This window comes from Pongo pygmaeus, chromosome 19 (assembly GCF_028885625.2).
Source record: "Pongo pygmaeus isolate AG05252 chromosome 19, NHGRI_mPonPyg2-v2.0_pri, whole genome shotgun sequence".
NCBI lineage: Eukaryota > Metazoa > Chordata > Mammalia > Primates > Hominidae > Pongo > Pongo pygmaeus.
In genome coordinates, this window is record NC_072392.2 from 18,635,183 (window position 1) to 18,775,410 (window position 140,228).

A 140,228-nucleotide genomic window follows, 5' to 3' on the forward strand; every position below is an offset into this window, starting at 1 on the left:
GTCTCCTGGGTGGGGTGTTTGCTTTTCACAGAGGAAGGGGGCCCGGGTTGGGTAGGCTGGAGTAGAGGATCTGATTGCATCAGTTCTGGTGTGACCTCTTACGGCTGCCTTACTTTGTTCTCAGATAAAGCAAACACAAAAATTTGTTTTCTGGGCTTAACAAAACAACAGGAGTGACCAGTTAGGTCAGAAGACTGGAACATCAGTGAAGTGGATGTGTGGTAGGCGGAGGGGAAAGGCTTGCTAGAAGCCCTCCCGCTGCGGGGGGCTCCTTCAGAAATGGCTCTGCCTCTAGCAGCTCTGCCTGGACACTGAGCAGGGAAAGGCTCCCGACACTCATTAGTAACAGTGGTAAGTCAGAGAACCAGCCCTGAGCCTGTGTCCCCAGCCCTGCCGGGGGCCAATGCCTACTAAGCACTTCCCACAGGCCAGTTCCTGGGTGATGAGTTTTACCAACATGTATTTCCCTTTTACTTTTGAGGAAAATGAAGGTGGGCTCAGTCACAGAGCTAGTGCATGCTCCAAAGCCAGTGTCTTTCCTGTCTCCTCGGTTGGCCTGCCCCATCCTAGCGATGTGAAGATTGGGACTACCTCTAAAGCAGCACACAGTGGCTGCTCAGTAAATGCTCAATACTGGTAGGTGCTGTGGGCCAAGGTGGAGAGAAACGGGCTATGTGGAGCAGGAAGCAGCTGACTGCAGAAGTCCTGCCTGGGCCCCCAGCAGTCTGGGTGACTGAGCAAATCTTGGAACCTCTCAGTCTATTTCCCCATATTACATAACACCTGGCTACAAAAGGGTTTTTTTCTTTTTTGAGAGGGAGTCTCACTCTGTTGCCCAGGCTGGCATGCAATGGCACCATCTCCGCTGACTGCAACCTCCGCCTCCTGGGTTCAAGCGATTCTCCTGCCTCAGCCTCCTGAGTAGCTGGGATTACAGGTGCGAGCACCACGCCCGGCTATTTTTTGTATTTTTAATAGAGACGGGGTTTCACCGTGTTGGTCACGCTGGTCTCGAACTCCCGACCTCTGGTGATCCGCCCACCTCGGCCTCCCAATGTGCTGGGATTACAGGAGTGAGCCACCACACCCGGCCTACAAAAGGGGTTCTTTTGGGACCCGATCATCTAAACTATTCTCTTCCATTTGACCCCCTCCATCACTACTCCACAGCTCACCGGTCTTTTCTCTGTTCCTTAGGTGCCCGTCCTGTCTCCAGGCCTTTGTACATACCATTCGTCTTCCCTTGTTTGCCCTGCCCTCACACTTGGCATGTCTGGCACCTCCCCTGCACATTCTAAGACAGCATCCCTCCCTACCATTTGACCCACCCCGTTTTTTCCACCACAGTACTCATCCATATTATAACCCTTTATTCACATTTTGTCTTTCATCTCAGTCAGGAGGCAGCGAGGGCGGGGGACTCTGTGTTGTTCCCTACCGTACCCTCAGCGCACAGACTGGTTCAGAAAATACTCGAGAGTGAATGAGAGAATGAATGAAGGAAAAAATGAGTGGAGGAGGGGTCTTTGGCCGAGCTAAAGAGCATAGGCGCCGCGGGGGCGGGAAGCTCCAGGCAGTGCTCGTCCCGCACAGCCCCCAGAATAAAGCGAATTTCAGAAGAGGGCGGGGGGCCCTGGGCGTGTCTGACCCGGGCCGAGTCCAAGTCCGCAGGAGGCTGCGCGGGAAGGTGCTTATAGCTACGACCCGCGGCCCCCGGCCTCTAGCCCCACCGCCGCCAGGCAAGGGCAGGGACGCCAGGTCAGTTCAAGGCTCGGGTGCGGCAGCCGGCGACCAAAGGCACTGGGCCGGAGGCCGGATCCAAGGGGATACTGCCACGTAGCTGCAGCGGAACCGGCAGGCTCTGCCGCGAAAGACACTGGGACTTGTAGTCTCGGCTCCTCTAGACGCTGTCGCGAGCCCCCAGATAAAGAGGCGCTTCGCGGTGACGGGGAACTACATTTCCCAGAAGGCCGGGATATGTTGGGGGTCACCGGGAAAGCGCCCCGGCTGGCGGCACTTACCCGGTGCTATAGGGCCGGTTCCGGGGGCGCGTGGCTGCAGGGGGGGCCCGCGTGGTCCCTCCTGAGGCGGCCCCCGGATGAAGAGATCTGGGAACCCGGGAGCCGAGGCAACGAGCAGCTCGGTGGCGGGGCCTGACTGCTGCGGAGGCCTCGGCAATATTGATTTTAGACAGGTACTGACCGCACCGGACCGCCGCGGAAACTGGGAGAGGGATCTGCAAGGCCCGAGGGGCGTGAAGGCGTGCGGCGCCTCAAACGCTGCGGGGCGGGGCCGCCAGTTCCCAGGCAATGGAGGCGTGGCGTGGCAGGGGCGGGGCGCCGCTTGCGGGAGCGCCGGCTGGTGTCTGTGCGTGTGCGTGTGCGGGCGCATGTAAACCTCAGATTGCGTGTGTCAGAGACGGGGGCGTTCCTGAACTCGTCTGATTGTGTGCCTGTGTGTGGCCCTGAGATTGTGTGAGTCTCAGAGGTTGTGCGAGTTAGTCTTTGGGATTGTGTGTGTCTCACTGAAATTATGTGATGCTCTGAGAGTGTGCGGGAGAGTGAGTGTGAGTGTGTATGACCGAGGCTGTGTGTGACTGAGCGTGGGCGAGGGTGAAGGAGGCCGATTATATGTTTGGGAGTGTGTTGTGTGGCCCCTGCTCCCGTCCATCCTCCAGGGTCAGGAGGCCAGCTTTTGCCCAGAGGCAGGAGAGTGGTGGGGACCCTGCCTCTCTCCCAGCCGGCCCTGAGCAGGCTGTAGACCACCACCCAACCGTTTCGGGGCCATAATGGGTGCGACCGGCCGCAGAAGCTGGGGGCCTGGCTTGCCTGCTGAGGCTGCCCTCTACAGAGTCCTAGGCCAGGGAGTGCCTGTCCTGGCATCTCCCCAGGCTCCCAATTCCAGTGGATTCCAATTTCCAACCTCTCTTGCATTCTCCCTTCTATCAAAGCTTCCTCTTAGATGCTCCATTTACCTTTTTCATCACCCACTCTTCATGAAGCCTGTAAGGCACATCTCTGCCCCAAACAGCTTCTAATCCAGTTCCTTCGCTCCCTTCATTCCTTACTCACATGTGCATTTATTCACTCACTGATCCAGCCAGTATTGTTTCAGGGCGTACTGAGGGCCTCGTGTCACTCAGAAGGTTAAGGGCATGTCTGTCACTGAGCTTTCATTCTAGAGAGGGAGATTGTAGGCCTGGAAAGCCAGAGAGTTCTCTGAAGGAGCTAACACCAGTTAGTGTTTTGAAGAGTAGCTGATGGGAAGTAGCTGATTGAAATCCCAAGAGAGCCTGTTGCCCTATCTGCGAGGGAGGGACCTGGGATCTGAGAGCCGAAAGGTCAGTCAGTGGGGCAAGATTCCCCAGTGGAGGGAGGCAGGTGCGAAGCCCTCCAGGAGGCACAGGAGGAGATGGGCCACTGGCCCTGAGGGAGCACAGGACCGCTGGCCAGTTGGGTGCTCAGCAGAGGACAGGAAGAAGACTACTACTTTAGTAAACTGTTCATTGAATTACAGCATGCAGTCAGATGAGTGATGGGTCCTACCCCTACAGCTCCTGCATTTTCACCAGGTGAACCTGTATCTGATAATCCTCAGATCAAGATGGGAGGTCATGATCATCCCCAGGGGCGCCCTCAGAAGCCACTGTGCAGAAGGGTGGGTGGGGGAGCCGTGTAGAAGGGGGGCAGAATGCAAGAGGGCAGTGTCCCTTTGCAGACCCAGCTAGGGACCTGCCAGTGGGCAGGGGAGACTAACTGGGTGTGTGAGGAATGGGCTTTTCTGCTCTTTCTCCTTTCTCCCCAGGGCTGTGCAGCTGGAGAGAGCTGGGGCTGGGGTTCGGGTCAGGGTGACCCTCGTTGACTAACAATCTGTTTTTCTTCTGCTGTCCTTGTTGGTGCAGTTAAGCTTCCTGTTGCCAAGGGATTTTTCTTAAAGAAAGAAAGAAAGAAACATACAATATACAACATACAACATTACATATTTGCTTATGTGGTAGCTCTACTCCCTCCTCAATCGAAATCTCCGGTTTTAAAATATGTCAGTCCCTGGCCTGGGAGAGTTGCAAGGTTTTTGTTCACCCTATGGGTGTCTGAGCTGCAGGATCTCAGGTGCTAGCCCTGTGCTGCTGTGCTGTCCAGTAGAAACATCGTGTGCCACATGCATAATTTAAACCTTTCTAGTAGCCATGTTAAATTAGTAAGAAGAAATGGAAAATAGCAAAGAAATAGAAAAAATAATTTTAATAATATATTTTATTGTTATCAAAATATATATCAGACATATTTTGTCCTGTGGCATTCCAAGCTTGTAGCACTGCCTGTGACCAGTGGCTGCCATGTCATACCAAACAGTGTTGCTCTGGGTACCTCGACCTCCACCAGCTCTTTTCTAGGCCTGCTTCAGCAGGTACAGAATCTTGCTTGTTTTTAATTAAAAAAAAAAAAAAAAATCAGCCATTTGGGCTGGGCACGGTGGCTCACGCCTGTAATCCCAGCACTTTGGGAGGCTGAGGCGGGCGGATCACCTGAGGTCTGGAGTTGGAGACCAGCCTGACCAACATGGAGAAATCCCGTCTCTACTAAAAATAGAAAAAATTAGCCAGGCATGGTGGCGCATGCCTGTACTCCCAGCTACTCGGGAGGCTGAGGCAGGAGAATCACTTGAACCTGGTAGGTGGAGGTTGCAGTGAGCCGATATCACGCCATTGCACTCCAGCCCGGGCAACAAGAGTGAAACTCTGTCTCAAAACAAAAACAAACAACCCAAAAAATCAGCTGTTGGGCTGAGGAGTTAGGGTGAGGAGTGTGCCCACTGCAGCCTCATTGACTGAGGCCCTTTTGCTCCTTGTTGCCCTCCCTGTCAGGGGATTCTGGAGCCTTGTTCTTCAGCTGGGTAGCTGCCTGAAGGCAGTGGGGTGGCAGGTGGACGAGAGCAGGGTCTGCATCTTAATGTCCACAGGCAGGGGCACCTCCAGGATTCAGAAGATGGCTCCAGTAGGGCCTAGGGGTGCGGGCACCCAGGCTGGCAGAGCACACTGAGGTCATCAGAGCAAGGGCACATGCCCAGGTCTCAGGTCCCTTTTCCATAGCGAATCACCTGCTCACCAGAGCGGGTGAGTGATGATGTCTCCAGCTTGGTGTTGGTGTCAAGAAGAATGGGGACAGTGAGGGGGTTATTGTGAAGAACAGAATGAGATGAGGGGTGTAGAGAAGCTTTATGAAGTGTCGAGTGCAGCCCACCTGAGGGTGGTCTTTAAGAAGGCAAAGCCCTTGTATTCAGAAGGCTGAGAGATCTGGGGCAGGGGACACAGGTCCCTGTCTGTAATATGGGCACTCAAGTAAGGCCCTGGAGGCAAAACTCCAATGGCCGATGTGGGGTATCTTGACTGCCTTTCAGGGAAAAATGTTTGCCTCTATCCAAAATCGTTTCCAAAAATCTTTTGATTGTATTACTTTAGTTGAAATAAACATTAGGCCATTATATTAGATGAGTTACTCTGTGGTGTTTTCAAGGCCATACATTTTGTCTTCAGTAATTTTGGCAACAGCCAAGACAGAGCAGGGTTGAGGCTTTCCATGGCTGCTCATCAAAACAATGACAGAAACTCTTGGAGCTTGTTTCCGCTGCCTCTGTTGAGATGACACTGTTTTTCCTCATTAAGCTGTAAATATGAATTACATTGATGTTTTGAATGTTGAACCAGCTCTGGATTCCTGGGGTGATCCCTGGCTGGTCCTGACCTATTATCCTTTGTATATATTGCTGGATTTGATTTGCTCTAATTTTTGGGGGGATTTTCTTTCTTTATCTGGTTTTATTTGATTTAATTAATTTATTTATTTTAAGATAGAGTCTCACTCTGTCAGTCAGGCATGTACTCAGGAATGCAGTGGCGTGATACCAGCTCATTGCAACCTCCGCCTCCCGAGTTCAAGCAATTCCCCCACCTCAGCCTCCTGAGTAGCTGGGATTACAGGTGCACCTACCACCACACCCGGTTTTTGTTTTGTTTTGTTTTGTTTTTTGTATTTTTAATAGCGACAGGGTTGTTGGCCAGGCTGGTCTCAAACTCCTGACCTTAAGTGATCAACCCACCTTGGCCTCCTAAAATGCTGGGATTACAGGCGGTGAGCCACCACACCTGGCCTGGTTTTAATGTTAGGGTAGTACAGTGAGTTGGGAAGTGTTGCCTCCCTCTTCCGTATTCTGGAAGAGATTGTGTGGAATTGGAATTATTTTTTCCTTAAATGTTAGGCAGAATTCATCCAGGAAACCATTTGGGCTCAAGGCTTTCTTTTTTTAGGTTTTTAAGCCATAAATTCAAATCCTTTAAAAGATAAAGGATTATTTCTTGAATGAATTTTGGCAGTTGTGTCTTGCAAGGATCGGTTCATTTCATCTAAGTTACTTAATTTGTGTTATTCATAGTATTCCCTTATTATTACTTTAATGTTTGTGAGGTCAGTAGAGAAGTCCCGTCTTTTATTTCTGATATTGATATTTTGTGTCTTTTCTCTTTTTTTCTTGGTCAGGCTGGCTGGAGGTTTCTCAATTTTATTGGGAAAAAAAATTTTCCCCAAAGAACCAGCTTTGGGTGTAATTTTTTTTCTCTATTGTTTTCCTGTTTTCAATTTGATTGATTTTTGCTTATCTTTAATTTTTTTGTCCTGCCTCCTTTGGGTTTAACTTATTCCTCTTTCTCTAATTTCTTTCTTTCTTTTTTTGAGACGGAGTCTCCCTCTGTTGCCCAGGCTGGAATGCAGTGGTGCAATCTCGGCTCACTGCAACCTCCGTCTCCCGGGTTCAAGCAATTCTCCTGCCTCAGCCTCCCAAGTAGCTAGGATTACAGGCGTCCTCCACCATGCCTGGTTAATTTTTGTATATTTAGTAGAGACGGGGTTTCATCATGTTGGCCGGGCTGGTCTTGAACTCCTGACCTCAAGTAATCTGCCTGCTTCAGCCTCCCAAAGTGCTGGGATTACAGGCATGAGCCACTGCGCCCAGCCACTCTTTCTCTAATTTCTTAAGGGCAAAGCTTATATTCCTGACCTGGGACTTTTCTTCCTTACTAATAGAAGCCCTGCCTTAGCCGCATCCCACAGGGTTTCATGTGTTCTATTCTCATTTTCATTCAGTTCAAAATGTTTCTAGATTTCCCAAGACTTCCCATTTGGCCCTCGCGTGCATTCTTTCCACAATCGCTTTCTGTGACTGATTTCGAGTTTAATTCTGTGGTGGTTTGGGAGCATACTGTGTATGCTTTCTATTCGTTTAAATCTAAGGTTTGTTTGATGGCCCCAACTGTGATCTGTTTTGGTGACACCAAAGAGACTCCAGGCTGTTCCCAAGGCTGCCGTGTGCTGTGGTCAGGTCCAGCCACTGGATGGCGCTGCTCAGGTCAGCTGCGTCCTCCCGATTTTCCACCTGCGTTTCTTTCTTTCTCTTCCTTTCTTTCTTTTTTTTTTCTTTCTTTCTTTCTCATTAGATTTTTTTTAATGGGTCTCAAAATTCTGTGACAATTTTTTTTTTTTTTTTGAGACGGAGTCTCGCTCTGTCGCCCAGGCTGAAGTGCAGTGGCGCCATCTCGGGTCACTGCAAGCTCCGCCTCCCGGGTTCACGCCATTCTCGTGCTTCAGCCTCCCGAGTAGCTGGGACTACAGGCGCCTGCCACCACGCCCGGCTAATTTTTTTTATTTTTTAGTAGAGACAGGGTTTCACTGTGTTAGCCAGGATGGTCTCGATCTCCTGACTTCGTGATCCGCCCGCCTTAGCCTCCCAAATTGCTGGGATTACAGGCGTGAGCCACCGCGCCCTGCCCAACAAATTTTTGGTCAAGTTGTTTCCATTCAAAAGTACTGATTTTAAAAACTAATAACTTAAAACTGCTACAGGCAAAAAAGAAAACCAAAGTGATCCACAAAACATTTTCCTTTCCTTCTGAAGGTTTTACGATGCATTGTTATCATTAACCAGTATTTTACTACTAAATTTAAATGGCCAATTGAAACAGTTCTGAGACGTTCTTCCACCACTGATTAAGAGCGGGGTGGCAGGTATTAGGGATAATATTCATTTAGCCTTCTGAGCTTTCTGGGCAAACTTGGTGACCTTGCCAGCTCCAGCAGCCTTCTTGTCCACTGCTTTGATTCTCTCAGTCACTGACAGGACCATGGAGGGCCCTAACAAGAACTGTGGATTTGTCTTTTCCACCCTTTAGTTCTGTCAGCTTTTGCTTCATACCTCACCTCACTTCTTGTTGTTGTTGTTGTTTGTTTTTGAGATGGATTCTTGCTCCGTCGCCCAGGCTGGAGTGCAGTGGCTTGACCTCAGCTCACTGTAACCTCCGCCTCCCGGGTTCATGCGATTCTCCTGCCTCAGCCTCCAGAGTAGCTGGGATTACAGGCGCCCAGCACCATGCCCGGCTAATTTTTGTATGTTTAGTGGAGACGGGGTTTCACCATGTCGGCTAGGCTAGTCTTGAATGCCTGACCTCAGGTGATCCACCTGCCTTGGCCTCCCAAAGTGCTAGGATTACAGGCGTGAGCCACCGCGCCTGGCCGCTCACCTCAGTTCTTAATCTGAAGAGTGGCCGTCCCTCGCAGGGTTGTCACCAGGACTCGATGACACGGTTGTCACAGCCAGCGTCTGTCTAGCCATGCCCCCCGCCAGGCGCTGCGCTGAGTGCCTTCCTTGCACTTTCTCATTTAATCCTCCTGGCGTCCCATGGCACCTCTACCATTCCCACCTCACAGGCTAGGAAGTGGCGCTCAGCGAGGAGAGATGGCTGCCCGCCGTGGCACGGGCGTCCTTGTCTCATGAGCACTCTGTTCTGTCTCCTGCAAGTCCCTTGCCAGAGCTTGGCAGCTAGTTCACTTCCGAGTGAAGGTTGGCTGGCTTATTGTTACTATTGTCTTCAAAATACAATGTGTATTTACACAGAGACACAGTAGCACCTAGCAGGTTCTGTCCTGGGCCCTGGAAGGTAAAGGTAAAGAAAAGGAGGATGGCTGGGCTTGGTGGCTCACACTTGTAGTTTCAGTACTTTGGGAGGAGGCCGAGGTGGGAGAATCACTTGAGCCCAGGAGTTCCAGACCAAACTGGGCAATGTGGTGAGACTCCATATCTACAAAATAAAAAATTAGCCAGGTTTGGGCCGGGTGCGGTGGCTCATGCATGTAATCCCTCGGCACTTCGGGAGGCTGAGGCAGGAGGATCATGAGGTCAGGAGATCAAGACCATCCTGGCTAACACCGTGAAACCCTGTCTCTACTAAAAATACAAAAAAATAGCCGGGCATGGTGGCGGGCGCCTGTAGTCCCAGCTACTTAGGCGGCTGAGGCAGGAGAATGGCGTGAACCCGGGAGGTGGAATTTGCAGTGAGCAGAGATCGCGCCACTGCACTCCAGCCTGGGTGACAGAGTAAGACTCCATCTCAAAAAAAAGAAAATGGGGTGAAGCTCACAACCAGCAGAGGAGTGAGAAGAGGCAGCCCAGCGTGGAGGCGAGCAGGGCCTTAAGAAGCACGGTCCTACCCACGGGCCCCACGCCCACCCCTGCTGGAGCACGTGAGCTGTCAGTGCCTTTTGAGTTTGGCTCAGGTCACACTTGTTAATTGAAGAATGAATGACATTTCACCCTCCTGAAAAGAGTTATGGATCTGGGGAACTGGAGCAGCTGCCGGCTATTTCGTTTTACTGTGGGATCTAGAGACCACAGTCGCATTGTGACATTCTAACTTCCACCCCTCCTGCCATGAGATGGTTTTTGCTGCCCAGGGCTTGCCTGACCTCAGATTCCAGCATCCAGGAGGGTCCCTCCAGAGAGTGAATGGTGAGAGAGGGACCTGTATTAGTTGACATTAAGCAGACAGAGTAGAGGGGCCGCCAGCCTCGGCCCTGAGTGGGCCCTGTACTTTTACATCTGGTCTCGCTTCTGTGCAGAAGGTAACCTCCGGTGGCCTGTCTCATCACCCCCATTCCACTCAAGGGAAACCTGGGCTTGGATTGGTCATGGGAGGCTTGCCATGGTCCCTCACGGTGGGTGGTGAAGCTCCCAGCTCAGACAGTGGCTGCCAAAGGCCAGAGTCCTCTGAGCCAGGTGGCCTCCTATGTGGAAAAACAGGGTTAGGGGGCTGGCTTAATGTGAAATGGCTTCTCCTCTTCTACCAGAGGATAAACTTTTTTAAAAATATATTTATTTTATTTTATTTTTTGAGATGAAGTTTTGCTGTTGTTGCCCAGGCTGGAGTGCAGTGGCGTGATCTCGGCTCACTGCAATCTCTGCTTCCTGGGTTCAAGCGATTCTCCTGCTTCAGCCTCCCCAGTAGCTGGGATTACAGGTGCCTGCCACCATGTCCAGCTATTTTTGTATTTTTAGTAGAGACGGAGTGTCACCATGTTGTCCAGGCTGGTCTCGAACTCCTGACCATCAGGTGATCTGCCCGCTTCGGCCTCCCAAAATGCTGGAATTACAGGCATGAGCCACTGGGCACAGCCAGAGAATAAACTTCTTTTTTTTTTTTTTGAGATGGAGTCTCGCTCTGTCATCCAGGCTGGAGTGCAGTGGCATGATCTTGGCTCACTGCAACCTCTGCCTCCCAGGTTCAAGTGATTCTTCTGCCTCAGCCTCCCCAGTAGCTGGGACTACAGTCGCGCACCACCATGCCCAGCTAATTTTTGTATTTTTAGTAGAAACAGGGTTTCACCATATTGGCCAGGCTGGTCTCAGACTCCTGGCCTTGTGATCCGCCTGCCTAGGCCTCCCAAAGTGCTGGGATTACGGGGGTGAGCCATCGCTCCCGGCCCAGAGAATAAACTTCTTAGAGGAAAAAGACTCTGGCACACTCATCCTTATATCTTTGTGCCAGGCACAGGGCTCTAACCCAAAGTTGCCCCAAATAAACGTTACCCGAGTCAGCTTATGGTGCCAGGGCATGAGGGCAGCTCTGGGGGCAGTGGGGGCTGCAGCACTGCAGGCAGATTCTGCAGGGGTGATGGATCCCAGGAGGACCCTGTCCCCTGTCCAGCAGCCCCCACCCATTCCCCTTCCCTTTGTTGTGTGTGGTGTGTGGCCTGGAATCGATGTGACTTTGCCTGTCCAGGCCTGCTGTTTGTCCATGTGTCACAATGTGACATGTTGACCCGCTGCAGATCATTCCCCGACCACAGAGTGCTGCTCCTGAGAACCCTGCACCCCTCAATGGAGTAAATTACCATAAAGCCTCTTCCTTACCCACGCTTTGGGGTGTTAACAGCTGAGGCTATTCGTCGGTGACCTGTGGGACTCGAACTATTCCTGCAGCTCAGCGGACCTCCTGGCTGTGGTGGGTAGCTCCTTTCCTTTAGTCAGATTCCAAGGCCTCTGCAACCTGGAGCCTTGGAGGGGGGGTTCCATTAGAATTACTGGGTAGCAGAAAGCCAGGACCTCTGCTGTATGAAGGAGGTTGGGGCTGGGAGTGGATGGGAGACCGCCCTTTGGTCACAGGTGTGCAGGGAAGGCCATCAAGGGAGACTCTGACACCCGGAGGCAGAGCCTGGATGTGGGACCCAGGACTCTGCTACTCTGCTCACGTCTGACCTGGATTTTTGGTTCTTTTTTTGCCAATCCAGTTTCAGGAGGGAGGTCCATCCTCCTGAGGGGGGTTTTGGAAATGACAGCTATCAGAAAGGGACTATCATGTCTCTGAGTGGGGATCAGGGAGCTGGGAGGGGCTTCCCTCTGCTGCCTAGAATTCCACTCTGAACCATTAGTCATTCTTTCCAGCGAAGCAGGTGCTTCTCCGGGCAACACAAATCCTCCTCAAGGTGACTGAAGTGACCGGATGGACACCACCACCCTTCTGAGACAGGCTGACCTGAGACCATTGGGACCTGGGCACAGGAGGGAGAGGGGGGAGGGGGTGGATATGTTCCAGCTTTGACCAGTTCAGCCGTAATTGGGAGACTCAGGTGGATGTCAGCTGCTGCTGGGTTCCCCCAGTGTTAGTTGCTTAATCTTTCAGTGCCTCAGTTTCCCTCCTTCATCTTGGCTCCCACAAAAGGTGAAAAAAGCATATTTCTTGCTCACTTTCCCAGTTTCCTTGGGTTTCAAGACCCAGAAGCACTCACTTTTATCCTTATCCCCTTTTTATGGGGCTTTCTGTCTGGTAGGGCTAGACTTGCTCAGGCTGGCTCTGCTCCTCACTGCCTGGGGTCTCTTTTATCTGCAAAGTAGGCTAACAACAGGGCTTTACTTTTAGGGTGGTTGAGAGTATGGCCAGAGATGGGTCTGCGCTCACTGCCAGGTCCTGTGTTTTCTTAGACCCCCTAGAGTGAAGGCCTCCTTAGTGGAGCTCAGCATTTGGTGATAACGCTGAGTTGAATTCCTTATGAGAGGCAGCATTTCCCCCAGAGCCCAGTGGGGAAGTAGTAGAAGATCATTTACACTCAGGAAGATGCACCTCTCTTAGTTGTAGAGTTGAAGAGGCACCAGTGGTATGGGAAGTGTTTTTCCTGGCCCTGGAAAATGCCCTCCGTCCCTTCCTGGCCCCAGGCTCAGTGTCCCTAGGCCTTTCTTGCTTTCCCCTTTCCCTTAGCTGAGCGGGGCTCTGCCCTGTGACTCACTCTGCCCTTTCTCCTCTTTGGCTTGGCTAACAGCATGCTGGTCTGTAGGTAAGGGTCCATGGGGAGGGCTCTGGGGGAAGTCCAAAGGCAGGAGGCCACTGAGGTCCTTTGCTGTGCCCTGGGGAGCAACCGGCAAAGCCAGGGTTGGGGGAGGGAGTGGATGAGGTGGTTGTGTAAGAGGCGGAATGACAGATGGGCCGCGGGAGGATTGGTAGTGGGAATGAGGCAAGGGAGGGGTAGGGTGAGGCCAGGCTTTGGCTGGGGGCTGAATGGGGAATGGGGAGTGGGAGGGATGGGTGAAAACTGGCCGCTGGCCCACTCATGGGGTCTGCTGTGCACATGCAGGGGGATAACTCACCCTTGGTGCACTTCGTAAGTGCCAGACATGACCAAAGCCAGGACTCTTCCCTGAGCCAGCTTTCCACCCTCCCCCCACCAGGCTGTCAAGGGACAGGGCCTTGGAATCGGATGTGGGTTTTCTTTTTTTTGAGACGGAGTCTTGTTCTGTCACCCAGGCTGGAGTGCAGTGGGACAATCTTGGCTCACTGCAATCTCCACCTCCCAGGTTCAAGCCATTCTTCTGCCTCAGCCTCAGCCTCCCACGTAGCTGGGACTACAGGCATGCGCCACCATGCCTGGCTAATTTTTGTGTTTTTAGTAGAGATGGGGTTTCACCACATTGGCCAGGCTGGTCTCAAACTCCTGACCTTGTGATCTGCCTGCCTGGCCTCCCAAAGTGCTGGGATTACAGGCCACCGTGCCTGGACTGGAGGTGCTTAATAGATGTTATCATCAAACTGAAGATAAGGCCAGGCCTCAGGTTAAGCCCCAGGTTCTAGAAGCTTTGGGGCTGCATCACAGGCCTTCCCTCCCCTCCCTTCCCCTCCCTTCAGGGCAGGACAACCTGCTCTGAGCCTGGCCCAGTTGTCCTTCATGAGCGGCCAGTGCCTGCTCTGGGGAGTGTGGGCCTAGGCTCACAGCCCCAGGCGTTGGGAGGCACCTGCTGGAGCGCCAGGCCTTGTTGGCTGCAGGCGCTGGGCAGGCACTGTGCAGTGCCCAGAGGCTGTGGCCGCAGCTAGGCAAGTGGTGCTTCCCTGGGTTCCTTCTTCCCGCCATTTGCGGAGTGGCTTTTCTTAGTCATTTGTTTACTGATGCCCATGCCTGCTGCCGTGGCCACTCTTTCACTCAGCTGTCTACAGATTCCAGTAGCAGTGCACCTTTGGTCCTATGTCAGCTCATTCATCCCTCAGGAGGGGCCTGCATTGGAGCTTTTTGTTTGTTTGTTTTGAGACGAAGTGTTGCTCTGTCACCCAGTGGAGTGCAGTGGCGCATCCACCTCCGGGTTCAAGTGATTCTCCTGCCTCAGCCTCCCGAGTAGCTGGGATTATAGGTATGCACCACCATGCCCGGCTAATTTTTGTGTTTTTAGTAGAGACAGGGTTTCACTATGTTGGCCAGGCTGGTCTCAAACTCCCGACCTCAGGTCATCCGCCCACCTCGGCCTCCCAGAGTGCTGGGATTATAGGCATGAGCCACCACGCCCGGCCTAGAGCATTTAATATCTGCTTAGCTCTGCCCTTGGCCCTGTAGTGAGATGATTGTTTGCACCTCAGGGATGCAGGCTGATCAGGTGGGGAGACCACACTTGGGAAGGATGGCAGGCCATAGCAGAAGATGGCTTTATACTGATAGACGTCTGAGAGACATCCCATGGTCACACCCTGCAAGTGGCCTGGTAGCAGGCAGAGTTATGTCAGGAGACTGTCGTTTGGGGAAGCAAGGATTGGAGTGGAGGCTGCGCTTGCCCCCCGGGGCTGGCTGACCCTGGGCAGAAGCACCGTCTCCTCCCCACCCCTTCCCCAAAATGTGGGAGATCAAAGCGCTCTTTGAAGGAATTTACTGTATTTCCAAATGCAATAGAACAAAACACACCATTATGGGAAAGATCACAGCTCTGATGGACTTTACACTTATTTTTTTTATTTTTTGTTTTTAATTTTTTTTAAAGATTTTTATTATTATACTTTAAGTTCTGGGGTACATGTGCAGAACGTGGAGGTTTGTTACATACGTATACATTTGCCATGGTGGTTTGCTGCACCCATCAACCCATCATCTACCTTAGGTATTTCTCCTAATGCTATCCCTCCCCTAGCCCCCCGCACCCTGACAGGCCCTGGTGTGATGTTCCCCTCCTTGTGTCCAAAAATGTGGAACGCTTCATGAATTTGTGTGTGTCACCCTTGTGCAGGGGCCATGCTAATCTTCTCTGTATTGTTCCAATTTTAGTATATGTGCTGCCAAAGTGAGCACAACTTTACACTTATTGTATAATTTAGTATTTTTAAAAATTTTTGAGTTGCATATGGAGAGACATCATAATATTTTTCAGTGCATTTTAGAAACAGTTTTTTATTTTAATTTATTTTTAAATTAATTAATTGTTTATTTTGTGAGACAGGGTTGCCCAGGCTGGAGTGCAAGTGGCACAATCACAGCTCACGGCAGCCTCGAACACCTGGGCTCAAGCGATCCTCTTGCCTTGGCCTACCAAGTAACTGGAACTACGCCCAGGTAGTTTTTACATTTTTGTAGAGACACGGTCTCACTATGTTGCCTAGACTGGTCTCAAACTCCTGGCCTCAAGTGATTCTCCCACCTTGGCCTCCCAAAGTGAGCCCAGGAGTTCAAGGTTGCAGTGAGCTATGAACGCGCCACTGCACTCCAGCTTGGGCAGCAGAGGGAGACTCTGTCTCAAAAAAAAAAAAAAAATGTAAAATCTGAATATTTGATACTATAGTTTATGTTGTTTTCTAGAAATTTCTGTCTAGGCGCTGAACTCAGCCGTGTGTTTGAGAACGTTTCACAGTGCTGTGTGTAGACCTAGTGCTTTTTTTTTTTTTTTTTGAGGCGGAGTCTCGCTTTGTTGCCCAGGCTGGAGTGCAGTGGCCCGATCTCTGCTCACTGCAAGCTCCGCCTCCCAGCTTCATGCCATTCTCCTGCCTCAGCCTCCTGAGTAGCTGGGACTACAGGCGCCCGCCACCACGCCTGGCTAATTTTTTGTATTTTTAGTAGAGATGGGGTTTCACCGTTTTAGCCAGGATGGTCTTGATCTCCTGACCTCGTGATCCGCCCGCCTTGGCCTCCCAAAGTGCTGGGATTACAGGCGTGAGCCACCGCGCCCGGCCGACCTAGTGCTTTTAACTGCTGTAGTTTAGCTGCTGTAGGAATGGGCCACGGGTTTTTTTTTTTTCTTCATTTCTTTGGTTGCTGGACACCTAAGTTGTTTGTCATTGTTCCTGATGTTTTCATGCAAGCTGATGGCGGGGCGGGGGCACTGTCCACGTATGCGGGTGGTGTGGCCGGGATGTGGGCGCACACTTTTTCAGTTTACTCCGCCCCACTCACACCCTCGTGTGCACTCAAGATTGTCCCCTGTCAAGTGTGGACGAGGAGAGGCACACCACTATTGTTTTAATTTGCTTTTACCTGATTCCGGGTAGGTTGAGCATCTCTTCACATTTATCTCAGCTGCTTGGGTTTCCTCTAGGGCCTCTGAGAACCCTCATCCAGGAGGGTCTCAGTCACACCAGGGTTGGTGTCACCTCCCTTCAGGGTGCCAGGCACCCCTCTTCAGAGGTGCTGATTTCCTCATCTGGCATCCAGGCACATTTCTGCGGCCGCCCTCCCAGGACATGACACAGGTCATTAGGTTTCAGCTTTTTATCTTCCCTTTTATGAGACTACACTGTAGTAACCTTTGCTGGACTTGGATGTTCCCAGGCCTCCCAGCGTGTTCCCAGAGGGTAACTTTGTCTCCAACTCCTGGGGGCTCACAGGCCCTGCTGTGTCTGGGGGATGCTGATGCTGGCTCTGTCCCTGCAGGCAGACTTCTGCGTTATGACCCGGCTGCTGGGCTACGTGGACCCCCTGGATCCCAGCTTCGTGGCTGCCGTCGTCACCATCGCCTTCAATCCGCTCTACTGGAATGTGGTAAGTGATGTGCTTGACACTGTCCAGACGGGAGTATCCCACTGCTGGGTGAGCCCCACATGCAGGGGATCGCGGCGGTTGCTGCTGGCTGGCCAGACAGACAGACAGACAGCTCTACTTTTCCCTCTCGTGTCTGTCGCTGGCTGATGTGGAGTACTAGGCGCTTCCTGCCGTCTCGCCTTCGGGATCCAGCAGCCATTGGGCTGCCCAGGCTGGTATCAGGATGGTCCAGGACTGCAGGGGTGGCCCTCCTACCCTCACAAGAACCTGCAGGAGAACGCTGCCCCATGGTGGGGCTGCCATTGGTCACATGTGCCTGGCAATCTGATGGCCTTCTCATGCATGAAGTGGGTTGCCCAGGAAGTAGGGGCTCTCTTCCCGTCTGCCATGTCACACAGTAAAGCCACTTGCTTGTAAATCTCCCACCCCTCATGTGTTCCAAAAACATGGTTATTTTTCCCACATGAGGCTTCCAGCAAAACGGCCTGCACATTCTGGACCCAGGCGAACTGGGTGGCAGGAGCAAGCTGGCATGAGTTGAAAGCAAGCCGCCAGCGTGGCACCAGCTCATGATGGGTGCCAGGGGATGTTTGGGTGCCTGGGGACCAGCACCAAGGGGTGGGTGGACTGCGTGGGAAGTGGGCTCTGGGCCTTTTGAGGAAAGTGTGGGAGGGGAGGGCCGTCAGTTCCTTCTGCAGCCTTTCTGAGATGCCCCCCACGCCTCCCAGACTGTGGGGTAAAGCTCTTGGGGTTCCTGGCCCGCTCTCCCAAGGCTGTCTCTGGGGGGTGCTTCCAGGCTGCTTCCCAGGGATCCTGCTAGGGGAGTGGGTGGTCCCGGGGCTCAGCGGGGGTTGGGCTTGCTGATGCAGAGCCCTGAGCGTCCTGTGATCACCCCCGAGGCTAATCTGCAGAGTAAGGCCAAGATCAGCGTCAGCAGCACATTGTTCCAGACAGTTTTCATTTAAGGTGAGCCCTTGATCCCAGGGCAGAACAGGACATGTTTTTCATTTAGTTTATGACTTGAGATTTTTCTCCATCTGGTGAGAGAAGTGGGTGGGGGCCAGCCTGCTCATGTCAAAGACAGTGCATTCCAAAGAATGCCCTGTCCCTGCTGTCCTGAACATGCTGGACACACTCCGAGTATGGATGCTCCGGTGGCCCACAGGGGAGGGGCTTCGAGGGGAGGTCCAGAGGTGGGACTGAGACTGGCGAGCTTGGTGTAGCCAAACACTGGCCTCCCAGACACCCCTTTCTCCTGAGAAGCCTTGGCTGGGCTGGGGAGCACCTGTACTCTCAGCCACACCGTCCCCAGCCGGCCCCAACCTCCTGACATGGACCCCTGTAGCCAGGGCTGCAGCTGCAGTGCCTGGCCATCCTGGCATTCCCTCCCACTGCCTGGCCTGCATGCTTCCCCTCTCCTTTCACCTTTGCACACACCCAGCTTGCCAGAGATATGAGGTGGTGAAGGGTGAGGAGGGGGTTTGGAGGCTGAAAAATGGTCCTGCAAAGACGTCCGCATCCTATGAAGGTCTCTTACATGGCACACACACAAGGGTCTTTGCAGACGTGATGAAGTCAAGAAGCTTAAGCTGGGGAGATGGCCTTGAGTTACCCAGGTGGGCCCTAAGTGCCATTGTGTGTGTCCTTTTAACAATGGAGTGGCACAGGGACATTGAAACACAGGAGTGTCTCTTGTCACCATGGAGGCAGAGGCTGGAGTGACCAAGCCACTAGCCAAGGAAGGCCAGGCCCACCAGCAGCTGGAAGAAGCAAAAAACGGAGTCTCCCCCACAGCCTCTGGTGGAAGCACAGCCCAGTCGGCACCTTGATTTTGGCCCAGTGGTAACTGATTGGGGATTGCTGTTGTTTTCAGCCCCTAAGTTGGTGGTCATTTGTTACAGCAGCCACAGGAAGCGAGGCCAGGGTACTCAAAAAGCCAAAGACCCCTGTTGGAAGACGTTGTGGGCCTAACCCTTGGAGTGTTGGGTGTGCCACGCTCTTTGCTGTCCACAGTGCTTCTCTGCGGGAGATGCTGGGCTCTCACAGCCAGAGGAGGTCCCTGCCCTCTGGCTTCCTGCAGGCCTGACGTTGACCAGCAGTCACTGAGGTACATGTGGGTCTCCCAGCACTGGGAGCTTGGCTGGCTGAATGCATGGGGGTCCTGAGGATGCTTTTATTTATGCACAAGCCCCCTCAGGTCACTTCCCACTGGCCTAGCCAACAGTGTGTTTTTGTGCAGTTCATTGTGAAGGTTCTCAGTGGCTCATGAATGGCAGAGTGGTTAAGACGCAGTAAGATTTGGCCGGGCGCGGTGGCTCATGCCTGTAATCCCAGCACTTTGGGAGGCTGAGGTGGGTGGGTCACCTGAGGTCAGGAGTTCGAGACCAGCCTCGCCAACATAGTGAAACCTCGTCTCTACAAAAAATACAAAAATTTAGCCAGATGTGGTGGTGTATGCCTGTAGTCTCAGCTACTCGGGAGGCTGAGGCAGGAGAATCTCTTGAACCCAGGAGGCGTAGGTTGCAGTGAGCCGAGATTGCACCACTGTACTCCAGCCTGGGTAACAGAGTGAGACTGTGTCTCAAAAACAAAAACAAACAAACAAAAAAAAGATGCAGTAAGATTTGGAAGACAGCATGTGTCTGTGTGTTTGGCATACGGTTTTTTTTTTTTTTTGGTCATAAGCTTTTGAGTAGTCTCATTTTGAGAAAGTTTTTCACTGGAACAGTTTGTGGTCATTAGTGGGAGAGGGAGCGAGCTCTTCAAAGTGGTTTCAAAAGGAGAAAAGTTAAGAAACATGTTGCAGTTCTGTGGGCTGCTGCCGGGGAGAGTATCCGGACGGCATCTGGAGTGGGATGTCGAGGCCCAGCTCCGTGATGCCAGAAGCCCAGTGGGCGGATCAGTTGAGCCAAGGAGTTGGAGACCATCCTGGGGAACATGGCAAAACCCTGCCACTACAAAAAATACAAAAATTAGCCGTGTGTGGTGGTGTGCCCCTGTAGTCCCAGCTACTGAGTTGGCTGAGGTAGGAGAATCACTTGAACCCGGGAGGTCGAGTGCAGCTGTGATCACACTACTGCACTCCAGCCTGGGCGACAGAGCAAGACCCTGTCTTAAAAAACAAAAACAAAGACAGGCCAACAGGCCACAACCAGGGAAGCACTTAAATAACTTAATAGTTATCAATGCAGTTGTCCCTGGGTATCCACAGGGGATTGGTTCCAGTTCCCCGTGGATACCAAAATCGGCAGATGCTCAGGTCCCTGATGGGAAACAATGTTGTATTTGAGTATAACGTATGCCCACCCTCCTATATACTTTACATCATCTCTAGTTTACTTATCATACCCAAGACAATGTACATGCTAGGTAGTTACACCGTATTATTTTTTGTGTTATGTTATTACTTTTTGTTTTCATTTTTTTCCTGAATTTTTCTTTCTTCTTTTTTTTTTTTTTTTTTTTTTTGAGACAGCATCTCACTCTGTCGCCCAGGCTGGAGTGCAGTGGCATGATCTTGGCTTACTGCAACCTCTGCCTCTCGGGTTCAAGCGATTCCCCTGCCTCAGCCTCCCAAGTAGCTGAGATTACGGGGGCCTGCCACCAAGCCCAGTTAATTTTTTTGTAGTTTTAGTAGAGATGGGTTTCACCATCTTGGCCAGGCTGGTCTCGATCTCCTGACCTCGTGATCCACCTGCCTCGGCCTCCCAAAGTGCTAGGATTACAGGCGTGAGCCACTGCGCCCGGCCTTTTTTTTTCTTTTTTTTTTTTGAGACAGAGTCTTGCTCTGTTGCCCAGGCTGGAGTGCAGTAGCACGATCCTGGCTCACTGCAACCTCCACCTCCCAGGTTCAAGTGATTCTCCTGCTTCAGCCTCCTGAGTAGCTGGGATTACAGGCACGCACCACTGTGCCTGACTAATTTTTGTATTTTTAGTAGAGACGGGGTTTTACCATGTTGGCAAGGCTGGTCTCGAACTCCTGACCTCAGGTGATCTGCCCACGTTGGCCTCCCAAAGTGTTGGGATTACAGGCGTGAGCCACTGCGCCCGGCACTTGAATATTTTTATCTGCAGTTGCTGCGGAGGGCTGGCTGGTGGTGGTGGGACTCATGCTCAGGTGTTGTGCCCAGTGCATTTCATGCAGTATTTCAATGAATCTTCACAGCAAATGCTGTTAATATCCCCTTTGGAGACTGAAGCTTGAAGAGGTTCATTCATACATTCTTCAAATGTTTATTGAGCATCTGCTGTGTGCTGGGCACCATGCCAGCCCCTGACCCTCACGCAGCAGCTTCAGTGGTGAATGAATGTATAGCACTGCTGGTGACACAGCAGGCAAGGGGAGGGACAGACGGGGGTGGTGGTCAGGGAAGGCCTCTCTGATGGGTGTCCTTTCACCAGAAACCTGATTCTCATGCAGGAGGGCCCTCAGGTATCTGGGGAAGAGCATTCTGTCAGGAAAACACAAGTGCAAAAGTCCTGGGGCACTCTGAGTGTCCTCGGAGGTTTTAAGGGACAGCTGCCGCTGGAGCTAGGCAGAGGGAGAATGGAGGAGCAGGACAGAGAGGTGGCTGGGGACGGTGGTGCAGGCCTTGCGGGCCATGGGGAGACATTCCATGGACTCTGGGCTGGGAGCCATTGCAGAGGTGGCATGATCTGAGTCAGAGTTTCAAGGTCCCTGCACCAAGGACAGAGGAGAAGAGGCAAAGGTGGAGCTGAGAGGCCAGCAGGCCCCAGATGGCAGCTTGACCACAGTGGGACTGGCAGAGGTGGGGGCAGTGGTCAGGGAGAGCCGAGAGAGGCAGCTTGGCCAGCCCATGTTTGGGCCTGAGTGACCCGTGGGAGGCAAGGCCGTTGGCTGCCCTGGGGCAACCGTGGGAGGAGAGGCTTGTGGAGGAAGAGCTCGGTTTTGCCTGTGTCAGACACGGATGTCCTTGGGCTCCAGACAGTGTGAGAAGGCCAGGCATGGTGGCTCACGCCTGTAATCCCAAGCACTTTGGGAGGCCAAGGCAGGTAGATCGCTTGAGCCCAGAAGTTTGAAACCAGCCCCGGCAACATGATGAAATGTCATCTCTGTAAAAATACAAAATTTAGCCAGGTGTGGTGGTGAGCACCGGCTACTGGGAAGGCTGAGGTGGGTGGGTCACTTGAGCTCTGGGGGTCGAGGCTGCCATGAGTTGTGCTCAAGCCACTGAACTCTAGTCTGGGTGGCAGAGTGAGACCCTGTCTCAGGAAAAAAAAAAAAAAACAAAAAACCCAAAACAAAACATACTGTGTGTGAGTCTGGACTCCTGGGGAGCTGGGGGTACTGGAGAGGGGCATTGGCCCCAGGCCCACTGTGTGCCTTTCTGGGCTGTGGCTCTAGGGACTGTTTTCCCAGCATTGGGCTGGGGTGCTGCCCGCGTCTGCTCATCAGCACCCACCCCGTCCCTTCCCTCTTCCCTCCCAGGCTTCCTAGGTGAGCAACCTGCTGCCACCCTTCCCTCCACCTGGCCAGCAGGCATCTCCTCCACTCTGTTGGAACATTTCTTCCCAAGGCCTTCTCCTGCTCCTCCTTGTTCAGACCATGGGAGGCTTTTCCGGCCTTCTCTTTCTGGGTCTTTGGAGGAGTTCACACTGCGGACCCTCACTCTTCCTGGAGACCTGCCTTCCTGTGCGCCACGATGCTTTTCTGGCTCTCTTCCTGCTGTTCTTGTGAATTCTGCTTCCTCCACCTGATGTTCATTTGTTCAGCAAATAGTCACCGAGAACGTGCCATGCACCAGGCACTGTATGCGTCCTCAGAGAGTGAATGACCTCTGTCCTTCCAGAGCACAGATATGTTTGTAATGAACACTGTGATAAGGGCTCAGGAAACAAAGATCGAGGTGTTGCAGAGGGACTGACAGGCTTTTCCCTCTGTCGTCTGAGTCTCAGTCTGTGGCCTGGACTCCTCAGGGCTTCAGGACCTTGGTCCAGGCACTGTGGACCTACCTGGGAGTCTCCAGTCTTCAAAGGGAGCCCCTGCCAAGACCTCCCCAATGTTCTGTTCTTTCTCTATCGCTCCAGATGCCAGGGCAGTGGTCCAAGGACCAGCATGGACTCCCTCTTCTCACCTGCCCCGGATCTGTACCCTCGCAGACTCCACCTGGCTTCATGCCATCACCCGCACCAGATAACCAGCAGCAGCTGCTTGCAGCCAGTCTCCCCACTGCTCCTCTCTAGCTACTCAGAGGTCCCCAGGTCTTCCAGGAAGTGGAACTTTTCCCCTGTCCCGGGAGGCCCTTCTGGCAGGCGTCCTCCCACCTGTATCCTCAGTCATCCCAGGTCTTGGGCCTTCCTGGGTGATCTGGCCTCCTTGTGCAAGGCTGCCCATGGACCTTTGTTACCACAGCTTGGAGTGGTCGTTGTCAGGTGTCCCCTCCCTGGTGCCTCCCCACCCTGCCCTCTCTGACTCAGGGTTGCTGACTTTTGGGACCATCCCTGGCACTACAGGTGTCCAGCAGTGTCCCCGGCCTCTGCCCACTAGGTGTCAGTAGTACCCCAAGCCCAGGCCATCTGAGTGGTTTCCAGACATTGCCTGATGTCCCTTGAGGGGCATGGCTGCCTGGGCGTTCTGAGTACCCACCCCTCAGCACAGCCTGCCATACCTGCTGTCACTGTTTGTCTCTCACTGTCCTCTTAGTCAGAGCATCCCAGGAGCATCCTAAGAGAGTTGAAGTGGAGCCTGCTCTGCTCCTGCGTCCCCAATCCTGGCATGTGCAGTGCTCCGGGTGGCAGCTGCTGCCTGACCTTCTGTGTCAAGGAGGGTAGGGCACCTGTTGTAGCTCAGTGCCTGTGCCCAGCACCGTGTCTGGCAGAAATGGATGTCCAGGCAGTGTTTATTGGCTTCGTGAGCGTGGATTGCCCATTGACTGGTTTTCTGCAGTGGCACTTGGTGGACAAGGTGAGGCTCCATTGTGCCAGGTTCTATGCACACCCCGACTTTGTGAAATAAAGCACTGCACGGAGGTAAAGAGCAGCAGTCATTTGTAGTAGGCTCAGCGATTCCTGGCATCCCAGTGAAGATAAGATAGGTAGCCTGTGCCACTCCAGCTCCCGGAGCCCCCCTGTTTGCCCTGCCCTGCCCTACCCTGCCATGCCCTGTGTCGTCCCGAGGGAGCCAGCACGGGAGGCACAGCAGCTGCCTTGAGCATTGTTATTTACAAGAGCAAAGTGTGCACGTGCTTTGGTATTTTAACTTTATTGAAGACCAGTTGCATGTAACCAACATCAAAGCTGCTGGAGACATAGCAAGTTGGAACCCTACTTCCAACCTAGAAGGATTTCTAGGCATAGTTGCCTGTGTCTGACTTCCCTTCCTCACTGGGACCCCGTAAACCTGAAGGGGAGCTATAAGGAATCCTGCCAGGATGGCAGATGCACACGGGGTCACGCCGTTTTCCTCCAGCCTTGGGAGGGTGCTTCCTGGTGCCTTTGTTTGTCCCCTTCCAAGCCCTGCGTGGCCACCTTGCTTTCTGCTCTCCCTGGGTGCCTGGCTCTCATATGCAGGTCTTTGCTTGGGGACACCCAGGTCCATCCTCAAGGTCAATATGCAGCTCCTCTCCTCCGAGGCCCCTCTCTCCCACAGTGCACCCTGCCCAAGACCTCTCGCTCTATTGGACCGGGGGCAGCTCCTGCATGTGTGCTCCAGGGAGGAAAGGCATTTGACGAGTCAGCTGCAGACAGGCGTTCTGACACTCACTGTCAACCATACCAAAGCCCCAGCCCTCGGCCCTGCAGAGGATACCTATAGAGGGGCAGCAGGCCTTATGTCTGTATCAGGACGCTGACCTGTCCCTCTGGCCAGGGACTTTCCTGCTTTTAGCCTGAGAGTCTCTTTCCTTGGAACCCAAGTCAGTCCTGGGCAGAACAGGACAGTTGGCCACTCTAGTCTGGAGAGTTAGTTTGGGAAGAGGCAGCTTTTCCTTTCTGGGAGGTGAGAGTCCGCTTGCTGCGCTGGGCCGCTGGCTGGGCCTGGGGTTTCCAGGGCCTGGATGTTTGACCTGCTGGCTGGTACTGGCAGCAGCTGCACCCCAGGGTGGCCAGATGGTAGGTGGCGCTGTGGGCAAGGTGAGGTGTACTCCTGGCTCCTGGGAGGAGGAAGAGGAGGAGGAGGAAGAAAAGGTGTGGGTGCTCCTGCCTCACCTCAGTCACCTCCTCACCTGCAGCTCCCTCACCTGCCTACCACCCTTAGTGTGAGTTTGCTGCTGCTGCTGCTGGCTCAGTTTCCATTTTCAGATCCCCAGCCAGCGGTCTATGGCTTGTTTCTGAGTGCCCCAAGGGATCCCTCCAGGTGCCAGGAAAGCCGACCTTGTAGGTGCTGTGGGATCAGCCCAGGCCCTGTGCCCTTGTCATTCACATCCCCTCCCTGGGCATCGGTTTCTCCGTCTGTAAAGTGAGGATGCTCAGCTGAGGCACCATCCAGCTCTGAAATGCTGCCATCCCCTCGCTTTACCAAGTCCTGGCTCTGGGGCAGCTCTGTGCCCGGACGGGACCCTGCCCTCCTGGGCTGGCGCTGGGTTAACAAGGTCAGATTGGACAGTAGATGTGACATAGAAAAATCAGCATTTGGTTAATAAGAAAGCTCACAACTTATTAACCAAGGAGTTACAGGAGAGAGCATAACCAGCTAATGTGTGGGGAGACAGGGTCGTGGGGGCTGGAGGAGGTGACAGTGGGCCATAGGCAGGGCAGCACTTGGCCCACGTGGGCTTTTTGGAGGAGTCGTAGGGGCAGGGTGGGCAGGAGTCGAGGAGGCCAAGGAAAGGGATGTGAGTGTAGACAGAAGGTGGACTACAGGTGGGCCTGGGGCTTGTGAGGGAGGACCCCAAGTGCATACCTGCAATCTGGACTGTCTGCTCAAGGATGGCGGTGTGTGTGTGTATGTGTGTGAGTGTGTGCATGTGTGTGAGTGTGTGTGTATGTCAGAAGTTAGGATGGGGGCATGAGCCAAACTGTCTGAGACTCTTGCTTCCATCTGGCTCAGAAATCTGGCTCCCAGGGCATGGCCGCATATCCAATGGGCTCCAAGCCAGTGTTTCTGGACCAGAAAGCGTCGTCCTCTGCCAGGGCCTCTTGCACTTGCGGGAAGGCTGAGCTGAGCTGGGCTTACTGGCGGAGCCTGTGGCACAAGAAGGGTTTTTCTTTGAGCAGAGCCAGCTGGCTCATCAGGCCTGACTGAGACCTTGGCTGTAGGAGCACAGGGCTCTTGTCTCTTCAGACCAGTGTCACCTAAGATACCGTGGCCCTCCCAGGTCTCCCCCACTCCTGTCTGGGCTGTGCTCACAGCTGGACTCCTGCAGAACGAATGGCAGGTCTAGCTTCAGCTCCATGGCTGGGGACAGTCAGTTCCTTTTCCCCAGTGCCCATGCTCACTCCCCTGGCCCCTTGATGTTGGGTCTCAAGTGCAAGCCGTTCCATGGCACATGAGTGTGGGATCTTTCAGAGCCAGGCAGTGGACGTGGGCTTTTAGCTGGCAACAGCCCTGCTGCCCCTGGGGCACTGCCTGCCTCTGAATGGCAGCTGAGCTGGGCAGCAGCATTGCTCTGTGTGCTGCTGGCACTGGCCTGGTGGGGAGCCTCTGCCATCAGGCTAGGGCTAACTTTAGAATTGTGGTGCCCAAGCAACGTGTTGACAAAGTGTACAACAACGTGTCTCGAACTGGGTCAGTTCACAGTCTGCCAGGATGGCTGGGAGTGACATGGACAGGAACAAAAGGGAGGGGAGAGGGAGTGCACTCCCACCTGGAGCCTGGCAGGCAGGATCCCCACTGAGCCGATCTCTTCCACTGAGCTGGCCCATCCCTGCCTGCAGGTTCCTCATACTCCAGAGATGGCTGGGTGGGACCCAAGTGTGTCTTCCCTGGATGATTTATTTTTGGTTCTGGCATTCACAGCATGATGAAGGCTATTGGACACCGCTAGTGTGAGCAGAATCACCCTAACCGAAAGGCAACGTGCGGCCCTGGGCAGTAGGGTTTGGTGTAGGCATCTCTCGGGATCCCTCCCACACTGAGGAGAGGAGGCAGGGGACCCAGGCGGCCTTAGTTACTTTCCCTTTTCTTAGGCATTCCCAGTAGGTTGGGCCTCCTACTTCCACCTTTCTGTGGACCCGGCCGGTGGCCTTCAGGCTAAGCATGGCTTGTGAGGTTCGTTCGTGACCTGCCCCCTGCGCCCAGTTGGGTGCATCTCCTGAAACTAATCTCCCAGAGCTTGGGCCACCTGAGCCACTACTGTTCTGCAGATGCGTTCTTCTCTGTACTTCAGTGCCTTTGCACTTTCTGCTTCCTCCCCTTCGCCGGCTTTCCCGCCTTCACCTGGCTGCCTTGGCTCCTCCAGCCTGGCTTCCCTGAGCCCTGGCTTCCCTGAGCCCTGGCTCTGTGCAGACATGGCTGGGCCCTCCTCCCTGTGCCTTCCCGAGCCCTGCGGCAGTGCTGAGCCCTGGCCCCGGGAACTGAGGTTGAAACTGTGTGTTTTGCCTCCTACCTAGACTGAGAGCTCTTGGAAACTAGGGGTGGGGTCTGAGGCACCTGTGGATGTCCTGGGCCTGGCCTGGTGCTGTGAGGCATGGATGGTGAAGGGTGCTCTCTTTCCTGGAGGAGGAATCCTGAGGCGGCCCCAGGAAGCCATGCAACCAGGCACACTCACCCCTAACTCTACTGGGATCACGCAGGACCCGCTTGGCCGTTCCCCACTTTCTCGTGCCTTCTTTCTCTCCCTGTAAAACTCCCTGCCAGGCCCCAGGCCTGCACTGTCAGGAACTGAGATGCAGCCCAGCAGGGCTGTGTTATTTGCTTTACCCCATTCCTGGGTCTTCTTTGGAGGCTGAATGAAATTCCATGGACAATTTCCAAAGCATGAGTTTTTGTGTCATTTCACTGCTAACCTACTCGGTGACCCAAAACAAAACCCTTCCCTTGGGTCTGGAGGAGCAGCCTCTGCCCCACTTTGCTCAGAGGTGCAACAAGGCCTTCAGGGAGTGAATGGGTGTAAAAGGGTTTGGGCTCCAAGGAGAAGCAGCTGTGGGAGCTGCCTGGCTGCTCCATCTCCAGAAGAGCTCTTGCATGAGTGGAAACACCCAGGCCTACCTCTTTCAGCCACTGCTCCCAGCTTTAGGCCAAGCACTTTCACTTGGCCCCAGAAACTCTTGCCCAGAAAATTCTCATGGCCTAGGGATACATCTTGGAAAGTATTTCTGTAGCTGGCGGCCCCTTTCTCTCCAGAAGTGCGGAGTCAGCCGGGAGGGACAGCTTGAGACTCAGGAGATGATGGATGTGCTCATTTGTGGCCAATGCCACGGGGCCACAGAGTGGCAGCTGGTGTTGGGCTCGCCAGTGTCACGGATGCTGCTGCCAGGGTTCATCAGTTGCCCTAGAGGCAGCCCTGTTCCTGCCTCCTTGTCCCGACTCCCTGCCCTCCCCATTCCCTGCCAGGTGTGGCACAGTGAGACTCAGGTGGGCTCAGATGGGAGATGGTAAGTGCTAGGCTGCCCACTGGGCCTCCCGGTTCAGAAGATGCTGGGCTGAGGACACTGAGCTTCTGTTCCAGGGGAGTTTCCCTTGTTTGTGTTACTGCTGGACCTTGAGATGATTCCATCATTTTATTCAAAAAAGGGGACACTGGCCTGACGCAGAGGTGTGGTCTCTCTCCTGCAGGTGTTGGTGGCTGGCGAGCCTGGGCTGGCTGTGGGGACCCTTTGCTTACAGGCAAGGTGTGCCCTGGGCAGTGGGCAGAGATCTCAAGAGAAGCTGAAATGGGGGCAGAGCAGCCTGACTCAAAGGTCCTGGGGGAAGGAGGATGGAGAATCTGGTTGACTGATGGGAAGTAGCCAATTAGGAGGGTCCTGAGGATGGATGCAGAGGGTGGGAGGTGGAGCCTGCAAAGATTCCCCAGCCACAGTTTTCAAAACCAGCTGTTGTCTCGCAAGGCACTGGCAGGCAGGTGCAGGGCTCTGCAGGTGTGCAAGAGGTTCCAGGCAGCCGCTGGGCTCACCCTCCTGGGAAGACATTTGTCCCATCATCCCATGCTGAAAATGAACCAAGGCAGGGACCCCACCCGGTGTGTGCAGTGCAGGGGTATGTGTGCCTGGAGGCCTTGCTCCCAAGGCCCTCCCTGGCCAGGGCACTCCTACCAGGCTGAGTCCCACCTGTCCAGCTGACATCACAGCCTCTCATTTGAATTGGCATGGGCAGTGGGTGTGAGCCCCTCTGGTGAGGACAGTGTTGGCAGCTGCTAGGCACTGTCCCCGTTGGGCAGCTGTGGGAGCAGAAGGAAGAGAGATTGGGGGTACCCGCCTTCCCAGGTGGAGCGGGCTGCTCATGGGACTTAGCTGGAGTTTCCAAGGAGACTGAGGTTTGGGGGTTGCTGTGAGCTGGCCAGATGTTGCTGAAGCGCCTCTGCCGTCTCTGGCCTCTGTGCCCTTGTCATGTGTAATTCTGTTCTGCACCGCCCTGCTGTGTAAACTTGGCAAGTTCTGGTCCCCTCTCCTGCTTGTAGTTTCCTGGGCTAAAATCAAAGGCGGTAAATTATCTCCCAAGGTCCTTTCCATTCTGGATCCTCTGTTAATCCAAGGGAGATGGGGAAGAGGGCTTGGAAACAGCTGGATTCAGGGATGAAGATTCCACTGGGGACAGAGGGGAGGCAGCATGAACCCCCTACCTGAGCCCCATACTCCATCTCCATCCCTCAGTCCCTGCCAGGAGTAGAATTGGGCGGGTAAGAGTCCCGGAGGGGTAAGAGCCATTGGTGGGAAGCAACCGTAGGACCAGTGCCGCCACCACTGCCCAAGGACCTGGTGTTCGATGCCGCATCCTCTCGGTGGCGTCCGTGGCTTTTCTCCTTCCCCCTGACCCACCCATGCCTCCGTCCTGGGGCTGGTGGGATTGCTCTCAAAACCACCTTAGCCAAGAGGGCTCCTTCCCGAGACTCAGGAGGAAGAACATAGGGGACAGCCAGGCCTAAAGGGGCTGGGCAGGGGCTCTAGAGAATTAAAGCTGCCGAGGCCACAGCCCCGCCCTGTGAGGGCCTCACAAGCCCTGTGCAGGCCGAGTGCTACAGACTCCCCTCTTCCAGGAGCCAATGCCCTCCTGGGGAGGCGGGCAGACAGTGCCCCGCTCCTGGGTGAGGTGGGTGGGGCTGTGCTGGAGCTGGGTGCCCTAGTGGCCTCAGACCTGGCCATGTGCGTTCTTAGAAAGGTGTTTGGTCTTTCCTCTAAGATGAGCATAGCGTCCCTTCCTCAGGGTTCGCTGAGGAGCTTGGTGTGGGCAGCCTGGCTCCAGGCACACAGCGGCCCCAGCACACCTGTCACTTTGCCTGCCACCCCCCTACGGCAGCAGCATGGTTGTAATAAAGCAATAAAGCCAGCGTGGATGGGCGATGTTGCTATTGCTATTAATGATCTTTGCTCATGAAGTTTTTAGTCGCCTTTCTGGCCTTCCTCCATCTCAGGCCCAAACTGCCCCTTCTTCCTAAGGGGCACCCTGTGCTTCCTGCTGCAGAATCCTGGGGCTTCCCCCTTCGCATTTCCGTGGAACTGAGAGATGGCACCTCCCTGTGAGGTGGGGCTGAGAGGGGGCCCCTGCAGATACGGTTATTGGAAGGGCTGAGGGGTCAGAGGCCAGGTTTGGCCCCACCGACGGCTGGCACCAATAACAACACTCACATAGACCAGGTGTCTGCCCAGAAGCCCCATGTGCCTGAGGTCAGGAAGCCTCCCTGGGAGGTGGAGGTGCTGTTAAGGAGCAGCTGGTGGGAACCCCCAATGTGTTCCTCTCTGAGGGCCTCAGGGGCTCTTAGTCTGCCGGCTCCTCAGGCTGGGGCCTCCTGCACCCCTAGCGCCCACCCTCCAACTCTCCCCTGCTGCTGAGACAGATCTTGGAGCCTCGGCCAGGCTGTCCTAGTCACAAGGTAAGTGTCCAAGGCAGGGGTCAAAGTCACCAGCAGCCACTTGAGGCCTCCTTCCCGTTGAATTGAGAAGCATGGAAAAGGGAGCATCTGCGAGGAAAGGATGGCTGCGTGCAGGTTCCTTGTCAGGTGGATGGGGACGTGGGACACGCCTGACATCAGAGAAGCCACATGGGGCAGGGGGATGGGAAATGGCCTCCTCTGGGCAGGGGTCTGGTGGGACCTGGGGGCATTTCTTTTTTTTTCTTGAGACAGACTCTTGCTCTGTCACCCAGGCTGGAGTGCAGTGGTGCGATCTCCACTCACTGCAAGCTCCGCCTCCCAGGTTCAATAAATTCTCCCACCTCAGCCTCCCAAGTAGCTGGGACTACAGGTGTGGGCCACCATGCCCGGCTAATTTTTGCATTTTTAGTGGAGACAAGGTTTCACCATGTTGGCCAGGCTGGTCTCAAACTCCTGACCTCAAATGATCCACCTGTCTCGGCCTCCCAAAGTGCTGGGATTACAGGTGAGCCACCGTGCTCCGCCAGGGGCATTTGTCTGCTCAAAGGCACATGTTCCCCAACAGCCTTTGAGCGTGAGATCGAGGGATTGCAGCTGTCTTGAGGGGCGGGACAGCCCGTGGCGAGGGACAGTGCCCTCCACAGCAGGAGCTCAGTGCTAACTGTGCCTCCACTGTGACTGTCACGGTGGTCAGCCTCATTGTCATCATCACCGCTCCTGCCACTGTCGTGGCTGCCGCTGCAGTGAGCTCAGTGCCTGAGACACAACACATGGATTGAGCGGATCTGATCTGCCTTAAGGGGCAGCCCTGGTGTTACAGAAGCAGCAGCTGAAGGCCCGAGAAGTCACTTGACTTGTCAGGGCCTCGGCTGTGTGTGCAGAGCTGGTCCTGCCCTGTGCTTCATGCCCCCTATGCCCCTCACTGCCTGGTACATGGATGCATCATGGCAGGAAAGTGGAAAAACAGCCCCGAGCCGCAGCACGGCCGACTCCAATGGGCTGGAACGCCAGCCTCGCTGGCAGGAAGAGGCCCTCTGAGTGCCTCTCGTGGATCTGGCCCAGATCCGGTCCTGAGGCCCCTCCCGCAGGAGCCTGGGGTGCCCTCACATGCCCTGCACCAACTTTGCGACAGCCCAGCTTCCCGGCTGCTGTGTGCCCTGCCTGTGTCAATATTATGACTGGACTTCCTGTGGGTCAGGCTGCACGTGGGGCGTCCGCGTGAGGTAGCCACGTGGAAGTGGTACCCCCACGTCCTTGAGCCCACTGGAGTCTGTCCCCCTTGCCATCCTCGGGAGCCCGGTGCGGTTGTGCCCCCCTCATCTCTCTGGGCCTCTCAGCACACAGGTCTGTCCTGCCTTTGATAGCAAGATGGACCTGGGCAAGGTTCCTGGCTTCTCTGAGCCTTGGTGTTCTCATCTGTGACCCAGGCACAGCTGCCTGGCTGAGCCGGCTCAGCATCAGTGACCCTCGTCTGTTCCCTCTTCTCACTTCCAGCCTTACCATCCACTTCTCCCTCGGGCGGCCATCCCAGGGCATCGGTTGAGGAACTGCTCTGTGGGTTTTGTCCTTGATACCTTTCCAGGCTTCTTCAGGGTGGGCTCAGGCAGGGACTCACGGGGACTTAGCTTCCAGCTTGCAGCCTCACTGCTTGGGTTCCAGTTGTGGCCGGCCATTCACTGTGGCAAGCTTTGTGCCTTGGCGTTCTTAACTGTGAAAGACGGTTACCTGTAGGTTCCACCTCCTGAGTTGTGTGAGGATGTGACACACTCTATGTGCAGCACAGGGAGCCAGGCAGAGTTGAAGCCTGATAAGTGTGAGCTGGGAGTGGCTGTTGTCCTCCCGGCCCTGCCCCACAGTGCCCAGTAAATGTTTGATGACTGTGGTGTGTGTGGGTCCTGCCCATCATGTGAGACTCCATGGAACCTGAGGCAAATAGGATTTGAGTGTGGGGTCTGGAGGAGGGGAGGAGAGAGGGGAGAGGAAGGCGCAGCCGGGGTCCTTGCTATCTTCAGTCACACTGCACACATTGCCGACTCCTAGACGTGTGTCAGGCCAGGCCCAGGGTTCAGGGATCCCAGGGCCCAGGGGATAGTTGGTTAAAGGTAGTCTTGAAGCAGGAAGGACAAGCGGGAGCTCAGGTGGCGTGTAGGTGAGGGTGGGGTGAGGTGGAGGTGGGGAGGAGTGTCGAGGGGAGGCTGGACACCCTGCCCCTGTGGCTAGGGCGGCAGGGAGCCTGTGTAGACATGCAGCTGGTGTGGACAGGAAGGGTGGCTTGTTTGGGACCTGTCACCCGGTCACCATGCTGTTCCTTGGCTAGGCAAGGCTTTTCCTCAAGGGCCAGTTTGGTTAAAAGGTGATGATGTCTGCACAGATGTGGCTCCAAATTCCACCATCCCCAGGGGCCCGTGCCCCCATTCCCAGTTCTCTAACCCCTCCCCGGGGCCGGTGTGGTGAAGAGAGCACAGTTTCTGGGCGCCAGGCAGCCCCTTTTGCTCTTTAGCTATGTGGCTTTGGATAGGTTACCTGCCTAACCTGTACCTCCGTCTCCTTTTCGGATAACCTCTGCCACAGCGTCTGCTGTGGCATTTGGTGATGAAATGAGACCATATGTGCCAAGAGCTGGTCCAGAACCTGGCTCTGGCTGGCGAGTGGCGAGGATGGGGTGGCCCCTTGGTGTCTGCTCCTGCCTCCCAGGCAGGCAGCTCGGCCTGGCCCAGGGCACATTTCTCCTGCACCCAGGCACGTTCTTGCCTCTGGTGTCCCCTAGGGTGGGGCCTAGAGCCTTTCCGTCCCACCTGGCACACTGGAGGCCTCCCTGTCTGCCTTCACCCGACGCCTGCCCTGACCACATGGTGGTCAAGGAGTGCACAGCGTACAGCACATGGGGCGCTGTGCAAAGGACATGCCCCAGCCAGGTCACCGGGGATCTTTCTGGCCAGGTCAGGCTGTGGCTTCGCTGTGACTGTCTTAGAGGCTGGGTCTTGGCGGGCCTGGTGGAGGCCTCAGGTGGGGTAGAGTAGCCAGTGGGCCTTAGAGGCTTTGTCCACCTCTGACTCCCCAGCACTCAGGTGGGGCCCACTCAGGCCAGGAAGAGCACTGGGCCACTCGCAGCCGTGCAGCAGGGCTCCAGCCCCAGTCACACCACTGATTGGCCTGGGGTGGCCGTTTCACTGCTCTGAACCATAGGTTCCCCACTCAGAAACTGGGAGGGGGTGGGGCTGCATGGTGGGTCTTTTCTGCCCCCACACTTCTGTTGCCATCCTGTTCTCGGGCTCCCCTCTGTGCCTAGGGTTTCCTGGGAATCCTGGCCGAGACTCACTGATAACCACAAATGCCCACCCAATCCAGAGGCCACAATTCCTCCACCCCTACTTGGATGTCCCTTACCAGCCAGAACTGGCCTTCATCTGGCTCCACCAGCCTTTGGCACCTCTGAGGACTCACAGGCCCGTTTCAAGAAGCTCAGTGCTGGACTGCCTCTGACCCCTGTCCCTCTCCACAGGTGCCCAGGCTCTGGCTGGCCCCCTTCACAGCAGGCTCCCTTCCCCGACAGGCCTCTGAGGGGCAGGCACCCACTTTAAACAGGCTGCCTGGCTTCCAGTCCTGTTCTGCCTGCCTCGAGCAGTTCAGTTAGCCTCTGTGAGCCTCAGTTTCCTCTTCTGTGAAATGGGTACAGTGGTGTTGATCTCATTGGCAAGGCTTGCATGGGAAGTCCTAACGTAGTGTTCCTTCAGACCCCACTGCCTCCAGCCCTCCCCAGGGTCCCCTTTTCTGAAGTCCTATGTCTTGGAGCCAGGCTTGGAAAAGGGGCTGGGACCAGCCTCGCCGGCACACTTGCTAGCTGTGCAGCCTTGGTGGGTCATACCGGGCCTCTGGGACTCAGTTTCCTTGTCTGTAAAAATGGGGAGAGTAAGAAGCTGCAACGGGGTGAAGTGAGCAGAGACGAGGTCTGATTTGGATTTTATGAAGGTTTCTGCAACCATGGCAGTGATGCAGAGAGAACAGGGTTGGGATGGGATGCATTTTGGAAATGGTGAAGGACTTGCTGATGGAAACCTTTCCAATCAGACTTGCTAAGAATGGTTTCGTGCTTCTCTTAGGACCCTGGTTGGGTGGGCTGACCTTGGAGTGGTGCTTCCTGCTAGGTGGTGGGGGCAGGCTCTTGGAGGGGTGGCAGCTGGAAGGGACCTTGTTATAGTGTACATGGAGCACCTGAGGCCTAGGAGGGCTCAGAAATCACTACAAACCCATTGCCAAGCCAGGCTCTGGTCCACTCTGCTGCCCTTTCTTTCTTTTTTTTTTTTTTTTCCTGAGACTGGTTCTCACTCTGCCCGGGCAGGAGTGCAGTAGTGCCATCTCTGCTCACTGCAACCTCTGCCTCCTGGGCTCAGGAGATCCTCCCATCTCAGCCCGAGTAGCTGAGAATATAGCCACGTGTCACCATGCCTGGATAATTTTTTTTTTTTTCTTTTTTGAGATAGAGTTTCACTCTTGTTGCCCAGATTGGAGTACAATGGTGCGATCTCAGCTCACTGCAACCCCTGCCTCCCAGGTTCAAGCAATTCTCCTGCCTCAGCCTCCCAAGTAGCTGGGATTACAGTCGTGTGCCACCACACCCAGCTAATTTTTTGTATTTTTAGTAGAGACAGGGTTCCACCATGTTGGCCAGGCTGGTTTCGAACTCTTGACCTCACGTGTTCCACCTGCCTCAGCTTCCCAAAGCCCTGGGATTGCAGGCATGAGCCACCATGCCCAGCCCTAATTTTTTAATTTTTTTTTTTTTTTTTTTAATGTGTGTGTGTGTGTGTGTGTGTTTGTGTGTGTGGAGACGGCGGTCTCACCATGTTGCCCAGGCTGGTCTCAAACTCCTGGGCTCCAGCGATTCTGCCGCCTCACCCTCCCAAAGTGCTGGGACTGTAAGCATGCGCTCCCGTGCCCAGCCTCCACTGCCCTTTCTTTGCGTGCCTCCAGCTGGCTCCTCTGAATGTCCTGCAGCAGGAAGCTACTGCAGGTGCCAAGCTCTTGGGGTTCTGGTGTTTAGCCCAGCCAGCCAAGCATGGTTCTGTCCCTAGCCAGTCCCTGGCCCTCCCTGGCCATTCGCTTAGAGATGCCATTTCCTCCTAGGAAACCCTGGGGAGGGCTTGAAGCTCAGCTTGGCAGCCATGGGCTCCAGGAGCCAGTACTTTCCCTCGGGAACACCTGACAGTCCCGGACGCCTGGCTCTACACGGAACTGGGAGAGTGGCCTGTCATTGTCACCAGCCCCTGCAATGTCCCCCTCTACTCCTTGGTGCTGGCTTGGGCCCACCCCATTTCAGTCCTGCTGAGCTTTGCCTCAGTTCTTTATTCATTCAGCAAACATCTCCTGGGCATTTGCCCCATGGAAAGTACTGTTCTGGGAGGTGTGGGCTTTTGGAGATGAGCAGGAAGTTGAGTCCGGAGGCTACAGGGACCTGCTCAGGCATCCTCGTAACCGCCTGGGTCCCAGAGCGAGCCAGGAGCCTCCGAAGCAGCAGGGGCTTCTCAACCACGCACCTGGCTTTCCTCCTCCAAGACTTTCTGTGTGCACCAGCATCTTCCATTTTGCATTTCCCGTCTGTTTACCATGTGTAATTTTGTCAGCACGTCACGTCCCTTTCATAATGAAGCAAGGGACAAAGAAACAAAGGCCAGTGGAGCCCAGTACAGGGTGGCCAGAGGTGTCGGCTCTATGTAGGTCTGCTGCTCTGGTGTGTCCCTGCGTGAGGGTCAGGCTGGGGAGGTGGCGGCAAGAATCAGCCGGGCAGGAAAGACTAACAGGCTGCCCAGAGGCCAGGAGCCGGTGCATGCGTGGTGGTGGTTGGGGGCATTGCTGAGTGCAGAGGCTCTGGGAGAAAAGCCAGGGGTTAAGGGACGCCAGGCAGGCATCTGACCTGGGACTGAATCCTCTGGCGGGAACCTAGAAGCAGCTCAGCAAGGTGAGGGAGACTTGAGGCATCAGAGGCAAATTATGTCCTCTTAGAGCCCCTGCGGATCTGCCAAGACTGAGGGCTTCTCTGTCTCTTTTCGGCATCCTGTGCTTGGCTGAAGATGAGAACCTTGCTTTCCCACTGAGAGGCAGTGGGCCACAGCACTGCGGGAGCCACGGCATCTGCAGACGCATTTGATTCCCCCATTAATAGCAAAGCTCTCACTCCAAGGATCTTCCAGCAGACAAAGGGCGTTTTAACCTTCCTCTCAGTCCCAGTTGCTTGGAGTGGCTCATGTGGCGTCATGCGTGTTCAGAGGCAACAGGAATTTGCAGGAAGGGCCAGGCGCGGTGGCTCACACCTGTAATCCCAGCACTTTGGGAGGCTGAGGCAGGTGGATCATCTGAGGTCAGGAGTTTGAGACCAGCCTGGCCAACATGGTGAAACCCCCTCTCTACTAAAAATACAAAAAACAGCCGGGTGTGGTGGCGCATGCCTGTAATCCCAGCTACTCAGGAGACTGAGGCAGGGGAACCGCTTGAACCCAGGAAGCGGGGGTGGCAGTGAGCCAAGATCATGCCATTGCACTCCAGCTTGGGCGACAGAGCGAGACTCCATCTAAAAAAAAAAAAAGAGAGAGAGAGCAGGAAGGAAGGCTCTCATGCAGAAGGCTCCGGCCTTGGCTGAGCATCCAGTTTGCTGGGCACCTGGGCCAGGCCCTTCTCTCTTGGGCAATGAGACTCCCAATGACAGCTGCCTCATAGGGCTGCTCTGAGAGTCAGAAGACCTGTTCCTGAGTTTTAGGGATGCTCAGCTGAGCAGGACGTGGCCCTGTTCTCTGGAGCTCATGGTCTGGGGGACTCCCCCTCACCTGCCTGTGGACTCTCTGGCGTCCATCCAGCCGCTTCAGTGTGACGTGTGGCTGCTGCATGTGCCCTTCCCCAGGAGTGGCTGTGTTCTACTCATCACGGAGGCCTGGTGCCCGGCACAGTGCGCAGCACTTCAAGGCCTCAGAGCATGTTTCTTTAAAGCCACATCATCTGTGAAAGAAGTGGAGCATTCAAGCCTGCTGGCTCTTCCCAGGCAGAGGGAGACCTGGAGGAGAAGCCCAGGGAACCACACACATCCCCCTCCTTCTATGGAGCCACTCTGCCTGCCCCACCCAGATGCCATATTCATAGGACGGGAGGCAGAAAAACATAGGTGGCTTCCGCCGGAGAGGGCGAGCATTTGCTTCTGTGTGATCAGAGGGCAGCGCAGGGGCTGGCTGGGCCCGGGGATCATTGTGACAGGCTTTAGTGGTCTGGGTGGATGGGCCGTGGTCAGAGCTGATGTGGCCAAATTGGCTTTCAGGGGAGCCCAGACCACCTTCTGAGTGGAACCCAAGCACCAGCATAGGTCCTGAAGGGGGCCAAAGGAACGGGGAGGTTCAGACTCACTCAGGTGTGAACGCTGCCCCTGCCCAGGCAGGGACATGGCACCCCCACCCTCTTCTGTGATGCAGGCCTAGAGGTGGCAGTTCTAGAAAGTTCCTCCTCACCTTGCAGGGGAAACTGTTGAGATGGAGGGCACTTGTCCAGGGCAGCACACTGTGAAAGGTGGGAGCCGAGGCTCGGGAAGTGGGCCAGGCTGAGCTGTGACGTGACAGGTGCTGGTGAGCATCTCCTCCGCTTCCCCGTGCTCTGGCCGTAGCAGAATGTGTCCCACTGCTGTCTCCAGCCAGCTCTGGCTCTTCCCTAATTCGGCCTCATCCCTCCGTGTCGCCCTTCTTCTTGGGGGTGGGTACAGTGCTCTGCAGAGTTCCATGGCTTCCCAGCTGGGTGACATGGACAAGCCACATCCTCACTCTGGGCTCGTTTCCTCCTCTGTTAAATGGGCATAGTGGGAGTACCTGCTTGTAGGGTCATCGTGAGAATCCAGTGAGTTGGTCCCTGTGCAGGGTTTAGAGCTGTGCCCATTAGTGCTCATGCATGTGTGTGTGGTCACTCTGGTGCCCATCCTCATCCCCAGTGGAGGCCGTGCATGGCCTTGAATGAGTAGATATGTGTTCCCTTTCATTTCTGTGCTGTGGGAGCTTTAAAAAAATCTGCTGGCCGGGCGCGATGGTTCGTACCTGTAATCCCAGCACCTTGGGAGGCCAAGGTGGGTGGATCACCTGAAGTCAGGAGTTTGAGATCAGCCTGACCAACATGGTGAAACCCTGTCTCTACTAAAAATACAAAAATTAGCCAGGAGTGGTGGCGGGCACCTGTAATCTCAGCTACTTGGGAGGCTGAGGCAGGAGAACTGCTTGAAGCCGGGAGGCAGAGGTTGTAGTGAGCCGAGATCGTGCCACTACACTCCAGCCTGGGAGACAGAGTGAGACACTCTGTCTCAAAAAATTAAAAATAAAAATAATAAAAATTAAAAAAATCTGCTGAATTCACTCTGGCCGTCACTGATGAAACCTTGCAGGGAAGCGGCTCCATTGGCTCAGCCTGTGCAGCTCGCAGCTCACGTTTGCTGGCTTAAAAGCAGCCAGAGCAGGGAGGCAAGCTGCCCACCCTGTTGGCCGCGCACTCTGCCTTCCAGAACAGGTTCCTGTACTGCTGGCCCTGCACGGAGGGCCATGTTCATGCCTTTGGGGCCACGACAGCTCTCTCTAGAGTAGGACATGGGAGGGGGGCTGTGAACATCTGGGGCAGCATCTTCTCTTCATGGATTGTCAGGAACTGCACCCTTGTTTACCGACGACAGAGGCCAGCCTCCCACTGCCTTGTGGCTGAGGGGAGGGGCCAGGTCTCTAACGCTGTCTTCTTTGTACTGAAAACCAAACACCTTCTCTGCACAAGGTATGTCTGTGAGAGAAACAGACAAGAAGACAGAACGGAGCAGGTGCTGAAAGGGTTGCTGTTGGCTGCAGGATCCTGGCTACCAGGCCCCGAGCCTGGCCTCTGCTGGCCTTCCCAGTCAGCCAGTTCCTGCTCACGGACCAGGTCTCAGGTCCAGTGCCTCCTCCCGGAGAAGCCTCTGGACCCTCCTGCCCAGAGGAGCCCCCACCCCACCCCTGGCTGGGTGTGCTGTGGGTGGGAGGGCTGTGACTGCTGGGCAGCGGGGAGGGAGGGCGAGTGGTTCCCCCAAGTGCGGCTTCTCTCCTGTCATGGCAGGGACACGGCAGCTTTCAGGACAGGCAGAGGACATAGTAGGGAACTGAGGAGAGTTGTCCAGAGAAGTTTCTAGATTTAGCTCAGCTTTCCACGTAGGGTACAGAGCTGGAAGGGACCATCTGGCCACATCTGACTGCCAGGTGCTGCCGGGGAGAACCTGCTGAAGGTGCTGGACGTGGCTCTCCTGCAAGGAGGCCACGCGTGGGAGCTGAACTGAGTAGGGGGTGCTGGGTCAAGTTAGTGCTGGCCATTGGATGGACACGGGCCCATCATGGGCCTGGGAGCCGCTGTGGGCTTAAAAAGTGCAGAGTTGGGGGGATCCAGAGTGAGGGGCTGGAGCACAGTTTCATGTGAGGGGTCATTCTGGGACAGTGGCACCACCAGCAGACCCGGGTGGCCGCTGGTAAGGGCCTGTGTGTGTGGTCGCCTACGCTCTTTCCATCTCTTGTCGGCTTCTCACAGCCTCCGCAGAAGACAGGGATAGTTACAGGGAGGACACGGAAAGTCCGAAGTGTGCAGGCGCCCTGCATCCCTGCAGCCAAGTTCCGGGCGGACACTGCCCTGAGCCAGGACGGCGATGTGGGGCGCCTTTCCCACCCAGCTGCCAGGTCACCCCTTCTGGAGGGTGGGGTGGGGCCCGGACCCCTTGTTCTTTGTCCCTGCCCCAAACTTTGGGTCCTGGATAGAGGGAGGCAGTGACATTAACTTCTTCCTGGCCATGGATACAGGTCCCTGAGGACACCGTGTGTGGGGACAGCAAAGCCTTCCTAATCCTCCAGCCGGCCAGGCACCTTCACACCTAAATGGAAACCTGTGTGCTGGTTTCCATGAAGAAAAGGTTGCGATTGGGGGTTCTGCGAGGCCAGCGAGGGGCTGGGACTCTGCAGAGGAGAGTGGACCCACGGGGGGCCGGGCCGCCCTCCAGCCAAGGCTTCTGGCCTGGGGGAAAGGAGGCAAGGGATGAGGGATGCAGGGAGCAGTGTGTTCAGAAACGGTTGTTCCCTGAGTGCAGATTTGACACCTCTTCACTGTCAGCGCTGAGACATGCCCCTGCCCTGGGGAGCTCAGAAAGTCAGGTGCGGGATCCAGTGGCCTAATTTTAGATCTTGGGTCTCCATGTCAAAACGACAGCGGAGTGATTAAAAAAGAAAACGACAGCATGCCCTTGCCCCCTTATTAATTATGGATCAAGCACATTTCCATGAGAGGGGCATCTCCACGCAGGGCCACCGTGGCCGCATTTCTGCAGCCTGCAGGTCTCCATGGCACCCACACCCCTCAACCGGGAGTGGGGGTGGACTCCCCACTGCCCTGATGGGGCTTGGGTGCGCCGCGGATGAGGAGCAGCGTCTCACCCACAGAGGTGTCTCCTCACAGGGCTCAGCACAGGGTCAGGGAATGGGAGGGACGGTGGTGGCCGTTTCAGGCAAGGCCCTTATTAGACATGAGAATCCCAAATGGCAGATGAAATACCCACTTACCCAGGATCCTCCGGGAGGAACCCATTTTGCATCAGAGAATTCTCCAGTATTCAGTGAAACTTTTTTTTTTTGAGACAGAGTCTCCCTCTGTCGCCCGGCTGGAGTGCAGTGGTGTGATCTCAGCTCACTGACACCTCTGCCTCCTGGGTTCAAGCGATTCTCCTGCCTCAGCCTCCCTAGTAGCTGGGATTACAGGTATGCGCTACCATGCCCGGCTAATTTTTGTATTTTTTGTAGAGACAACCTCCACCTCCCAGGTTCAAATGATTCTCCTGCCTCAGCCTCCCAAGTAGCTGGGATTACAGGCACACACCACCGTGCCTGACTAATTTTTGTATTTTTAGTAGAGACGGGGTTTCACGGTGTTGCCCGGGCTGGTCTCGAACCCCTGACCTAGGTGATCTGCCTGCCTCGGCCTCCCAAAGTGCTAGGATTACAGGTATAAGCCACCACGCCCAGACTTCAGTGGAACTTTAAATGCCTGAAGCTTTTTTGTTTCGTCTTTTTTAAAAATTAACTGTCTCAGTCTCAGGTAGGTTCCCTGCCCTCCTCCATCCAACCGTGTCATGGTGACGAGGGGTCGCCGGCTAGCAGCTCACCAGAGCTGGGACACACGGCCCTCGTGCCCTGCGCTGGTGGCCGAGGGTGCTACACTTTTTCAGGACTCTCCTTGTTCGGTGTTTCTGGCCCCTCTTTCCAGTGTCACATTGCTGCTCATGGTGCCTGGTGCCTGTCCCATGCCCCTCCTGTTTTGCTGCTGCTTATCTGCTGTTTGGGGCGTCCTGTGACAGGCCAGTTGGAATCCTACGTAGAGTGAAAGCATTTCAGCCCCAGACAGGCCCAATCACTCCCACGCCAGCTTGTGTTCTCATTGGGGCCTGGGTTGGGCTGCTGTGGAGGCCTGCAAGCCCGCGCCAGCTTATCCGCCCTGTTGGGCCTCAGAGGCGCCTGTCAGCTCCAGCTCACCACCGTGTGTGGCCCTCTGCCCCTTGCCTCTGGGACAGGCTTAGTCTGCAGTTATTATGTTCAAAATTTTAAAATTTTAAGCAGTTAACACTGATGCGTGATGAAAATTCCAACAGCACAAAAAGGCAGATAGTGACAATGTCCCCCTTGAATCTCTTTCCCCTGAGCCCCTTGCCAGTGTCTTGGGTCCCTTCCTGAGATGTTCTCTGCAGCCTTCTGCATGGCGTTCAACATCATTTCCTTCATCAACAGTCGAGGATTACGGTCCCATAATAACAGTAATTAACGTTTATTAGCATTTCCCAGGTGCTGACCTTTGCACCCGTTCTCCCACCGATGGTCATTTGGTTTATTTCCAACTTTTCCTACTATGCACAGTGCTAAATTAAACCACCTGATACCACCAATCTGCACACGTGGGCAGGTACATGCAAGATCTGCAGCAGGGTCTGGAATAACGTCCTTTAGTTACAAGGTTGATGATAAAAAGTTGATTCCCTGCTGCGGCCACTGTGTGCATGGAGTTTGTGTGCTCTCACGACTCCGTGGGTTTTCTCTGTACTCTGCTTTCTTTCACATCTCCATGATGTGCACATTCAGTGAACTGGCACATCTAAGTGGTCGCAGTCTGAGCAGGTGTGGGTGCCAGTGTGTCCTGTGATGGGACGGCGTCCTGTCCAGGCTTTGTGCCCTGGAAGAGGCTCTAGCCACCTGCGACCTTGAACTAGAATAAGCGGGCTGGAAAATGAATGAATGCAAGTAATTGTCAACTAAAAATTCGTGAAGTCTGCAACAATCACACAAATGCACGGCAATAAATGATGGGATCCCAGTGCACCCTGATCCCGCCACTTCTGTTCTTGTTTGGTTTTGAACTATGTGGTGGTAGGAGGTGCTGTGGCGTACCCTCAATAGCTGTGGGGAGTGGGGGGAAGGGGGGGTTCTGAAGCAGACCATTCAGGTGTGGCTTGTGCACACACCCCTTGACCCCCAAGTGCGACAGGGGACCCCAAATTCCATCCCAGCTGTGCATCTGCAAAGCTCAAATGGACTCTTGTTTGAAATTCGACCTGATCGGTGGCACAGAAAAGCTGCGAAGATCGTCCCCAGAGACACCGAGCGGCAGCAGGCCCTGGAACAGGCAGAGATTGTGCTGTTCTGTTCTGTCCCTCCCTTTGGGTGACAGAGAACCACGAACGTCCGTGTCCTCAGAGGGTCACGGGACACGTTCCAGAGGGGGGTGGTGGGGAGCACAGTGAGCACAGAACGTGGTATTTTCAATCCAGGCTGTACCGGCGAGAAGAGAGAGTCCCTGTGCCCAGCCCTGCTGATCCCCGCCCCCCGCTATCAGGGAGGAACTGTTTTCAGGGACAGTCTCACCACCCTGTGAAGAAGGATCCATTTCCGTCAGCACCCTGCCTTTCATGCTCCTCCCTGCTGTTGAGCAGTGTGTGCTCCCTCCCGGCGCCCACGCTACCCACCCCCTGTTGGCATGGCCTCTGGAAGCTGCGGACTTGCAGGGACTGAGTGTGTGTGCAGGTACAGCGTGGCCCAGATGAGGACGTGCCTCCTGTCTGTTGGGCTGAAAAGCTGCGGAAGCCCCAGACCCGCCTGAAAAGCACTGCTTTTGCCCAAGAGGATGGACAGATTGTCACAGCTATGGTTTTCATAAGTGGCCTGTGGCTTCCTGAGGTATTAGCCTCAGGGAGCTGAGTGGAGACACACAGGCCTGCCCTGTGCTGTCTTTGCAACTTTCCTGAAAATCTAAAAGTGTTCTAAAATAAAAGGTAAAAAATGCCACGGTTGGCTGGGCGCAGTGGCCCATGCCTGTAATCCCAGCATTTTGTGATGCTGAGTGAGGCAGGTGGATTGCTTGAGCCCAGGAGTTTGGGAGCAGCCTGGGCAACATAGCAAGATCCCATCTCTACAAAAAAATATAAAAGTCACACCTGTAATCCCAGCACTTTGGGAGGCTGAGGCGGGTGGATCACGAGGTCAGGAGTTTGAGACCAGTCTGGCCAATATGGTGAAACCCCATCTCTGCTAAAAATACAAAAATTAGCCGGGTGTGGTGGCATGCGCCTGTAGTCCCAGCTACTCAGGAGGCTGAGGCAGAAGAATCACTTGAACCCGGGAGGCGGAGGTTGCAGTGAGCCAAGACTGTGCCACTGCACTCCAGCCTGGGTGACAGAGTAAGACTCCTTCTCAAAAATAAATAAATAAATAAAAATTTTGTTAAAAAGGGCATGGTGGCACATGCGTATAGTCCCAGCTATTCCGGAGTCTGAGGTGGGAGGATCATCTGAGCCCAGGGAGGTCAAGGCTGCAGTGAGCTGTGATTGTGCCACTGTACTCCAATCTGGGTGACCTTATCTCAAAAAAAAAAAAAAAAAAAAAAAAGAAAGAAAGAAAAAAATTCCATGGCTGCTTGTCACTGCAGAGGGTTGGTCTCACAGCCTGGTCAGGGTCCTGCTGAGGAGATGTGGCCTGGTCACTATGCCTTCCAGACACACACCACATAGTGTGGACACTCGCCACCCTCCACACACTGCCCAGACAGGCTCTACCTCCTGTCCTTCAAGACCTGTACTCGGCCGGGCGCGGCGGCTCACGCCTGTAATCCCAGCACTTTGGGAGGCCGAGGCGGGCGGATCACCTGAGGTCAGGAGTTCAAGACCAGCCTCAACATGGAGAAACCCCATCTCTACTAAAATACAAAATTAGCCGGGCGTGGTGGTCCATGCCTGTAATCCCAGCTACTCGGGAGGCTGAGGCAGGAGAATTGCTTGAACCTGGGAGGCAGAGGTTGCGGTGAGCCGAGATCGCACCATTGCACTCCAGCCTGGGCAACAAGAGTGAAACTGCGTCTCAAAAAAAAAAAAAAAAAAAAAAATACCTGTGCTCACCATGAAGCCGTCACAGACTCTGGTATGAATTTAGCCACAGACTTGATGTTCTGACGCCTCGAGGAGTTTCTGGGTCCCTCAAGGGCCCAGGTGACATGATCTCCAGTGCAGCCTAGAGCTTTGGAATCCCTCTCCCTCCCCCAGACCCCTGGTCTCCAGAAGACCCCTAGGAGCCCAGGGACCATTCTAGAATGGCATGTTGTATACACGCTGTCCCTCCCCACTGGATGGTCAGCCCTCAGGGGCAGCACGGCTTGGCCCAGCCTACCCAGCCCAGGGCATTCAAGCTTTGGCCTCACCTAGAGCCAGGCTGGACGCCAGCAGGGCTGTGTGCACCTTGGCCAGCTTTGGAGCTCCCGTCTGTGGACCGCCACTATGACGGTAGCTACCTCAAAGTGTTCTTGAGGACCAAAGGAAGTCATTCCTTCCCCTGGAGGGAGACTGGAACCTAATGGGTATCCCGGGAGGCGGGGGGAGGTTCGGATAGAACATCCCGCTGCTGTGCGTGCAGCAGAGTGGCTGCCGTCAGATTTCTTTGGGGTGGCCTGCGCACTGGCTCTGATTCGATGACGTTCTCTGTGTTTTCCAATTTTCTTCTTGCTCTTTAGCTCCTTCCTTCTGGCTTCTCCATCTTCACATTTCCCACAGAATTCAGTTGTGATTTAGATTTTCCATGCCCCTCACTAGCGTGTTCTGGCTCCTGTCATGCAGACACCTTACCCTTAAATACCAAGTCCGAGATAAACCTGCTTTCAGTTCACGGGCGCTTGGAGGTCCTGGGGGTTCTGTCCTTGAGCATGAAGAAGGAGATGCACAGGGTAGGGCCCTGTGGCTGTGCCCCAGACAGGACGAGGAGGACGAGGAGGAGGAGGAGGAAGAGGAGGGAGGCTTTCCAGACACACAGGCAGGGCTGGGGGAGCCATGCAGCAGACAAGCCAGGCTGAACTTGGGACTTTTGCACACAATGCTTCTCTGCCTGGAAGGCCCTTCTTTCTGTGTTCTATGTGGTGTCTGCTTTTCATCCTGCATGCCACAGTGTGAAGATCACCACCCTGACTGCCCTCTCTCCAGGTTATTCTTTCTCCCAGCACCCTGTTCTTTGGCGAGCGCATCTCTGGCATCATCACACAAAGTCCATGTGGCACAGACAGGAGGCCCCCTTGGGTAGAGTCCCTGAATGCCTGGCCTGCTTGTCCTAGTGCCCCAGGGCCTGGCACTTGGCAGCCCTCCATAGCTACCTGAAGAACAGATCTGTGTGTGGAGAGGGGTCGGGAGCTCTGCACTTTGGGAGGACTGTGGCTGGCATTTGCTTGCAGTTGGGGTTGGGCTGGTTTGCAAATATTTCTCTCTGCCTCAGCAGGTGTGAAATAGCACCTCAGAGCTCCTTGCCTGTTAAATTATTTCCAATTGAATTAATTATCTTGCAGTAACAGCGGAGCTGCTAATAGGGAACATTGGGTGCCCCCCAGGAGGAGCATGTGGCTGGAGAGCACGCTTGGAGCTGGAGACCAGTGGGCAGCCCAGCTCTTCGGGGGCGCAGGCCCCCTGGAGCTCTTCTGCAGATGGGCAGCTTCATCCTGCAGTCACCAGTGCATGCAGAGGTCCAGCCACGGCCACCTCTTTTCTTTTCTGTCCTTTAAATGGAGAGGGTCAGCACGTAGCAAATGAACCAACTTCGCTTTGACTGCAGCTGTGAAGATAATGAGGCAGCCTTGGTTGTCATCTAAACTCAGCAATGGTCGAGAGCTAATTGGGATTTCGTGGCCTGCTTCCAAATTGCAAACCCTGTTGGGCTACTAATGCCCCACCTTGTCCCAGCCTCTCTTTGGCCATAGGCTAGGCCAGCCCCAGGGTGGACAGGGAGGCTCCCCAGGGTTGGACAAAGGCAGGCGCCTGTGAGCAGAGGCCTGGGGGCTGGATGGGTGGCAGGTGGCCAGGCCACTCTTCCTAGCCCAGCTGATGCCATCCCGTTATCTTGTAATTTTCTTCCCGGGGCCTTATCAGACTTATTAGCAAATGTCAGAAACAATGAGAGTCACTTAAACCTGATCATGCCTACTGCACCCCCCACTAGCCTGGCACCAGTTTGAAGCCTGCTTCTGAAAATGTGGTGGAGAAAGCCCTGCTGCTCCTGGGAGGGGCCCAGGCCATTTGACTCTGCCTGGTGGGTTCAGGGCTGCCTGGCTAGCCACCAAGACACGGGAGAGCAAAGCCCGGCCAAACCCAGGGGCAGTGGCGTCCAGCAGGCATCGGGCCACACCGTGGCCCACACATGCCCTTCTCCACAGGTGCCATCATCTCTTTTCTTCTCCCGTTAGTGATGGCTTCATTGGCCTCAGGTGACACCGCCTTCTAGCCCAGGCCACTGGATCCAGCCAGAGCGTCTGTGCATAGCCCCAGGGAGGTGTGGGGAGGCTCAGCCCCACCTGGCAAGTTTATAGGCTCCTTGAGGACATAAGATGGGTACAGAAGAGGCTTCAGGGCTCAGCAGATGCTGTGCTGGGAGTGAGCCCAGGCGAGGTGGCCCAGGGACAGAAGATGGAAGGAGGTCGGTCGTGGCCTCCTTCCAGAAGGAAAGAGATTTTAGGAGGAAGAGACAGGCAAGGAAAGGAATTGGTTTTTCAGGCAGAGGAGTACTTTTTTAAAATTGACAAATTTTAAGCTTACAGAAAAGTAGAGAGGACGAACCTCCAAACATCAGCACTTAGATTCCAGTACATCCTGCCTTGGTAGCTGACGTCACGAACGCCGTGACCTGTCCCTCTGCACTCCATCATAGCATCTCTAAAACGGAGGACATTTCCTACCTCAGCACAACTTCATTATCACAAAAGAGAACATTTTGAGCAAAAGTTTGGAAGCAGGCAAGAGTAGGGTTTGTTCTGGAATGGAATGAATGAATGAGTCATGGGCTGGACCCAGCCCCGCAGAAAGAGCAGAGGAGGCCGTCTCTGGTGTAGGAGTTGAAGCCAAGACTCAGCATGCAGGACAAGGAGCCCAGCCTGGTGGCATGGGCTGTGGCTTCTCCAGTGGGCCCATGGGAATGGCCCTGGGGCTGGGACATGTGGGGACGGTGGCCACAAGAGGAGGATCTTCAGCATGGCCTGACAGCACCTGTAATGTAGGCAGGCAATGGGCTCCTCCAGGTGGCAGGAACAGTGTGAGGAGCATGGAATGTGCTGGAGACCACGGGGCATGTGCCCTCCGGGCGCACCTTGGACAGACCTGGGTGAGAGGTGGGCTGGGACGCCAGGACGGTGAGGGGCTTCAAGGTGTGTTTGTCCTTTGTCCTTACACAGGTGACCTGCATGGGTGGGTGAGGTCCTTCAGAATGCTCTAGAACAGGACAACTGAAGTCCCGGCTGCCCCGCTCAACACGCCATGATTCCTAGACTGCCCTGAGAGGTCAGGTTTTAAATAGGGTGTGGCCCGGCAAGGACCCTGAGGGATGTGAGGCCAGACAGCTCCTTGGTGGCCGCCCGCACGGGACGCTGAGTGGCCCTTTGGAACAGGAAGTGCCTTGTCCAAGTTAACCCGGGCCCGGGCCCACCTTGGACTCCCTCTGGAGAGAACAGCTGGCCTGTTTGCCTCCTTTCTCCTTCCTTCCAAAATAACATGTCCAGGTCCCTTGGTAAGAATGCTGCAGCTGGGGTCAGTCTCCAAACTGGAGTTTGGTGGCTAAAATGCCCGCCTTTCTGCCCCCAATTTCACACGTGGATGATGGTCCTGGTTCAGCAGGGAAGACGCTCTTGGACCCGTGTCTGCTGGTTGGGAAGTGGAGAAAGCCGCCCTGTTCTGCCTCCATTTTGAAATGTCTTTTCTGTTCGGAGGACTAAAGGAAGCCAGAACTGGTTCAGATGTTCATGAGCACCTGTGCCATCCCCTGCCCATCACACTTGAGGACGCCAAGGCTGTGGTCTGTGCAGTGAATCGGGGCAGTGGGGGGACTTCATGGTTAGAAACACAAGCTGGAGGCTGGATGCGGTGGCTCATGCCTGTAATCCCTGCACTTTGGGATGCCTGAGGTCAGGAGTTCAAGACCAGCCTGGCCAACATGGTGAAACCCTGTCTCTACTAAAAATACAAAAATTAGCTGGGCGTGGTGGTGGGCACCTGTAATCCCAGCTACTTGGGAGGCTGAGGCAGGAGAATCGCTTGAACCCGGGAGGTGGAGGTTGCAGTGAGCCGAGATCACACCATTGCACTCCAGCTCCAGCCTGGGCTACAAGAGCAAAACTCCATCTCAAAAAAAAAAAAAAAAAAAGAAAGAAACACAAGCTGGGCTTCCTGCTTCCCAGCTGTGTGGCTTTGGGCCAGTTACTCACTGTCTGGGTGCCTCCATGTTCTTGTTTCCTTATATAAAATAAAGTTCTTTCCTCATGGATTGTCAGGAGGATTCTGTAATAATCCACAGGACGTGTTCTGCATGCACTAGGTGCTCAACTTTCCTGACCCCCATCCAGTGCCCCCCTCACCGACCACGTCTGCCCTCTAAGCTGCCAGTCCTATAGGAGGCATTAAGACGTCTAGCAAGGCTGTGTTCTCAGATGCCTTGAAATGGGACCTCAGCCTTGGAGTTCTCTCCTCCCACATGGAGGCAAGTCACTGACAGTCATCTAGCAAATTGTATGCATGGTCAAGCTCAGAGGTTCTATTTTGGGTCAAAAAAGGCATGAGCTGGCTGGGCGTGGTGGCTCACGCCCGTAATCCCAACACTTTGGGAGGCTGAGGCAAGCAGGTCACCTGAGGTCAGGAGTTTGAGACCAGCCTGGCCAACATGGTGAAACCCTGTCCCTACTGAAAATACAAAAATTAGCTGGATGTGGTGGTGCACGCCTATAATCCCAGCTACTCAGGAGGCTGAGGCAGGAGAATCACTTGAACCTGGGAGGCAAAGTTTGCAGTGAGCCGAGATCGTGCCCCTGCCCTCCACCTGGGGCAACAAGAGCAAAACTCCATCTTAAAAAAAGAAAAAGAAAAAAAGGTACAACTGGATTTTGCCCTTTGTCATGAGAGCATTTCATACCTTCATGAAAGTTACTGCAGCTGTGCTTCAGGCAGAGGATCCGGGATCCAGGTGGTGTGTGCTGCCTTCTGTGGCCCCTTCAAAGGGCAGCCACCTTCCCAGTGCCGCAGGAGCTCCTGGTCTGGGGCCACATGCTTGGAAGGGCCACTGAATGTGGTGAAGGGCTGGGTCCTGGTACTGAGCCTGTTGAGACTTCTGCAGGATTCACTGCCGCGTGCCTGAGGAAGGCGGACGAGGGAAAGGACAGTGTGGAGTGCTCAGCAGAGTCCCCGTGGTCGCACTTGGGAAGAACGCCCTGGCAGTGGACGGTCAGTGGTCACATGCACATGGGAGGCCCTCAGGACTCTGTAGGACAAGACATGGCTTCTCCACAGTCCTGGGGATCGGGAGCAGATGCAGAATGTGGCCGAGTGGCCCGGGCCAGGGCCTGAGAGTCTGCATTCTGACGTGCTTCCCCGGTGGTGCTGCTGGTCTGGGAACCACACTGGGTTTAAGTAACTGATTTAAGTAACTGATGTGAGGAGGCCATGCTCTGGGGGAAGGCAGCTGGAGAGGAGAAGAATGATGTCCCCATGCCCCTTCCAGCCTCAGAGTCTTCCAGACCCGGCAGTGTGCAGGAACGGCAGCTTCACTGCCCATCCCCTGGGGTGGTCCCTGCAGCCTTGGGCCCTGCTCCCCCAACGGTGGCCAAACGGCGTAAAGGAGGGGGTGGCCTGGTCCCTGCAGGCTGCCCTCAGCCTGGGTTTGCTCATCTATGAGATGGGATCACATGTACAATCCCAGCTACTTCACAGAGCCCAGGCAAGGATCTCATGGACTTGTGCATGTGGAAAAGCCCCGAAACTGAGAGATTCTAGAAACACCAGGATTGTGGTCACTGTCATTACTGGAGGGCATAACCCATTCCCCTGTTTTTCCTCCATGAAAGACAATCCCACCAAAACACGAAGGCCCTGCCCTCCATCTGTTTGTGTCCTTGGCATGGTTCAGCCTGCTCTCCCCATGGCCTGAGAGGAAAGCATTAGCCAGGAGGGGAGTTGGAGGTGGCGGGAGGTAATCCTGGGAGTCCGTGGTGAGCTGAGGGCATGGAGAAGGCTCATCTGGGGTGACCTGAGCAAGCACCCTCTATCCCAAGCCAGTCCCCAGAGGCCACCTAGGCCCCTGTTTCTGGATTAACTGAGCAGGAGATCAATCAGGCAAACCAGGTTGCTTGGCACAGTGCTTGCCTTAAAGAACAAGGTGGGCCAGGCGTAGTGGCTCACGCCTGTAATCCCAGCTCTTTGGGAGGCTGAGGCGTGTGGATCACCTGAGGTCAGGAGTTTGAGACCGCCTGGCCAATATGGTGAAACCCCGTCTCTACTAAAAATACAAAAATTAGCTGGGTGTGGTGGCGAGCACTTGTAATCCCAGCTACTTGAGAGGCTGAGGCAGGAGAATTGCTTGAACCCGGTAGGTGGAGGTTGCAGTGAGCAGAGATCATGCCGCTGCACTCCAGCCTGAGCAACAGAGCAAGACTGCATCTCAAAAAGAGAAAAAAGAGGAAGGTGGGCTGTGCCCTTCTGGCTCAGGCACTGATATTCAGAGGCCAGCGCCAGGCAGATGAGCCCTGGGTGTTGGGCTCACGTGTCTGTGGCCTGTCATTTTAGCCTTGGGGCCAGGGGTAGCAGCCCTTTCTGTCTGGGTAAGGGGCTCATGTGGAAACATTTCTGCCTTGGCAGCCCAGGCCACAGCTGTGGCTGGCTGCAGATGCCCTGGGCAGGCCCCGGTCGCTGAGGAGTCTTCTTGGCAGGTTGCTTCATCTCTGAAGCTCAGAATCCTTTCCTGGAGCACAGATATCAAAATATTTATCCCCAGAAGCCTCAACAAACCTGTGCTCACCGCTGCTTTAGGCCCTACAGCAGTCCCAGGTCTGGGCAGATGTTTCAAGCTCAGTGTGTGGGCTCTAGCTCGCTGGAGCTGGGCCCAGGGAACCGGCGCTTTGGGATGAGGCTTGCCATGTCCGAGCCTGCCTACACCCCGCTGCTGCTGCGGCCGGTGGTCTTGGGGCTGCCTGCCAGCCTTTTCTCCTGGGAGCTAAGTGGGGACAGATGCTGCGGGCCATGGTCCACGATACTCCCTGCTTCCTGTTTGGTGGGCAGCCTGGGTTTTAGGAATGTGTGGAGCTGGAGGAGCTGAAAGAGCTGGGGCTCAGGATCAGGTGGTCCGGCTGACTCGGGAAACTTTGAGGCGCCACCGCCCCTGTCCGTGCGTGAGGGAGACATCTTCCTTGCAGGGCTCTGGGAGGATAGGGGTGCTTCTGTAATGCCCAGTCTTGGGCCTGGCGCCTACCTCATACGGGTGCTGTATATAGCAGCGGGCAGAGCACAATTCTGCTAACGTCAGCAACAATCCTGTCGGTTGGAATAAACATGCAGATGCATCTGTGACCCCAGAATGCCAGCGGTGGCTCTGTCCCCATCTCAGCCGAGCACTCAGCGGCCAGGGTGCCTGGACTCAGCACAAGGCTGGCACCGAAACTGGCAGTCACTGCTGTCAGTGCCCACAGAAAGCGAGAAGAGAATAGACAAATATCAGGCAGTGGAGACACTCCCTGCCCACTGCAGATTTATAATCAGCGAACATTTATTAAGTACCTGTTGTATGCCTTGAGGTGCTCACAGGGGAGCACTCGGGAGCCCATTCACTCGCCAGTGATGAGTGGGCAGTGTGCCAGGTGCCATCCAAGGGCGGGGAGCGAGGGGGTCACTGCAGGAGAGGGTGAGAAGGAGGCTGCATGCTGCGCGACCCTCTGAACCCTGAGCCTGCGTGGAGGAGTGGGCTGCGCTGCGGGGACCCTGTTGGAGAGGGGCAGCATGGGGAGGGGCGGAGCCTGCCTAGGGCCTCTCATCCTGCAGCTGCCTGGATGTTGGGCTCCTTCTGACAGTGTCCTCTAGTAGATGCGGGTTCTGGGGGTGTGGCTGGTGGAGGCCAGCTGGTGCTCCTGACTCACTGGCTCCTCTCCTTGCACAGTGGCTGCTGCCACCTGCCTAGGGAGTCTTCCTGGGGCTCAGTTCCCCTGACCCCCTGGGCCATAATGCCAGAACCCATGCTGGCTGGCCACCCTCCCTCACGTGTGCTGTGCTCAGCTCAAAGTTGGTGCTTTCGCCTGTGTGCTCTGGGCAGAGCAGGTGCAGAGGAGGCACTGGGATAAAGTGCAGAGTCCACCTGGGACAGCCCCCTCCTCGTCCCGGCCATTGCCCCATGTTGGGGGTCTTCTGTCAGGGGAGGGAGGGTTGGAGCTGGGATTGGAAGGCCCCTCTGAGGCTCTTCTTCCTTCCTCCATGAGCCTTCCAGGCCCCACCCTCCATCCTGCACCCCTGCCCCATCCCCACCCACGGCCAGGGCTGGCTGCTGCCCATTTGGCCCCTTCCCTTGGGGCGTTGCTTCCAGGCTCAACTCAGATTCTGTCTTTTCCAGAAGGTGTCTCTGTCCTTCCATGCCCCCAGCCTTTGTTCCTTGTCCTCCCCTGTCCCTGCACTCCTGGGGTGGGCCCTCCTGCTCCTGAGCCTCCTGCCTGGAGGCTGTGAGCTCCCTGCCACCTGCCTGGTCAGTCTTTCCTGCACCAGCCTCCCAGGACCCCTCCTGCCCACACTCCTGAGAGACTCAGGTGCCAGTGCATGGGTGGGGCACAGGGGCTTCGGCAGACAGAGGGTGGTGATACAGGGGTGGAGTCCCACAGGCTGGATGCCTTGACACTTCTCAGCTGCGGGGCTGTGCCCGGGGCTCTGTGCCCCTGAATGAGGGCAATGGTTCCCCTGCACAGTGACCTTGTGAGCTGATTCAGGCCCCATGATAGTGATTAGCTGACAGCACATTGGCCCTCAGAGCAATGAAAATACACAGTTACACAGTAGCAAAATCTCACGAGCAGTCCCTCAGCTGGGGCAGGGACACATGGACTGTGGCACATCCACACCAAAGAATCCTGTGCAGCCACAAAAAGGAACAAGCTGGGGATACATGTGACACCCTGGACGCGTCACAGAGGCATCATACCAAGTGCAGGATGCCACAGCCTGCGCGATTCCATTTCTGTGACACTTGAGGAGGGAAACACTTGAGGAGGATGGAACACAGGACAGGAGTGTCTGGGGTGGGACAGGGAAGGGCCTGGCTCTGGGCTGGAGCCTGTAGCCGGCTGGAAGTGCTGTGTCCTGATGTGGTGGTGGTATGCATTTGTCAAGACTCATAGACCTGGTTGGGGCACAGTGGCTTACAGCTGTAACCCCAGCATTTTGGGAGGCCAAGGCGGGAGGATTGCTTAAGGCCAAGAGTTGGAGACCAGACTGGGCAACATAGCGAGACCCCATCTTTACTAATATCAAACAACAACAACAAAACTCATAGACCTGTACATTAAAAAGGGTACATTTTACTCTATGTGTTACCTTCATAAATCTGACCTAAAAATGATTTTTAAAGTCTCCCCTTCTAAAATATATTAATCTTTAAGAAACAAAAACAAAACAAAAAGCTGGCTAACAGTGGGTGCTACTACTAGCACGTGGGCGTTGATGATGGTGATAATGTCTCTCGCCCATAAAAGACCAGCTTGGAAACCTGAGCCCCAGCTGCTTATCAGCCTGTGTAGCCAGACAACCATTCTGCCACTCGCCAAATATTTTCAAATTTCCTTTCCGAGGCAGGCTGAAGTCCAGGTAAATATTGACCCAAGAAGGTGGATCACGCTTTGTGCTATATTTGGTTAAAAGTTGGAGTCACTCCTAAGCTACTTTTTCAGTTGCTTTGTACAGGTGGGTTTGTTTTATGTAAAAAGAAAAGACACTTTAAAAAGCTGCGCATAAATCAGACATCATAAATGCAGTAGAAAGCCTCCCTATTTAAATGACTCAGCGAATCTTCTGATGAAACAACTGCCTCTTCCCCGTTAGTGTATTTATTAATTTTTTTTTTTCTTTTTTTGGAGACAGAGTCTTGTTCTGCCACCCAGGCTGGAATGCAGTGGTGTAATCGAAGCTCACTGCAGCCTCAAATTCCTGGGCTCAAGTGATCCTCCTGCCTCAGCCTCTCAAGTAGCTGGGACTACAGGCATGTGGCACCACGCCCAGAGAATCTTTCAATTCTTTGTAGAGATAGGGTCTCACTTTGTTGCCCAGCCTGAGGTAAATTTTTAAATATATATTTTATTTAAGTAAGAGCCGTGACAGCAATGACACAATACTGCCTCTGTCCTGGCCTGGGGCTCTCTGTGCTGCTGGTGGCCATCGCCTTTGGAGAAGCCACTCAGCGTGTATTGATGGAGTGACCTCCCTGCCTCCCTGTCCAGTTGGGCTCAGGTACCCAGCTCTTTAGCACCCTCCCTCTACCATCATGGGGCCTGCAGGTCACTGAGGGCTGGGAGGGCTGGGACCCAGGCCCCTGACTGGCCCCCTGTTGCAGCGTTGGGGAGACCACCTCAGACAGCAAGGACGGGTGTGCCATGGGTCCCGGCAGCAGCTGTCCCTTCCCGAGGAGGGCGTTTGCCAGCTGACCACTCCCTGGTGCTTTCTGCCCTGATCTTCCCTGGAGGTGGCCGGTTGGACGTGAGGACGAGGTCCCACCCAAGTCACAACTGTGTGACTGTCTTCCAAGTCAACAAACATTCTCCGAGCCTCCTGGAAGGCTGAGTGGCGGGAAGGAAAGACACCTGCCTTCTATGCCATGCTGGGCCCTGCAGCAGGCACTGTCCATGTCTCAAATCTCCTCCCTCCCCGGGAAATCCAGGCACAGGTCATATTGCTGGAAGGCTTGTCTGCCTCTCCCAGTCTCAGAGCCAGAGCTTCCAGGAGCAAAGAGCGGTCCGGGCCTTTTCTTTTCTTTCTCCCACTCTATCTTATCTCTCCTGCTTTCTCCCAGAAGGCAAGTATCAGGGATGGAAGAGGTGGCCACGTGGCAGAGCATGACTAATCGGCAGCTGAGTGGCACACACACAGGGGATCCCGCCTGAGGCCTGGGCCAGCATGGGGAAGGCCCCTGCAGGCTGCTGGGCACGGGGATGGCTCGGGGTCCTGGGCTGGGCTGGGCTGGGCTGGGCTTGGGGGAGCCAGGTGTGTTGGGCTGGAGCTAGCCTCTGCTGTCGCTGGACCACAGTCACCCATGGAGGGCACAGGTTGGGGACCTGCAGGGACAGCATCTGCCTTCTGGCCGGTGGGGGGTTCTTAGTAGCAGGGCAAGGGGAAGGCAAAGGGGGCCAGGCCCAGGAGCAGGTGGGGCCTCCTCACAGGAGCAGGGCAGGATTCGAGGAGCTCTGGGCTCCCACCTTCAAGCTGGACTCTGGGCATGCCGGCTCCCTCCTTCTTTCCAGGGCAGCAGCAGCCCCACATTCGGGACAGAGCCATCTGTGTAAGCAGGGCTCAGAGACCCTCAGACAGACAGGGAAAAGGAGCACAATGTATTGTCATCGTCCAGCCTGAAATCTCCACTGGGACCCATTAGTGGGGCACATGGCAGACACCCTGTCCCTCCGTGCCCCCCGGCCTGTAAGAGCAGCTGAGGCCGTCTTATCTGCTGAGGGAGACCCCGCGCTCCCTGACTTTCCGGGCTGGGTGCTGGCACTGGTGAAGGGTTTCGGGCTGTGGGCCTCTTGCCTTCCACTCAGACTGGGCCAGGCCCGACAGCACCATGAACCAGAGCCGCCCTGAGTAGGGGCTGACACTGCCAGGCCAGCCTCATCCTGCTCTCGGCTATACCAGGTCCCACAGGGCCAATGGACCATTTCAGTGGATGCAGGGAGCACGGAGCATGAGTTGCACCTGGTGGACGGGCAGGTGTAGCAGGCCCTCATGAGAGGAACACCATTGACTTTCCCACTGGGTGAGGAAGGGACAGCTCTGTACCATTTCCCTCTGCTCAAACCCACAGGAGCCAGCCAGGGCGTGGACACTCCCATGAGGTCACCTTTGCTGGTCTGTTCCTTGCAGGGCTGCTGAGTTCTTGACAGAGGTAACAAGCGACCCTGGGGCTTCCTTGTCCAGGAGGAAGGTTGGGGGCTGCCTGGTTGTGCTTCGGACCCGGAGGCAGACAGAGGAGGCCTTTGAACTTGGCCTGAGCTTGTTGGGTGAAGCCAAGGACAGAGGCTGGGGTCTGAGTGAGGGGAGATGGTCCCGTGAAGTCAGATTGGCACAGATCCCCCCATCAGAGTTGGGAGGCCCCAGAATGTTCAGGAACAGCATGTGGCAGGGGTCATAACTGAAGCCAGACCTGAGTTACAATCCATTTACTCACTGTGTGTCCTTGGCAAGTCCTGTAAGGGAGGCACACTATCGGACATCCCCCGTGGAGCTGGCATGCAGATTGAATAGGATACATGGCTGCACTCACCCCAGCGCCTGGTGTGCAGCAAGCCCTGTGCCAGTGTCGGCTGACGTCACTGTGCCGTGGGTGTCATCAGAGCCTGCATGCCACAGTCAGTGCAGTGGCACAGGGCCTGTATGCCACAGTCAGGAGATTGTAGGCCCTTGGGGAGACAGTGGCAGAATAAGGGAGCCATTGCCAGACACTGGACCAAGGCCCTCACAGAACCCAAGGGAGGGCAGGGGCATCCCCTGCTCACCGATGGAGACTCTCACCCTTAGGGAAGTTGGGGACCTGCCTGAGCTCACACAGCTGGGAAACAGTGAAGCCTGGATTTGCCTTCTAACTTTTTATTTTCAAAAATATGCAACATACACTAAACTAGAACCGTTTAATGACCCCTGCACCACCGTACCCAATGCCCAGCTTCAAGAATTCTCTCACAATATGTCATTCTTGTTCCATCTGTCTTCTGCCCCCTCTCCGCCTCTTCCCCTTCACTCCTGTCTGCTTCCTTTCACTAGAGTGTTTTAAAGCAAATCCAGACATCAAATTTCATCAGTAAATATCTCACATACATATGAAATGCAGAATGTATCTCTAACAAGTAAGGACTTTTTTTTTTTTTCTTGAGACAGAGTCTCGGTCTGTCACCCAGGCTGGAGTGCAGTGGCACGATCTCAGCTCACTGCAACCTCGTCTCCTGGGTTCAAGCAATTCTCCTGCCTCAGCCTCCTGAGTAGCTAGGACTACAGGCACATGCCACCATGCTTGGCCAATTTTTGTATTTTTAGTAGAGACGGGGTTTCACCATGTTGGCCAGGATGGTCTTGATCTCCCAATCTCGTGATCCACCCGCCTCGGCCTCCCAAAGTGCCGGAATTACAGATGTGAGCCATTATGCCTGGCCATAAGTAAGGACTTTTAATAATATACTACATTAAACATTCAGCAAAATTAATAATTTCATTTTAAAATAGCCTTACAGGCCAGACGTGGTGGTTCAGCCTGTAATCCCAGCACTTTGAGAAGCCAAGGCTAGTGAATCACCTGAGGTCAAGAGTTTGAGACCAGCCTGGCCAATATGGTGAAACCCCGTCTCTACTAAAAATACAAAAATTAGCTAGACATAGTGGCGCACACCTGTAATTGCAGCTACTCGGGAGGCTGAGGCAGGAGAATCGCTTGAATCCGAGAGGCAGAGGTTGTAGTGGGTTGAGACTGTGCCACACACTCCAGCCTGGGTGACAGAGTGAGACTCCATCTCAAAAAATAAAATAAAATAGCCTTATAGAGGAATAACCAACTTACAACAAAGTGCACCTATATGAAACATACAATTTGAGTTGTCTTTTTTAGAGGTGGGGTCTTGCTCTGTTGCCCAGGCTGGAGTGCATTCGTGCTGCAGCGTCGAACTCCTGGGCTCAAATGATCCTCCCACCTCAGCCTCCAGGGTAGCTGGGACTACAGCCATGTGCCACTGCACTGGCTAATGTTTTTATTTTTGTAGAGATAGGGGTCTCACCATCTGGCCCAGTCTTGTCTCAAACTCCTGGGTTCAAGCAGTCCTCCTGCCTTGGCTCCCAAAGTCCCAGAGTGCTGGGATTACAGGCGAGAGCTGCTGTGCCCCGCCTACAATTTGATTTTTGATGTGTTTCTACAGCCAGGAGGCATGTACTCAGGTAAGACTGTGAACATATCCATTCCCACCTTTGAGATCCCCCCAGCCCCTCTTGCCCTTTCTAACCCGGGCTGCTGCTGATCTGCTTTCTGTCACTGGACATTAGTTTGCATTTTCAGGAATTTTATGAAAACGGAATCATACAGTATACCCTATGTTTGTCTGGCTTCTTTCACTCAGCATAGTTGTTTTGTGGGTGATGGATGCTCTTGCATGGACTGGTAGTTCCTTTTTAGTGCTGAGTAGTATTCCATTGTATCCATTCACCCTAGTTTGTTTACTTATTCACTGGTTGATGGACATTTGGATTGTCTCCAGGTTTTGACTATTACAAGTAAAGCTACTGTAAACATCCATGTTCAAGTCTGCCTGGATAGCTGCTTTCATCTTTCTTAAGTAAATACTAGGAGTGGAATGGCTGGGTCATGTGGTGGTAGATGTGTGCATAACGCTTCAAGAGACTGCCAAACTGGGCCGGATGCAGTGGCTCATGTCTGTAATCCCTTGCGAGGCCAAGATGAGTGGATCACCTGAGGTCAGGAGTTCAAGACCAGCCTAGCCAACATGTTGAAACCCCTATCTCTACTAAAAATACAAAAATTAGCCGGGTGTGGTGACATGCACCTGTAATCCCAGCTACTTGGGAGGCTGAGGCAGGAGAATTGCTAGAACCTGGGAGGCGGAGGTTGCAGTGAGCCGAGATCGCGCCACTGCACTCCAGCCTGGGCAACAGAGCAAGACTGTGTCTCAAAAAAACAAAAGAGAGACACTGCCAAACTGCCTTCAGAAGTGATTGTGCCATTCTGCATTCTGACTAGCAACGAGTGAGCATTCTAATTGCTCTGCTTCTCTCCAACCCTCTTTACTTTTAGCCATTTTGTAAGAATTCTTTATGTATTCTAGATACAATCCTTTATCAGATAAATAATTTACAAATATGTTCACTCATTCTGTGGGTTGTCTTTGTATTTTCAGGATAGAATCCTTTGAAGTATAAAAGTCTAAATATTTGATAAAGCCAGTTTATTTTTCTTTCATTGCTTGTGCTTTTGGTGTCGCATCTGAGAAACCATTGCTAAATCCAGGGTCATGAAGATTTATACCTATGTTTTCTTCTAAGAGTTTTATAGTTTTAGCTCTTACATTTAGGTTTTTGATCCATTTTGAGTTAGTTTTTGTATATGATGTGAGGCTGAGAGTCCACCTTCATTCTTTTGCACGTGAATATCCTGTTGTCCTTGTGCTATTTGTTGAAAAGGCTGTTCTTTCCACACTCATTTGTTTTGGCAGCCTTGCTGGAAATCACTTGCCATGTATGTGGAAGTTTATTTCTGAGCTCTCTATGCTGTTCCACTGGTCTATGTCTATCCCTATGTCCGTGCCACACTGTCTTGATTACTGTTGCATTGTGGTAAGTTTGAAATCAGAAAGTGTGAGTCCTCCAACTTTGGTTTTTTGGTTTTTTGTGTTTTTTTGAGACGGAGCCTCACTCTGTTGCCCAGGCTGGAGTACAATAGCACGATCTCAGCTCACTGCAACCTCTGCCTCCCGAGTTCAAGCGATTCTCCTGCCTCAGCCTTACGAGTAGCTGGGATTACATGTGCCCACCACCACTCCCGGCTAATTTTTGTATTTTCAGTAGAGATGGGTTTTGCCATGTTGGCCAGGCTGGTCTTGAACTCCTGATCTCAGGTGATATGCCCGCCTTGGCCTCCCAAAGTGCTGGGATTATAGGCACAAACCACTGAGCCTGGCCTTTTTTTTTAAAAAAAAAAAAAAAAATTGTTTTGGATATTTTGTGACCCTTCAATATCCATATGGATGTTAGAATCAGCTTGTCAGTTTTACAAAGAAGCCAGCTGAGATTCTGACTGTGATTGCACTGAATCTCTAGATCAGTTTGGAGAGTATTGCCATCTTAACCAGTCTGTAATCCATGAACATGGAATGTCTGTCCATTTATTTAGATCTTTTGTTTCTTTGAACAATGTTTCGTTTTCAGAGAGTAAGTTTTGTACTTTTGTTATATTTATTCTTAAGCATTTTACTCCTTTAAATGCTATAGTAAATGGAATTGTCTTCTTGATTCCTATTTTCAGACTTTTTATTGCAAATGTGTAGAAATACAATCATCTTGTAGCTTTGCTAAACTCATTTATTAGCTTGAATTTTTTTTAGTGGATTCCTTAGGATTTTTAATGTATGAGATTATGTCATCTGTGGATACAGTTAGTTTTACATATTTCTTTTCAATCTGAATGCCTTTATTTCATTTTCTTGCCCAATTGCCCTGGCTAAAACCTCTAGTACAAAGTTGAATTGCAGTGGTAAGAGTGAACGTCCTTTCATTGTCTTGTTGCTGAGTTTAGGAGGAAGGCATCCAGTCTTTCACTATTAAGTATGATGTTAGCTCTGGGTTTTTCTGCCCATTGAAAAAAATTGAGTTTTTTGTTTTCTTATTATCAAGTTCTAAGAGTTCTGTATATATTTTTGATATAAGTCCCTCAAGAAGTACGTGCTTTGCCGATATTTTCTGCCAGTCTGTGGCTGATCCTTTCATTCTATCAACAATGTCTTTTGAAGAGAAGAAGCTTTAAAAGTTTGGTGAATTTCAAGTTATCACGTTTTCTTTTATGAATCATGCTTTTCGTATTGTGCCTAAGAAATCATCATATAATCCAAGATCATAAAGATTCTCTCTAGTCTATTTTCTTCTAAAAGTTTTAGATGGCTTTATATATTTAGATTGATATATTTATATATAGATTTAGGTTTATATTTCTATTTATAGTCCATCTTTAATCCATTTTTATATTTTTTCTGAGTTATGGATTGAAGTTCACTTTTTTTTTTTTTTTTTTTTGCCTATGATAGCCAATTGTTCCAGTGGCATCTGTGGAAAGGCTGTCCTTTCTCCACTGAATTGCCTTAGCACTTTGTCAGACATCTCAAAATCTGGTTGTGTTAGTTCCACTTTGTCCTTTTATTTCAGAGTTGTCATGAGTATTCTAAGTTTTTTGTATTTTCATATCCATCTATTTGTGGTTTCCATGTGATTTTTTGACATAGATGATTATTGTTGTCTGTGAACAAAGACAATCCTACTGAGACAGACTGAGACCATGTCCCATAAAAAAGAAAAAAAAATTTCAGAATAATGCGTTAGTGTCCTAGCAACCTCAGCATGTCCGCCTTTAGCCAGCTGGGGACCCTTCAAGTGTTTCTTAGTGTTCTTCTGGCGTTTCCACCTCATCTTTCATAGCTTTCAGTCTCAGGTTCAACATCTTCTGTTCCCAGAGTAGACTGGAATCGGCCTTTTAACCGAGGAGTTCTGGTTATTTTTAGTGGAAAATGATATTTGGAGACCACAGTTTGAATGCTAGGGTGCTCACTGTTCCAGGCCTCTCTAGGAAAAATGATTTTTTTTTTTTGAGACAAGAGTCTCACTCTGTCGCCCAGGCTGGAATGCAGTGGCACCATCTCGGCTCACTGCAACTTCCACCTCCTGGGTTCAAGCAATTCTCCTGCCTCAGCCTCCCGAGTAGCTGGGATTACAGGCACCTGCCACTACGCCCGGCCAATTTTTTGTAATGGAAAAAAGAATTTTTTAGAAATAGAAATAAATCATGAATTCATACCAATATTTCCATTTCGAAAGTTTTTGTTCAACCTTTTAATTTCATTTTTGTACCACTTTTCTCTTATAGGAAGCTTGGATCCTAAATACAGTAACATAATTAATGTGTATATAGTCAAAATAATAATAATATCTGTATTATTAAATATTTTATCACCAACAAAAGATTTACTCGATGCAGTCCAGAATCTTTCTGGTTCTTTTTTTCTCAGGCTATGCGGCAGGAGGGAGGATTAGTCAAAATACTGTATTTCAAAATCACTTGAAACTTCTTATCTGTGTTTTTACCAGGTTCATTGATTGAGTTTTTGGATTTCTAGTAGTTCCTTTGTTCTTTTTTTTTTTTTTTTTTTTGGAGACGGAGCCTCTCTGTCACCCAGGCTGGAGTGCAATGGTGCCATCTCAGCTCACTGCAACCTCCGCCTCCCGGGTTCAAGGGATTCTTCCACCTCAGCTTCCCAAGTAGATGGGATTACAGGCACCCGCCATCATGCCCGGCTAATTTTTGTATTTTTGTAGAGACGGGGTTTCACCATGTTGGTCAAGCTGGTCTTGAACTCCTGACCTCAGGTGATCCGCCCGCTTCGGCCTCCCAAAGTGCTGGGATTACAGGTGTGAGTGAGCCACTGTGCCTGCCCTGTTCTTACTCTTAATTATGCAAAACATTTACATGGTTCCATAGTCAACAAAGGACATTTGTAAATGTCTGGCATGTCTCCTCCCTCACCTGTAGGTAATAATTTTGATCAGTTTTGGGTTTGTCCTTCCCCTGTTTCTTTTTGAAAATGTAAGCAAGTGCTATGTGTGTATCTCCCCCCAGCCCCTCTTCATTTTCTTATACAACAGGTTGGGTGCACCTTCTTCTGTACTTGCTTTTTTACTTAATGAATATATCCTGGAGCTCACACCATAGCAATAGGTAGAAATCTTCCTTCTTCCTTTCTACAAGGAGCCCTTCTCCAGGATGGGGCTGTAGCACAGTTCATTCAGCCCCTCCCCCTGCCTGTGGACACTGGGGTGGGTTCCATCTTTATAGGATGCTATAGGTAGTGCTGGAGCTAGAATTTGAACTCAGAGACCGTGTTCCTATTGCTCTTTCTCCTGTGCTCTGTGGGCCATCATAATGGAGGAGCTGGGGAGCAAAGCGGAGTGAAGAGGTTGAGCATGAGCACTGAGGCTGGGGGAGGCGAGTGTCCCCTGCTGTGCCATGGCCCCTCGGGTGTGAAGCTGGGTCACGCCACTTTGCTGGGGCCTTGGGTGCAGGTTGTCTGGAAGCGGGCAGCTGGTGCTGGGACCTGATCTCTGGCACTGCAGTGAAAAGTGCGCTCACCACAGGGCGAGAGCTTGGGTGTACCTTGGACAGGGATTGATTCACTGGACTAGCCGGTGGAGTGGGCAGGTCTGTTGATCTGTTGGAAACAATGACTGTTGGAGCCCTCGGGCAGCCTGTGTCACGTGGAAGGGCAGTTGAGCCATGTGCTGTGGGACGCTTTGGATGCTGCCCTGAGCTGTCACTGGTCCTATGTCCTGGAGAGGCCCTGGCCCAGGTTCAGCGGCACTGGCCAGATTGGGGCAGATCTGAAAGGAGCCAGGGCTGTGCACACCTGGCAGGGCAGGTGGAACTGGGTGTTGGGAAGGGCAGGTGTGATCCAGGTCACCAGGCTGGCTGGGCCTAGCATGTGCAGAGCAGAGGGGGCTGACACGGTGCGACCTGGGAGAGCTGCCTGTTCATACACGTACTTGCTTGCTGGCCCAGGGCCTGCCTAGCTGGCAGTGACTGGGTCCTGTGCTGGGCTCTGCTGAACTCCCACACACACACCCCATCCACTATGAGCCCTGGTGAGAAGGGAGAGGGGTCCAGACCCCGCTGGGATGCACGGTATGGACAGCACGTGGCGTGCACATGAGGCTTATGTGACAGTACCACAGTGACCTTGATCTGGGGCTGGGGAGGAAACGCCTCGATGGGCTGTCCTCATGCTGCTGGGCCTGGGCCATCGGGGCCAGCCTAGGGGATGCCCAGTGGCCCTGGCAGCCTCACCCATCCTTGTCAACTCCAGTGGGACTGGGGGATCCTGAATCCCACCTCCTGATGCCAGTGGAGCCCTGAGTTTCTGTTCCGAAGGCTAATAGAGGGCTGGGCTCTGCCGCCTCTGAGATCCCTGACCTCTCATAGGAGCCTGTGGTTCTGGGGGGGCCAGGGTGGGATGAGGGAGAGACAGGAGTCATGGGCAGGCTCCCTGCTGCCCCGGGGACGTCTCACTCAGACATTTGTAAGTCACCTACAGGTACCCTGGGGGCCTTAGGGCCCCTCCTCTCTTCATGGAGCCCAGCTAGGGGCCCCCTTCCTTCCTGGCTCCCTGCAGGGTGAGGGAAAGAGGAGAGGAGAGAAGGCCTCGGAGCGCTGATGTATCCATCATTCCACACAGACCCGTGCTTGTTGAGCGCCTCCTCGGGTGGTAGCCCTGCGCGGGACTCAGCATCGTGGAGGCAGAGGCGGACGCAGTGTGAACTGTTAGGCCACAGCCACATCTTGCCGGGCCGCGAGGCAGGAGTTCAGGAGTGAGAAGGCACTGGCTGCGGCTCCTGGGGCTGGAAAGGGGGCCAGTCAGGCAGGCAGAGGGGTGGGTCCAGCTGTAGAAGTGAGGTGGGGGCAGTTCGGGAGGCAAAAGCAGGAAGGCAGAAGGAAGCTTGGAACTTATGAGCCCCTCTGTGCTGGCGCACGGCCCACGTCCTCTAAACGAAAGGGACAGGCTCCTTCAGTGGTTCCGTGGGCCCTTGGCAAAGCTTGTGGAAACACCAGCTCCTCCCCGGCATTCATTACCAATGCGAAGCACTAGCCCTTTGCTTGGGGCATTCTAGACCCCCAGGTGCCCAGGCTGGGAGCCCTAGGCCAGGTGGTGGGGGGTCCTGGCTGTGGAATCCAGATGGGACCTGCCACTGCAGCTGGGTATTAGGCAGATTTAGCCAGGGAAGGACAAGGTGGGAGAGGAGGAGCTTCTGAGAGTCCGTCAAGGGCTGGCCGCAGAGGGGAGAGGCCTGGCAGCCGGCGAGCCCAGTGTGGCACAAGTCTGTCTGCCTGTCCTCTCCCTGGGGACACTGCTTCACAACAGACTTTCTTCATCAACTTTGCCCGGGCCCGTCAGGCCAATAGCGCGGACTTAGCCTCTTGACTCTCACCCTTTTGCCCACTCCAAAACAAAACAAACAGCAGCACCGCCATACGCCCACGCGCCTGGTGTAGACATCGCTCCAGGCAGTTCATGGGCAGGAATTCGCTTAATCTGCACAGCAACTCTAACGCGGTCAAGAGAATTATTAGCTCCATTTTACAGGTCAGGAAACAGGCAGAGAGAAGGGAAATAACCTGCCCAAGCTGCAAGTAGAGGAGCCGGTGTTTGAGCCCAGAACCAGGCACTGGGAGCCGCGAGCTGCCCTGCTGGGCACCGGGGTGGACACTCGCACATCAGTCCTTCAATGAGTGTGAAGGAGCCGTGTCTCACTTCAAAGAGGGATTTAAAAACTCTACCCTCGCCGGGCACAGTGGCTCACTCCTGTAATCCCAGCACTTTGAGAGGCCGAGGCGGACGGATTACCTGAGGTTGGGAGTTTGAGACCAGCCTAACCAACATGGAGAAACCCCGTCTCTACTAAAAATACAAAATTAGCCGGGCATGGTGGCGCATGCGTGTAATCCCAGCTACACGGGAGGCTGAGGCAGGAGAATCGCCTGAACCCGGGAGGCGGAGGTTGTGGTGAGCCGAGATCGTGCCATTGTACTCCAGGCTGGGCAACAAGAGCGAAACTCCGTCTAAAAACAAAAATAAAAAACTCGACTTTCTGTGGCCTCACTTTAAGAACGCGTAGGAAATTTGAGAGACCAATAGGAAGTCTCTAGGAAAGGGTCTTGTCCCCAGAAGGGGGTCGTGCTTCTTGGGCCCTTACTGCATAGCTGGGCTGGTGGAGGACTTGTGGGGTGGGAGGCTGTGCTCATTGCCAAGATTTGGGAAGCCTTGGCTTTTATGTGAAAAACGCTGAGTGTTTAATTGTTGATCCAAATATTTTAAACATGCTATGAGTTTGACCAGAACACATCTTGGGCTGCCAGTTACAACCTCTGAGTCCAAGGACACCAAGAATAGTGCCCTGGAAAGGGCAGGGAAGAAGCACGGGTCCTGGCGTGGAGACAGAGGCCGGAGCTGCCACCTCAGGCCAGACGGGCACCATGGGCATGTGCATGGGCGGAGGCGGTTCCCATCTGAGTGGGACCCAGAAGGAAATCAGACACAGTCCCTGCTCTGAGCCACGGATAGGGGGAGAGACGGGCGCTCTCACATGTCCTGGGCCGTATGCCAGGGCTGGGAGCCTTTCATCCCTCACCTGCTCCACCGCTCCTACCATGCTGGCTTGGGGATCGGGGTGGCGGGTACTGTCTGTCCTGGTTTTCGTACTTTGCAGGTGACTCAGTTGAGGTAGCGGGCAGCTGAGTGATTTGCCTATGAAGTGCTGTCGGGTTTTGGCGAACGTCAAGGCCGGGATGTTGTTCCTGGGTCTCGACCCCATCCCTGTTTTCCTCCCACTCCGCTTGCCTTGGGCCTGTCTCTTCTGCCCTAGGGTAGAGGCTGTGGGTGAGATTTGCAAAAAAAGAAAAGGAGCCGGTATTTGGGGAGGAGACCTGTGTGTTCCAGAGCTCAGCTGGGGACTCCTTGCCAGGGTGTGGGAGAGGCTGGGCTACTGAATGGAGCAAACACACACCCAGGGCCCGGTTGCCTTAGGGTTCCAGGTCAACAGCACAGACTGTTTTAGGATTAAAAGCAGTCCCATGGGACAGCTTGCACCAAAACATGGTTTGTTTGTTTGTTTGTTGTTTGATACGGAGTTTCGCTCTGTCACCCAGGCTGGAGTGCAGTGGTACGATCTCGGCTCACTGCAACCTCTGCCTCCCGGGTTCAAGCGGTTCCCCTGCCTCAGCCTCCTGAGTAGCTGGGACTACAGGTGCACACCACTGCGACCAGCTAATTTTTTGTATTTTTAATAAAGATGAGATTTCACCATGTTGGCCCGGCTGGTCTCGAACTCCTGACCTCATGATCCTCCCGCCTCGGCCTCCCAAAGTGCTGGGATTACAGACGTGAGCCACTGCGCCTGGCCAGTTTGTTGTTTATCTGAAGCTTACATTTACCTGGAGGGTCCTGGCAGCCCTGGGGAGAGGAAATTTGAGCCAGGGGCACGGAGGATTGGGCAAATGAATCCCCACTCTAGGATTCTGGAAATCTAGAAGACAGGCAAAAACCAGAAGCAGTGACAGCAGAGCGCTGGGCCACGCCACTGCCCACTAAGGGCTCACATGCATGGCCCTGGGAGGCGACTGCATCCAGCACCCGCTGATTGTCGGATGAAATGAGCAGCTGGGCTCCCAGTGAGGACACGGTGGTGCTGCCAGGCAGGGAAGGAAGTTCTGGGAGTCCTGCTGGCTGCTGGTTTATCGATTGCCTCGGAATAACAGCCCCATCGAATACCAGTTCGCCGGGGGGCAAGGCGTGGTTTCCTCTTTTTCTTTCCCGCTTGGGTTAGTCTTGCTGGATGCTTTTCTGTTGTCATTAGATTGTTCTGAAAGCTCATTTAGCATTGGCCCTTTCCGAGGCTAAGGGACAGGTGTGGCCTGGGTCTGTTGGGGGAGGGGGGCTGTATGGGAGGCTGAGGATGGCAGAGAGAGCCCTTGAAGGAAAGGTTTTTGTTGTTTTTGTTTTTTGAGATGGAGTCTTGCTCTGTTGCCAGGCTGGAGTGCAGTGGCACGATCTCGGCTCACTGCAACCTCCGCCTCCCAGGTTCAAGCAATTATTCTGCCTCAGCCTCCCGAGTAGCTGAACTACAGATGTGCACCACCACGCCCGGCTAATTTTTGTATTTTTAATAGAGACAGGGTTTCACCGTGTTAGCCAGGGTGGTCTGGATTTCTTGACCTCATGACCCACCTGCCTCGGCCTCCCAAAGTGCTGGGATTACAGGCGTGAGCCACCACTCCCAGCTGGAAAGGTATTTCTTTATCATTGGGGAAATGCAGACCAAAGCCACCTGACACCCACTCGGATGGCTATAAAATTTTTTTTTCTTTTCTTTTCTTTGTTTTTGAGACAGGGTCTTGCTCTGTTTTCAGGCTGGGGTACAGTGGTGTGCCATCTTGGCTCACTGCAGCCTCGACCTTCTAGGCTCAGGCAATCAGGCAATCTTCTGGCTAATTTAAATTTTTTTTTTTTTGGAGAGACAGGGTCTCACTATGTCTCCCAGGCTGGTCTTGAGCTCCTGAGCTCAAGCAATCCTCCCACCTCAGCCTCCCAAAGTGCTGGGATTATAGGTGTAAGCCACCACACCCAGTGTCCCCCACCCCTGAAGGCTATAATTTTTGAAAACGGAAAATAACTGGTGTTGGGGAGGATGTGGAGAAACTAGAATCTTCATGAGTTGCTGGTGGGGCTGGAAAATGGGGCAGCCACTGTGGCAAACAGTTTCACAGCTCTTCAATAAATAGATTTACCATGTGACCCAGCAATTCCACTCCTAGGTGTATACCTGAGAGCAGTGAAAACACACATCCACAAAACACTTAGGCACGATTATTCCTAGCAAGCACCCGAATGTTGCTTGGCTTTGGCCTTGGTCACCGTGGACAGTGCTGCTTATGCAACCCAAGTGTCCATCAGCTGCTGAACCGGTGGACAAAATCTTTATATACTGGAGTCGTATTCAGCCGTAAGAGGGAATGAAGTGCATTTACGCACTGTGGCACGGACGAACCTTGAGAATGTTACATAAAGTCAAAGCAGCCAGACACAAAAGACCGTGTAGCGTGTGATTCAGTTTATATGAAATGTCCAGAATAGGCGAATCCATAGCGACAGAAAGTGATGAGTGGTTGCCAGGGGCCGGCAGAGGGGGGAAGGGGAGGATGGGGTTTCTACTTGGGGTGATGAAATGTTCTGGACTTAGACCGTGGTGATGGTTGCACAGCTAAAAACTACTTTGAATTTTATCTCAAAATTAGAACAAAACAAAACAAAGCAGGCTGTGGTCCTGGGCCCCCGCGGTGCTCTCTGCAGGCTGCTTCTCTTCTGCCCCCACCCCACCCCACACATTCCCAGCAAGGTCACTGCAGCCCCCTCCTCACCCCTGCAATGCTCATTCCTTCCGCCTTTTGAGCTTCCCACAGAGTCAGCAGCGGCCACCTGCTGAGACCTGGACTAGGGCCTGCTTACCTTCTGGGAGAATTGGCTGCAGTGCCAACAGCTGGTTGAGGGGAAGGCCCGGGAGCTACCTCCTTCACCTCTCCTTCCTGTAAACTTTGGCGTGCCCCGCCCCCCTCCCCCCCATCTGCTGCCCCCTAGCCTGCCACTGCCAAGGAGCTCTGAGGACAGAGGACAGAGGACTCACTAGGGAGCCACCTCCTGGGAGTCAGTGGCCTTGAGGAAATCATCGCTAATCACTCTCCTGCCGCAACTGCTGGGAAAGGCAGGTCCACTTGGGAAGTGGAGCAGGCAGCAGTCATCGCTGGGGCTGGGGTGGAGGTAGGTGGCTGCGAGCAGGCCTCTGAGGCTCTTCCTGTGCATACATAGGCGCCTGTTCTGGGCCCACAGGCAACTTGCTCACGTACCTAGAGCCCAGCCCCTGACCCCAGGCTGCATGCTTGTCTTTTTGCATCCTCCTTGCCCCCTCCCCTTCTCTCCATTCCTTCCTCAGTGTGCTGGGCCAGGCCCGGGCAATAACCAGCTCAGGACTGTGGAAACAGCAGACAGGCAGGAAGAGCTCCGTTCTCTCCACCGTTGGTGGCCAGATGTTGAGATTCCAGATGTGATTAGTTTGAAAAAAAAGTAAAAGGCTTCTGAGGCTAAAAGTCACTGTTTGAAAGTCTGTGCCTTGAGAAGAGCACTTGGGCAGAGGGAGGAGGGTGAGGGGTTTGCTTTGCTTTGCTTTGTGCCTGTGATGGACACTTTGTGAGGCCCCCAGCGGGAATTTGGGCCTGTGCTCTGAAGGCCCGTGCTCCTGCAGCCATGGGCTCCTCTGGCAGTTGTGCTGGGGCCCTTTTAGAGTCTGTGGGACTCATTCAGCAGCTCCCAGGTAGGGCCTGAGGTCAGACCCCATGTGTCTCCCCAAGGACAGATCTTCTCGGCCAGACATCTCTTTCTGCCTCTTGGTGGGTTCATGGCTGTGTCTGGTTGAGGGGTTGTTTCCAGAAGGACCTTGTTGTCCGTCCAGATCAACTGAGCAAGTGTGAAAATCCCTGTGGAACTTGCTCCAGGGCAGATAATGTGCAGCTGGGGTGCACGTGATTGTTGCTCCCGTGTAATTCTTCTTCTTTGGAAATGGGGGCTTTGGAGCCTAGGAAGCAGAGAGAGGCATGCGCCCCCCACCCCTGCCCTGGAGTCTCCCCAGGAAACATCTCGCCCTTGTTCTCTGCCCACGGTTTAGGTTGCACGGTGGGAACACAAGACCCGCAAGCTGAGCAGGGCCTTCGGATCCCCCTACCTGGCCTGCTACTCCCTGAGCGTCACCATCCTGCTCCTGAACTTCCTGCGCTCGCACTGGTAAGCACAGCTCTCTCACTGGGGAGCCACAACCCCTGGGCTAGCGGGAGGGCCACTACTGGTGGTACCTCATCCCTCACCACGCGGGAGCCTTGCGTCTGAGCATGCAGGGGTTAGCTCTCAGAGCCACCTGCCACAGCAAGCCACCCTACCCCTCCCAGCCATTTAGACTCTGGCCAGCAGAGGAGCCCCAGTAACCTCAGGAATGGGGGTATGTGAATGGGGGACAAGGGACAATGCCTGGGTGGTCCCAAGGTCACATCCCAGCCTCTGCCATGTAGCCAAGGCTGTGTTAGGAGTCTCCTCCAGGAAGCGTCCGGTCAGAAGGTGAATGCCGGCTTGGGAGCCCTCCGGGGTCAGCCCTGACCATCTCTCCAGGTTAGGCTTGAATCAGCATCAGAAAGCTTCTTTGAGGCTGGGTGCGGTGGTTCACACCTGTAATCCTAGCACTTTTGGAGGCCGAGGCGGGTGGATCACCTGAGGTTAGGAGTTCGAGACCACCCTGGCCAACATGGTGAAACTCCATCTCTACTAAAAATACAAAAATTAGCCGGGCATGGTGGTGTGTGTGCCTGTAATCCCAGCTACTCGGGAGGCTGAGGCGGGAGAATTGCTTGAACCCAGGAGGCGGAGGTTGCAGTGAACCGAAATTGCACCAGTGCACTCCAGCCTGGGCGACAGAGCGAGACTCCGTCTCACATTTTTTTTTTAAAACGAAAGCTTCTTTGCCCATCTCTGGACTTGGGACAGGCACCTTCCCGCCGTCAAATGAAAAGGTCAGAGAAGAAGAACTGGAACTAGATGATGAGGCACAGCCCACTGCACTTGGGAGTGAATTTCTCTGCCCAGACACCAGGCTAGACAAGGCCCACCTGCGTGGAATGTGATGGCTGCAGGCGACCTGGGGATGCAGGCTGTGTAGGGCAGCTGCCCCATCTCTGGGCCCCTGGTCTCACCTCCCACAGTACCCTGAGAATCATTGCGCACAGCAGCTCATGGACTAAACATGGACCACGTGGTGCTTCAAAAAATGAGAAACTAACTGCACCAGAGAATCTCCATTTTTGACTCGTCGAGACAGACCAGAAGCTCTGTGTGTGCCTGGCCACACCCCATGTGGAGCGCTCACTGGGGCCGAGGCACAGCTGCCCCTTTGGATGGGGTGCGTGTAGCCTGGCTCTCCCCATTGCCCGTGGCCCCATCTCCCTCGGACCAGCCTGGCCTGCAGGCACTGGGTGCACACAGGAAGGGGCCTGTGAATGCTCCATGCCAGCACGTGCAGAGCCGGGGCAGGCCTGGCTGGTGGTCAGGCCCCTTGCACACTCACCGAGGGTGGCCTAGGCCTTCCCCCTCCATGGCCAGGCACCCTTGCTGCCTTCCTGTCATTGTCATGGGCTTGGGCTCAGGAATGTGGGTGAGCAGCGTGGTCAGGGTCCTAGTGAGGTCAGCCTTCTGCACTGGACCCCTGGCTCCTGGCCTTTGCTTCTTGGCCCTTTGGGCCAGGGCTGCCTGTTTTCTCTAGGCCTGGGTGGCTATCCCAGGGTCTTGGTCCTCAGAGGGGTGGGTCCCCTGGCACCTGCCCTGGGTTGAATGATGTGAAGAGGCTTCCCCAGAGAGGGCTTTTCACCCCTCGGAGGGCAAGGGGTTTGGCCCATGGCACCGCCTCGGGGCCTGTGGGTCTGCACAGCCTGCGTGCTCACAAGCTCCTAGGCTCTCCTGCTCCAGGGAGCATTTTCACATTTGTAGCCTCTAGGTAGAGAAGAGTCTGACTGTGCAGATGGAGGAAGTGAGGCTTGGAAAGAAGCAATAGTTGCCCGAGGTTTTACAGCTCATGGAGCGCTGACCAGCATTGGAGAACAGGCAGCTTCCAGCTCAGCAGTGGCTTAGGGAGAAAAGATTCCATCCATTTAGGCCAGAGGAACCTGGCAGGCACCGGCGCCACCCAGGCTGGGTTATGGGAGCATCAGGGGACGGGAGATGGGCCTCTTTCCTACCCATGCTGCCTCTTGGGCCACCGGCAGAGTGTCCCTCCTTACCCAGGTTGGAGCCCTGGCTGCATTGGCAGGACAGTCAGGGTTCTGTGCCCTCCAGCCCCCAGGCATCCACACTCCCCAGCGACCTGGAGGGAGGGGGCTGGTGCTGGCTGACTGAACTCTCAGAGCTCGGAGTCCCCCACAGAAACAGCGAGGCTGAAGACAGGTGGAGAGCTGCAGAGGGTTGAGACTCAGCCCAGGGCTGAGCTGTTCCACCACCCCTGCTCCCTAGAGCATGCTGGGACCACCATCAGGGCCGGCACAAAGCAGGAGGAGTGGGCTGCAGCCCACAGCGCACACAGCTCCAGGAGCAGCTAGGCCAGGCCAGGTGACTGCCCAGAAACACCGGCCAGTGCCACAAGGCAGTTGCCTTGATCGAGCCCCTCCTGCCAGCCCTGCCCCTGGGAGCTGCTCTGAGTCTCTGCTGAGTTCTGATTTCCTGCCCAATCTCATCTTGCACTAGAAACCCCAGAGGCTTCCTTAAGTGCTCCCCATCACCTCCCTGCTGGTCCAGCAGCACAGCCTGGGATCTGCCTGACCCTGGAGATCCGCCCCTGTCATCCACCCCTTTTCAAGGCAGAGAGTAGAGGGCCCTGGCAGGGGTCATCCTTCCTCCTCCAGGCCCCAGCCTAGTGCTGTGTGTACCTAGGAGACCAGGGGGACAGGCCCACCCACAGCCCAGCTCCAGGCGTAGACAGCAGCAAAGCACTGTCTGGTTTGTTCTTGGATCCTGGGCCCTGGGAGTCCTCCTGGGGTAGCTGGAGGAAGTCAGCTTCTTACAGATGGTGGCTCCCAGCTTTCCCTCCTCTCATATCAGTGTTGGCCTCACCTGGCGTCTGCCCAGCCAGCAGGGCCATGACTTTCGGTTGGACTGGCCACCTCTGGATTTTGGGGAGGAGAGAAAGGATGTCCTGGGCTGTTTTCTCCTCTCACCTTTTGTGTTGAAAGGCAGAGGTGTGCCCTGGTCCTGTCTCCCCTACTGTTCTTCCCCTCCAGGCCCCTGCCTGCACCCTGTCCTGCCATGCCCGTGGTGCACACACTGCTGACCCGTCCTTCCTGCCCACACCTGCCAGTGTGAGGCACGCAGGTGGCAGGTGCTGGAGCTGGACCAGGCTCTTGGGCCAGGCTCTGACAGGACCCTCAGGACCAGCTCCTGCACCCCCCACACCTCACACCCTTTCCCATGCATGCATCGCTTCAATGGCTGTCTAGAGGTGGGTATTCTTTTTTGTGCAGTAAAATAGACATAACATAAAATGTTATGAACCATTTTAAGCTTTACAATTCAGTGACATTTAGCAGCTTCCCGATGTTGTGCAGCCCTTCCTCCTGACTAGTTTCGGAGCTTTTTCTTCACCCTATATGCCTGGAGCAGTCACCTCCCACCCCCCAGCCCCTGGCAACACTCGTCTGCTTTCTGTCCCCATGAGTGTGCCTGTTCTGGACCTTTGGGGTGTGGCATCCTTTCTCCATGGGAGATGGCAAGCTTTGTGGGGTCCAGGCTGAGCTCGAAAGCCTCTGTGCTCAGCAGGAGTCAGGTGGTAGGCAGAGAACATAGGCATGTGCTTGAGCCAAGCCTGGGTCATGGACGGGATGTCCCAGAGGCCACCAGCAGCTGACCTGCCAGCGGGTCCCAGGGGAGAGTAAGCCACTGTGTTAGCAGGTCTGCACCAGCGGTGCATCCAGAGGTGGTCAGGAGAGGCCCGGGGCAGGATGAGCCACTGCTATCTGGAAGCAGATGTGCTCCAGCCAGTCCCGAGGGGGCCATTAGCACAGACCCGTTTGCTGTGGCTGTGGAGTATGAATGGGGAGGAAGGCTGATGGGCTCTGGGGCATTTGTTGAAGTCCCTTGCCTGAGCTGCCCCCTGCACAGCTGAACTTGGCCAGCTTTGGCTGGACCGCTACCCTCTGATGAGCCACAAGGCTGGTCTCGAGAAAGCCCATGGGGGCAGGTGAGGCGTGGATGGCCAGGCAGGGCTCGAATGGGCTTCACAGGACTGGGCTGCAGCCCTTCCTCCCTCCTGGCTGTGGGAGGAGACAGCCGAGCTTGTTAGGGCATCCGCGAGCTCCTGGTTTCGTTCACCAGTCACAGGATGGAACTGTGTTCCAGTGCACATCGGAATTGTCTGGAGTCTCCCAGGGCTCCCTCTGGGTCTTCTGAGGGGAGAGACTCCTGTGTGCTCTGGTGTGGTGGGCACGGCCAAGCTGAGAAGCTGCATCCTGGCCTCAAAGTGTGGCTGTTGATCAGGAAACTTCCTCAACCTGGAGGTGCTCCCAATCTGGGCTAGGAGGCACCTGGAGGGGCAGGGTGGTCTCTGGAAGGTGGTCTGGGTGGGTGGGGTGCAGGCGGAGCCCTGGCTGAAGAAGCGTTATGACCAAGGCCTGGAGGAGTGAGCCGGCTCTTCAGATGGCTGGGTGGGGCCCATGAGTCCCGGGAAAGGGCGGCCCCCACTCACAGGCTGGGCAGCAGGGGCAGGGCAGGTGGGGACACACCTCAGCGCTCTGTATACTAGAGGCCATGGGGCAGGCGCAACTCTGTGGGACACCAGACACCCCAGAGCCCCTCTGGGGAAGTCTGTTTTCAAAAACTCCCTGATGATTCTGAGGCCAGGCCCTTGGGGACTGTGGCCCTGGAGGAGGCTGGCACAGGTGGCCCTCTGTCCCGGTGACTACATGTCCTGGTCACTGCTGCATCCCACCCAGTGCCTGGCCGGACCTGCTCCAGGATGTGGTCAGGACAGGCCGGGAGTTGAGCGGCTGCATGAAGGAGGGAGGGCATGGAGCCGATGGGACAGTTTGCTTCCAATGGAGCGATGGAGGGCTGGGCGTGTGCAGCGTTCCATGGCAGAAAAAAAGTGACTCCTGCCATCTTGGCAGAACAGGCCAGAATTTTTAAAGAGTCTGTGGACTGGGAAGCCAAGTGTATTAGTTTCCTTCTGCTGTGTAACAAATTCCCACACACTTAGCGGCTTAAGCCACACAGTTTAAGTGTGTGTTTAAGTGACAGTTTCTGTGTCCAGGAGGCTGGATGGGGGGGGCGGGGTCTTTGCTCAGGGACTCCCCAGGCTGGAATCAAGGTGCCTGCTGGGTGTGAGCTCACCCGAGGCGTGGTCCTCCATGCTTTCGGGTTGCTGGCAGGACGCGGGTCCTTGAGGCCCAGCTCCTAGTGGCCTCCCCGCAGCACAGCAGGCAGCTCTGTGGCTTTGGCTTTCGGTCTCTCTGGCTTCTAGACCCTTTTGGAAAGGCCTACCCAGGGTCACCTCCCTTTTGATTAACTCAAGGCCAGCTGATTAGGACCTGAATTCTATTTGTGAAATCCCTTCACCAGAGTGATTCCCTCGGGGCAGGTGCCTGGGGTAGCCATTGGGCGGGGTCCATGCGGGCAGCTGGAGAGTAAGGGGTTGGGGGGCACTTAGGACAGGGAACCTGGCGTAGGCTTTCCTGGGCACAAGGGCCCTCAGCTGCTGGGAAGGAAGGAGGGAGAGGGGCTGCAGTTCAGCAAGAGTGGGGCCCAGGCCCTGGTAAACCAGGCCGGTCTGGCACCTGAGGGGCTGAGGCTGGGAAGGAGGGAAGAGGCACCCTCCCCATCCCCAAAGCACACACTGCCAGGAAGTCTGGAAGGAGAGTGGGTGTCAGCCTGGGATTCCCAGGTGCTAGGGGTGCTGGGATACTGCTGCCTGTTGTCCTTGGCCTGCCCGTGAGGCTTGAGCCTGTCCCGCTGTTTACAGGTCATGAGGAGGCAGGAAAGCCATCCTGCCCCTCCTGCTTTCTACCATCTGTTTCCCTGTTTGTAAAACAAGACAGACTCTCTCTCAGCTATTGATGGGTTTTGGAAACACTTTGGAAAGGTGACATTATTCAAATGCTCAGAGTTAGTTCAGCGTCAAAGCCTGAAATTCAAGCCCCTTGATGGTTTCAGGGGTTGCATAGATGAACATTTTTTCGTTTTAGTAGTTACATGCTTATTTTAATATGTCTTTGAAAAGAAATGAGCCCATCAGACGACTCATTTCATGGCTAGCGTTGTGTAGCTGACATGGAGTGGAAAGAGAGTCACTCCAAGCCTGGGGTGAAGGATGTGAAGTACACAGCACTCAGGCCACACGTGGATGTGGACGATGTTGCGGAGACACCCCAGGATGATCAAAGTCAGGGAAGTGTTTCTGGTCGGCTGCAGATAGAAATGGGACAGGGCTGTCCCAGGTGGGGCCGTGTGCCTGTGGCCTGGTGTGTGGCCCAGGACTGCCAGCTGGGGACAGGGTGGGGACACTGAGGGCAGAGATACCCCCTCCCCACCTCCACCCCAAGGTTTCCGGGATTTTATGGGAGCAGAGTGCAGACAGCCTCAAATCACGTTAATGACTGAAGGTTCAATCCTGGTCTTAAAAATAGAACCCAAGGCAAATGAATGAGTCTCCGTTGCCCACCCCTAGTGCGGAATACTTCCAAGGGAAATTGCGTCCTATATTACCTCATTCTGTTAGGGAGCTTGTGGGTCACAGAGCTACTCATCCATCCACTAATTTCCCTGTGGAATGGACGGACTGTGCTTTCCTGGCTTAATGGAGGAGCTAGAACACTGTCGATTGCCTAATTCGGGCCATGAGATCCAGTAAACCTGAAATCTAGAATCAGAGTGTATTTGCCTGGGTAAGGGGCCACTTGGTGAGAACGCCAGGGAGGAGCTCAGCCCAGTTCCTCTGCTGACTCTGAGCAAATGACCCAGAGAGCATTGTGCCAGGAGCCAGCCCAGGCTGTCTTCTCAGAGAAAGGAAAGGAAAGGCCCCAGGACTGGGGCCGTAGGCGGAGGAGCATCTGGGGGACTGAGGGTCAGGTCTGGGGCAAATCTGGGGCCTCTCCCACCCACTGCCTGGCCCCAGATCTGCCCTTCATCAGGAGTCTGCTTCCAAGCAGATCTGATTTGCCTGTTGAGCCATGCCCCCAGGGAAGCTGGGCCCTCAACAAGCTGGGCTTTTGGGCCACACCAGAGGGAGGAAGTTCCCTTTCATCTGCTGCCTGCTTGTGTGATGCAGATGAATTCTGGCAGAGGAACCCTGAGCGTGGGGTGTGGACCCAGGCCCTGGCTCGGGTCTCCGCAGGAGCGGGTAAGAGCGACAGAGTCTCCCTCCAGAGTGACCCTCCAGCGTCCTCAGGCCTGGCCTCTGCGCCCACCCCCTATTGCAGCACCTGGATGGGTCTCCCTGGTTCTGCATTTTCCACCGCAGGCAGAGTGCATTCCAAACCCTGCCGGGCCGAGGCCTGCACCTTCCCTGCTCCACACCCTGCCCCAGACTCTAAGGCACCCCTCCCTGCTATTTCCTCTTTCTGGAATGCTCTCCCCTGTTCACCCCTCCCAACCCCTGTCTGTTTTCTGGTCCCCACTGCAGTGGCAGCCAAGGAGCCAGATGCTTGCAGGGGAGCCATGCTCCTGAGCAGGGCCGGCACCCTTCCTTTCCCTCCCACTCCACCATCTGCAGGCAGGAGAGTGGAGGGTGCCAGGCAGGGGAGAAGGTGTGCCTGGATCGTGGCACCACACTGGGTGTGCATGTGGCCACCTGATTCCATGGCAGCCCGTGACCCTGAGCCAATCCCAGAGGCTTGGCCTGGAGCTGCGGGGTGACCCTGAGCCCGGGCAGCAGCAGGATCGGGGCAGGGCACTGGTGGGTGGAGAGCTGGGGGTGTGGGCAGCATGACCGGCAGTGGGTTTGCCCTGACACCCGAATGCCACTGTTTGACAGGTCGGTGTGCCCGCCTCTGCCACCGGGTCCTGGTGGCTTTGTCCACAGACCCTTCTCCCTTTCTCCCTGGCTCCTTCTCTGCTCTTGGGGATGGGAGGAGAAGGAAGGAGCGGCTGCTGCTTCTCTCCAGTTGATGAATATGCACTAAACATCCGTTCTGTGGCCTGGGCCAAGTGCTGGGGGGATACGCAGGGACGGAGGAGCAGCTTCTGTTCCCCAAGAGCTCCCAGTCAAGCTGGAGGAAGGAGTTCCAGGGAGGCATAAAGACATGTCTGTATGTCCTTAGCTCAGCATAAGGAGTTTCACAACAATCTGAATTCACCAATGAATGGAATGAGTGGATGAAGATGGGGGCTTCAATCTGCTTGAAAGGGCCTAGCAAACAAAGATACTTCATGGTGGACGGATGGATGGTTGTGTGGGCAGATAGAGGATACATTGATGGATGGAAGGATGGATAGCTGGACAGATGGATGGATGGTCACATATGCCCGTGCTCCCACACACAGCCTTTCCTGTGAGTGTGCCTTTCTTCTAGCACCCAGGGCCCCCTTCCCACCAGTGCCTGCTCCCCTGTGATGAGGCCCGGGTACATCAGCACATGCCTAGCCCCTGTGCCCTCCCTGCACTAGGCCCTCAGTCCTCCGGAGCCAACTGGAGAACCTGAGCCTCTAGACCCACTGCTATCATAGTCACCCCCTTTTGGTCATGCCACTGCCTTTTTTTTTTCTTTTTTCTTTTGATACTAAGTCTCGCTCTATTGCCCAGGCTGGAGTGCAGTGGTGTGCAAACTCCACCTCCTGGGTTCAAGCGATTCTTGTGCCCCAGCCTCTCGAGTAGCTGGGATTCCAGGTGCCCACCACCACACCCAGCTAATTTTTGTATTTTGGGTAGAGACAGGGTTTCATCATGTTGGCCAGGCTGGTCTCGAACTCCTGACCTCAGGTGACCCGCCCGCCTCGGCCTCCCAAAGTGCTGGGATTACAGGCGTGAGCCACCACGCCTGGCCCCTACTACCTTTTAACAAGGCCTTCAGTGGTTTGGCCCCAAAGGGAGCCTAGTAGGGGAATTCAGGTGTGGAGGAGGACATTAAGGGCGCCCAAAGTGCCTTTAAAGGCAAGTCAAGCCACCCAGGATATGGCCAGACCCGCAGGGGCTATGGAAGTGCAATTCCTAGCACAGAGCACGCCCCGGGCCTCAGGGCACTGAGTCTGTTGGGGAATGGGACACCTGGGCCTGCCCTGCAACCTGGCACCTGCATCTTTCCTGAGCCTCACTTTCCTCCATAGTATGAGTTGCTCATTGGACAGGATGAGAGTTTGCAAGCTGGTGGCCTTCGGGCTGAATCCAGCCTGCTCACATGCAGGGTCTAAAGTGGTTTTCATGAATTGTCTATTTCTAAAAATTAGGATATTTCACATACGAGTCAGGATTTCTGGCTTCTCTTGAAAAAATTTAAAAATCTGGCAGGCCTGGGCCCCTCCCTGTTACTGTCACCCACCTCCCAGGTGGACCGGACCCCACCTGCTGCCTGCCTGGCCTGGCAGCCCTGGGCTGGCTACTCTCTAAGGGTCCCTGGGGAGAGGGCGAGAAGATGAGGTCAGCCTCCTGCCTGGCCATGACGTCCTCCCTCTCCATCCCCTGCCCACAGCTTCACGCAGGCCATGCTGAGCCAGCCCAGGATGGAAAGCCTGGACACCCCTGCGGCCTACAGCCTGGGACTCGCGCTCCTGGGACTGGGCGTCGTGCTTGTGCTCTCCAGCTTCTTTGCACTGGGGTTCACTGGAACTTTCCTAGGTAAGACCCTGAGGGCTGGGGTGACCCTGAGCAGGCCCACTGGAGCCCCAGGGAGGTGCAGGGCCAGGTGGCTGCCGCCCTGCTATCCGTGACATCAGTGGGAATGCTGGGGGCCCCACTCCATCGGGGCGTCTTCCCTCCTCCAGGCCTGGCTTGTCCATGGTTAGAACATGAGGCTGGGCTCCAACAGCTCCTCTTACCCCAGCGTGCTGAGTGGCTGCCTCCTGGGGAGTGAAGGCAGCTTCTGCTGCTTCTCTCCAGCTAATGAAGATGTACTGAATGCCCGTTCTGCGGCCCGGGCCGGGTGCAGGACTCCCTGAGTCCAGCTCCAGTACCAGCTCCCCCTTGCAGAAGACTCTCAGGCCCTGTTGCACAGAAGCCTGAGGTGGTGGTGAGTCAGCCACCTCCCTGGCAGCTCCCAGCATGCATGGCTCTCAGGCCAGGCAGGATTGTGGTTTGTGCTGTTTGGCCGCAGGCAGGGCTGGCGTAGGTCTGGGGAGGGGTGAGGGGTAGAGGCACCTTATCCCTTCTCCATTTCCCTCTGCCTGTGGCTGAGGTGCTTTCAGGCTGTGAGCCCAGTGCTGGCCTGGCTAGACGCCCACCAATGACCCTCATGATGGCAGCAACTTCCAGCTCCTTGGAAGCTGGGAAAGAAAAGCAGCCATGGGAAAGGCAGTAGAGGTCCGGGTGGGAGGGGAGATGGGGGCAGGGGTGGGGGACAAGAGGGGACCTTCACAACCTGGAAGGACAGAAGGAGGCAGTCCCTGTCCAAGGGGAGCCCCTCCCAGTGAGCAGGGTGTTGGTCCAGCTGGCCACATTGCCCGCTCTCCGTCATGGGTGGGAAGGCCCACATCTTCCTCCCCGTCAGCCCTGGCCAGTGCGGGAGCTTGGCAAGTCACTCAGCTTCAGTGGCCTCAGTGGTCTCCTGGGACCAACGGTGTCCTGAGGAGCTCCCGGGCCTGCCTGCCATCCCCATCCTTAGATGCCAGCTGCAGCTCCTTGGGCCCAGCCCCCAGGGCACCATGGGCTGTCACAGGGCACTCCAAGTTCTCAAGGAGCTTGTGCTCGCCAGTAGGGGTCCCCCCGAGGGAGGAAGTGGCATCTGTGGGTGCAGCATTCTGGATCGCCCATGGCCAGGCCTCTCTGGGACTGTGGGGGGCACCCACAGGCAGTTCAGTGCTTCCTGCTCAGGCAGGCACTGTAGGGAGTTTGGTCCAGGCAGGGGGTCGGCAGCCAGGAGCGTCTGGATCTGCCAGGTGGGGGCAGGTGCAGGCAGGTAGGAAAGGGGAAAAAGCCTTGGTGCAAGGAGAGGGAGGTTGAGGGCAGAGGAGCGGGCAGCTGGAGGTGGGGAGCAGCTGGACTGGCCGCACAGGTGCTGTCGGCTGGGACAGGGCTGGAGGATGAGCCGAGGCCTTGAAGGCCATGCAAGCGGCTGAGGCTCCATCCCCAGAGAGGTGGGAGCCATAGAGGGGGTCCCAGCAAGGAAGAGGTTGGACTGATGGAGCCAAGATGAGAGGTGGGGCTCAAGAGGAGCTGTGGAGGGGCCCTTCCAGGATGTGAGGGCAGTGAGGGCCACATGGGAAGGGGGGCTCCGGGCTGTACAATCAGGTCCTGTGGGAGACCAGCGGCAGGGGCCCTCCAGTGGCCAGTGCTCAGGTGGATCTGGACAGGGAGGGCTGCAGGCAGCGTAAGGAGAGCCAGGATGGTGGGTGGAGCCCCTCGGCAGTGGAAGAACAAGCTGGGGGTCCTGGACAGTCAGAGGGAGGGAAGGAGCCTGCAAGCACCAGTGGCCACAGCCTCCCGGTGGCCCTGCCAGTAGATATGGCCTAGAAACGCCGAGGACCAGCAGCGTGGGATGTAGGCAAAGGTGGTCACTTCCTGCTGTGACTCAGCTCGAATTGGGTTTCTGTGCCATCTACGCACACCCTGCTGCCCCACTTCCTGCTTCCTGGGAAGAAAGAACTTTCCAGTGGTCCTGGGCCCTGCCCCGTGTCCCCAGATGGTGATGAAGCTCCCAGACCCCTCCTGCCCATGCTGCCCATTGTCAGGCAGCTGCCCTACTTTCCGCCTCGGATGACGCTCCATTGTCCCCCTGGAGGAGAGACAAATGAGGGGTTTCTGGGGACAGAAGGCTGGGAGGAACGATGCCACACCCTTTATGGAGCGGTTACTCTGTGTCCAGTGGGACCGTCCTCTGTGGGCCTGGGACAGACACTGACTGTGACCCCAGCCACTCCCTACGGCTCAGAGCAGCCCTACCGGGGGATGCCTTGTGGCTGTGCGGCTGACGGGTGCATGGCTGGCCTGTCTGGAACAGGCTGTTCAATAGTCACCCTCTCTCCACTGGGTCTAGCTCCTCTGGGCAGCTGAGTGAGAAAACAATAATACCAGGGCTGACCTCCCAGAGCGACGGGAGGTGTGTGCTGTGGCCAGGCCCTGGTGCCAGAGCCACACAGCCTGGGGTGTGGAGCAGAGCAGCCCTTAGCAACCAGCTGAGGCCCCTAGAGGGAGAGGAACTCACCAGAGCAAGGAAGAGCAGGAGGTAGGACAGGAAGAGGAAGGGTCTGCATAAAGAGGTGCCATGAGCAGAGGGCGAAGGGCCTGAGGAGGAAAGGCGCTCTCTATACAGAGAGCAGGGAAAGGCATCGCAGGGGAGGGAACAGCATGTGCAGAGCCAGGAAGAAGAGGAAGGCCAGCGTGGCTGGGTCAGAGTGCTCGAGAAGAGGAGCAGTGGGGCAGGGGCGGTGCTCAGCACCTCAGTCCTTGGGCCCCACGCCCTCTGCTGTCTGCGTGCCTGTTGGGTCCCTCTGACTCTGCCCGTTGTTGAACTCCCTGGAGCCTTCTGGAGGGCAGGGCCCTGTCTCACCGGCAGGTCTCGCCACAGCCCGCTCTGTGGCCTCCCTCAGTGATGGTGTGGCCAGGGCTGATGAATAGCCGAGGGACCCTGCCTTGCCTCATCCACAGGTGATTACTTCGGGATCCTCAAGGAGGCAAGAGTGACCATGTTCCCCTTCAACATCCTGGACAACCCCATGTACTGGGGAAGCACAGCCAACTACCTGGGCTGGGCTATCATGTGAGTACCAGGCTTGCCGCCCCTCTGCCCTGCTGGCCACCTGCCGGGGAGGAGCTGGTGCAGCTCAGGACGCTGGGGCCAGGGCCCCTGGAGAGAGAGAAAGGAAGAACATGTCATTTGTGGGGGCCTAGGTGCCCTGGTTCTCCCTTTCTCAGAAGCGTCTTATCTATGGTAACAGAAACAACATCCCAGAACAGGGTGGCCAGCTTCTCCAAGAGGGCTGGAGTGTGGAGGCTCAAAGGCTGCAGGCAGGTCACAGCTGCTGAACCCTGGTCCTGCCACACAAAACAGCTGCAGACGCAGGAAAACGGATGCGCGTGTTCGGCACCAGCACAGCTCCACTTACAGACACTGAAGCCTAAATTTCAGATCTTTTTCATGTGTCATGAAACATTCTTTTGATCCTTTGCTTTTAACCATTTAAAAATGTAACAAGCATTCTTGGCCCGTAGGCCCTAGTTTGCGGACCCCTGTGCTGGGACATCAGGGCTGGGATCACCCGACCCATCTTCCCCGCAGGAGGGGTCAGCCAGAGCCGCCAGGGCCCAGCTCACCTGCAGCTGGCAGAACTCCCTGTGCCCCCATAGCCTCTGCCCATGTGGCAGATACCCCTTCCCACAGAGGGGGCCCCATGCCATAAGGGAAGCCTAGAACTGCTGTCGGCCTCAGCCAGGTACGGGTACTGACAAGGTGTGGAGATGTGCTCCCCCAGGGGAGTCAGAGGACCTGCGGTCAAGGATGGCACAGCGGGAGCTGCCCTCGGCTTCACACCCAGCCCCCACCCGGCAGTTCTATTTTAGCCATTTTCTTCCATAGAAGGTTTTTTGGCAGACAGTGTTCCACTGCTTTTGTTTAACACTTGAAAATCACTGGCCTAGAATTTACAGGTTCTCCCCAAGACCTGAGGATCCCAAAGGAGTGAATCGTAAACGATGAATGTCAAGTGCAAGATGTTGCCTCCTGGCTCCCCACCTTCAGCAGCTGGGACCGTAGCAGATGGGGTTGGAGACAGCAGAAGCTAGAAGGGGGGGCTGTGGGTCTGGCTGGGACCCACCCTACCCCCACGCCACGTCCAGGCCAGGCAGTCCCCAGGGACACGTCCTACCTGCCTTCTAGCCTGGCCCCTCTGCCCGGACTCGGGCAGTGCGTTCCTGAGGCCCAGACTATGTGCCCCCAGGCTCACCGGCCATGGAGCACCCCCACTGGGGCCACAGGATGAGCCCAAACTCAAACAATCCCCCCCACCCAGGTTGTCCCTGCAGGCTTAGGGTTCCCAACACACCTGGCCCCCTCTCTCCTCTGTGTGCACAAACACATGCATGTATGCACTTACGCACTGTTCCCTCACCTAGAACCCTCCCACTTATGCCCCTTGTCAGTCCTTCCAAACCCAGCGTGAGGTGTCCCCTCCTGCAGGAATCCCTCCCTAACCGCCCCACCTTCGGTGCCTCCCCAGTGGCTTAGTGTCCCCAGCAGTGCCTTGTGCCCTGGAGTGAGAGTCACTGTTGGGCTCGGGGCCACCAGGCCAGGGCTCTGGGGGACGCACAAGCCGCCTCCAGAGGACATCAGTCACGCAGTGTGCTGAGAGATGGCATCAATGGTCCAGGAGCTCATTAGAGATGAGCCATTACCTGGCGAGACGCTGACACAGCGGGGACCCCCACAGGCCTCCCACGGCCCATCTGTCTCTCACCTGCCAGGGCCCCAGAGATGGGCCTTCCAGGTGTGTGAGCTCCCCAGCATGTAGGACCCCAGCAGGCCGTGTGGCAGTGAGCCCGATGCCAGGGGACAGATGGCAGAGGCGGTGGCCTGGCTGTGAGGGACAGGTGGGCCTCCTGCTTTGTGTTGTGCAAGCAGGGGCTCCTGTCCCCCTCGGCGCCCACAATGGGGTCGCTGCTGGATGCCAGGCCTCGGGTTGGAGCCTGGGCTTGGATCTTTGCTGTCCTTACATCTTCCCTGCCTCCTGCAGCTCCCAGACAGGCAGACCAGTGTGAGGTCCAGGGGCAGAAGGCAGTGGGCAGGGCAGAGGGTCCCCACAGGGGCCACAGGTGTCCTCCAGCCCTCACCTTGATCCAGCCCTGCCTGGGGTTCTTGTGATGGTTTGGCTGGGGAGGGGGCAGCTTGGCACAGGGCAGCCAAGGAGGGCACAGCCCCTGGCCCAGGCCTGCCCATGCACCCTCTGTGCCCGCCAGGCAGCTCCTTTCCTCCCTCCCCTCCCTCTCTTCCTCCCTCCCTCCCTCCTCCCCGGCAGCAGCCCAGCGCCTGCGGGAGCTGTGGGATCAGAGGTAACTATAGAAATAGATTGGGGGACAGCTTGACGGCAGCTATTTCTGGAAACCCAAAGCAGCTGCGCCCGGGCTCCTTGGTGCCGTCACTGACGAGCTGCCGCTGCTTACTGGTGTGGCGGGGTCAGGAGCTGGTCACCAGCAGAGAGCCCCTGGCGATGCTCCATCCAGCCTTGGGCCTGCTGCATGCTCTGCCTGGGGTCTCCCGTCCTCTGGGCCAGAGTGACCAGGGGGCTCCTGGGCATGGGGCCGCTGTCCCACCACCTGGGAGAGCCCAAGCTGGGCTAGGTGTTGAGGGCTGGGTGGGGAGGCACCTCCTAAGCCCCCTTCCCCACAGCCAGATCCTCCCAGGGCGTGGCCATGGGGCTACACCTGTGGCCGGGGGCTGGGGACTCAGGGTGGACCAAACTGGCTTTGGGGGACCCTGGACCCATTTCTAGAAAACAGCCTTTGTTCCTCAGAGCATGGTTTCTGGGGGACAGGGGAGCACTTTGCCCCAGAACCTCCTCCTGTGCGGGAATGAACAGCCCTAGCCACTGGGACTCTTCTGCCTGGGGCTGCGTCCCCAGCTCTGGGCTGGCGGCTGGAGACCCGGAAAGAGTGAGCAGGCCCCACCCTGAGGGAACCCAGCCTGTCCGGCCTGGCAGAAGAGTCCCAGTGGCTAGGCCTGTTCATTCCCACGCAGGAGGAGGTGATGATAGATGGATCAGGACCGAGAAGATGGGGACCCTGGTCCTGGCACAAAAGCCAGACTCAGGAAGGGGCATTGCTGCCTGGGCTTGGTCAGCCCAAGTGGCCCAGCGTCAGCCGGAGGGCCTGGGTCACGGCGGGAAGGGCCAGCCTGGGCAGGTGGGCAGTGGCCCTGAGAGACCCTGGCTCCAGCCAGGCCTGACCTGCCTCTGTCCTTGCAGGCACGCCAGCCCCACGGGCCTGCTCCTGACGGTGCTGGTGGCCCTCACCTACATGGTGGCCCTCCTATACGAAGAGTGAGTAGGGGCTGCGGTGGGTGGGGACGAGGCTGCCGGACTGGCCCTGTCTCTTCCTCTAGAACCTTTCCTTGTGGCCAGGGCAGGCTCAGGACAGGCTGCCGTCAGCCAGGCCCACTCCAGGGCTCCCAGGTCAGAGCGGCCATGGTAGCTTACAGTGCGGCTCTGGGGGATGAAGGGGATCTCGGTCCCATCTGGACACCCTCAAGCTGATGGAGGCAGAGCTCTGGTGCGGGCAGTGGGTCACCCACAGGACCTGCTGACTGAAGCCTCTCCCCGCTGCCCGGCAGGCCCTTCACTGCTGAGATCTACCGGCAGAAAGCCTCTGGGTCCCACAAGAGGAGCTGATTGAGCTGCAACAGCTTTGCTGAAGGCCTGGCCAGCCTCCTGGCCTGCCCCAAGTGCCAGGCCCTGCGCAGGGCGAGAATGGTGCCTGCTGCTCAGGGCTCACCCCCGGCATGGGCTGCTCCAGTGCCTTGGAACCTGATGCCTTGGGGACCCTGGACGTGCCGACATATGGCCATTGAGCTCCAACCCACACATTCCCATTCACCAATAAAGGCACCCTGACCCCAACATCTGCTCCAGCCTCTGTCTGTCTGTGTGGAGAAGGAGCAGGCCTGGGGCACAAACATCAGGTCCAATAGCTCCCGGGCCAGGCTGGCTCCAGCCTTTCTGTCTTGAAATCTCAGAGCTGCGGGGTGGGCACCTCTCTCCAAGCCTCCCAGTAAGGTACTTAGGAGGCATCAGGGGCTCACCTGGCCATGGCCATGGTTTCATCCCCAGGAGACTTGGTGTCTTGTGTCACCTGCTCCCACCCCCGCCCCAGCACACCCAAGACAGCCCCTCTGCTGCCTCTTCCCTTGGAGGATCCAGCCCCGTGTCCGTCAGCGTGAGGGTGGAGAGGTGTGGGCATGTTGTCCTTGGCCACCCCAGTCTAGCTGGGCAGATGACACTGTCATTCCTAAAAGAATGGCCTTGTGCTGACCAGCAGCAGCTGGACACACACTGGGCACCCTATGTGTCTGTATGGACACACACTGGGCACCCACCTTGCAGGGGTGGGCCCTGCAAGGGTAAGCCTCACTGGGCACCCTATGTGTCTGTATGGACACACACTGGGCACCCACCTTGCAGGGGTGGGCCCTGCAAGGGTAAGCCTCATCTGGAGGAGGCAGGGCACAGTGACCAGGAGTGTAGGCTCAGGCATTGCCACTGGGACTCCCAAGGTAGACAGAGGGGACACCCTTCCCCTCTCCTCCTAGCACCCATACCGCCACTTCCTGTCTTCATCCCAGTTCTGCTGCTGGTGGCAGGGTCACCCCTCAGCCCCCAGGACTCCAGGCCCCCTGACTGGGGCAGGTCGAGGACTTCTATGCTTGGTGGGCTTTGGGGTGATTCTCCTGGGGGTGCCGGAGGCCCTCAGCCCTTCAGCTTTGGTCAACATTATCCCTCAGGGTCTCTCTGTGAGCCCCGAAGGCCAGTCAGGGGCTCCCAGAGGCCGTGTGGGGATCAGGGTTCTGCGGGGAGAGGCCTCCACATGTTCCAGCCCCTCTCCTCTTCCACCTGTGACCTCAGGCAGATCACTGCCCTCCTCCAGCTCCAGGGATCCTCAGTCAAGCTCAGGGACAGTGGCCGAGGGCCGGCTTTCCCTTGACCTCCCGTTACTTTCACTCAGGGCTGCAAAGCCATGGCCTGAATGGACATTTACAAAGCGCCCTCAATCCAGGATCTTCATGCTCACACCGCCAAGATGGGCTCCCGGGCCGCATTCCTGAGCTTTCCAGGCAAGCCTGGCCCTCTCCCCAGAGGGCTGGAGGCGGGTGCAAGGAGACTCTCCCCCCAGCACAGGAGTCCCCAGGCCAGAGCTGTCAGAAGCCACAGGGCTTCCGAGGAGTGAACCTGACCCTTTCATCACACGGCCTCTTGTCCCACTTCCTTGGCCCCCAGGGCACACGGTGGAGGCAGGGCTGCTAGCCCTCAACTCCTCTTGCCCCAGCCCCAGCCCCCTCACCCCTGGCCCTGGGTAGGTTCCCCAACTTCCCACTCTGCATATGGAGGTAGAGTGGATGATGGTGCTAGGGCTGCTGGGCAAGGCTGACCCTCACCTGTGTCTTCACTATCCCAGGTGCCCAGTTGACTGGGCCCCGCAGCCCAGGCAGGTGGCCCTCAGGGTCTGGGCCACAGAGCCCCTCCATCCCTCAGCTGTGCTAGCTCCTCTCTCTGGGCCTCCTTCCCTGTCTCCCCATCCAGGATGCTCAGCCTGGGATCCAGGCCATGGGTGGGAGGTGCCAGAAAGGCTCAGCCTGAGCACTGCTCATGTTCCTGGGCAGTTCCCTGCTCCCCACCTCCACTCCCCATCAGTCCCAGCCCCCGCTGGGGGGCTTTATTTTTAGGTACCACTTACTCAGCACCCAGCTCTGTGTGCAGCCAGAGGAAGCCTGGTTCCCTGGCAACCGGCCTGGCTCAGCCCGGTGGGCCCCTCCCCTCAGGGCTCCCACCTCCTGCTCACTCCCCACTCACCCCTGCGCTTCACCCTTATACCACCACCCCCTGCCAAATGCAAATGGGGTCAGGACACCCCTCAACCCCCTGTTGTCCTCAGAAGGAAGTCTTGGCCCGTTAACCCTGGGGCCCAGGACTTATTCTCTCCCCAGAGCCTGTCCCACCACAGCCTCCTTCCCTCCATCTGGGCTCCTGCGATGCCTTCAGGTTCAGATCACCTCGGCTTACTCCTGCGTCTACCCTCGCCATTCCCTCCACCTGGACACCCCTCCCCTTACACTCATCCATCCATCTATCCGTCCATCTGTCCGTCCATCCATCCAACAATATTGAGTTAGTCCTTCTATGACACGGGCAGGGGACTCACTCAGCTATGAGCATGGTTTTCGTGCCCTGCCCTCAGGGGCACGCCACCCCTTGGGACAAGCCACTGCAGGATGGGGACAGGGCGGGATGTTTTCATCTCATCGCTGCAGTGATCGATCTGCGTCCTCAGGCTCTGCGGAATCATTCTCGCTGGTGAGGTGAGTTTTGAAGTCAGATCTGGGTGTAGGCAGGTGTCAGGAGGTGAGGCAGTAGGGTGGGTGAGGAGCCTTCCCGCCTGAGGGAACAGCATGTGCCACGGCTGCGGTGGGCCGACCCAGGAGAGGGTCCAGGGCCCCCGAGTGTCCCTTGCAACAGGCAGGCCTGGTGAGGGGCTCAGGTTCCAAGAAACAAATGGAGTATGGCAGGAAAGTGACAGGTTCCCCCTGGCTGCAGGGTGGAAACAGGGTCTCCTACTGTGAGGAGGCCCCCAGGGTGGGGAGGCCCCTACAGAGTTGTTCTGGGCAGTGGTGATGGTGCTGGGCCCTGGACAGAGGTGTGAGGTGGGAAGAGGGAACGTGAGAGTTGCATAAGGGGGAGAATGTCCAGGATTTGGGGATGAATGAGGGAACAAAAGGGTGTAGCCCCCATGGTGGGCGGGTCCAGGGGAGCTGGAGAGATCCTGAGTCCCTCTGCAACAGTCAGGTGGCTGCCGGGTGCCGCGAGAGGGCTGGGCTGGAACCAGTACCTGTTCATCAGGGGGTGAGATCGACGCTTCTCAATCTGGAGCGCACTGTCCTGCCACCTGGCCAATTTTATGGTTTTATTTCTATTATAATTTTAACATCTTTACTGAGATATAATTCACAAGCCATACATACAATTCACCCATACATACAATTCACAAGCCATACACACAGTTCTGTGAGTTTTTGTTTATCCACAGAGTTGTGCAAGCATCACCACAATCATTAAAACATTTTCGTCACTCCCCAGAGAGACCCCTGTACCCCTGAGCTGTTACCCCCGACTCCTCTCCAGCATTAATCGCCACCAAGCCGCTCTGTGTCTCTATGGATTTGCCTCTCCCGGACACTTCCTTTAAATGGAATCACGGTATTTGTCCATTGGTGTCCGGCTTCTCTCACTTGGCACTGTGTTTTTGAGGTTCGGCTGCGTAGTGCCATGCCTCAGCACTCTTCATTTTTACGGCTGAACAGTGTCCCACTGTGTGGATGGAGACGCTGTGTTTATCCATCAGGCAATGGACACTTGGGTTGCTCCCACCTTCGGGCTGTTGTGAAGAATGCTGCTGTAAACACTTGTGGACAGTTTTTGTATAGACACGTTTTCATTGCTTTTGGGCAAATACCTAGGTGTGGAATTGTTAGGTCATATGGTAATTCACACGGACCCACTGAGGAACTTCCAGCCTGTTTTTCACAGTACCTGCATCTTCTTACATGCCCACCTGATGATAATTTTTTATTTTTATTTTTATTTATTTATATTTGAGACGGAGTTTTGCTCTTGTTGCCCAGGCTGGAGTGCAGTGGCGCAATCTTGGCTCACTGCAACTTCCACGTCCCAGCTTCAAGTGATTCTCTTGCCTCAGGCTCCTGAGTAGCTGGGATGACAGGTGTCTGCCACCATGCCTGGCTAATTTTTTGTATTTTTGGTAGAGATGGGATTTCACATGTTGGCCAGGCTGCTTTTGAACTCCTGACCTCAGGTGATCTGACCGCCTTGGCCTCCCAAAGTGCTGGGATTACAGGCGTGGGCCACCGCGCCCAGCCCCGATCCTTTTTTTTTTTTAGTTGTCAGTGTATTCTGGACCCCCTGGATGGCCACCTCTCATGCAGTCCTGCCATTTGGGATCGGCTGGACTGTTTCCTTGGGGAGAAATGGTGCATTTCCATAGGTGGGGGGCCACATATGACGCAGCAGTTCCATCCTGGGTCTCCCCACAGACACAAGTGCCTGGGAGCACCAAGCAACACCCATCCCCACTGCATCCTGCCTCCTGAAACCTCCAGCATTCGCCAGCGGGACAGTGGACACACACATCGTGGCTTAGTCACGCAATGGTCTGCCCTGCAGCAAGGAAAGGAATGAGTGGCCGGTACCTGTGGAAGGATGTCACGGACCCACGATGCATTGAAACCAGACACAAAAGGCAAAATGGATCCACGGTGGCAGAAGCCAGTGTAGTCGGCAGTGGCTTAGCCAGGTGAGGGCACAAGGGAGCCTTTCAGAACTGGAGGTGCCCTGTGCTTGGATGCGGTGCTGTCACAGGTGTGCACAGAGGGGAACCTTCAAGCTGTAAACTTTCCGTCTGTACACCCTACTATAGCCAAGTCATATCAAGTTGGACCACATAAAGTTGCCAATACTGCATGTGACCATTTCTAACTTAGAAAAGCAGTATTATTCAGCCGGGCGTGGTGGCTCAGGCCTGTAATCCCAGCACTTTGGGAGGCCGAGGCGGGCAGACCACAAGGTCAAGAGATCGAGACCATCCTGGTCAACATGTGAAACCCCGTCTCTACTAAAAATACAAAAAACTAGCTGGGCGCGGTGGCAGGCGCCTGTAGTCCCAGCTACTCGGGAGGCTGAGGCAGGAGAATTGCTTGAACCCGGGAGGCGGAGGTTGCAGTGAGCCGAGGTCATGCCACTGCACTCCAGCCTGGTGACAGAGTGAGACTCCATCTCAAAAAAAAAAAAAAAAAAGAAAAAAAGAAAAGCAGTATTATTCTATGATTCAAACTAGTATCCTAAAAACCTAAGAGAAAATGGAGCAGTGTGAATAGTATGAACCAGAAGATGATCAGTGACAACCATCACACGGGAAATTTTGAAAGGGACATGTGGCAGTGTGACCTGTTTTCGCCATGGTGGTCAAGTGGGCCTCTCTGAGGAGGTGGCATTTGAGCCAAGACCCAACTGCAAGAGGAAGCAGGAGGGAGGAAGAGCCTCCGGGCATCGGGAGTGGCAATGCAAAGGTCCTGAGGTAAAAACAAGGTCTCAGTGCCCTCAAAGCAGTAGCTCTGAAGGACTGAGCTACCGAGGGTGTCAACCCTGGGCACCTGGCCCCTCGAGGGGCAGGCCAAGGGGTTGGGCCTCTGGGCTCCAGTGTGTTCGCAGGAAGCTGGGCCTGGACTATCATGTTGTTCCAAACCCCAGGCCACCAGGGCCAGCGGGGTCAGCCACCCCTGGAGGCAGAGTCAGTCTTGTGGGGTGATCCGAGGGTTGTCAGAAAGCGTAGACATGCCTCCCTGCCACGTGGCCATGCGCCTGACGTTCCGCCTTATTTTTAAAAATTGTTTTAAATTTATTTTTTGAGACGGAGTCTCACTCTGTCACCCAGGCTGGAGTGCAGTGGTGTGATCTTGGCTCACTACAACCTCCGCCTCCTGGGTTCAAGTGATTCTCCTGCCTCAGCCTCCAGAGTAGCTGGGAGTGCTGGTGCATGCCACTATGGCTGGCTAATTTTTGTATTTTTAGTAGAGACAGGGTTTCATCAGGTTGGTCAGGCTGGTCTCGAACTCCTGACCTCATGTGATCTGCCCGCCTTGGCCTCCCAAAGTGCTGGGATTTCAGGCATGAGCCACCATGCCCGGCCTGAGGTTCCACATTCTTTCGGCCTCTGAGGGGCCCCTGAAGGCTGGCAAGGTCCAGGCTGTGGGAACGTGCTGTGCTGGGGTTGAGAGAGGGGTTCACTTCTTCAAATTCCACTCGCAATACTTGAGCCCATGGCCGGGGAGGAAAAGCATGGCGTGGGGCTGGGCCAGATGGACACTGCACACACTGACCCTGCGGCCCCTCATGTGTAAAATGGCCATCATAGTCATGACTGCCTTGTGTATAAAGCAGGTGCTCAGGCAGTGCCTCCCTCTTCACCCATGGAGCTCCTCAAGGTTTTCTCTTTGCTTTCTAGAATCCAGAATCTGTCTCAGGGCTTGAGGGGCATGAGAGGCATCCGGTCTGACCATATCCAGTGTTTCAGTCCTGCTCCTGCTTGCACAGGTGCTCACTCCCTCCGCCAGCACCTCTGCACACACAGCCTTTGAGGATGTACTGCTGATGGATGGCCTAAGCCAGGCAGCAAAGCTCCGTGCATCCTGACCCTTTGTTCCTGGGGCAGAGCCGGGAGCCTTGGGCTGAGCTGGCTTCTGCTGGAAGGGTCTGCTCTGCCGGGTACAGAGCTCATCACTGATGAGGAATCTACCAGAGTTAAAATCTCAGCTTGATGAGGGGAGCCTGTCAGAGGGAATGCAAAGCCAGCTCTATTTGCCCCTTTCCTCCTTTTCAGGAGGTGGCGTACCAGGGTCACACAGGACAGAAGCGCGCCTCAGGGCCTCCTCTGTGCAAGGCGCTGGTAGAGATGGGCTCTGGCCGCACAGGCCAGCACGGCAGTGCCCAGGCCCGTGGGTGCTCTGGGTTCCTGTCACCTGAAGTGGCCACTTCTGGCCCTTGTGTGTACTCTGTCTCAGGACACCACAACAGGCAAAGCTCTGACGGGGTGCCCAGCATTCTCCTCCGGCCCAGCTCTCAAGAACCTTCTAATTGCTCTTTGCCCTCAGATGAGGCTGTGTGGCTGGCATTTCCTGCCTGGGACTGGTGGGCAGGCGGGTGGGTCCGCCTGCCCACCCCCAGATCACCCCCGACATTTAGTCAAATATTTTAAACAGTTTCCCTCCCCTCTAAGCAGGAAAATAACTGGACTGCAGGTAAATACTATTTACAAACAGGCTCATAGCCTCATACACGCTGTTTGTTGTCTCATGCCCCAAACACACAGAAAACAGAATTATTTATTGCATACAGCATGGGACTGTGATCAACCTGGACATCAGATGCCGCGATGGCTGACAGGGCCCAGGAGGCGGGAGTGCTGGGAAGCCCAGTACACATTCACCCTCTCTGTGGGACTCTGGGATCCAGGGGGCGGATGGTTCTGTGAGTTGCGAGTTGTTCCTGCTTGTCTTCCAGCCCCCGGTCCTCCCCGGCCACTCTGATTAGCCAGCCTAGGGTACGGCCTGATATAAAGTCACACAGGCAAACCCCAGAAGAAGGAAAAAGGGCACCTGCATGAACAAAGAGCTGGGTGGCAGAGGCTGCACCGGGGTAAGACTTCCTTCATGCAGTTGGGAGTCCGGCCATGTGGGGACATCAGGAGATGCCACCCCACAGAATTGGTGGCTAGGCTGTCCTGGGTGTGGCCAAGAGAGGCCCTGATCCCAGTGCTTCTTTCATTCTGGTCCTTTCTGAAATGGTTTGGATTTTTAAAAAACCAGGAGCATTTATTACTTTTGTAATAAAAGGAAAGAGATGCCCTTTTAAAAGAAAAGACGAGGGTGGAAACAAGGAAGTTGGTTTGCTGCTTGAGAGAGTAAAGTCCCAGAGGCCACCTCCTTGACAGGAGGCGCTCTGGGGCATTGAGAATGGGAATGGCAGGTGGGCCTGGGTCTTCACAACCCAGCACCCGTAGGGCAGACGGCCACGCACAGATGGTACCAGGAATCACTGTGGCTGAGGACACAGGCTAGATCAGTGCCTGCCAGTGTCATGTTCCTGATTTAAGGGGCCAGCCTGGACACTGACCAGGAGAGAGCTGGGCTGTGATCCTTGACCCTCGGGCCCTCCACTCATATCAAATGGACCCTCTTGGGACTACAGCCCCAGGAGGCAATGGTTGTGTGGGGTCTACCTTCACTATAGCCCTGGCCATCAGTCATCCCAAGTTAGAGCCCGGCTGCCCATGCAGTGCCGCTGTGGGAGACACAGGAAGGCGGTGCTCAGTCTGAAGGTGGTTCAGGTCCGTACCTTAACTGAGCCCCCCGCATGTACCCTCAACTGGCTGCTTTCTGCAGTGAACATCCCGCACCACTGCAGCCCTATATCCAGGGCTGGGGCTCAGTTCCCTCTCCCCTTCTCCCAGACTCTGGCAGACATACCTCAGATGGGGGCAGGAACCAAGAATGGCAGGGCTCCAGCCCCAGCTGGCCTGTCGGATAACTGCTGCATAAGTGACACCAGGAATCAGAGCCAGGCCAGGGCCACTGATGAGCCCTTGGATGCTCACTGTGTGATGCATGCATTTGAAATATCTGACAGTAAGAGTGAGGCCTGGGAGACATGCAGGGACTCAGGATGGGGGCCAAGCTGGGCTGAGAAACAAGTTAGGAGTGTCCTGCAGCAGCCCCTACAGCAAGTGCCAGCGTGGGAGGGAGGCGGGTAGGCATGGGGTGGGTGGTATGGCACCCACAGCACTGCCCGCAGACCACCACCACCTGACAGCTGGGCCGGTGGTGACAGCTAATGGCTCCCTAGGTTTCTCCTAAGTCAGACGTGGCCAAAGCAAAACACTGAGCACACAGTTTGCCTTGAGGAGCAGTGACTTCCTCAAGAGCTCAGGGATGAGGAGCTGGCTCCAGATAGCTTGTTGCCACTGTTCAGCAACATCACCCCACTCCTGGTTACTGATCAACCTGGTGTGCTCTTGAGAGTACCCTCACCAGGCCCCATGGGTCAATACTACTGTTATTGTTGCTAGTGTTATTACCAGGCCCCGCCCTCCTAAAGCATTTGCATATTTTCACCCTTAATCACAGAACCAGAATCACTATCTTCCAGAAGAGAAAACTGAGGCCCAGGAGAAGGTAAGAGGCTGTGCTGTGCTCCCAGGGCCTTCCTGGGCTCGCTGTGGCTTTGAGCTCCAGCTCTCTCAGCTAGACAATGAGAACGTCGGCCCACGCGCGGCACAGTAAAAGCCCAAAATGCTATGATGGAGGGGGTGGGCCACTGGCTGCAGAGCCCTCCATGCCACAGAGCATCTCTGGCTGGGAGAAAAGAGCAGGCTGAGGCCTGCAGCAGAGCGCGGGATTGGGGACCGCTCCTGCTGGGCCCCAGCCTGGCGCCCTGAGGCCCCTGCTCCATCCCTGCCGCTCCCCACCCGCCTGCTCCTAGCCTCTGTTCCAGCTCTGCCGGCTGGGTCGCCGGCCGGGCCCTCTGCTGCCCTCTGGCGGCCCGAGCGCGCGGTGCCGAGCTCCGCGCCAGAGGCACCCAAACCCCGCGTCCGCCCGGCGGTCGCCTCCCGGGAACAAGAGCCCGGCTGGGGACCGGAGCGGAAGGGGGCTGGGGCTGGGGCTGGGGCTGGGGCTGTGCTCTGAGGAATGAAATATACGGTCCGCTCAAGCACCCAGCAAACGCTGCTGCGCTTACTGGGTTACTTACTAGAGTCCTATTCTCTGGGGAAACTGAGAACCAAAGAAAGTAAGCGCACGCGCGCGGGAGGTGCAGGAAGGGGGGTCCTTGCCCGAAGTCGCAGAGGGACAGGGGCGCCGCTGGGACCAGAACCCCGACGCCCCTGCGGCCGCCGAGGCCGCGGCAGTGGAAAAGCGGAGTCCGAGCGCCTCCAGCCTCAGCCCGACCCTGGACTGCTCCCCCCAGCCCCCGTGCCCAGAGAGCAGGAGCCGGGCAGCGGGAGGCGAGGTCGCCGGGGCTGGGAGCCGGTGAGGGGGAGGCTGGTCCCGCGGGGCGTGACGCACCGAGCTGGGAGGGCCGGGGCGGGTCAGCCAAGCAGGCTGCATATAAGGGCGGCGGCCGGGCGCCAAAGCCAGAACAAGCGGTCTGTGCCTAGATCCTGGGAGAGCCCGAGCCGAGCCCAGCCTAGCCCAATCCCAGCCCGAGCGGAGCCGGAGCCCCAAGCCCGAGCCCAAGCCGCGCCCAGCCCGAGCAGAGCCCTCCGGCCGCTCACCCTGCGCGCCACCCCAGCGCCCCTCGGCCGCTCTCCGCCCTTCTCTCGGCCCCGCGCCCGCCCTCGCGGCCCCTCTGCCCAATGAAACTGGCCGCAATGATCAAGAAGATGTGCCCGAGCGACTCGGAGCTGAGTATCCCGGCCAAGAACTGCTATCGCATGGTCATTCTCGGCTCGTCCAAGGTGGGCAAGACGGCCATCGTGTCGCGCTTCCTCACCGGCCGCTTCGAGGACGCCTACACGCCCACCATCGAGGACTTCCACCGCAAGTTCTACTCCATCCGCGGCGAGGTCTACCAGCTCGACATCCTCGACACGTCCGGCAACCACCCGTTCCCCGCCATGCGGCGCCTCTCCATCCTCACAGGTGAGCCGGGGGCCGGGCAGGCGCGGGAGGGAAGGGCGGGGAACCCTCGGCCAGGGCGCCCCGCGAGCGCCGGTCCGGCTGCCGCGCGCCGAGTAGTGCGCTTCGCGCTTAGAGAGGCTAGCGCGCCCCGCGCGGCCTCAAAGTCAGCCCGACTTGTGCCCTGGGCGGCCACCCTCACCTTCTCCTTTTCTGCTCTCTGTGCCCCCTCTAGGAGACGTTTTCATCCTGGTGTTCAGCCTGGACAACCGCGACTCCTTCGAGGAGGTGCAGCGGCTCAGGCAGCAGATCCTCGACACCAAGTCTTGCCTCAAGAACAAAACCAAGGAGAACGTGGACGTGCCCCTGGTCATCTGCGGCAACAAGGGTGACCGGGACTTCTACCGCGAGGTGGACCAGCGCGAGATCGAGCAGCTGGTGGGCGACGACCCCCAGCGCTGCGCCTACTTCGAGATCTCGGCCAAGAAGAACAGCAGCCTGGACCAGATGTTCCGCGCGCTCTTCGCCATGGCCAAGCTGCCCAGCGAGATGAGCCCGGACCTGCACCGCAAGGTCTCGGTGCAGTACTGCGACGTGCTGCACAAGAAGGCGCTGCGGAACAAGAAGCTGCTGCGGGCCGGCAGCGGCGGCGGCGGCGGCGACCCGGGAGACGCCTTCGGCATCGTGGCACCCTTCGCGCGGCGGCCCAGCGTACACAGCGACCTCATGTACATCCGCGAGAAGGCCAGCGCCGGCAGCCAGGCCAAGGACAAGGAGCGCTGCGTCATCAGCTAGGATCCCCGCCGCGCCGGCGACACAACTTAAGGAGGACCTTTTTGTTTAAAAGTCAAATCCAACGGCCCGGTGCGCCCCGGGCCGTGAACGCGCGGACTGGCGTCTCCCCTCCCCGCGATCCGCCCCCAGCATTGGGGAGGCGCCACTGAACCGAGAAGGGACGGTCATCTGCTCCAGAAGGAAAGAGTACTGGCCAAGACTGGAACTATTCCCCGACCCCCGGCCCCCCATTGAGGCCCGCCACCCCGATAACTTGGGGGGCGAGGGCCCAGCCAAGGGTGGATTTGTCTTCTCAAAGACCTAAGAGTGAGCGCGGGGTGGGGGAGGGATGTGAAGTTACCCAGCCTCTGCTAGGCTTCAAGAAACCGTCCTGCCCGCTTGAGGGTCCGGACCCACGGGGCATTATCTTGTCTGTGATTCCGGGTTGCCGTGACAGCCGGTAGAGCCTCTGCCCTCCCGAAACTAAGCGGGGGAGCGTGGGTCAAATCATAGCCAAGTGACTTGTTTACATGTGAGTGAAACTGCACAAAGGAACACAAAACAAAACTTGCACTTTAACGGTAGTTCCGGTGTCAACGTGGACACGAACAAAACCTTACCCAGGTGTTTATACTGTGTGTGTGTGAGGTCTTTAAAGTTATTGCTTTATTTGGTTTTTTAATATACAATAAAATAATTTAAAATGGGAAACCGGGTTTGTTTTTTTTTTTTTTTGCTTTTAGAGATGGCTGGAGTGGGGAAGGGTGGGAAGGAAGGGGCTGGGCTTTGACTTAGGTGGAACTAGAACTTACGTTCACCACAACTGGAAAATAATCCTGGCCTTCTGAAAGCAGCTTCAGCTGCCAGAAAAGCCCCAGATGCCTGGGGCATCTATGCAGGGGATGGTTCCCTAGAAAACCAGGATGAATATAAAGGATTTCAGGGTCCCCTCCCTCCCCCCGGAGATGAACTCTTTCTAGCCATCCACCAATGACAAAAGGCCTCATTTTCTGAATGTTCTGAATTCTTCAGTGTAAAAGCCACTGGAACTGTGCCTAGCCATTTTGTCACCAGACTCAGTGTGGGCCCAGGCAAACTTTCAGACTGTTGGAGGCATCACTCAGGCCCTGGGGAAAGAGCCTGAGACCCCATCTGGAAGCAGGACCATCCAGGCACCCACCCCCACCCCCTCACTCCAGGGTGCCACCCTGTCTAGAAACAGCTAACTCCTCAGCCTCTGCTCCCCTCTAGCTCCAGGAAGTGCTCATGGCCAGGTGTGGAGCCCCATCCCCCCTCAGCCTTGCTGTCTCCCTCTCATGGCTAAGGCACCCCGGAACACCACTCTCTCTGCCACTAGTACTGCAAACCTGTTGGTGGGTGACACCTGCCAAGCCTCTAATTCTTCACCCCAGGAAGACAGAACACCCTCGGCATGGGCTCGCTGTGGGGATTAAGTGTGATGTTTGAAAAGTACTTAGCACAAATGCTGGCCACCCAGTAATCCAAGTAATTGGTGGCTTTGAGAAGGCACTCAGCCCTGTGAGAGACACTCAAAATTGTCCTAGGACTTCAACCCTGCTCCAGTGAGGGCAGCTCCCCACAGGACTGAACCTCCTCCAGTCACCAAAAGGCACCCCCCACCTCCCACCTCCAAAAATAAAAGGCAACTAAGGACAGCCCAGGGGCCCGTGACAAGCAGGGGCAGGGATGACCCGCCAGGCAAACTGCCCTTGAGGCCAGCTGGGAGAGGAGTTCCTGTTCCACACTGGTTCAGCAGGTGTGTGTGCTGGGGCGGAGGGAGGTGAGGAGCAGAGGTGTGGTTCTGTGTCTGAACAGAGTGAGAGAAACATTTTCCTCTCAACTGTCTGAGAGCCATCCCACTATGAATTTCTCAGTACAAAAAGCATGATGTCCTGAGACAGCAGAGCGTAAGTCCTTTTAATTATGTGTTTGAAAAATGTCACAAGTCAAAAAAGCAACACAAGGCAGGCTCCGGCTCCCTCCACCCCTCCGTGAGGAGCCCTTGTCCCTTTCAGCCTTGCACTCAGAAAGACCCCGGGGGTCTTGTAGTTCTACGTGCTTCATGTTTTGTGGTATCTGTCAGACCCTTAAAACAGGCCCACCCACTACTGTGAAATTTCAAGGAAATAACTGATTCAGTTAAATAACAGTCCCAAGGTAGACCTGGTCTCACAGGTGACCACCCGCTTAAATCCAGAGCCTCCTTTTCTGTCCAAAGCCACTGAAATTTGATCTCCTCCTTCACACATTCCCAGGTCTCCAATATGCCACCCACCTTCTGACAGGTGGCTACAGGTCTACACTAATGGAAGCTCTGCTAAAAACATCTCCACCCAATCCTCCTGCCAACGAGGTCAGCTGGCAGGCATCTGCTAAGCCCCTAAACTGGTCAGCGCAGGTTATGTGCTCATTCCTAGACCCAAACAATACTCCAGGACTTCGCACCTCCTCCCCGAGAGGCAACGGAGAGAACTGCTCTTACCTCAATCTGACAGTCAAGGGAGAGCACACAAATAAAACGTCCCTTCTGGAAGAAATCTGGGAAGCTGGGGAAATGAGGGCTGTAGATAAACTTTTAAGAGCTCAAACTTGGCTGTGTAACTTTCACACCTAGCTCATGGTTGGGGACCACCTGAACTGGCCCCCAGGGTTGCCTCTCTCTCAACACAAGGTGCATACTGAACCCCTCTGTAGTGTAGTACACGTTGCTGTCGCAAGTGCGAAGGCCACGAGGGAAAGACCTTTTAACCACAGCAATGGGAATATGAAATGCCAGAAGGGGGAAGGTCGGTTCGCCTAAAGACCTCTTCTAGCCTGCGTGGAAAGGACGGCCCCTTGTCAACCCTGGGGAAGCACTGCAGATGTGAAGCGGTTTGGCCACTCTTGGGCACTGACTGAGGGTGACGAACGAGGAAGGGAGCAAGAGCTGAAGGCGAGGAGAGCGCTAGGAGGCAGGGAACCTGGAAGAGGCAGGGAACCTGGAAGAGGCAGGGAACTTGGAGCCAGGGGCTGCCTGGCAGGGCTCTAGGCTGACACCCCCACAGCATAGTTCCCTTCACTGGCTCAAACATAAAAGGAACCAAACTGTTTGGGGAAAAAGGCCACCCTCTGGCCTTTCAAAACATTCTCTCACAGTTCTATGCCATATGAGTGCAGGCTTAATTCATCCAGTGAATTCTATGCAAATGTTTCAAGAAGCTGCTGTTAACAGGAACAACGTGTACCTGGTACACACTGATCCTATGGGGGTGGGAGGAGAGAGAGGGAAGGAAGCAAAGAGGAGCCGCCTCCCTTCCTACTGTGCTCTTCAGATCTGTCAGTGGGGCCAGGTGCAGCAGATGGCCCCCTCCCCAGAGGCAGGGGAGAGTCCTCCACCCCCTCCGCAGCCTCCAGGAGCATTCTGACTTCTACCAGCAGGCACTCCAGTTATTATGCATCTAGACATATGGAGCTACACGAGGAAGCCCCGGCGCAGCCAAGCTCTGCGCTGGCTCCCGCACAGGCGACGCGCGCGCAGCCAGCAGCACAGGAGCCCCGCCCCTGCAGCCTGACGTTCTGAGTCGGGGTCCACAGGAACCATGCCCCAAGGAGCGTTTGGGGATGGTAGTGGGGAGGCAGGCCATTGGCTTCCCCCTCTTTCTCAGGAAGTCAGCCTCACTCTACTCCTTGGGGATTTCAAACATGCAGAGGCTCTTGTACTTTTGCAGAAGCTCATTCTTGGTCCTGACTTGCTCCCGGAGGCTCTGCAGCTGCTGCTGCTGCTGCTCGGGGCTCAGGTGGATGCCGGGCATGGTGCTGATGAGCTTGCGCATCTCCTGGAACTTGCTTTTGAGGGCGTTCAGGTCCTGATGGACCTCTGGGCTGTCCTTGTCCATGCTGTGGGGGAAGAAGAACAGCTGTTACCATTCACAGCTTTATACACGTCTTGGCGTTCCTGCCCTGCACCCCCTAGAGCTTGCTGTCATTCCTGCCGTGGCTTTTAGAACACTTTGTTTTATGTATCTATCCCCTGACTAGGCTGTCCACCCCCAGAGGGCAGGGACGGGTTCTTTTTCAGGCAGCTGGCAAAGAGCTCCCAGGCCTAGCACACTTGCAGATCACACACAGACACTCTTGATCTTCTGTCAAGTCAACTGTCACTCTGTGAGGTCAAGGACTGTGTCTGCCTGGTCACAGGTGTCTCCCTACCCCCGGCCCAGTGTGTAGGGCACTGCAGGCACTCAAGAAATGTCCGTGGAAAGAATGAATGCTTGGCAAATAAGCTCATGAACATGTTGGTTCAATGAACAAGCCAATACCAATACCAGGTGACAAATGCCAAAAAAAAACTTGCTGAAATATGACATTTTGTCTAATTGGAGCCATTTCTAGGCCAATCAGGAGGCTTTACCGCTAGCAAGAGCTAATTTTAGCTGAGGTTTTGATGCTGGCTTGAACCTGTTAACATAAAGACTAATTTCCACAGAGCTGTTCATAAATGTTAAATTAGTTAAAATGGAACTGATTTAAATGTCTCAGCAGACACAGGCTCTCTTCTACCATGGTCACGGACAGTCCTTGTCTGAGTTAAGTTCACTTTCAAGGCAGACCATTCGCTCCATCTCACAGCTATTAGCTGCACAGAGGTCCTACTCAATGAAAAATGAGGCAAGAACAATCTCACTTAAGATCAAAAAAACAGCCTGGCAGTTGCTCCTATACATTTTTTGTTTGTTTGTTTGAGACAGGGTCTCACTCTGTTGCCCAGACTGGAGAGCAGTGGCGCGATCTCGGCTCACTGCAACCTCCACCTCCCGGGTCCCAGTTCAAGCAATTCTCCTGCCTCAGCCTCCTGAGTAGCTGGGATTACAGGCGCGTGCCAACACACCCGGCTAATTTTTGTATTTTTAGTAGAGACAGGGTTTCACCATGTTGGCCAGGCTGGTCTTGAACTCCTAACCTCAGGTGATCCATCTGCCTTGGCCTCCCAAAGTGCTGGGATTACAGGCGTAAGCCACCACACCCAGCTTCCTATACATTTTTTAAAAGTTAGTAAGTGGATGAGCTTTTGAAAACAAGTGGTTGAGACCAAAACTAAAAGGCAATTCAGTAAGCTGTTCTGAAAGTAAGCCATTGAGGCATAAGAGGGAAAAACTGTCAATGATCATTAATTTTTTTAAATAAATGTTCATCCATAGTGGGAAATTTCAACCCAGATGGTGCTAATTCATGTTTACTATTCATCATTTCTCTGCTTACGCAGGCAGAATATCCATCTTTCCTGGCAATCCATCAGTTACGTCTCACACCTTGCAAATCAGATGGCCACCATGGCCAGCTCAGTATTTACCAACAGCTCTAAACTCAGAGGGAGGGTATGGAGAATCAATCACTTCTTCCAGGAAATGATGCCCTCAACTGAGAGACACCATTAACAGTATACCTTATTGCAGATTCTAGAGAGGATGAACTGGTATTCATGAGAACTAAAAATCCTTTGGAAGGAAGCAAATAGGGAACGTCTTTTATTTTAATTCTTTGAAGTCTCAGCTCTGATCCACAAATGTGGACAGAAACCATCTGGACTTCTGAAATCCTTCTACTCGGATGGCATGCGTGTTAACATACTGTTATGAATTTAAGTCCCAAGGAAGTTTTAAAATTAAAATATAGTTTTTAAAAAAACTGACTCACATCACATGAGTCTCAAAGGACATGGTAAAACAAACAAAAAGTACTTAAAATAGAAATTTGGATGACAGATAATTCCATTCTTGAAGCAAACGTAACCTGGCCCAAAAGAAAGTTTAGTTCTGAAAGTTGAAAAGTGGGTCATGTTTAAGATGCTCATCTCTGAAAACCCCCAAATTGCAAGGCTTGCCTGTTCTTTGGTGAACTTTCAGGAAAGGAGACAGTCTTCAGATAATAAAAAAGGAGCTGTAAGACAAGCCGCCTGGAGGGCAGCTGAGCCAAAAGGGGCCGCACAGCCAACAGGGAGGCCCCTCTGCAAGCCCAACTGCCCTAGTTGGTGGAGGTAAATAGCATGGAACTCCTGGAGTGAAGAGAACATGGTATTCAGAAGTGGGCACCTGCTAAGCCAGGATGACTGTGAAATATTCAAGCCAAAAAAAAAGGGACAGGCCCAAATACCGAGTGAATAAAAGCAGAAAGCTCTAAGTGGGCCTGCCTTTGTGTTCAAGGTTAGTCATCGGCCAACTATAGAAGGAATGAAAAAAGCCACTAGGTCAAGGAGGATGAACATCATACAAACAAGGCAAGGTCAGAGCACTTTGGTCCCAACTACTGTGGTTTCTTTTTTTGAGACAGAGTTTCGCTCTTGCTGCCCAGGCTGGAGCGCAATGGTGCGATCTCGGCTCACTGCAACCTCCACCTCCTGGGTTCAAGTGATTCTCCTGCCTTGGCCTCCTGAGTAGCTAGGATTACAGGCATGCGCTACCACACCCGGCTAATTTTGTATTTTTAGTAGAGATGGGGTTTCTCCAAGTTGGCCAGGCTGGTCTCGAACTCCCGACCTCAGGTGATCCGCCCACCTCAACCTCCCAAAGTGCTGGGATTACAGGCGTAAGCCACTGCGCCCAGCCCCCTACCATGGTTTTTTTAAAGAGTGGACAAAAATACTACTGCCAGGGGTGATCCTCTGAGCATCCTTCCCACGTCTGACAGACAGTTGTATCCGTGTCACCAGACTCACAGGCAAACATCACAGGGTTTAGGCAGGTGTCTGAGAATCATGCCCTGATTTTCTTTGTTGTTCTTCTTTTTAGTATGGATGCTTTAGTACAGATGCAGACTGGCCAATAACTGTGCTAGAACCACTGACACAGACTTCCTCCCAAATCTGACAGTCATTTCTTTTGACCTTTTGGTGGCATCTGACTCAGTTTCCCATTTCTTCTTCCTCACAACTTCCATGCACCGTGCCTCACACTCCACTCTGTCCCAGCTGCCTTGCCCTCAGATCAGCCCTTACCAGTCCACTCCTCTGCCCACAGGCTCTCCTCGCACCGTACTAACTCCAGTGGCTTTCATTTTTCTAAGATCACTTTTTAAAAAAATGACAGTAATAAGTACTTGAGGGAAAAAATTCAAAAATGACAGACAACTGAGGCTTAGAAAAGGGAAATCTCATTAACCCCTTGCTCCAGAGATAACCTCTGCTAACATGTGGTGTCCACTGTTTCAGATGGCTTTGAAATATACAACAGCATACAAAACACACAAACTTTTCTTATGTTTTGACAGAAATGTGACCATCCATAGTTCTCATTCTTGCTTTTTCTACTTAACAAGGCACCTCAGATGTCCTTCCATGTTAACACATATACAATTAGACAGCGAAATTACCCTGGCTATTCATGGGTGGTTGTACTGTACTAGAATGACAGTGAACATCTTGTACTTACACCCTTATGTACTTGTGCAAGTATTTTGGTAAGATCATTTTCTAAAAGTAGGGATTCTGGGTCAAAGGTTATATATATTTAAATTTTTGACAGATATTACCAAAATGTCCTCCAAAAAAAAAACTGTACTGTACTGTACTACAGATAATCTACTGGCTACTGTAGATTATCTGTAGCCACAGAGGACGCACTTCTCCCTCCCGCCCTGGATGATACTGGCTACTACTTACCTATCAACTGTGTTTCTCTGCTCCAGTTCTGCCAAGACCTATGAGGCCTTCGGGAGAGGGAGGCCTTGAACTCACACCCTTGCTTTCATCTGCTCACAGCATTACATGTAAAAAATATTCTTTTTCGTGAAGAGTGACAAAAGGTGCTGCTGCTAAATGGAGTATGAAAAATCACTGCACTACAAAATGCCCAGAACGTGTTCATCCACTCCCGAACCCTCGACATGGGGAGCACCTCCCCAGTCAGCCTTCCTTCCTGCACTTGAGTTTCCTCCCTCCACAGTTACCAAGCCGTTCTTGCCTGGAGTCTGGCAGATGGCAAATGTCCAGCATAGACTTGCTGTCAGCAGGGGAAGGGGGGAGGGTGCAGTCCCACCTACACACTCTACTGGCCGTGCTAGGACCCCCAGACTCGCACCTGTGTGCCCCCTTCTCCCAGCCACCATCCTGCCAGCTCCATCTCCTCTACACCAGCCACCTCCCATTGCCACTGCCTTCCTGTGGACCCAGGTCCTTCCCTCTTCTGAAACACTTCTGCCCCACCCACCTTTAGAAACCCAACTCTGAGCAGGTCACTATGCTGCTTAAAAATCCCAGATGGCGGCCGGGCGCAGTGTCTCACGCCTGTAATCCCAGCACTTTGGGAGGCTGAAGTGAGCAGATCACTTGAGGCCAGCCCCGTCTCTACTAAAAATACAAAAAAAAATTTTTTTTGTATTTTTACAAAGGCGTGGTGGCGTGTGCCTGTAGACAGAGACGAAACCCTGTCTCTACTAAAAATACAATTTTTTTTTTTTTTTTTACAAAGGCGTGGTGGCGTGTGCCTGTAGTCCCAGCTACTTGGGAGGCTGAGGCATGGAAATCAAGTGATTCAAGTGAACCTGGGAGCCAGAGGGTGCAGTGAGCCAAGACACGCCACTGTACTCCAGCCTGGGCAACAGAGTGAGACTCCATTTCAAAAATAAAAAATAAAATAATTCCAGATGGCCTCCTACCCACAGACAACACCTTTCAGGCAAATTCAAACTGTGAAGGAGACCCCCCAGTGCCACCACAAGCGCCTCCAGCCTTCCCAGGCAAAGCTTCCCACCCTTCCCAGGACCCATGTAAATGCTTGCCTGGCATTTCTCACGCCCACTAAGTGCTGACTCGCAAAGGCCTGCCTTCGTGGGGCTTGCCCTCTGCTGGGGCCCACCTTCTGGTTATAAGTCATACTGAGCGGATGGAAATGACATGGCAGAGGAGTGAAGAGGCTTTTAGGCAGACTGGAAACACCTCGACCAAGCAGTCTATGAACACCCCCTATCTGTGGCCGCTCATTCTGCTCCCTGGGGTGTGGCTGACGGAGAAGAAAGTGAACGGCAGAGGCCTGCAGTAACTGCGTGCAGACTATCCCCAGGAAGCCAGTGTGGGCACTTAGTGAGGGCCGCTTCCTGCACAACCCGGGAACAGGTCTCAGCTGGCATGGAAGGCCGGGGCAGATTAAAATAGGTACTTGAGTGGGAAGAAGACAGTCAATAACACCCTGTTCCCACGAAAGAGGTCTGGCTGGGGCTCTGAGGTCTTGCTGACCTGCTGAAGTGGCCAGGCCAAGCTGGAGGGGCCGGACAGCGTGCTCATCACTTGAGCCCCATCTGTGGTGGCAAGGACGGCTCCCCTCTACCTACCTAGCAGCCTTAGACCTTGTAAAGAATTAAAACACTGAATTTAAAAAATGTTTTTAAAGTACCCAATGTTGACAGATTACTCTTACAAAGTGAGCCAAAACCATCAGGCAAGGCAGCAACAACTGTAATTCAGAAGGCCTAGGCTGAGCTACTTCGTTCCAAACTCAATTTGTTAAGTTTAAAGGAAAAAATAATAATTTTCCCCAATCTAACAGACCCCATTTCATTACTCCTTTAAGATACATTTTTAAAATGTAGCATCTATATATATATCAAGAAAGTCTCAAAGTTGGGATTTATAATATTTCTTATAGGCATGAAAATGTGATTTCTTTTCCCTTTCCTCTTTTTTTTTTTTTGACATGGAGTCTCGCTCTGTCGCCAGGCTGGAGTGCAATGGTGCGATCATAGCTCACTGCAACCTCCACCTCCTGGGTTCAAGTGATTTTCCTGCCTCAGCCTCCCTAGTAGCTGGGACTACAGGCGTGCGCCACCACATCCAGCTAATTTTTGTATTTTTAGTAGAGACGGGGTTTCACCATGTTGGCCAGGATGGTCTCGATCTCCTGACCTCGTGATCTGCCCGCCTCGGCCTCCCAAAGTGCTGGGATTACAGGTGTGAGCCACCGTGCCCAGCCTCCCTTTCCTCATTCTTTAAAAATAATATAAATGTGTAGTTTAATTTTTCATTCAACTGCAGGAAAGACACTAGAAGAGATGAAAGTGCTATGGGTTCCAACTCCAAGCAAGGCTGGCCCAGCCAGAGCACTCCCAGAACCAGGCGGGTCCCTGGGGGTACAGGAGAGGATCTCGCTCACAGGGCTTTGTGCAGCATTTCTGTGGGCACTTCTAGTGGAAGGGCTGGAGGGTCTGCCAGCCTGGAGGACTCCGCCCACCCAACAGCACCTGCAGCAAGAGGACCCTCTGTGGGCTTTGTGTTGGATTATTCCGGCAGGCAATCTGAAGATGGTCTGCAGAGATCCCTGAGTAAAGGCCTAAGTTTGGGCTCAATTTGAGAAGAACGGAGAACAAAGAAAAATTAGCCAAATAACATTCACAAGATAAAATGAGCATAAAGGCAAAGAGACTAATTAAATGCTGATTATAATACTCAAAAGCGAGGCTGAACGACCTGGCCAATGAGTGGTATCAACAGGCTTGGAAGTAAAGAAGCAGATTAAAGACGAAATGTTCCACTAACCAAAAGCATCATGATCTAGCATCAGGCAGGCTGCTAGAAAACTCCACAGGAAAGGAAAGGCCAGGGAAATACTGACAAGAAAGAGGAAGGGCGAAAAATTAACCTTAAAAGATAATTAAATGTACCATGAAGATTTAAGAACTAAAATAGTTTGGTGCTGGAGAAGGAGAGAATGTCCATAAGTAGATCAGAAAACATATGGGAATTCAGTGCATGATAAAGGTGGCACTGCAAGCAGGGAAAATAACAAATATTCAAAAACAGCAGTGGGAAGATGTGGCTAACCGGGGTCCCCTTACTCTTCCCACCAAAATAAATTCCAGGAGCCTCAAAGAATTAAAAGTAAAAAATGGAACCATGAAACTTCTAGAAAAAAGAGATCAATACCTATAATTTTAGAGTGGGAAAGCCCTTCTAAGTAGGACCAAAACTCAGAAGCCATAAGGGAAAGGCTTAACAAATCTGACTACATGAAATTATATGCATCTGAATGAAAAACAAATAGAAAAACCATGACTATGAACAAAGTCAAAAGAAAAGCAACAACCTGGGGGAAGTATTTACAGTACATTTGACACACATTATTTCCTTTCTGTACATAAAAAAATCTGACAGAGAAATGGGCAGTTTATAGGGAAAAATAAAAGTGACATATAAAATCGCCTATGCTTTATCTAACTTAATGAAAGATCAATATATCATTTCTGACCTATGAGATTTGCCAAAGTTAAAAATTTAATGGTGATGGCAGGTGATGGGGAAAGACACAAAAACTGTTGGTGGAAGCACAGATCAGGGCATTCTTTCTGAATTTGCTCATAGTGACCCAAACGGTAGATTCACATATCCCATTGCTAGAAATTTACCCCCACAGAGACTACCAACAGTTCACCAACACAGCATGGGCAAAGATGCTTGCTGCAGTGCTGATTCCAACAGCAAAATGCAGAAACAATGACAGTGTCCTTGAGCAAGAAACTGTTTACATAAACGACAGCACGTTCATAAAGTGGAATATTACACAGCTTTGCAAGGGCGCTGGGAGGAGTGAAGGGAGAGGCCCTCTTTCCATTTCATATCCATGGGTACTTGTAGAATCCATCTACAACTTTAATTTTTGTTTAATGCTTTCTGGGAGGCAGATTTATAGGCCATTTTAGGTTAACTGAAGCAGTCTAGTCTACAAGGACTGACTTTTGGAAAAGAGTTAGCTAAAAAGACGTAGTGCTCTAAATTTAGCATAACTATCACTATAAAAAATGTTTGTACCCTATGCTCCAGCAATTCTACTGCTGGGATTTATCTGATCACAAACTTACTCCTATACAAAGATGCTAACGCCAGCACTGCTGGTAATAGCAAGAATAAGAAAAACACCTAGAAGCCCATCAACAGAAAACCAGTTGCATCAGTTATGGTGCATCCACAAGATGCAATTTTCTGCAGCTGCCTTAATGAAGTAGATCTTTATGTGCAGTACGGAAAGGTGGCCAAAAGAGACTAATCAGTGAAAAAAGTCAAGTACGACGTGATTTCAATTTGTATAAATTTTTGAAATGACATTCATATGTAATTCCCAGAAAGAACTTAGGAAAGTATTAACAGCAGTTACTACAGGTGAGGGGACTTGGCGGAAGGAACCCTTTTTCCATTTTACATTTCTCTGTACTTCTAAAGTTGCAGTTGTTACTTTTATTAAATAATTGTTCAAAAACTCTGAATTCTTTATGAGAACAAGAAAGGCTAAATTCACTACTTCAGGTTTTACCTCCTTACTCATCCCCTGTGCAAGAAGTAAACAAAGAATAAAAGGAACATTGGGGAAGTTATAGGAAAGGAAGGGACCCAGGGCCAGAGATCACCACCTGGGTGGACCGGACATGGTCCCAGCCCTCATCTCCACCCGCCAGGACTGTGTCTTGACTGGCTTCCAGCCTGACATTTCACTAGCTTCCCATCCCTCAGAAGACCCCTGCACTCTGTTTCCTGGCTCTTCCCTCCTCCCCAGCCCTCTCCTCCTGCCTTGGATGTATGCTCAGCACCACCAAGCTAGAAGCTGACTCCCATGAGTAGTTGTTATTTCTTGGCTTCGTGTCCTTACATGTTTTTCCTATACCAACCTTTCTCCTGCCTCCCTTTCCTAATTGAAGACTCTGTTGGCATCACTCTTACCAAGCCTTCTGACTCCCCCAGGCTTCACGAGGTCTCCTCTCCCTTCCTCCTCTGCCCTTATTCCTCCCTCATTCGCCTATAAACTCAAAGACACGCCTATACTGAAGGTTTTCAGGTTGGATCCTAGCCTCTTCTCATGTTTATGGCTGCAGAACCACTCCATTCCTTTGTGGCTACTGTTTCCTCCAAGTGGCTTTTTCTGCTCTTGTGTCTTGTCTTTCTCTTTTTTCCTCTCTTTCTCTCCTCTGTCTCCTCTCTTTCTTTCTTTCTTTCTTTCTTCTTTGAGACAGAGTCTATGTCACCCAGGCTGAAGTGTAGCAGTGCAATCACGGCTCACCGTAGCCTCAGCTCCCTGGGTTCAAGCTATCCTCCCATCTCAGTCTCCCCAAGTGCTGGGCTTGCAGACAGACATGAGGCACCGCGCCTGACCCGTGTCTTTCTTACCAGGGGGTTTCTTCCTATGCTTAGTGGCCTTGGCCATCCACTCACATATTTAAGAATAAAACACTAAAAGGCTTAGTGGAAGCTCTGCAAATGAGTGATGCTTGTTCATTTTCTCAGAATTAATTGACTAGGCTTTTTTTTTTTCAATGTCTTTTCTCTTAATTGGTCACACACCATAGAGAGGGCACTTCCACTCTCTCTGGCTGCCAATCTAGAAGCCAGGTAGGGGAAGGCTCAGGTGGGGTCTCTCTTCAGACTGTGAACTTTCTCTTAATCCCTCTTTTCAGTATGGCTCCCCCTACATACCCCTGCAGTGTGCCTGGTGTCCCTCAGTCTAGGTACTCTCTGGCTTATTCCTTCCTAAGAATAAATCTCAGGAGAGTAACCTTTTAACCATCTGCCAAGTTGGAAGAAGGGTAGTCACCTGGCCGCCTGGAGGGGATGGGAGGTGGGACAGGACTGTGGGGACCTGCTTCTTAAACAGACTTCCAAGTAATCTTCCTGTTCTTAGACCCACCTTCACCCCTATTTCCAGAGGGTCCCTGCACTTGAGTTCCTGAGATCTGGGGATAGGCCATGGTTAACAAACCAGGTGCTTAGGAGTTGGTAGGTGAATTAGCCCTGGTCATCCACTTTGTGGCAATCATCTCCTGTCCTATTCTTTTCGGTTTTATGCTTTTTATTTTATTTTTGAGACAGGGTCTCATTCTGTCGCCCATGCTAGAGTGCAGTGGCATGATCTGGGTTCAAGTGATCCTCCCACTTCAGCCTCCCAAGTAGCCAGGACTGCAGGCACACACCACCATGCCTGGCTAATTTTTTTGGTATTTTTTGTAGGGACGGGGTTTTGCCATGTTGCCCAGGCTGGTCTTGAACTCCCAAGCTCAAGCGACCGGCTCGCCTCAGCCTCCTAAAGTGTTGGGATTACAGGCATGAGCCACCGTGTCTGAAGGTTTTATGCTTTTTTTTTTTTTTTTAAGTCCCTTTTCTGTCCTTTTAGACGGAACAGAGACAAGCACATGTGATCAACCCACTATGTTTCACAGGTACGCTCTTGAGTACATCTCCCAACAATCCTATGACATAAGCATTCCCATTTCACAAGAGAAAAACAGGCTCAAAGAAGCTAAGCTACTTGCCAAGGTCACCCAGTCAGCACATTATAGAGCTATTACATAATCTGAACCTCTATTTTGAGGTCCACTATGGACATATTAGACATAAGAAGATTATGGCCTAGAAAGGTTAGGCATTTATATCAAGATTAGAAGGCAAGAAAATGTCAGTACACAGATTTGAACTCAGGGCTGTCTAACTTCAAAGCCTGTTCTCTCTAGTATAACTTACTACTACATCTTTAAGGCCAATCCAACCCAGCTGCTCTACCAGGGCTCAAGAATATACTCTTGGGGAGTTCAAGAGCTGTCCTTGTGAATGTGTACATTTTGTGTTTTCATTTTTCCACATTTTTCTTAAAACCAGTAAACTAGGGTTAATCTGAATAAACCCTTTATAATCCAGCACTGCCCTAGGATTACAGGGGCTCCATATGTATTTCTGTCTGTGATCATTATCACAGGCTCACGAAAACTGAACAGGCTGCCTTATCCTATAAACATTATTTTTTTATATTTTTTTTAAGGCAGAGTCTTGCTCTTGTTGCCCAGGCTGGAGTGCAATGGCATGATCTCGGCTCACTGCAACCTCCACCTCCCGGGTTCAAGTGATTCTCCTGCCTCAGCTTCCTGAGTAGCTGGGATTACAGGCACCCGCCACCACACCCGGCTAATTTTTGTGTTTTTAGTAAAGATGGGGTTTTGCCATGTTGGCGAGGCTGGTCTCAAACTCTGACCTCGTGATCCGCCCGCCTTGGCCTCTCAAAGTGCTGGGATTACAGGCATGAGACACCACGCCTGGCCCCTATAAACAGTATTTAAACACCAAGTGAAGCCAAATGAAGCCAGGGTCTAATGTGAGAACAAAGCCTTTGTAGTTATTTGAAAAGTGGCAGAAGAGCATCAGGTCATCCCACAGCAAGTGAATCTAGTTTGCTTAAACTCAAAAGTGGGTGGGCCACTAACAGTCAAGACCTTCACGTTGTAACAATTCCATTTCAGTAAAACAGTGAAGATCACATTCATGTTCACCTGAATGTTACTGGAATCGTAATTTTCCTTTAATTTACTTTGTTTTGGTCTTTGAGTAAGAGTTACAAGCCTAGGGGTTTACACCTAATATCACGTGGATATACAGTGAAGTAACATAATGAAAATAATTTACAGCCTAGGCAACATGGTGAAACTCCATCTCTACAAAAAATACAAAAATTCGCTGGGTGCCGTCGCTCATGCCGGTGGTTCCGGTTACTTGGGAGGCTGAGGTGGGAGGATGGCTTGAGGCCAGGAGGTTGAGGCTGCAGTGAGCTGAGATCACGCCACTGTACTCCAGTCTGGGTGACAGAGCGAGACCCTGTCTCAAAAAAAATAATAATTTAGGCAAACATGAGGATCAGTGAGACTTTTGTGTTTTTGTTTTTGGTTTTTCCTTTACAGAGTCACTCTGAAAACTCAGGCTACCCTGAAGGCTGGCCAAAAGGATGAAAATCATTTCCTTTGGTACTGTTAGAACCAAATCAGTACAGGTGAGTCTAATCATCTGAGGCAACTTCTGTGTTTTTGTTTAGTCTAATGTTTCCCATCGCCACCGCTCCCCTCTCAATCTTTTTAAATTATGGGTTATTTCCAATCATGTCTTTTTTTCCTTTTATCTGGTGAAATCTTTGGGGGTGAAAAGTTGGCCCCTTTTACTGTGTCCATCCCGTAGCACTTGGCACAGGGAAGATGATGCTTATCTGTTGAGTTTGTTGAACTACGGAACTAAAGTGAGTATTACCAACATTAAAGGTGAGAAAACTGAGGCTTAAAGAGATTTGCTCAAGATCGCTGGGATGTACATTTGAGCCGCTGGACAAGAGTCTGCATGTAGTCTCTAAGCTGCCTTCATTCTTAAGGATATCGCACCTCTCGAGGCTCAAATCGTTTGCTTATTAACTCATGGAATGTGTCTGTGGTCTTGGGAAAGGCCTCTTCCCGCTCTGGGTCTGAGTTTCCCCATCTGTGAAACGGGGGCGTGCCCCAGAGCGCCAAGGCCTCTTGTAGCTCTGAAACGGCTGAGAGGAGAAGCTGGAGGGAGTATGGGGCCTGGTCCTCTCCTAGGTTCTTACCATTTGATGATGTTGTGAACCAAAGGTAAAAAGGAGTAGTTCTCTTCCTCCCTCGCGCGGGCAGGTGACTGAGGCCGTGGCGCCGGCGACTGCTGCGGTTGAGGCGCAGAGACCGGCGGCGGCTGAGGAGGCGGCAGCGGCTTGGTGTCAGGCAGCGGCTGGTCGGACGTTGGCGGCAATACATCCTCCGCCTGTCGCCCGGCTGCGACCCCAGCAGAGGCCATGGCTCCGGTGTTAGGTTAGCCCAGAGGTCGGCTCGCCGAAAGCGTCGCGGACTCTACACGTCACCACCGCGCGCCCTGCAGGGGCGGGGTGTGAAGGAAGGCTCTGAGCGTGCGCACTGGGCACTCGGCAGGAAAAGGCGCGGAGGCGGGGGTGGGGAGGCTGTTGCTAGGCAACGGGCCGTGGGTGGGTCTGGGGTGCCTGGATTTGGGTTGTGAGTCAAGATTGCTAAATTATTAAATAGTGAGAAATAGGGGTTTATTTCAGAAATAACAATCTTCTTTTTTTTTTTTTGAGACGGAATTTCGCTCTTGTTGCCCAGGCTGGAGTGCAGTGGCGCGATCTCGGCTCACCGCAACCTCCGCCTCCCGGGTTCAAGCGATTCTCCTGCCTCAGCCTCCCTAATAGCTGGGATTACAGGCATGCACCGCCACGCCTGGCTAATTTTGTATTTTTAGTAGAGACGGGCTTTCTCCATGTTGATCAGGCTGGTTTCGAACTCCCCACCTCAGGTGATCCGCCCGTCTCAGCCTCCCAAAGTGATGGGATTACAGGCGTGAGCCACTGCACCCGGCCAGAAATAACAATCTTCTTATTCCTATTCACACGATGAAGAGGGCCCCAAAGCCACAAACACAGGAAGCCTTGAGATTAGTAAGGCGCAGCCTGGCCCAGTGCACCCAAGTCTGGAGAGGACCTGCGGGAGGCGTAGACAGCACTTACCTGCTGGGTGAGGCACCAAACCCGGCCCAGCCCACAGTGCAAGACATCCAGACCTCGTGCTTAGCCCTAAGGATGCAGAGGCAAAGGGATTGCGGTCCCTTCAATGCTACATGGTTGCTTAGAGAGAGTCTAATAATGCAACTCAACACACATTTAGTATGCACCTGCTGGATGGCCACCTGTATGTGTGGTTGCAGGCAGGCTGTCCTTGCTTTCAATACAAGGTAGAGGGGATTGGTGCCAGGAATAAATATCATATCCTGGAAGAACGACAAGGTCCAGGTACTCTCCGTACCTTCGGGCCAGTTCCCCAAGCCCCTAGGTCCGAGTTTCCTCACCTCTAAAATCATATTTAGTTGAGTCACGGCACAGCCTAAACTGCATTCTAACTTCACATGAGTGGCTGACCCCAAAAGGTCTTGTTGGCATGAGGACTCCCTAGGATCATAGGCCAAAGATGGGTTTATGGTTATGCTTCTCAAAACAAGTTTGATATGAGGGCTGTGTAGTAATTTTCCAGGCAATGGGGACACCCACCCTAAGCTTAGCTAGTGAGTAGAAGACATGAGTGGGGAAAGCTGTCAACTGGCGAGCCCATTCTGCTGTAATCCACCATCATGGGCAGTACAGAGAGGCGAGGAGGTCCACATCCACGTAGCATGATGAACAGGAGCCTTAAGAGCAAGGTGGCTGGGGAAAGGATCAATGCTGATATTTTCAGGCACATTGGGAGGGCTGTGCGGAGGCAGATTCTTGGGGAGTAGGACCATAGACGGAAGTGCTGTTGGAGGGTGCGCTGTACAGGTTCTGTAGTAAAGGGCCTCAGCACAGCTCTCTGCAGCAAGAGCTGCCCACAGTGTCCCAGAGAGAGAGCAAAGGGAGGGAATGGGTTGCGGAGTTTTCTTCCTTCTAACCATTGACCTCTCCAACTAAGGGAAAGTTCAAGAGTTCTGGTTGAGCATGGAGGAGAAAAAGGCCAGATGTGCTTGAAGAGACTGTATACCCTTGGAGTCATCTGGGAAAGATGCTATAGTAATAGTAATAATCATAGTAATTACAACTACCATGGAATAAAAGTAGATACAGGGAACAGAGTTACAGTCACTGTCTCACTTAATCCACAAAAAGAGGTCTAGAAGATGGATGTCAGGATCCCCATTTTCTAGATGAGAAAACCAAGACTTACAATGGTTAAGATCCCAGCCTAAGGGTCAACACAGTTGCTGACCCCAAGCCTATGATCTTAACCAACACTAAAGAGACTTCAGATCCCTACCAGTTCTGTAAATTTATGATTCAAAATGTTAAAGTGGGTTTGAATTCAGAATTCAAAAACCAATCCAATATTCATCAATAATATCCCCATGGCAATCACACGTCATCTTTGCCCTCCCAGAGTGTTTTATAACTTAATTATGAGCCACAACTATATCGTTGTCAGAAAAATGAGGACGCCTCTTAAAAGAAAAAACATTTGAGGTATAAATAGATATGGCTAAAGAAAACAAGTTGAAAACCTAGGAAGCATGAACCAGTATGGTGCATTGACAGTTTGCCCTAAAAATAGTTAATATAATTAGTGGCAAAGAGTAAAGCTGACTTCATAATGTTGCAAGCGGATGTCAGAAAAATACTGCCTGTGCTGGTTTCATTAAAGCTGAAATTGCCGCAACAAATGTGTGTCTGTTTATAACCTGCTCTGTTAAAAGTCAGGAAAGACAGATGCTCCATTGATATGTAAAGAGAATGTATTGTGGTGAAGGAAACTTCACCCCACCACAAGGCAAGCTCTAAGGTCATTGCTTTCGTAGGTGGATTTATGCCATTTCTCACAGGGCCTTGTCCGGTTAGTGGTTACAAGGTCAGGCTTTGGAGCCAGCAGTCTGACTTCAGCCTCAACTCAGCCTCCTTGGAGCCTCCTGGGCAATTGCTTAACCTCACTTCGTGCAGCCGTGCCACCTCGCAAGACTGAATGGGCCATTACTTGTAAAGCACTTAGAGTAAGTATCTGTGCACAGTAAATAGTAATTCTTCTTACTATTCAGATTTAAGACTTCTTACTTCACCAATTAACAAAACCTAGATGGACAGCAGCTAAGAGGAATGATCCACATCACTGCCCTTTGATAAAAATGTAAGCCAAACATGCAAGCCACAGAGGCGGTGTTCAGTTTTCTAGCAGCCATATTAAAAAATAAGAAAACAGGTCAGGTGTCATGGCTTATGTCTGTAATCTCAGCACTTTGGGATGCCAAGGCGGGTGGATCACTTGAGGTTAGCCTGGCCAACATAGTGAAACCCCGTCTCTACTAAAAATACAAAAATTAGTCGGGCGTGGTGGCGCACACCTGTAGTCCCAGCTACTTGGGAGGCTGAGGCAGGAGAATTGCTTGAAGCTGGGAAGCGGAGGTTGCAGTGAGCCGAGATCACACCACTGCACTCCAGCCTGGGCGATACAGCGAGACTCCGTCTCAAAAAAAAAAAAAAAAAAGAAAAAACATAGGTGAAGCTAATTTTAATGATACATTTTATTTAACCCAATACATCCAAAATATTATAATTTCAACAAGTAATCAATATTAAAATTATTAATAGGATATTTTACTGTTTTTCCTACTGTCTTTGAAACCTGGTGTGTGTTTTACACTCACGATACATCTCAATTCCGGCTAGTCACGTATCACTGCTCAGCATCCAAATGTGGCCAGCAACTACAGAACTGGATGGTGCAGAGAAATGGATTCATATCAACATAGACGACACTCACATCATGATGGTGGAAATGGAGGAAAGGGCGAGTTGTACAATGGATACAGAGTATATTACCACTTATACAAATGTTGAAACGTGAAAAATAACATTCTCTATTGTCCATAAATATGACATCTATGTAAATGTATTTGAAAAAGGAACTGGAGGGCACACCCCACATGGATGGGACAGGGGATGAAGCAAGGACTGGAAATATAACAGGCACAGCAGCTTTCTACGTGGTGTTTTATCTCTTGTATATGAGATAACTTGAAGCAAATAGGATAAATATGAACAATGGCCAAATAGAGGGGTGGGTGCAAGGGGGTTTGGTGCATAGAATCCGTGCTCTGCTCCTCTCTGGCTCTATGACATTGGGCAAGTTATTTAACCTCCCTGAGCCTGGGTCTCCTCATCTGCAAAATGGAATCATACAGTACCTACGTAATGGGGCTGCTGAAACAGTTACAGGAGTGAATGCATGTCAAGAGCTTCAAACAGTGCCTGGCACATAGTAAGCATCTATGTGTTAGCTACTACTGCTACTTAATTTTTTTTTTTTTTCAAAAACCCCGGAGTAATTATTCCTTATGCAATAAACTGCTACTACAAGAACACATACAAAAACCAGACTGCACCCAGAATTGAATTTTCAGGTGCTCAAAGTGGACCCGTATCACACATATCTATGAATATTCTTGTGATACAAGAATTCTGCTACGTGAAGTCCAAAAATAGTCATGTCTCCGTCAGACGAACACCATGGGTCTTGTTAAACCGATCATGTCATCATATGATAGAGGGCTTTTTCATCAAAGCTATATTCTTACTTATGATTCATCCTTTTCTTTTCATAACCTGGAGCCTCAGGCAGGTGGAAAAAGCTACACAATACTTTGATTTTTGTGAGTTAAAAAAAAAAAAAAGGCAGCAATCATTGTTCTGGCCAAATGTAGTGCAATGTATACCAGGAATCAGCTCACTGAAGCCACGATTCATTGCATAAACCTCAGACAAAAGCCCTTTGCTCGGGTTCACCCTGTGGATTGTCTTTCTTCTCTCTCTGAGCTCCACTTAAATCTCTTCTTTTTATTCTTTTCAGCCATCCTCCCCTTACTCTGAGATACTCCATTATGTTCATTTTCTCAACTCATTTCTGTTAGTGGTTTCATTTCTCAGAATCATTTGTTTTGGGGGCATTTCAGCATACAAATCCAACTGTATTTTTTTCAGACTGAGAGAATGTTCTCCTTGAGTCCCTTCTTTTAGTCCTTCTGTTTGTGATCTTTCACCAGACCTTCACCAGCTGCCCTTAAATTACCAAACAGCTTTTGATATGATACAAATGAGAGGCAATCCATTCCAGGAACTAGCTTTTATCAAAAATGGTTCATTATTCTTCTGACGCCATATTTTTTCCAATCTCTTTACTAAGTAATTTTCATCCGAATTATTTGTTAGCCAATTTCTTTTTCTGTTTACCAGCTGCTCCCCAAAAGCCTCAATCTTAACCCCTTCTGTTAATCCTTTTTTTAAAAAAATACCCTTCTTCTCATGGTCATCTTTTTGTTTTTGTCACTCTTCCCCCCAGCTTTTTTTTTGAGACAGAATTTCACTCTTGTTGCCCAGGCTAGAGTGCAATGGCACAGTCTCGGCTCACTGCAACCTCCACCTCCTGAGTTCAAGCGATTCTCCTGCCTCAGCCTCCCGAGTAGTTGGGATTACAAGCACCCGACACAATGCCCAGCTAATTTTTTTGTATTTTTAGTAGAGATGGGGTTTTGCCATGTTGGCCAGGCTGGTCTCAAACTCCTGACCTCAGGTGATCCACCCACCTCGGCCTCCCAAAGTGCTGGGATTACAGGCGTGAGCCACTGCACCTGGCCCGACTCTTCCCCTTTTCTAGAAGTTGTTTTGGGTTTCACTTTACTAGATTTATTGTACATCTTTTGACTCTTAACTCCAGTTTCAAAATTGTAAATAAATCTTAGCCAGGCAGGAGAGTCACTTGAACCCAGGTAGCAGAGGCTGCAATAAGCTGAGATTGTGTCACTGCACTCCAACCTGGGTGACAGAGTGGGACTCCATCTCTGGCTAAAAAAAATTAGCCAGGCATGGTGTTGCTTGTAGTCCCCAGCTATTTGAGGGACCAAGGCAGGAGGATTGCTTGAGCCCAGGAGTTGGAGGCTGCAGTGAGCTATGATGGCATCACTTCATTCCAGCCTGGGCAACAGAGCGAGACCCTGACTCAAACAACAACAACAACAACAACAAAAAGATTATGCAACTGGAATGCCAAAGAGGCTGGGATCTTTGCTGCCTCAAAGTGTGGTGTGGCTTGCGAGGTCCCAGCCTGATAGTCACAGGGAGCACAGAGAGTATTACGGTTGTTTATTGACCAACCTTGTGCTGGGCATTTTGCGTAGATTTGCCTCCTTCTTATGAAACTCTGAAATATCCATTACCCTACCTGCCAGAGGGGGAAACTGACTCACGTTGAGCCTTTCTCTTGAAGGCTCGCACCTCGGCTCTTTCTGAACCCTGAGCTCCCGAGTTCTTAGATACAGCTCACTCATCTTGTCACCTACAGGGACCTGACTGCCCTCCTTCCTGCTGGCTCTCTCTGTGTGGGACGGAGCACGCTGGGGGCTGGAGGGCTGAAGGAAGAGTGCAGCCAGCCAGGAGGGTTGGATGGCAGCTCTGCTACCTCCCAGTAGTGTTGGCTCATGCAGGTGCTGGCCTGGAAGGGTGAGCCGTGGCATCGGTGTGCGGGCGATGCAGAGTGAACCCTCCCCAATCCCTCCTCCTTTCCCTTCTTTAAGTGGGTCAGGTGGAGGACGCAGCGGTCGTAATCTATGACACTGCTGTCCTCAGTTACTTCTCCCTCCCATCCAGCCAGCTCCCTCATCTGCAGATCAGGAATCCTCACACTGGGGATTTTGCTGCTTTCATGGGGAGGCTGCAAGTGAGATGATGTAGACAAAGGGCTCTGTAAATAAACCAGTTAGAATTTGGGGACCTGGTATGGGAAGCCCTGTGGCCACCTAATACCTGGTAGAATGAATCTAGGGGTCACATACTCACTTCTGGCACCAACAAACGGTGTGGTCCCTCACCTAAGAGCTGCGAGGAAATACCCCTGGCCATCCACACGCCAGGTGTGGGCACCGGCTTCATGCCCAGGTCTTGCAGGATCTGATAGACAGAGGAGAGGAAGGGGTGCTCCAGGCCAGCCCACACTAGAACAAACTGAGCTTCAGAATGAAGGGGACCCTGGTGATGGTTTCATTCATTTTTCAGGTGAGGATGCAGAGGCCCAGGGAGGCCAAATGACTCACTCACGGTCATGCAGCTGGTGGCGGGAGAAGGGAGATATCATTTGCATATTTTTTCCCTCCAACTCTCATGTTGAAATGTGACCCCCAGTGTTGAAGATGGGGTGTGGTGGGAAGTGTTTGGGTCATGGGGCGGATCCCTCATGAGTGGCTTGGTGCACTCCTCACAGCAATGAGTGGGTTCTTGCTCAATTAGTTCACATGGGAGCTGGCCATTAGAATCGGAGAACTCTCTCCTCTCTCTTGCTCCCTCTCTCTCATGTGGTGCACCCACTCTGCCTTCACCATCTGCCACAAGCAGAAGCTTCTTTTTTTTTGAGAGAGAGTCTCGCCCTGTTGCCCAGGCTGGAATACAATGGCACAATCTCAGCTCACTGCAAACTCCGCCTCCTGGGTTCAAATAATTCTTGTGCCTCAGCCTCCCGAGTAGTTGGGACTATAGGTGTGTGCCACCACGCTCGGCTAATTTTTGTATTTTTAGTAGAGGCGGGATTTCACTATGTTGGCCAGGCTGGTCTTGAACCCCTGACCTCAAGTGATCCACCTGCTTCATCCTCCCAAAGTGCTGGGATTACAGGCATGAACCACCATGCCTGGCCAGAGTGGAAGCTTCTTGAGGCCTCACCAGAAGCAGATGCTAATGCCATACTTCCTGTACAGCCTGCAGAACCATAAGCCAAATAAACGTCTTTTCCTATAAATTACCCAGCCTCAGGTGTTCCTTTACAGAAACACACAATGGACTCATACAAGGTGGGATGTGGAAATAGGAACAAGTACATGACCTTGACCTCAGGAAGAAATCAGGAACCAAAAGGGACAGATGGCTTTCAGGGTAATGTTTCTAGCCTGTATTCTACCTCCCCAGTGTCTTAATTGGTTTTAAATCTGCAGTTGGCCGGGCACAATGGCTCACGCCTGTAATCCCAGCACTTTGGGAGGCTGAGGCGGGCGGATCACTTGGGGTCAGGAGTTCAAGACCAGCCTGGCCAACATGGCGAAACCTCATCTTTACTAAAAATACAAAAATTAGCTGGGTGTGGGGCCGTGCGCCTGTAATCCCAGCTACTCGGGAGGCTGAGATAGGAGAATTGCTTGAACCCAGGAGGCAGAGGTTGCAGTGAGTTGAGAACGCGCCACTTCACTCCAGACTGGGAGACAGAGCAAGACTCCATCTCAAAAAAAAAAAAAAAGAAAGAAAGAAAAGAAAAAAATCTGCAGCAAATGCCTATCATTGTGGTTTTTCATGTTTTGGAAAAATCCAGGGCTGGCAGTCATAAGAGGGCTCAAACCCAGCTCCAAGCAGTGGGTAATGAGCATGCGGGGCTGTCCAGCCTCTGGTGAGCCATTGCTGGCTTACATATATCTTGATTTTTCCGGTGGCCTTGGTGACAGCTGCCAAGGGACACTGCTTATGTAATGGCCTTGCCAGAGACTGCTTTAACTGCAGGGAGAGAAAAAGTGTGGGAAGAGCCATCCCCAGGCTAGGAAACAGAGGAGCTTCCTGCAAGGAAAATTCAGGGGCATCTATTAACAACTTCTTGGCAGACAAGCTTATGACCCTATAGTGACCACCAAGCCTTTAACTAGATGTCACCCTAGAAGCCAGGTGAGAGAAAAGTCAGCTGTGGGGCAAGTGCTCCAAGTTGGCCCCAGGCCTGCATGTTAGAGTCAAGCTAGTTGCTATGGTTTGAAAGTTTGGGTCCCCCAAAATTTCATATATTGAAACCTAATCCCCAATGTGATGGTATTAGGAGGTGAGGCCTTTAGGAGGTGATTAGGTCACAAGGGTGGGGCCCTCATGAATGGGATTAGTGCCCTTATCAAAGAGGCCCAAGGGAGCTCATTGCCCCTTCTGCCATGTGAGAACAGAGTGAGGGGACATCACATGTGAATCGGGAGGCAGGCCCCCACCAGACACCACAAAATGTGTGGGCACCTTGAGCTTGGACGTCCCAGCATCTAGAACTGTGAGCAATAAATTTCTGCTGTTTATAAGCCACTCAGTTTATGGTATTTTGTTAGAGCAGCCGGAATGGACTAAGACACTGGTTTCCTAGGTGGAAGTTGGCTTTTCTTGTAGTGTGAATCAGTGGAGATGGACTAGATATGCAGAGTTACACTGGGCAATAATGAGAAGAGGCCACAAGCCAGGCATGATAATCAGCCACAGGGCAGCTTCTCATCGTTCCATCTTGGGCTGCAGAGAGCACTGACCTGAATTGTGTCCCCTAAGGGACAGATCAGAGAACAGGCCCACATCTGCCAACAGCCAGCTCCGTGACCTTGGGTGAGTAATTCAAACACCTCGTACTTGAGTATCTCAGCAATAAAACGGAAGTCATGCCCCTCCCATCTCAGTGCTGTCCGGGGGATGGGAGGGTGCATATGTGCAGTATCAGGCCAGGTCTGGTGCTCCTGAGACACCCAGGAAACAGAGTTAAGGGAGCGATTCCCGCTCACTTCCTCAGGCTGCTTTCTGTTCTTTCTTCTTATGTTTGTTGTTCACACATCTTGAGAGTTGTTCATGTGCATGGTTCCCAATTAGCCAGCAGTGCAGAAAAGAAAATCAGAGATAAGTTAGGGTAAACAGAAGTCATGTTGTTGCATCTTTTTTTTTTCTTCTGCACTTTTTGCATTTCAGCTCTCATTTGGTGTCATATGAAACCTGACTCACAAGCTCATCATCGGTGCTAACACTACCTTAGTGATGAAAGATTAGGATACTAATAAATATTTATGGAACTCCTGCTCCATGTGAGGCCATGTTATTAGGTGCTGTGAGGATACGAAGGGTATAAGAAACGGTGTTTGGCTCAGGAAGCTTTTTAATCTTGTGGGTAAAATGAAATGTTGCATGAGTGACAAGGCTCACTGGCGTTAGCCAAGGATTAATTTCCCAGCTGAGACACCTGTTCACCCTCCATCCATTCAGCCACAAGCAGATGCCACTGAGTCTGGTCTGAATGATGTGGGCCACATCAAGGAACCCAGCCAGCTCAGCCTCCTGCAGAAGAGGCGTAAGAAAGAGCAAATGTGGAAGAAAAGCAGTTCTTAAAACAGCCTTAGTCGGAGGATCCGAAAGGAAACAATTGCAGGATTATTGTCTGAGAAAAGAGAGATCACACCAGACGGCAGGATGCAGGGGGAACAGATCCCAGGACTGGCACAGCTCAATTTAAGGAGCTAAAACCACACAGATGACAAAACAAAATCCTCCAAAAGCTCAAGTTTAGATACAAATGGGTTCAACCCCCCATGACAAAACCTCTAAAAAGTTAATCAAATCCAGATAGAATACATACAAGTGAAGGAAATTATTTCATAAGGATAAATAAATCTATGAGAAGAACTAATAAAACTAGAGAGAGGGGTGCATCCTTCAAGGTCCTGTTCCCTGCCTCCTGAACGTCTTTTCTGGACACTCGGCTTACAAAGTCTCTCCCTTTCCAGAGCCCTCCATGTGTCTGAAGCTGCATCTGGCCCTTTAGTCTGCCAACAACGTGGCCATCCATCCTTCATCCTAATGGCCGGCGTTCTGCCATTATTCCGAAAGAATCAGCCATGCATGGTGCTGATAACACCTAGCTGCTGCTGCTGGAAATCTTGTGGTGGGGAGGGGCAGCTGGAAGACAGGGATTTAAATGATCTGTAGAGCCATGGGGACATTTCTGGCAAAAAAAAACAAAAACAAAAACAAAACACTTTGTAGTCAAATATCATCCATTCCCTACTCATGCCCTACCCAGCTTCCATTCCAGCCCTGGGAGATGAAATGTCACTGGGTGGAACTAGTCATGATCATCACGTTCTCCTTGGCCAGTGACTGGTCTACAGGTGGCCATGGGACTCAATTTTGGCCATTAATATTCATTTATTTACTTCTCATTTTTTAATTTTAATTGTTTTTTTGAGACAGAGTCTCACTCCGTTGCCCAGGCTGGAGGACAGTGGCGCAATCTTGGCTCACTGCAACCTCCGCCTCCCAGGTTCAAGCAATTCTCCTGCTTCAGCCTCCCAAGTAGCTGGGATTACAGGCATGCACCACCACACCTGGCTAATTTTTGTATTTTTAGTGGAGACTGGGTTTCACCATGTTGGCCAGGCTGATCTGGAACTCCTGGCCTCAAGCCATCCACCCACCTCAGCCTCCCAAAGTGCTGAGATTACAGGCGTGAGTCACTGCACCCAGCCTATCTTCTCTTACATTTTAAATGTATATGTGTGTTTTGAAGATAAACTTGAGTTCATTTTGTTTTGTAATCTGCTTTTTTTCTCCTAACAATTTGTTGTGAATGACTTCGCATGTAAGCTAATATTTATTTACAACATGATTATCAATAAAACAATGCATTAAAAACTAAGTCAAAGGAAAAAACCCAGCAAATTCCTGTAAAAGGGCAACAATAAGTTAGGATTTGGCAGAATTTCAAGAATCATAGAGATGGCATTTTGGGGACCATTTTTATTGAAATGAAGCAATTTTTACTTCCTCTGGGATTCATATTTGTTGAGCTGTCCTGGAATCTCCAGACATCCCTGGAATTTTTAAAAGGGGGAATTATTTATTATTAATAAATAATTAATAATAAATATTTATTATTAATAAATAATTACTTGATTAATATTTGTTAATATCCTATTGTTCCTTCCTGCCCAAGGAAATGGTATTAGATCTTAAAAGTTAAATGTACCTACATATACGACCATGCATACAAACGTGCTCTCTATCAGCACTGTTGCTGGGTGAGAACACCTCAAGGGTGGCAAATCAAGGAGCAGGCTCCATGCTGCTGGTGGGTGGGGAAGGTGCCTGCATAGAAGGAAGGCACCAGCCCTTGACACTCTTGCCTTCTGGCCACCCAGTCTGATGACTGACATTTTGAATGAGTATTGAACAGAACAATCGTTGCCTTCATACTCTTCTCTACCGTTGCTTCATCAAAGTCTAAACAACAACTGGTAGGCAGTGCAGTATTTACCTCAAGAAGGCACAGGGAGAGGATATAGCCCTCCTCATTACATGTGTATAGCCCTCTCCTCATTATATGTGTGTTTACTTTCCTGGATGGGCACCATTATGAAGCCCCTGTTGGCAAGCGGCAAAGCCCAAGTCACTCATCATAGGCTCGGCAGGTCCCTGAAGACTTGAGAAAGACCTTAATGGACGTCTCGTCACACCCTCATCATCATATAAAACAGAAATGTAAGTACAGTTCCCACCAGATGAGTTTACAGTCCAAACACAGGACCACACATGAGAAAGGGAAGATTAGAAATTATACCCAAGGACAGAGTTGGGTTTTATTTTCTGGAATTAAAAAGCAAGTCATCGGAATTCTCAAATCATTCTCCAAGAAGTTGGTTACCAGGGTTACCAGATAAAACTCTAAGTTTTGAAGTGTGAAAATGAGGTCTAGCTGGCAAACCAAGGGTGGGAGGAAGAGAGAGAGAGACAGAGAGACAGAGAGAGAGATTTATTATGGGCAAGGGAGAACTGGTTTCACCTTGTAGCCCTGACCACTAAGAAAGAAGCTTGGCAGGACGCTAACTTTTGGAGGCAACATCTATTCCCGTGCACTTGAGAATACTGTTCTAATTCATTTAGGGGTTAACTGAAAAACTACTAGTTTCAAGTGGAGCCCAGAGCAAGAACACAGCCTACAGCAAAACCAGACTGCGATGGAAGCAACGGTTACCACTCAGGTTATAGAACCTTGATCTGAGAGTTTTAGAGGCAGCGTGGCAGACAAGGATGCTGTGTGGATATCTGGAAAGTGCAGATAGGAGAGTTGCGACAGAGCCCGAAGACAGGAGGACCAGCATGTCTAGCAGATAACTACTTCTGATGTTTTACTGGGCTCAGGTAGAGACTAAGCCCCTAGCCATGGGGCATTAAGTGACTCTGTGGCCAAAGATGATCTTCATGAGCTGGGTAGTAAGTTCAGGTGAGTGTAGAACAGTTAATCAAATATTTGGGAAATGGTACATTTGGGTTTGGGACTGCCCCATGGTGGGCAGACAGACCAGTCTCAAAGCAACTCAGAGAGCTTCAGTAAATTCATGAATAGATGACCCAGAATCCGATGTCATCCAGCTCTGTTGCACCAATACGTCTCCCCTAACACACATCTATGGCTTCATGGTAGGGACGGGGAGCTCTTTATGACCAGCTGACAAAAGAAAACCTCCCTGGGCTAGTTCACAGCTGTGCACTCTGTTGGTGCTGGCTGAAAATGGGCTGCTGCTCACTACAGCCCCATTCAGCAGTGGCCTGGAAGGACAGTGGTCAACGGAAGTCCTGGTGGGTAGAGTTGGGAGCACTAAGCCTGGGTATCATCTCACTGTGGAGGGCGTGTCCTGAGATGTGGATAGGCATGGATTCTGGAGCAGTGGCATCTGGCTTGCCTGGCTGATAGGGGCCTTGAGTGTGGGGGTCCCAGATTTAGCAAATAAAATTATAGGACACCCAGTTAAATTATCCAATAAACAAATGATTTTTTAGTATAAATATGTCCCAAGTAGTGTATGAGACACACTTATACTTAAAAAAATTATTGCTTATCTGAAATTCAGATTTTACTAGTGTCCCAGGTTTCATCTGGCAAACCTCCTTGAGGGAGCGACTGGCTGTCCAGTATTTTACCTGCCGAACTTCTTTATGAACTCACCTGAGGGAGTAACCCTGGAAGGCCACAGACAAGGAACTCTGGAGAAGAGGCATGGAGCTGGATCTATGGAGTGGGTACACATGTGTGGATCTTCGTGTCTTACATAATGCCCTGCAGAATGTCCTCTGCAGGGAGGCACGGAGCAGCAAGCAGACAGGACAGCTTGTCCTGTGGATGCAGCCGGACTCTCACCTCCACCTCCTCAGAGATGACAGTGGCCCGTGATTAGAATGATCATCCTGATAAGTAGGGATGCTATGCTTGGGCTCAACAGTATGGGATCCATCTCACCCATGCCAGTTCAGCTGCAGCCACTGATGAATGCATATATGCCCAGTCTATGGCAATCTATGGAATAGGAGAAATTTATGCTATGTGGTGTTTGTTTGTTTGTTTGTTTTGAGATAGAGCCTCACTCTGTTGCCCAGGCTGGAGTGCAGTGGCTCAATCTGGGCTCACTGCAACCTCCACCTCCCAGGTTCAAGCGATTCTCCTGCCTCAGCCTCCCGAGTAGCTGGGATTACAGGCACCCACCACCACGCCTGGCTAATTTCCGTATTTTTAGCAGAGACGGGGCTTCCCCCTGTTGGCCAGGATGATCTCAAACTCCTGACTGCAGGTGATCTGCCCCTCTCGGCCTCCCAAAGTCCTGGGATTACAAGCATGAGCCACTGCACCCAACCACTATGAGTTCTTTCAACCACAAAAAATTAAAAAAAAAAAAAAGGTGATACAGCTTCTTCCACCAGGCTCTCTTGGAACCCGGTGAACACTCTCTCTTGGAACCTGGCAGCCATGCTGTGAGGAGGCCCAGACTAACTCTGGCAGGAAACCACGTGGAGAGGCCCCAGTTGGGGGTTCCAGCCAACTGCCCAGCTGAGGTCCCAGGCGCCACACGTGTGAGTCGAGGCCAGAGCAAGTCATCCCTGGCTGCCAAGGCTCCCCAGCTGGGGCCCCAGCCGGGGCCCCAGCCATGGTGGGGCTGACAGACCAATCCCTTGTGCCTGTCTCCCTGCCAGACCCACAGAGCCCAGGAGCGTCATAAAAGGATCGTTTGACACAGCTCAGTTTTGTGGTGGTTTGTTGCTAGCAATAATGGCTGGAGCAGGTGTCTTAGAAATCATTCCTCCCCAAGATGGTTCTTCCCTAATTCTGTACAGGGTTTCCCGAAAGGGAATCTTAAGGGCAGCAGGAGCGGGTAACGGAAGACCCGCCTCATTCCCTCCTGTTCTTTACAGTCACGCAGAAGTCGGCTTCTGAGTACAGGTCCTGGGGCACGTTCCTCTGTGTTGCTCCCCCACAGTGCAAAAGGCCATCTGGGGCTGAGGGTGTCCCTGGGGTGGTTGCTGATAGCCTTGTGCCTCCCTTTGACAACACAGACTTTGCCTCAGGGCATTTAGAGTTGCCTCGGTGGGAAGGACAGCGCCAGCACACCTCTGTGGTTATTGTGGTCCTGAGTGGGTCCAGCTGGTCTCAGCATTTCTTCACAGTCCACTTTCCAAGGGGGTGAGGAGGCTCTTGCAGCGTTCCTTATTTGGAGGGAGGTGGTGCAGGAAAAACGGGGAGAGGCCAGGAAGCTGCTGAGGGACAACACAACAGACATCCAGATGCCAGAAAGCACAGGTGCCAAAGCCGGGTGTCACTCACTCACTCATTCTTCAGAGGATGCTTCCTATGCTCCTGCGGGCCCTGCCAGGCTGAGAAAGGCGAGCAGCTCAGTGCTCAGGACACGCACATTAGAACCAGAGTGTCCAGGTGTCTATGAGGGACATTTCATCACTTTATCATTTTTTTCTGTACCCTTTTTTAATTTTAGTAGTTGGAGTCTCACTCTGTGGCCCAGGCTGGAGAACAGTGGTGCAATCATATTTCATGGCAGCCTCGAACTCCTGAGCTCCAGTTGTCCTCCCACCCTAGCCTCTCAAGTAGCTGGGATTACAGGCACGTGCCACCACACCTGGCTCTATGGCCTTTTAAAATTGGTTATTTTCAGTAAGTATTTCTTTCTTTTTTTTTTTTTTCTCCCGGAGTCTCGCTCTGTTGCCCAGGCTGGACTGCAGTGGCACGATCTCGGCTCACTGCAAACTCCGCCTCCTGGGTTCACGCCATTCTCCTGCCTCAGCCTCCTGAGTAGCTGGAACTACAGGTGCCCGCCATCAAGCCCGGATAATTTTTTTTGTATTTTTTAGTAGGGACGGGGTTTCACCGTGTTAGCCAGGATGGTCTCGATCTCCTGACCTCGTGATCCGCCTGCCTTGGCCTCCCAAAGTGCTGGGATTACAGGCGTGAGCCACTGCGCCCAGCCTATTTTCAGTAAGTATTTCTAAAAATTTTTCTGAAGTCTGATTTTCTGATGCGTTTTTAATTGATTCTTTTGAATTTTCTAGTTAAGTCAATCACATCACCAACGACTGATGGGCTTGTCTCTTGCTTTTTAATCTTAATAACACTTACTTCTTTTCTTTGTTCTATTTGATTGGTAGAACTTACTGAATAAAAGTGAGTGATAGCTTCATAGCTCTTGTTTTGTTCTGGACTCAGTGAGGATGTGGTGAATGCTTTACTATTAAATTTTATATTTGCTATTGGTTTTTGATAAAAACTAGAGGTTAAGGAAATTTTCATCTATTTTTAGTGATTAACTTGTTCATGATTTTCCTAATGAACTTAATTCACTGGTCAAAGTTTAATTTCTGTTCAATAGAACAGTCTTTAATAAATGACCAAAATTTCATCTGGATAAAGAATGGTTTGCCTATGAACAAAATTCTCCATGAGACTGGACTGTGTCTGGTGAGTTTGAGGATCAGGTAGAGGCTCCTCGGGGAAACCCTGCTAGGGGCATCACCTCTGCTTGCTCCGTATAAAATCCTATCACATAACCCTTTGAATGTCAGTCTCTTCATTAGTCAAAGGAAGAAGCTGGGTTAGGTTTCTGGCTAAAAGACTCTATGGCTGTGTTTCTCCAAGGCTTTAAAAAGGACAGTAAATGAGAGGGTAATAAATGTTCAAATTCAAAAACAGTTATTCGGTGGTAGAATTATAAGTGCTGTTTATTTATTTATTTTTTTATTTTTAGGCAAGTCGAGTGAAGCAGTGGAAGTGGAGAAGGAACAAAGAGATCTGTTACTGCTTGTGATCATTTAGTTGTAAACCCTACTGCATTTAAAAATAAATAAATAAACAGCATTTATTGGAGATGTCTTCAATGGTGATGATGATCATGGTGATGATGGTGATGATGGTGATGGTGATAGTGATGATGGTGATGGTGGTGATGTGGTGATGGTGATAGTGATGATGGTGATGGTGGTGATGGTAGTGATGGTGATGATGGTGATGACAGTGATGCTGGTGATGGTGGTGGTGGTGATGGTGATGCTGGTGATGACAGTGATGCTGGTGATGGTGATGATGGTGATGGTGATGATGGTGATAATGGTGATGACGGTGATACTGGTGATGGTGATGGTGGTGATGGTGATGGTGGTGATGGTGGTGATGGTGATGGTGGTGATGGTGATGGTGGTGATGGTGGTGATGGTGATGGTGGTGATGGTGATGGTGGTGATGGCAGTGATGGTGATGGTGGTGATGGTGATGATGGTGATGGTGGTGATGGTGATGGTGGTGATGGCGATGATGGTGGTAGTGGAGATGGTGATGGTCATGATGGTGATGGTGATGGTGGTGATGACAGTGATGCTGGTGATGGTGATGATGGTGATGGTGGTGATGGTGATAATGGTGATGACGGTGATACTGGTGATGGTGATGATGGTGATGGTGATGGTGATGGTGGTGATGGTGATGATGGTGGTAGTGGAGATGGTGATGGTCATGATGGTGATGGTGATGGTGGTGATGACAGTGATGCTGGTGATGGTGATGATGGTGATGGTGGTGATGGTGATAATGGTGATGACGGTGATACTGGTGATGGTGATGATGGTGATGGTGATGGTGATGGTGGTGATGGTGATGATGGTGGTAGTGGAAATGGTGATGGTCATGATGGTGATGATGATGGTGATAGTGGTGATGGTGATGGTGGTGATGGTGATGATGGTGATGATGGTGATAGTGGTGATGGTGATGGTGGTGATGATGATAGTGATGGTGATGGTGGTGATGGTGATGGTGATGGTGGTGATGGTGATGATAGTGGTGATGGCGATGATGGTGATGGTGATGGTGATAGTGGTGATGGTGATGGTGGTGATGGTGATGGTGGTGATGGTGATGATGGTGGTAGTGGAGATGGTGATGGTCATGATGGTGATGGTGATAGTGGTGATGGTGATGGTGGTGATGGTGATGATTGTGATGGTGATGGTGATAGTGGTGATGGTGGTGATGATGATGGTGATGGTGATGGTGATGGTGGTGATGGTGATGGTGGTGATGGTGATGATAGTGGTGATGGCGATGATGGTGATGGTGATGATGATAGTGGTGATGGTGATGATGGTGATGGTGATGGTGGTGATGGTGATGATGGTGGTAGTGGAGATGGTGATGGTCATGATGGTGATGGTGATGGTGATAGTGGTGATGGTCATGATGGTGGTGGTGGTGGCAGCAATGATGATAGTCACACAACAGCCAACAATACTGAGTGATGCCTTCTGCCTGGCACATTCCCAAAGCCAGACATGAATTCACTGTTCAGTCCTCATTGCTCATTTCCAGCCTCATTGATAACTCCATAATTTATGGAAGAGGGAAGAGAGGCACAGCATGATTGGACCATGCACACAGCTATGTAAATGGTGGTGCTGCCAGGGATAAAAGGCCACCAAAGCCGGGCTGTGACTCCTGACACCACCTCTCCTCCTACTGAGAGACAGCCTCATGGAGAGGGGATAGGTTCGGTTGCTGGAGCATCCAGGCCTCCAGAGGGTGAGGAAGGGGAGGGAAGAAAGTCTGGGCAAAATGGCAGCCCGGCAAAGCTCCCCTTCTTGGGGCAGAGTGCTCCCACACCTTAGACACCCTCACTTCATTCTTTTTTTTAAATTTTAAAACATTTTTATTATAAAAGTAATACAAATAAAAATAAACATTGAGAAAAGACAAAGTCATCCATTTACTGCCTCCCATCCCACTATAACCACAGTTAGTAATTTGATTTACTTTGTCATCTTGTTATCAAATGCTTGATGTGTTATTTCAGCCATGATTACACCCGCTCATACACTTTTGCATCTTGCAAATTTTACTTAATGTAACATTCTCATGTTTTTAATAATATTCATTACTAATTTTATTTTATTTTTTTTTCTGAGACCGAGTCTTGTTCTGTCCCCAGGCTGGAGTGCAGTGACGTGATCTCTGCTCACTGCAACCTCTGCCTCCCTGGTTCAAGTGATTCTCCTGCCTCAGCCTCCCAAGTAGTTGGGACTACAGGCGCGCATCACCATGCCCAGCTAATTTTTGTGTTTTTAGTAGAGACGGGGTTTCGTCATGTTAGCCAGACGGTCTCAATCTCTCGACCTCGTGGTCTGCTCGCCTTGGCCTCCCAAAGTGCTGGGATTACAGGTGTGAACCACCATGCCTGGCCCTAATTTTTAATAAGTACATTATGTATCGTTTGTGTATACCTGTTTATCAACTATTTCCTAGACCCAGGGATGGCAAACTATGGCAACACGTTTGTAAATAAAGTTTTACTGGAACAAAGCCATGCCCATGTTGTTTATGTATTGTGTGTGGCTGATTTTATGCTTCATATAGCAGTGTTGACAAGTTATGACAGAGACAGTAGGTTTCAAAACCTAAAATAGGGCTGGGCGTGGTGGTTCATGCCTGTAATCCCAGCACTTTGGGAGGCCAAGGCAGGCGGATCACAAGGTCAGGAGTTCGAGACCAGCCTGGCCAATATGGTGAAACCCTGTCTCTACAAATACAAAACTTAGCCTGGCATGGTGGCAGGCGCCTGTAGTCCCAGCTACTCAGGAGGCTGAGGCAGGAGAATGGCTTGAACCCAGGAGGTGGAGGTTGCAGTGAGCCGAGATCATGCCACTGCACTCCAGCCTGGGCAACAGAGCGAGACTCTGTCTCCAAAAAGAAAAAAGAAAACACCTAAAATATTTACTTTCTGGCCCTTTATAGAAAAAGTTTGCCGATATTTACCCCAGACTTTTAAGTGGTCTATAATTTGGGCTACTAAAAGTAATGTCACTCATGACATCTTTGTGCATATAATTTTTCATACCTTGTACAATTTGAGAGACATTAACAAAAGTGGAATAACTGGGTCTAATTAATGAAGACATTTTTAAAACTGATACTGTCCCACACTATCTCTCTTGTAATATTCAAGCTATGATATAATAAGAATGGTGGTAATAAGAATGAAAAGGAAGGCCCAGAACTCTTGTGGATAGCATGTCTCCTATCCCTGTTACTCAGGACATGTAAGTTTACACTCTGGATGAACATATTTTGAGTTTTGATTTAAAGTTAACCAAAAAAGAGAAATAACAGTCATTGCAACAGAAAGACCAATTGAAAGAAATCTTTTACTTTCTACTGGAGAGGAAAAAGCAGAAGTAGGTGACAAGGTATGTATAAAATGCCATTCCAAGATAGCTGCAGTGGCCAAAAGGCACTGGGAGAGTTGAGTAAGAGAAAGAGATGGCAGTCTCAACAATGAGCTAGCAGTGGGAGCAATAAACAGAGGCAACTATGAGTGCTATAAGTGTGGGGTGACAAAAGCAGCACACAGGTTCCACCCGTCTGAACACATCCTAGGCGTAAACCTGTATACAACTGTAATTAAACTGTCTCTAGATAAGAAAGTTTTAAAGAAACCACCCTATATTTTTTAAGAAAGAAAAAGTCTTCTACCTGGAGAAGTTTTTTTCTTTTTTTTTTTTTTTTCTGGAGTCTCTCTCTGTCACCCAGGCTGGAGTGCAGTGGCGTGATCTTGGCTCACTGAAACCTCCACCTCCCAGGTTCAAGCGATTCTCCTGCCTCAGCCTTCTGAGTAGCTGGGATTACAGGTGCGCGCCACCATGCCCAGCTAATTTTTTGGTATTTTTAATAGAGACGGGATTTCACCATGTTGGTCAGGCTGGTCTCGAACTCCTGACCTTATGATCCACCTGCCTCGGCCTCCCAAAGTGTTTGTATTAGAGGCATGAGCCACTGCGCCCAGTCCCTGGGGAAGTTTTATTCTTCAGAATGAAAACCTTATGGAATAAGGAAGTCAACCCTCACTATCTAAGTCAACCCGGACTATCTCTGAGATAAAAGATGAAGCAGTCTGATGGGTCTCAGATCCAATCTTGTATGAATAAAACAAGTATCAGGAAACATAGATGTCATCTTCTAAGAGAAATATTCTGAGGGTCTGGCAGCATAAATCCATCAGTAAGTTTATAATAGACTATTGTAGAATCAGACTCCACTATGGCCAGAGTAAAAGACATCAGCAAATCTGGATCACCTGGCAATTTTCAAGATGCCTTCAAGATCTCCCTTATCCTGTGATGGCTGAGGGAAGCAGTGATGGGGGTAGGCACCACAGTCTATAACCCCTCCTCTTCTCAACAAGGCAGATGAGCTGGAGTTCTGGTAATCTGACACAGTTTAGTTCATGCCAGTTTTGCTTTCTATGAGGTCCAGATAAACCAAGAATGCTATATAAACATGGGTGGCATCTTCTGTATCTAGTTCCATCATTTCTTTTTTTTTTTTTTTGAGATGGAGTCTCACTCTGTTGCCCAGGCTAGAGTGCAATGGCACGAGCTCAGCTCACTGCAACCTCTGCCTCCTGGGTTCAAGCGATTCTCCTGCCTCAGCCTCCTGAGTAGCTGGGATTACAGGCACCCGCCACCACACCCGGCTAATTTTTGTATTTTTAGTAGAGATGAGGTTTCACCATGTTGTTCAGGCTGGTCTCAAACTCCTGACCTCGTGATCCACCCGCCTCGGCCTCCCAAAGTGCTGGGATTACAGGCGTGAGCCACCGCACCCAGCCTAATTTCATCATTTCTAAATATTTAGGGTGGGTGCCCATCCAGGCATCCTCGGGGGCCCATGAGGGAGCTCCATGGCAGTCGCCAAAGCCGCGAACGTCACACAGACCCAGGCCACTGCAGCCAGGGGTCAGCTTGAAATCGCTGCGCTCCTCCATGCCGGCCAGTGCAGCGCTCCCGTGATGCACACTTCATTGTAAGACTATTCTTGCTGGTGCTGTTTAAGAAGTCCTGTTCTCTTCTCTGTTTCTCTCCACACTGTCTCTCCCACGTGAGCCTCAGGAATGAAGGTGCTGGCGAGGAAGGCCCGAGGTGATGACAGGAGGGAGAGAGTCGATAGAGCTTCTGCAGCGGTCCCCCTGGGACATGAGAACAACTCTGCCCTGCTGGGGTGAGCGGCCTGTCTAAGCATCGAGATCATAGAACTAAGACAACTGACATCCCTCTCTGTGCAAGAACCCTTCCTTAGTATCTAAATCCATTTTTTTTTTCTGATAAAGTAAGCTTAAAAAATAAGCCTCAACCTAAATACATTTTAATGAGCTACTCGGTGGACTTGGCTTGGCAGGGTTTTTACATTTGTTGTTCAAAGCTTTCTTTGAACACAACAGTCAAGGTACCCTTGAAAATGGAATCCTCAGGGTTTTACTAGCCAGATTGACATCCTCAGAACTGGTTTCCTGGCTTCTCTCATAAGGGATATATGGGTGAGAATGAGATAGAGAACATTCTTTTAAAAAATGTCAAAAGTAGCTGGGCGCGGTGGCTCATGCCTGTAGTCCCAGCACTTTGGGAGGCCAAGGTGGGCAGATCACCTGATGTTGGGAGTTTGAGACCAGTCTGACCAACATGGAGAAACCCCATCTCTAGTAAAAATACAGAATTAGCTGGGTGTGGTGGCACATGCCTGTAATTCCAGCTACTTGGGAGGCTAAGGCATAAGAATTGCTTGAATCCGGGAGGCAGAGGTTGTGGTGAGCTGAGATTGCGCCATTGCACTCCAGCCTGGGCAACAAGAGCGAAACTCCGTCTCAAAAAGAGAAAATGTCAAAGAGTATCCTAAACTAAAATGAAAGCACAGTACTAGTGCCACCTCTGCATGGTCTCCTCCTGCCCATTGACAGCTCTGGTCTTGCAGGACGGATCTCACAGAGCACTTGGTTGGTGCTGTGTCCAGCCTGGACCCTGGCCAGCTATGGCCACACACAGTGTGTGACTGAGTGGAGGCAGCACCAGGGCCTCCACTGTGGGACTGCTGCTCAAAGGAAGGTCCCAGAGCCAACAGCGACAGGCAGCAGTCGTTGAAGGCCAGGTGCAAAATGCCAGAGGTGACAGAGGAGACTGCTGACTGAGGTGCAACTCCATGCCTTTCTCCAAGAAGAATAGCTCCAGTGTCCACAACTGTGTGTCCCCTACAGCCCCTACTGTATTTATAACCATCTGTTCATACCACCTGCCACCTCACACATTAGTGGCACTTGTTTGAATACTGCAAATTACTATATTAATCTGTAAGCTTCTTGGGTATCAAAATCTCTCACGTAACACCTGCTCCAGGTACTTAGGGATCCTGGGACTCCAAGTACCACTCCACACACCTGCTCCAGGTACTTAGAGATTCCAGGGACTCCAGGTACCATGCCACACACCTGCTCCAGGTACCATGCCACACACCTGCTCCAGGTACTTAGGGATTCCAGGGACTCCAAGTAACATGCCACACACCTGCTCCAGGTACTTAGAGATTCCAGGGACTTCAGGTACCATGCCACACACCTGCTTCAGGTACTTAGAGATTCCAGGGACTCCAGGTACCATGCCACACACCTGCTCCAGGTACTTAGTGATTCCAGGGACTCCAGGTACCACGCCACACATCTACTCCAGGTACTTAGGGATTCCAGGGCGTCTGGGTACTGCTCCACACACCTACTCCAGGTACTTAGGGATTCTGGGACTCCAGGTACCTCTCCACGCACTTGCTCCAGGTACTTAGAGATTCCAGGGACTCTGGGTACCACTCCACACACTTGCTCCAGGTACTTAGGGGCCCTGGGGACTCTGGGTACCACACCACACACCTGTTCCAGGTACTCAGGGACCCCAGGTACTGCTTCAGGTTCTTAGATAATGCTAAAAGCCCTAATTTCTTAACAGTTCACTTTCTCCTTTCCTCCCCAAGCCAAACTCCCAATCAACATACATGCATCCCTACTAGGTGCAAGACACTGTTCTGGACACAGGAGATGCAGGTGTGAACAAGACAGACAAGGTCTCTGCCCTTATGGAGCTGGTGCTCCCATGGAGAAGAGAGATTAAAAACAAGCCAACCAATGCATCAGATTATCTCATGGGACTAAGAACTCGGAAAGACACAGGGCAGAGCCCCACAGTAAGTACTGATTGGACACCTTTTCCTCAACAAGGTGACATTTGAGTCATGGCCCAAATGTTGAGAAGCCACATTCAAGGAAAGAGGAAGATGGAGGTGAGGGACCCATGGAGAGTGGCCCTCAGAGTGAGGGGAGAGGCCCTGGAGCTCACAGCTCAGAGGTCATTGTTAGTGGGACGCATCTGCAAGGTGCAGGGCATTGAACGCACAATACTACTGTAGCTGTTGGATTGCTTTGCTCTTCATTAGGGACCTCCACAAACATTACCTCATTTTCATTTTGCTCCTCACAACAGCCCTGGGAGGTCGAACAAATGAGATTCAGGAATTGACGCAGTCCACATTATCAATAAATAAAATGAACCCTCATAGCCCTCTCGATCTGTAGTTTTTAAATGAGGACACTTCTTTCAAAAGATTTGCTTCACTCTAAAAAATCCTGTGAAATTAGTGTTTGTCTGTAATTAGGGCAGTTGCAACTGAACAACACAGCATCAGCTATTGTCTGTTTCCCAGCTCAACAATAGACTGTTCGGATTTGAATAAGGCCCACTTGCCTTGGTCCAAATGGCAAGATTTATGTTAAATTGAATTTCGGAGGCTGCATTCGTTTGTGACAGTCGACAGGGAAAAGCAGCCAACGCAAACAGCCCTCCCGGCTCCATCCAGCCTGACCCAGTTAGGCAACACAGGGGCGACCACAAACCTGAACACTGGTGACAAGGGGCAGGCACCCAATGGGCTGTAAGTAAGGGCACCAAGTCCCTGGAACCCAGGAAGGCTGCACCTACAAAGGAAAAGCTCAAATGACAAACGCCAGAATAGACACCCCATCACGGCAGCCTGAGCCCAGCTTTGTCCTCAAGGCCTACTTCCAGGCTTGTACAAGAAATGGCGAGATGAATTTTCTCTCCCAATCTAGTTGCTTACCTGGGCTGTGGCTTGCATTCTCCAGACCCAATCAAACAGCA

General features: G+C 53.0%; 3 protein-coding genes, 1 non-coding gene and 1 pseudogene across 7 annotated transcripts; 2 read left to right on the top strand and 3 right to left on the bottom strand.

Moving 5' to 3' along the window:
- Positions 1–288: 288 nt before the first annotated feature.
- Positions 289–87,712, top strand: PEMT (phosphatidylethanolamine N-methyltransferase). 3 transcript variants are annotated; one of them, XM_054459201.2, is made up of 7 exons: positions 289–351; positions 16,488–16,595; positions 71,106–71,221; positions 80,644–80,789; positions 83,754–83,865; positions 87,062–87,136; positions 87,427–87,712. In XM_054459201.2, exons 2-7 carry the CDS (start codon positions 16,503–16,505, stop codon positions 87,482–87,484), a joined length of 600 nt encoding a protein of 199 aa, XP_054315176.1. In that variant the 5' UTR covers positions 289–351; positions 16,488–16,502; the 3' UTR covers positions 87,485–87,712. The 3 variants fall into 3 exon arrangements, with proteins under 3 accessions (XP_054315176.1, XP_054315175.1, XP_054315177.1); XM_054459200.2 differs by lacking the exon at positions 289–351 and adding an exon at positions 1,961–2,194; XM_054459202.2 differs by lacking the exon at positions 289–351 and adding an exon at positions 11,212–11,323.
- On the bottom strand, positions 14,807–14,915 carry LOC129018427 (U6 spliceosomal RNA). The gene has a single exon (XR_008495258.1). It is a non-coding gene; the product is annotated as a U6 spliceosomal RNA (small nuclear RNA).
- A 9,775-nt stretch (positions 87,713–97,487) lies between the features above and the next one.
- On the top strand, positions 97,488–99,531 carry RASD1 (ras related dexamethasone induced 1). 2 transcript variants are annotated; one of them, XM_054459205.2, is made up of 2 exons: positions 97,488–98,070; positions 98,356–98,438. In XM_054459205.2, exons 1-2 carry the CDS (start codon positions 97,785–97,787, stop codon positions 98,436–98,438), a joined length of 369 nt encoding a protein of 122 aa, XP_054315180.1. In that variant the 5' UTR covers positions 97,488–97,784. The 2 variants fall into 2 exon arrangements, with proteins under 2 accessions (XP_054315180.1, XP_054315179.1); XM_054459204.2 differs by having other exon boundaries at positions 97,537–98,070; positions 98,282–99,531.
- Positions 99,532–100,731: 1,200 nt separating this feature from the next.
- On the bottom strand, positions 100,732–115,497 carry MED9 (mediator complex subunit 9). Its single transcript, XM_054459207.2, has 2 exons — positions 115,182–115,497; positions 100,732–102,717 (listed from the first exon to the last, which is right to left on the bottom strand). Exons 1-2 carry the CDS (start codon positions 115,403–115,405, stop codon positions 102,501–102,503), a joined length of 441 nt encoding a protein of 146 aa, XP_054315182.2. The 5' UTR covers positions 115,406–115,497; the 3' UTR covers positions 100,732–102,500.
- A 20,610-nt stretch (positions 115,498–136,107) lies between these two features.
- On the bottom strand, positions 136,108–137,023 carry LOC129018054 (tRNA-splicing endonuclease subunit Sen15-like; annotated as a pseudogene).
- Positions 137,024–140,228: the final 3,205 nt, after the last annotated feature.

Bases quoted from the DNA above. Each gene is read 5' to 3' on its own strand.
- RASD1 (XM_054459204.2), top strand. From the start codon at position 97,785: ATGAAACTGGCCGCAATGATCAAGAAGATGTGCCCGAGCGACTCGGAG. The intron at 98,071-98,281 runs GTGAGCCGGGGG...TGCCCCCTCTAG, and splicing joins GCGCCTCTCCATCCTCACAG to GAGACGTTTTCATCCTGGTG.
- PEMT (XM_054459200.2), top strand. From the start codon at position 2,099: ATGAAGAGATCTGGGAACCCGGGAGCCGAGGCAACGAGCAGCTCGGTG. The intron at 71,222-80,643 runs GTAAGCACAGCT...CCCTGCCCACAG, and splicing joins AACTTCCTGCGCTCGCACTG to CTTCACGCAGGCCATGCTGA. The intron at 83,866-87,061 runs GTGAGTACCAGG...CTGTCCTTGCAG, and splicing joins TACCTGGGCTGGGCTATCAT to GCACGCCAGCCCCACGGGCC.
- MED9 (XM_054459207.2), bottom strand. From the start codon at position 115,405: ATGGCCTCTGCTGGGGTCGCAGCCGGGCGACAGGCGGAGGATGTATTG. The intron at 102,718-115,181 runs GTAAGAACCTAG...CTTCCCCCACAG, and splicing joins GTTCACAACATCATCAAATG to CATGGACAAGGACAGCCCAG.